Source organism: Aethalodelphis obliquidens, unplaced genomic scaffold (genome assembly GCF_003676395.1).
Source record: "Aethalodelphis obliquidens isolate GAN/ISIS:26980383/991018 unplaced genomic scaffold, ASM367639v1 scaffold7, whole genome shotgun sequence".
NCBI lineage: Eukaryota > Metazoa > Chordata > Mammalia > Artiodactyla > Delphinidae > Aethalodelphis > Aethalodelphis obliquidens.
Genome location: NW_020837951.1, coordinates 3,881,050 through 4,023,848, shown reverse-complemented (window position 1 = coordinate 4,023,848; position 142,799 = coordinate 3,881,050). Strand labels below are relative to the sequence as shown.

Sequence of the window (142,799 nt, the reverse complement as noted above, 5' to 3'; positions counted from 1 at the left end):
AGCCACATTCCCAGACAGCCCAGGCCCGGCCGCTGTGTAGAGTTAAACTGCAATTTAGACAGTGAAGGGGCCCATGCCTTCCTGAACCTAATGCAATCGAACAGGCTGCCAGAGAAGCCCACTAGCCCCCCTTGATGTCGCTCTCATGTCCTGCCCAAGTGGCCTCCATCAGCACGTGTCAGTGGCCAACCGCCCTACTGCTCATCAGCCCGTGCCGTCCCTGCACACGCGGGCAGGACTGGGCACCCAGTGGGAGGAGCGGGGAGTCACCGAGCTGCTGCCCCGTTATCACTCCTCCGCCCTGGCCTGGGCAGTGCCCCTCATCTTTGGTTCCTCCGCCTCCCCCAATTTCCTGCCTTTTTATCCACATCCCTCCTCCCCTTTCTCTGCCTCTCACACTCGGGAGTTTCGCCTACCGCCTCCTTCCTGGCCCGTCTTCTGTCGCCTTTCCTCTTTTGCTCTTTTCTCTCTGATTTTCCTGATGTTGGACGTCCATGGGGGATGCAGGCATCCTGGGGACCCTGCCCAGGAAGGGATGGGACCCACGGCTCCCTGGGCACGAGATGCCCTGCCAGCAGTCTGCTCTACAGCACTGACCCCCAGCCCCTCTCAGCCCCCTTGTCTCCGATTTAGAATCTACAATTAGCTCCCAACCCAATGGACCCAGGAGGGCTCAGGTGGTCTCCCCGCAGCCCATCGGAGCGAGGAAAGGCCCCCCTCCCGCCTCCACCACCCCCACCCCAGGTAACATGGATTCTGCTGTGTCAGGAGCCGTTGTCTCACCCGCAGGTAGCCCCGCAGCCTGGCCCGGAGTAGGATTGGAAATCCAGATATAAATGAGTATCTGTTTCTAAAAGAGGGGATTTGACTCAGCTGAGCTCAGGTCTCTTCCAGTCTTTAGATTGTTACAAATTACCGTTAGGAACACAGTGGCCCACCTGTGATGCTACGCCTCTGTGTGCGCTAAGTCATTATTTCACACAAGCATCCTTACCCGAGTGGTACTGAGGACAGGCAGAGATGGGTTTCATTTTCCTTGCCCAGCAAGTGGCTTGGCCTGGAACCCAGGTTCCTCTGACTGCAGGGCCCGAGCTCAAAGGCACCATCCATCGTGTCATAGAAATAACGAGAAACAGAATAAAAATGCAAGCCCCGGGATTTATCGGGTGATTTTTCATCTTTCCTGGGGATGTTCACAGGCTTCTGGAGGTTCAGCTGCAGGAATCTCAGAGCAGGGCTGGTCCCTGGGCGCCACGCGGTACAGCCCAGCAGAGGCGCTTAGAGCCCCAGGGCGCTGCCGCCACCGCCGCGACCCTCGGTGCCCTCCCCGTTGGGAAATACCACCCGTGAACAGTATTTATTGAGCTCTTACTGTGTGCCAAGTGCTGGACATGCATTATCTCCTAGATATCATACTCTCATTCTACTGACTCGGAGACTGAGGCTCAGAGAGGGGAAGGAACTTGCCCTGTGAGAAGGGAATGCCGGCCTTTGAGGCACGTAGCCACATTGCAATTCATTACTTAACCGGGCCATTCGTTGTTCAATGCCCATCTTCCCCCCTAAAGTGTGAGCCCAGGAGGACATGTCTGTTGTGTCTCCACTGTGTCCCCGGAGCCCAGCCCAGGGCCTGGCACCCAGCAGGTGGCCAGTAAGTGTCTGTGGGAAGGATGAATGAAGGAGTGCATGAACGAATGAATCACCAGTGCAGCCCAGGAGGACAGACGAATTTAAAAGCCTTTCACAGACCCGATGAAACCCCCTTCCCAACCTAAAGGTCCCAGGGCCCACCAGCTGCAGCAGCCGACGGGGTCGGACTCGGAAGGGGCGTGGCCAGAGCTGCTCCTCCCGCAGGGGTTACTGCTGTTGAGGCCCCAGGAGGGTCTTTGTGTCTCGTGTCTGTGCCGATCCGCCCGGCCCCCCTTCCCCACCCGGCCCCATTATGAAAGGAAAAAGCGCTTCCAAAAAAGTGGAATCTGTCACGGTGATGGATAACCTAAATGGACTCTCCCAGCTCGCGAACAGATGTCTACGCTGAACTCTGTCAGAAATAATTAAACACCTTTCACACGGAAAAGCAGCAGGCAGGGCGCGGGCGCTCCCGGGCTGGGTGAGCGCTCAGCAAAGCTGGCTTTCCATCCATCCCCACCCGGCACCGCGCAGGGCACCTCCGGATCTGGGCCCAGAGGGACCAAGGAAAGGGGCAGAGACACCCCTCGGTAGGGTTCCCTGTCCGGCCACACGGGGTCCAGCGCTATCTCCTAGTCTGTGCGACCAGCCATCGCCACGTGAGGGCCAGTGCCCAGAGGGAGGGTTAGCCGACAGCTGGCGAGTGGCCTGTCTGCCAGGATGTTCATAACAGGCCGCCAGCCAGCCCCCAGGCCTGGGCCAGCAGCTGGACCTCCCTGGGGCTCAGTTTCCCCACTTGAAAATGAGGGGGGAACACTCGTTCTTGAGGGTCTCTTCCAACCCAAGTTTCCATGACCAAGGAGCCATGTGGCGTGAGGCACGGGGTCTCGTGGAGCCCGCAGACACCGAACCCAGAGTGAACTGGGACAGGTTCTCATTTCGGGGACAGGACATGAACTCATTGCCTCGTTCCCGAGTGGGGGGACCCCTGGGCCTGGGGCCACACCCTCTGTGCCTGGTGGCCGGGCTTTCTCTGCGCCCCCCTCCACAAGGCGTGCTGGGGGCCAGCGGGGAGGGAGGAGGGGGCAGCGCTGTATGTCTGTGTGCGCGTGACTCCAGGGTCAGCCAGACCCGGGCCACGTGGTGACCCTGCCATTCCTGACCTGTCACGTGGCTTGACCTGTCCAAGGCCCCGTTTCCTCTTCGGTCAAGTGGACCAGTGCGGCTCCCCTGGCAGGGCTGTTTGATGAGAATGCGTGTACAGTGTTTAGCAGAGCGCCTGACCCTTATCAAGCTACCAATAAGTGGCAGCTGCCACGAGGGTGGTCCTGGTGATCATTCATTCACTCATTCATTCATTCACAAATCTTATCGATCATTCATTCACTCACTCACTCATTCATTCATTCATTCACAAATCTTATCTCTGAGCACCTTTATGTCAGACCCTGTTCTCAGCACCGACCATATACTACTGTAGGGCTGCTGGCGACAGGCAACAAGTGAGGTGGACAGACGGACGGACGGACAGGTAACTGAGCAGGTGGGCCACTAGACGGGGAAGTCTGGAGAAGCTCCAGCCCTAGGCGTCCAGTTCTCACAGCCTGAAATGCTAGGGAGACGTCAACCTGAGCTGGCAGCCCCGAGTTCGGGGGTGGGGATGACTGCCCACAACGAGAACCACAACAGCACAATGCGGACTCGGGTTGGTCCGCCCTGTTCTGCCTTTTGTGTCCCCGGCTGGGGTTGGGGGGGGACAGGGCATCCCAGCTCACCCAGGACAGCGCTCCTTGGGTCTGGTTGGGAGGCAGACTAAGTAACAGCACCCCCTCTGCTCTCAAAAGTGACCCAATCAGAACCATATATTCTATGGTCTCCTATGAAATCAAGAAAAACAGACGGTTTATCCCTCTTTACAAAAAGACTGCCAGTGATAACGGCCCAAAGACAGAGGGGCGGGTGCCCCTAAATATTTATAGCAGCACTGACGGTGGTGAAAGGCTGGACATCGCAGGCAAGTAATGGCTTAGGTACGTGTTGGGAGATATTACACAGATATCACAGAGATAATATACAACGTCATGAAATATTATACAGCCACTGAAAATATTGACTTCAGTCTGTACTTATCAACACTTTAATCATCCTTCCCCACTTTCATAATAATTTCCCCACATATTATTGGGGGAAAGAACCTGTGCTGCGTGACCCCGTCTGCGTGGAGGCACCCGTACACCACGCAGGGGGGGTCTATGCTCCAGGACAGACGTCCAGAAGGAGAGGCCCCGAGTAGCGGCAGCTGGGATCCCTGGGGTGAGCTGGAGACTGTTTTACTTTCTCTGATGCTCTTCTCTGCATTGTTTCCATTTTTATAATGAGTTCCTGTAACTTTTACAAAACCAGTAAGGTTTTTTTTTTTTTTTCAATGTTTTTAAAGGATGAGGACTCTACATCCTTCCCCAGGGTGCCTGTCCCTGTGCCCAAGCCCCTTTCAGCCCTGTTCCTCCCTACGACTCACCGAGCACTCCCCGTGCTGCCGGCCAAGCCTGGTTTCTCCTGTTCAGTCTCCATCAGGCATAAAGGTTAGAGGCTGGCGCTCAGCCCCAGTCGTGAAAGCGGCTGACTTGCGGAGTCTGGATCTCTATGGCCAAGTCCATGTTATAATTGGAGATCCAAGATCCATTTTAGAGGGGGGTTTGCCCAAGCATCTCGGGGTCTCCACTTCAACCCGAACACTCCTCCTCTCCCCGCAAGCCCTCACCTTTCCTCTGCAGCCCCGATACCCACCAACATTACATAGTCATTCAGTCACTAAAGTATGAACAAATTGACTATATTTTCATTTGGCTTTTGGGTTCAGCCCCACTGCTTTAGAATAATGGCCCAAGCTATTAAGCTAACAGTTTGATTTACAAGCTCTTGTGCTCTGAACGCTGGGATCAGACTCCTCTCTTTGTGGAAGACTAACCCTGCCTCGGGTCTCCTGGGCCCCTGACTCACTAATAGAACAGGAGACGGTAGGGAAAAAAACATCAGCAGTCAGCCAAGCAGTGACGCCCAGAGACGCAGCTGATTAGTGAAAGCTGTGAATCTAAGAAAAGGATTTTCTTTCCCACCTTTAAGCTCTCTTACAAATCATAGCTGGCTGGAAAGTTAGCTCTCTGTTAAAGCCCCAGGGCGGGCTCGCAGCCCGTCCACCCTGCTGCCGCCACCTCTCCAAAGGGCCCGCACGGTTCAACTAAAGATGGACCGTTCTCCGCACGGGTGTATCAAGCCCCAAAGTCACTCCTTCCAGACCCAGGAAGGGCAGATTCCAGATGGACTGCCCCTCCCCTCCCTGAGGTCCCTGCACCAGTGATGTATTTTAAGAATCCCGTCGGTCTGTTGCCTCAGAATAAGAATCTTCCCAGGTTGCCGTGTAGGGCACTGAGAGCACACAGGGCAATAGGAAGAATGATTCAGAGGCTCTGATGCTCTTGACATTTCTTCCCTAAATACAGATTCCCCCCTCCCCTAATAAGTCAGATCAGTATGCAGAAGGGCTGACTCGCGAAGGAATAAAAGCAGGGGCTTAATTGGTTTTACATAATCCGGCACCTCGGAGAGACAGAATTTTTAGGCACCTGCTCACGAGGTGACATTGCTGCTCAAAATCCCAGTGAGCTGACGCTCTGGGGGTGGGGACAAGAGGAAAAGGGGCCGGGGAGGGGGGCGGGGTGGGGAGAGGAGATGGCGGCAAAGTTTCTGGTGCAGCTGGAGAAATCTTGAAGTCCGAGGGAACCCGGGTCATGGAGGGAGGTGGCAGGCATCCTGTGGGATGTGGGAGCTGGCACTTGTAACAAAACAGCCCTGCAACCTGGGCACCCCCAGCCTGGCTGTCCCCATAATCTGTCGGGCACCCCTGGGAATTTTCAGTTTAATCCAGAAAGCACTTCACCCCCCACTGGGTGTGAAAATATTTCCAATTTCGTGTTGAAAATCAACCAGAAAATAGACTAAGACGGCTTGTTTTGACATCAGGCATCTATTTCTAATCTCTGGAGATAGCTAGAATCTCATGTTGAGTTTTGGGAGTTGATAGGACTTGCCAGGTCCCCAACTGCTTCTCCCAACTCATCCCCAAGAGAATAAATCCCCCATGATCTAAAGAGAATCTCCCGGGCTTAAGAAGGAGTTCGGGTTAACGTCTGCCACCTCTGGAATGACTTCCTCCACGTCTCCCTCGTTTCCACATGTCCCCGCTTGTCAGCCTCTGTCGCCAGGCACCGAGGCTGCAGGAGCGATGGGGTCCGAGCTGCCTGGCACGTGGCCAGCAGGAGGGTCCCTCAGATAAACAACACTCGATGATCTACTTGGATAAAGTCAAGGTTTATTCAAACTGAGGTTTGTCAGAAGTGCAGGCGAGATGAATCCAGAGGCCGGTATCCTCTTATCTACAAGCCGCATGCAACACACAGAGCCTCCCTGGTTTCCCTCAGAGATGCAAAGTTCGTGGGCATCACAGAACATAACACGTCGGAGAGGAAGGAAGATGATGGGGATGTTTTCTTGGCTTCTTCCCTTCTTCTCCTCAAAGAGAGCGTGGGAAATGATGCCTTAGCAGTGCAAACAATGTCGGTAGTTGGACCAAAGTCCACTGGCTGGAGGTGCAGAGGGAAGGGTGTCCAAGAAGACGGCGCCCCCAGATGACAGCACAAAAGCCACACCCGACAGCTCACACATCCCAAGCGCCTCTCAGAGGCCAGGCTGGGTGCCTCGATGGATGGTCTCGTTTGGTGTCAATGCTCACAGAAACCAAAGCTTGGAGGCTCCAAGTCACGCGCCCCAAGGGTCACAGTTAACAAGTGTCGGGTGGTGGCTGAGCCCTCTGGCTGGCTGCCTCCAGGCCTCAGGCCCTGGAAGAGTCGATAAATACCAAGGACCTGCAACTGAGGTCAGGGGCCAGTGGGGGCTAAATGCAGGACCTGGGAAGGAAAGAGAAGGGCGGTCAGGAGCTCGGGTGTTTATAGGTGTCCAGAGGGTCGTGGCCAGCCCTGTTCTGGCTGACTTAAGCCCTCGCAGTAAACGAAACTCGCCACTGCCCCGCTAGCCTTTAGACTTTGACAAAACCCCGGAGCATCTTTTAAATGGCAGCTTGGCCCCAAGGCTAAAGAGGAAAGAGGCCATTGATGGAGGGGGGTGGGGGGTCAGGCTTGCTGTATCAAAAGGCCTGAGGCAGAGACAGAGCCCAGCAGGAGGGCCTAGCCTGTGGGCTCGTAAACCACACAGATGCGCCAGGTGCCATCCTGCCTCGGGCCTGCCTCTGCATCTGCATCTGTAAAGTGGGCATCAAGTGAACTGTGCGTGCAAAGCCCTTGGCTCGGGCCTGGCCAGGGGAAGGTCACGGAGCAGTAACACCTCTGGGTTGGACGGGGCTTTGCCATCTGCTCCTCTAGATGAATGGTTCTCAGACTTGGCTGTGCCTGGAGTCCTCTGAGGAGAGGTTTAAAATGCAGATTCCAGGGCCCCACCCAGGACCCCGAGCCAGTGGGTCTGGGGTAGCCACCAAGCCTGCGTTTTCAACAAGCAGCTCCCCGGCTCCCTGGGTCAATGTCAATTCCTCCTACACAGATATGGTTAAAGCACACGTTCCCCAACGCAGGCTGTGCCCTTTCATACATTTGCCATAAAGCAGGTGGGGGCTTCAGAAAGAAACGTCCTATTGGAGGCAAGCTGTCGTCTGTTGAACAGGTCAGGATCTGATGAGGCTCTCTTCCTGGCTTACAGATGGCCACTTCTCGCTGTGACCTCACTGGGCAGAGAGAGAGAAAGCAAGCTCTCTGATATCTCTTCCTAAAAGGGCGCTAATCCCATCATGGGGGTCCCACCCTCATGACCTCACCCAAGCCTAACTACTCTCAAAGGCCCCACCTCCAAATACCATCACACTGGGGGGTAGGGCTTCACATATGCATTTTAGAGGGACATGATTCAGTCCACAGCAGCTTCCTTCTCAAGTTCAGTCCAAGTCTGCCTCCTCTCTCTCCTTCAACCTTCCGCCTCAGGGTTGTGTTTCTCCCTCTGGAGCCCCATGGAGCCACATGCTTCCCCTTCTAAGCGACAGCCCTGCAAATACCTGAGGTCAGACACCGTTTTGTCCTCAATGTCCAGGTTCTGGATTGTTCCTTGGGGCAGCGTTCTGAATGTCGATAGGTGGGACCCTGTGTTGCAGGGACAGTGGATTGCCCAGGTGCTGTGACCTCTGCCACCCGGTATGCATTCCCTACCTCTGTCCACAGTCACAGAAGATTTGTCAACTTGAACTGCCTTTCTACATATTTTTGAACGAAATTGTGGGTACAAATATTGCAGAAAATAAAACCCCTCTTCTATTGATACTTAGAGATTTAGCTGAGCAAAGGAGATGGAGAGGATCTTCAAGGATGCTTGAATCTCAGAGGTGTTTCTAAGGGCTCTGTTGCCTTATCCCAGGTTCCTAAACCTTCCATCCATCCATCCATCCACCCAGGATTTGCTGAATGTCCACAGGGCGCCCCTAACAGTCAAGTAAGGTCCCCTGTCTGTTGGCATTTCCCTGGAACAGTGTCTGGAACGTGGCATCAGCATCTTTGCTGTCTAGTTGAGGACACCTAACTCTAATATCCCTATCTGTGGCTTGACAGGGTCAGCCTTGTCAACCACAGAAAGAGTCTGCTCCTTCTTAAAGGATACTGGAAAAAAATTCTTCCTGCTCATTATTCTAATAAGAGAAAAGGGGAAAGACGACACCAAGCCCCACCACAGTGTACCCCACCCCAATGGGCCATGGACACGGCCCAGCCGAGTATGTCCCCGGCTTCCCTGGCAGCAACACAGGAGTTGTTCAACAGCCAAAATGAATAAGCGATACGGCACTGACGGGCACTGCACGGACGGCTCAGCAAAGGACTTAATTTGCAGCCAAGCACAAAATCAAAGACCCTGTCAGCTGAGGAACTGTGCGCCTGGATAACCACCTTGTGCTACCTGGGAAAGCACTGTCAGGTAAATTTCCAGAGAAAGTAATTAAGGAATCCCCATTGTCTAACTTCAGCAGCAAAATTTGAAACTCTGGAATTTGATGCTCGCCAGGGATCTGGTGTCTCCTCCCAGCTTGATCCTTCATCACAATGAACAGTAGAAGTTTATGAAGAGATCGGCTGGTGCGTCTCCCCCTCGCTCTGCCGAAGATGCTCTCCAGCGCCGTGCGCGCTCCCGCAGGCATTGTCTTGACGGGGAAGCAGTAGGCAGCAAATGAGATCGCCGCTTGCGGGACGGGGGTGAGATTAATATACAAATATATAGCCCTCTCTGAGGTCTGGCAGGCACCAATTAATATTTATCAAGTGCCCACAGCTAGCACGATACTGCGTATCAACATGGAGAACATAGAGTCCGCGGCGTCGGGGAGTCTACCCTCTGACTCAAAAGCTACAAGCAGATAGATGCTCCGTGTGCTCGGAGGCCCCCGCCCGGATCGGGAGTTTGGGTTAATATTTACAGCCAGTGGCCTCCTCTTTCTGAGCCGATGAGGAGTTCTCAAGCAGGCATCATCATCACTGCGGCCTCCGTGGGGCGAGCGCCCAAGCCTCTGGGGCCCACCCCACTCACAAAGGTTCTCCATCAACACATCTCCTTCCCTAACCCCCTCCTTAGCTCTTCCTTGAGTTTAAAATAAGAGAAGTCCATTAAAGTAAAAGAAGTCCTGCTGTCCATTGGAGCTTAGAGTCCAGCGTGACCCTCCATACCCTGATATTTCTAAGTGGGGTGAGCGGGCGAAGCATCCCGCTGGAACCGCCCACTGCCCCCTCGCGGGCTGAGCCCCTCCAGCCGAAAGCCTCTGGGCCACCTCCCAGAAGAATAATGCCAGCCGGTGCCCATCATCTGGGCTCTGAAAAGGAAAGGGGAGACCTTCCCCCACCCCTTCCTGGCAGCTCCGCTTGTCACGGTGCTTTTGCTGACAACCCCATTGAAAACAGCCCTCGCTGCCTCGCTGTGAAGCCTCCTCCTGTCTCCCATTCACTCCTTCCTCAGACGGTTTTTGAAAGCCGAAAAGTCTGGAAAAACACACACTCCCCCCAGCCCAGCCCCCGGGCCCATCACCGAGGGAGAAGGGGCCGCAGCTTGGGTGAGCAGGCCTGCCGAGCGTCCTCACCCGGCCCCATGGTGCACCGCCTCCAATTAAATCAAAATGGTTTGTTTTTAATGGTCTTTTACACTGACAAGTGGGCGATCATTTTGGGCCCACGAGCTGTCAGGGAACTGAGGCAAATCCTCCGTTGATAATGCCCAATGCTTCCAATTAGGAGCTGAGGCCGCTCCTGGCGCACTAACGATTCCCCAGCCGCCCCCCAGGCCCCTTTGGCGCTGGCTGTTTCTTCTTCCTTCTCCACTGCAAATTACTGACACAAAACGGAAGGCCCCGCGTCTCCTCCGCCACGCCAGGCCCGGGCCCTGTTGGGCTTAATGAGCCGATGGAAGTTTCGTGGCTCCGGCGCTAAATTCTTTTCTTGTTTGACAGCTGCTCGGCTAAGGCGAGTGTTGACCTTATAAAAGATTTAGTGTTTCTCATTATTTTCTGTCAAGCTTCACAAGTGATGGCTGTGCGGTTATCATTTGCATCCTGGGGTGCGTGTGCGTGTGTGTGTGTGTGTGCGTGTGCGTGTGCGTGTGTGTGTGTGTGTGTATGTGTGTGTTGGACGGGGCTCTGAAGTGGAGACGGGGAAACGGGAAGGGGTCTTTCTCTCCCTTAGTTGCATTTGGGTCCCACACACCAGCTACTGGCTTGACATCCTTCTCGGGCTGAGGTGTTTCAAAGAGAACGCAGGATGCAAAGCAGGGAGGACGGATGGTTCGACGGCTTCGGGGCCTCCCAGGTGGAGCTCTGGTGGAGGCGCCTCGAGGCCGGTGGACTCCCAGAACCTGGGGGCGACAGCCCAGCCAGGGCCGGACGTGCTGGGCAAAAGGATGGGCTGAGGTAGACGTGGTCCTGAGGACGGTTTTAGGGCTACACTCAAGGCCTCATCACAGGGAACTCACTCTTTTCTTACAGGCCCCATCGAAAGCCATCACCAGCAAGGTTTTTCTCTCCGCCCTGCATCCTAAATGAGGATTTAATGTTTTTAAAAAAGCAGAACCGATTTTTTCTAAGTGGCACGTATTATCGTCCCCTGTGGGATGACTATGGGAGCGTGTGTTAGTCTTTATTCGGCTCCTGCACCCACGCCAAATGGGGGCCGCTCTATAAATGACAAGACTCCAGGGAGTCCACGCTGGCTGCTCCAACTCCCCTCTTTCAATCCCTGTGTTCTCCCCTCACTCTAACCTACCCACTGGTCTTCCCAGGTGAGGGTGCCCCGAGGTTGCCTGAAGAGGGAGAGAGGCAGTTAAGGGCAGGTGAACCCATGGATGTCTTCTCCCAGGGGTTCTGAGTCTTTGTTCCTCCTTGTTACCGTGGGAGACTCTGTTCTGATCCTCTTAGAGCAAATACGGGGCACCCTCTCCCTTCCACGCCCATGGCAGACCTTGCTAATCAATCACCGCACACGTTTTCATGAGCCTAGATTCAGCCTGAGAATATTTTATGACAGAACATGGGCATCAGCCACCATCACGGGAAGGGCAGCCTACTTGCCATCCCTGCCCTAGAGGGGCCATTTAAATAAACTGCTAAGGATCCTAAAAGTCCTTGCCTTTTTATGCTACATCAAGATGATTTTTATATAAAAGGAAATAAAATATAATCCACCAAAGGAAAATAGATACATTGGACTTCATCAAAAAGAAAACCTTCAAAAAAAAAAAAAAAAAAAAAAGAAAACCTTCGGTGCTTCAAATGATGCTATCAAGAAAGTGAAAAGACAACCCCCAGAAGAGGAGAAAATATTTGCAAATCAGATATCCCATAAGGGACTTGCATCTATGAATATAAATATTACTCTTACAACTCAGTAATGAAAAGGTAACCCACATTTTTAAGTGGTCAAAGGACATGAATAGATATTTCTCCAAAGAAGATGGACACAAATCATCAATACACACATGGAAGATGCCCAAAGTCATCAGTCATTAGGGGGATGAAAAAACCTCAGTGAGATACGGCTTCGTACCCAAGAACTAGGATGGCTGTAATAAAAAAAAAGACAATAACAAGTGTTTGCAAGGACACAGAAATCAGAACACTAATACACTGCTGGTGAGAATTAAAAAATTGTGCAGCCACTTTGGAAAACACTGTGACAGTTCCCCAAAAGGCTAAACCCAGAGTTTCCATGTGACCCAGCAATTCTGCTCTTAGGTGTATACTCAAGACAAATGAAAACACACATCCATGCAAAAACCTGTACACGAATGTCCCTAGCATCGTTATTCATAATAGCCAAAAAGGGGAAATAACCCAAATGTCCATCAACTGATGAATGGATAAACAAAATGCGGTAGACCGCACAGTAGAATATTACTCAGCAATAAAAAGGAATTAAATAGTGAAACACGCTACAGCACGGATGGGCCTTGAGGATGTGTTATGTTGAGTGAAAGAAGTCAGTCACCAAAGACCATGCACTGTATGATTTCATCATTAGGAAATGTCCAGAACAGGCAAATCCGTAGAGATAAAAAGTAGAATAATTGTTGCCAGGGGCCAGGAGGAGGGAAATGGGGAGTGATTCCAAAGGGTACAAGGTTTCTTTGGGGGATTATGAAAATCTTCTAAACTTAGATTATGCGGGTGTTTACACAACCCTATGAATATATTAAAAATCATTGACTTTTGCACTTCGTTTTTTGGAAGAAAACTTTTTTCTTTTTCCTTTTTTTAAATTTTAACTTAATTTTTATTTTATATTGGAGTATACTTGATTTACAATGTTCTGTTAGTTTCGGATGTACAGCAAAGATTTATACACTTTAAAAGGGTAAATTTTATCTCAGCAGAGCTGTTTAAAAAAAAAAAAAAACTTGAAAAAACAATAGCCCACCTAAGTCAGACGAGTACTCATCGCCCAGATTCTGTCGTTGGAGCCTTGAACAGGGGGATAATTGGCACCGAGAAATAGCCTCAGATGGTGAGGGAGGGTCTTGTGTGTCCCCAGCCTCCCCAGTGAGCTGTTATGACTCTCGCTTACCTGCAGCCTATTAAACGTAGACACTGAAGAAGCAGAGGTGGGCACCAACCTGGAGTTTTTTGGAAAATCCAAACACCCCGCCTTGGTATTACCCTATTATTTATCTACCAGCATCTGGCAAGCAGGTTCACTGTTCAATTTTGATCTCAACTGCCGCTGACTAGCCTTAGCTAATCCTTGGGAATGATCTAGAGATACTGTTTGGCTTCTAGAAATAGCAAAACGATTCTTATGTTCAAAGACACACATGACTCTCTTTTCTTCTGCCGCAGTAAGCCTCAAGAACTCCACAGTCAGTGGAGCAGAAACCTGGTTCCCAGGTCTGGCTTTGCCGCTTGGTAGCTGGGTCTCCTTGAGCCAGTGTCTTAACCATCCTGAGAATCAGTTTCCTCTCTTGTCAAGTGAGGGTGGTACCCCCAGCCCTCACCTGGGGGGCCGTCACTCTCCCCCCTTCACCTGACACGGTACCCCGAGGTCCCACGTTAGACCTTGTGGGCAGGCAGGATGTTTGTTTTTCTAAGCCCGGGTTTGGATGTTCTTTGAAAACACAGCATGTGTCAGCAGGGCGGGTCAGGCCCTGTGTCCTTGCTGCATCTATTTTTGGACCACAGAGAAATTGGAGCCGGTAGCAGAATAACAATTTAGGGGACCAGATGTCTCAGGAGAGACTGCCACCCTCGTTAATTACTTACACGACAGACCTGCTACATCAGAGCCCAGGACCCACCGTGCCCGCCGACATCCTGCATGGATTTGTGTTCTACGGGGCCTCTGACCTCCAGCTGCCCGAGCTTGGCAGAAATTACTGACCTGGGACTGATCCATAATTTTCAAGTACCTCTCATTAGAGGAGACAGCCCCTCAATCTTTTAAAGCAAAATCTCTCCCAGTCACCTGAGCGGTTGTCACTTAAAAAAAAACTAAACTAAAATCTCTATAGCTGTCATTTTTTTTTTTTTTTTTTAGCTCTTTGGAAGATTTTTTTTTTTTTTTAATCCGGCTATTTTTTCCTCACATCCTACCTTTTTGCCTTCTCGGCCCCCAGACTTGGCACTGGAGGGCTTGGGGTCCAGTCGGGGGACCACGGTGAGGCTCATGAGAGAGGTCTGGATAGCAGCTGGCCCGGCTGCCCCGTCGGGAGGATCGTGGGAAAGCTGCTCAGTTTGTGAACCTGACTGGTGGGTGGGTTCCTCCCGCTGGGGGGCACAGCCAAAGTCACACGCCACTGGTGGTGACACTCCTTTTGGCAGCAAAACTCCGGATTCAAATGGAATCAAACACAAATCTCCAACAAACAGCTCTTGTAAAACAGAGGAACTGTTTCTCAATTGCAGGTGTGTGGGGGGAGAGACCTCTGGCCCTGTGTCACTTCTCCAAAACGCAGTTTGAAAATCACCTCTTGTGTTTTCATCTTAAAAAGACAAAAAGGCAATACTCCCTTACAGATAAAACCCAAGCACCCTCTGCTTCCCTGTTGTCACCCCCTCCCTCCCAGAGGCAATGCCAGGCATGACTTCCGGGCACGTTCTTTCCTCCCATTTCTTTCCGTTTAACTAGATTCATGCACAGGCTTGCACAACACAGGGGATCGTTTTGTAGGTTTTACGTTTTTCACGTAAATGGCATCATACTTACGTTCCATCTGTAAATGAAATTTTCCCATGCAACATTGTTTTTGGCTCAGCTGGGCCTGGAGCAGCCCTGTTCAACAGAACTTTCTGTGACGATGGGCGTGTTCTGCAGCTGCCCTGCTCAGTGCAGTAGCCCACGTGGGCACACGGGCTTATGCAGCCCCTGGAACGCGGTTTGCGTGACAGAGCGACTGAATTGTTCATTTTCGTCGGACAGGCCCTCTCTAGAGCGGTCATGTTAACTGATGCCGATTATTCCACTGCATGAATTCACCGCCTTCGGTATATCCAGTCCCCACTGATGGGCGTGTGGTTGTTTCCAGGATTTTGTATCATGTTGTAACGAGGATTCTTGTACACATCGCTTGGTGGACCTTTTTGAAGGTCTCTCCAGGGTATGTACCTAAACATGGACTCGTGGCTTCATAGGCTCCAGCCTTTCTCGCTAAAGCCAAGTCTCTCTCCAAGTGGTTGTACCAATGAGCACCGTCACTAACAGTGTATGAAAGTTCCCATTTCTACTGTCGGACTTACGACTATGATTACCAATCTGACGGGCGAGAAATGGTATTTCTTGCTTTGTTCCCTGATCACATACTTTAGGCTGAGCCCCTTTCCCCGTGTTTGCTGGCCTTCAGATTTCCCCTCCGTGACCTGCCCTGTTCATCCCTCCTGCCTGTTTTTTTTTGGTCGCCGTGGGACTGCAGCACCCCTTTCACCCTCACCTCATCCCCACCTTATCCTTCAAGTCTCTGCTTGTATGTTATTTCCTCGGGAAGTCTCCTCTGGCCCCAAAGTCTGAGTTTTTAATTCTCTGTATTATAAGCTCTTACAGAATCTGGTACTTCTTTTAATAGGCAGCACAACTGGACTTCCCTGGCGGTCTAGTGGTTAAGACTCAGTGCTTCCACTGCAGGGGGTGAGGGTTCAATCCCCGGTCGGGGAACTAAGATCCCACACCGCCAAAGAAATAAATAAATAGTTAGCACAACTATAAGCGAATAATTAGTTGTGTGATCATATTTTTATTACTAGTTTCCTGGCTCTCTGACAGTAGAGGCTTTAAATTCTCCCTGAATCATGGTACCTAGTGTAGAGTCTGGTACACAGTGGGTACTCAATAAGTATTCAATAAGCGAAATAATGAGCACATAGATGAAAGGGCAAGGGTCACACCTTATCCCCTAACCCAGATCACATGGGCACCTTCTCTATAGTGGCACCAGTTTATTCCACGCAGCGATTTTCTGTCAAAAGTGGATCAGACTTCTCAAACAAGCATAAAAACTCAACAAATACCAAAAGGTCTGATTCACGCAGATCACTTTGGCACCAAAGAAATTAAATCAGAAATCGGTCACGAACGTAACTAACAACATTGCCTGGAAATTTAAAACCATATTTATAAATAACTTCAGGACCAAAGAAGAAATCCAAACAGAAATTTGATAGAGATTAGATGAAAAGAAAATGGAACAAAAATAAAGGTAACTCAAAACTTGTGAGATGAGATAAAAGAAAATGTAGAGGGAAACACAGTTGCCAATGCTATGTTGTATAAATGTTAATACTAGAAAAAAAAGAAGAAAGATTAAAAGGTAATTATAGCTAAGCAGACAACTCTAGATGCTAGAAAAAGAACAACAGAGAAACTTCAAAGAAGGAAACCAGGAAGTCAAGAGCAAAATTAATGAAATGTCAAAGGCACCATTAAGGGCATCAATCAGATGAAAAGTTGGCTCGTTTTAAGTAGATCAGAAAAGCACAGATGCTTTCAGATGAATTGGGAACTGGGATCCAGGAACCTAGATCCCCTGGGGTGGCGTGGGGCCCACAGTGGGCAGGGCGTGGACCTCAGGAAAAGGCGATGCTAGCTAGTGTCAGCTCTGCCCGGGACCACGGAGACCCTGGGAGAATCGCTTCCCACCTTTGGGTCTTGGGTTTTCCATCTGTATCATGGGAGAGTTGGATTCAGTGATCTCCGAGGTCTCTCCCAACCCCAGGTTTCTGGGAATCTTCTTTTATTCCAGTCTGGCTGCAGAGAGGCAAAGGGTGTTATCCAGGGAGGGGATTACGATCCTAGGACGAGTGCTGGATGCAAATCTTTTTTAAGGTGTGCCAGTCGCCCACCTCCTCTCGTTCCTCATCTTTGTCCCCCAGTCACACTGACTGGCTTTCATTCCCTCCCGTTTGCCCAAGTTTGCTCAGGGTTTGGGCTGTTCCCTCCCATCTAGGACATTTTTGCCTTCCTCTTCCCCTGGAGACCTCTCCCATCCTCTCCAGAAAGAACTTCCTGCGCCCCGGATGGAGTTAGAATTCCCCAGTCCACAGTCCTATTAAATTACCATTCAACAATTACACGTCTAATGTGTTCAGCGGCCACCTCCCAGGCCATCTTGCAGGGCCCGTGTGGGTCTGCCTTATTCACCAGCGTATCCCCAGGGTGTACTGTGCAGTGCGGGCGCCCGGTCTGCACTTCGCCACCCCGCCCGTCCTGCTCCCAGGGCTGCTGGTGGGCCGGTGGCGCTCACCTCTTATTTACCTGCACTGACCTAAGAGCGACTCAGCTCCATTCAGCAGAGCTGTCTCCTGCCAAAGCCGTTACAATTTCTTAGCTCCAGGCGGAGACAGACTGCAGATGGCTTAATTTAGAAGCATCTCAGAAGGAATTCTTTGCTCCACAGCTCTTCATCCTTTGACTCCGGGGGTCCACAGGGTCGTGACCACAAGCGCTTGAGGCCTGACTTGTAATTAGGACCCTCATCTCTGGCTGAGCCGCTATTTTAGGAGGAGAGAGCGTGCGTGCGTGCGTGTGTGCGTGTGTGCGTGCGTGCATGCGTGCGTGCAGGATGGGAGCCACACCGTTCCCAGCAGTGCCTCTCACTTGCCTCATTTCCTGAGCATTTATTAAGAGAGTGGAGATTATCGGTAAAGATCTGGGGCCAGGAGTCCCACGGCTCTGGGTCTCTGAGACCTGGGGCAAGTGACTTAACCTTTTGGGGCCCCTGTTTCCCCATCTGTAAAATGGAGATAACGTCTGGATACTCTGCGGCTTGTGTGAAATAAGTGCACTGCACCTGACAAACGGCAGGTCTGTTACTGTAACAGCCTGAGGGTCCCAGTCGCCAGCCTCCGGAACAAATGCGGCAGAAGGGCGCCTGCTTCTTGGCATTCTGAAAGCTGGAACGCCCCTCTCCGTGGACTCCCATGTTCTGCTTGGGGCTCTGCGGATTTCATGGGTACAGAATAGGGCCCCTTTCCCTTCTCTTTCTAAAGGACAATCTCATGAGCACAGGGGGTAGGCTCTTGCTCGAGTTAGCTCTCAGGAGAGTCGACCAGCCCCAGCAGCTAAGCATCTCCTTCGGTTTTCACCTCCAGATTCACACACGACCCCTCTTCTCCTTCTGCTGACACCACTTCCCCTGCCGTACCTCCCTTCCACCTCCCTCATCCCAATCCTTCCAGGCCCACCTGGCCTGAGAAGCCTTCCTTGACCACCCGAGGCCAGGTGAGTTCTGCCCTCCTCCTTCCTTCACTGTCTCATTCATTCATTCCATCATTTGTTCACTCTTCCAACTTTGTTTCAACACTTCCTGAATGCCAGGCCCCGTGTCAGGCACTGGCTGTCCTCAGGGAACAGGGCAGGTGCAGACCCCACCTCTTAGGGCTCTGGGGCTGGACACTCACCTAAGCTCCCCTGGATCCACCCCCGGGATGACTTTACTCCGCAAGAGTCCAGCAGGAATGGGACTCCAGCGACATCGGAGACCACATAAGACACGCTGGCCTCCCGCACGTCAGCCCAGCACTGCTGAGAACATAGTAGGTGTCAGAATGTGTGTGGTCAGTCACTGGGGTGAACCTCCTATGCCCAAAACACCCCTTTGGAAAACCAGGGGAAAATGGAGCTGGGAATATGCCAAAGTACAAAGGGTGTGTTGCTTCACCATCCCTGGCACACAGGTGCTTAATAAATACTTTTTCAGACTGATGGATGAATGAATATTTCTTCCTTGACAAAGTTTCTAAGTAATGGGAGATTGCAAAAAAGGAAATATTTCCTAGGGTTCTCTTTTATTTGTGTGCTGGTTTTAACCTGATTACCTCTAAGCTGAGCAGCCCTACGGCCTGGGTCCTCCACCTCCTCAGGAGATGAGAGTGAGTTCTGAGCCTGCTGCCACCAGCACCACCCACCGTCAGCACCAAATCAACACCACCCACCGTCAGCACCACCCAGCGTTCCTGCGTGCTGAACTACTCAGGGAATGGCTTGAGGGCTGCATTTGTTTCCCAAGGCTGCCCTAACAAACTACCAAACACACAGTGGTTTAAAGAATAGAAATTTATTCTCCAACAGCTCTGGAGGCCAGAACTCCAAAATCCAGGTGTCAGCAGGGGCACACTGCCGCTGAAGGTTCTAGGGGAGAAAATCCAGGTGTCAGCAGGGGCACACTGCCGCTGGAGGTTCTAGGGGAGAAAATCCAGGTGTCAGCAGGGGCACACTGCCGCTGGAGGTTCTAGGGGAGAAGGCTTTCTTGCCTTTTCCAGCTACTGGTGGCTCCTGGCGTCCCCAAGCTCTGGCTGCATCGCTCCAACCTACGGCTCTGTCGTCAGTGGACTTCTCCTCTGTCTGTGTCTTCTGTCTCTTACAAGGATGCTTGTTATTGGATGTAGAGCCCCCCTGAATATTCGGGCCATTCTCATCACAAGACCCTTAATTACATCTACAGAGACGCTTTTTACAAACAAGGTCACATTCACAGGCTCCAGGGTTAGAATGTGGATGTAGCTTTTGGGGGGAGGTCACCATTCAACCCTTTACAAGAGCCACGGCGGGACGTGTAGAGTTGCAGAGATGTGGTCTTGCAGAGCTGTGCTTCCCTGTTAAGAACGACTGGTGGCCGGGCCCTAGGGACAGAACTATTGCCACTCTGAATGCTACAGATGACCATGGAGGTCTAAGAGGCCCAGGCGGCTGGGCATCTAAATCAGCCGGGGTACCCAGGAGGCCTCACCGAGCATCTCTATCTGCCTTCCGGGAAGCACGGGTGTCAGGAAAATCATGTCACTGTGTAAAAATTCCCACCCCTTGCTGGAGGGGATACAAGATGTACCTTGGAAAAGGCCTCTTGTTCATGGCTGCTTTCCTCCTGCACAGTGTATTGGAACTTCTCTCTTCTCAATAACTTCTGTGAGGCCACTTGGCAATTTTTCTGCAACTGGAGATTGAGCTGAGAACAAGATCGTGGTATGATTGATTGAAATGAGCTGACACCAGGCATGGAGCCTGGGTCTGGGTGGGGCTTCGGTGACTGTAGGAAGGGCCTTCCCGGGTGGACTCAGAGCTTTGGGCTTGGGCTTAGGCCCTGCCCCGGTGACAAGAGCCCCAGATGATCCTGACGTATATCCCAGAAACCCAAAACCTGAGGCCGGAGGTGGGATGGCTCCCAGAAATGCCGCCACACTTGCAAAGGGTCCATGAATCTCTTGTGCTGTTTGTACGTTAGGACTTGTGGGTACTTATTTTCCCAGAGGAGAGGGTCCTGGCTTTCTGCAGGGTCTCCACACCCCCCAGAGAGTGAAGGATGCAGTTTTATGTCCCGGAATAACTAACCCAATCTACTTATCACCATTTGATTTTTTTTATGGGTTTCTAATAAGCATTTGCAGCCCCCAACCCCCTTTTCACCCCATGAGGGAGGTTCAGGGAGTCCCCCCACTCCCCTGACACAGCATGAGTGGCAGCTAAGGCAGAATATTCCAGAAGGAGTCTAGAACTTAGTGCCCAGGAGTTAGTGAGTGGGGAGTGGGTGCTAAGGCAGATTTTCTCTGCCACTGATTCCCTCTGGGGCCAACCCTGGACCAAACTCTGCTCCGGGCCTCAGTTTCCTCACCTGTAAAATGAACATGGTCAGGTCGGATTCTGTTGTGCCCTCATGTGGCCTGATGTGCCTGCTCTCCCCTGATGGCAAGCATGGCCCCCTGGACCTGGGGTCTGGGTCTCACTGACCCTAAGCCGTGGCCCAGACCTTGGACTGTGGGGGGGGTCTGATGGGGTCTGGAGGGAGGCAGCAGATGCAGGACCCAGGAGGCCACGTCAGCTCTGCGTTTTCTGCTGTCAGGAAACCACTTTGGGCCACAAGCTCTGGTTAAGGGTCATGACCTCCCCCCAGGCCCCTGTGCTCCTCCCATGGGGGCCAGAGTGTGGGAGGCCGAGCACAGAGACGTTCCCTACAAGTTTCGTTTCTCTTGGCCTTCCCTCTACTTCCTTTTAATACCTTATCCTCTCCCAGTTTTTCTTTTCTCTCACCTTTCATCACGGGAAGGCTGCCTGCAGCTCTGTGGTCTCAGCTAACCCCGTCCCCCCTGGTGGTGAGGGCACCCCCGGCCTGGTCCTGCACCAGAGCCTGTGGCCATCCTGGCCATGGGTCCTGCCGTATCTTGAAGCAGAGACTTCAGCTGCTCCTGCGGACCCTCATCTGGGCCACCATGTCGCCTTGTGGACTTGAGCTGCAGGGCGCCCCAAGGCCAGCACGCACGTGGCCCCCTTAGCCTGGGAAAGCCCTGCTCATCCTACGAGCCTCCCCTTGTTCCCCAGAGAGGCCCCTGCCTCCAGGGAGGGTTAAACCCACCTACCTGTGCTACTGACACCCCCATCACGGCACTGATTCTCATGAAACAGCTGTGTAACCATCGCCCACGTCTGCCCCCCCTCCCCCGGGAAGAGTGAGTCCCTCGCATTCATTGCGGTACCCCAGTGCCTGGCACAGAGCTGAGCTCAGTTAATACATGTGGCTTGAACGGGCGAGTGAATGAATGAATGAACAGCTGCATAAATAAACCCCGTGCCTCCCTTAGTGATCCTAAAAGAGAAATGCCATTTTACGGGAATTCTCTGGCATTTGGAGGTGGTGTAACAGACCCAGGAGACAGGAGAGGTTTCCACTCACCACCATTTCTTGAGAGGCAAGGGCAGGCCAAAATACCGATTGCATAAAATTTTAACGACAGAGGCCCCCCACTCCTTGAATCCGGGTCTGGTTCTGGCGCAACTGAGTGCTGGCCCCTGGAGTGCGGGGTGGCCTCAGATGGTCCCGCGGTGACGGAGCGCCAACCGTGCCAGGAAGCCCCCCCTTGGAGAGGGCGGCTTGTTTGGGGTTTTAATGGTGGAGAATCAGCACGTGAAGGATGATGCTGGCTGTGAGGTCCCACTGCACGGGGGACCCCAGTCCCCGGCAGGCGATATTTATCATGTACACGTCCTCCCGGCAACGAGCTGGACAGAAGGACAAACAAGGGCACCGGGCAGCCCTGCTCTCGCACCCCGTCCCATGTCACCCCTCACTTTACCCCACAGCACCAGGACAGCACTTTCCCTTCACTTCTTTCCCTCTGACAGCGATTTTTATTATGACTCTAAGATGGAAGTAGGGGGCGGGCCAGGGAAGGAAGGGGAACCCCCAGGCCGAGCCCCCGAGCACTCATGCCCACTGACCCGCTCTCCCTCTGTCCACAGGTGGGTGCCCGTCTCGATACCTTCCCCACCGAGGCCCATCGCCAGAGAGCCTTCAAAGCCCACCGGGAAGAGTGTGCCGTGCGCCAGGGAACCCTGCGGATGGGCAACTACACCCACCCCTAAAGCCTTCTCGACACAGTAGAAAATTCCCTGAAGGACTCACCTTTCTTGCCCCAGCTAACATAAGACAGTCCCCCATTGTTCTGCAGGCTCCGCCTCGGCCAGGACCTCAGATTCAGGTCTTAGTTTGATCGTTTTTGGTAAGAGCCCCCTCTTTAGTTAGCCACGCTCGCTTCCCTTAAGCCCCAGTGACCCTCCACTTAGGGACCGCCCTCCTCCTGCAGGCCCCCCACCCTCTCTTCTCAAGCCCTCACCTGATAAGAGAAACCCAAAATCCAAGGCAGATTTTAGACTCCAGGCTAAGGGGCGATTCTGAGGCTCTGCCCTCAAGTGTTAAGAACAACGCATGTATTTGCTGCAGAAAGTGTGACAGCGCCGTGCTTTGAAAGCCCTCATTTCATATTCCAAACATGAGTTTTAATGGTTCCTTTTGGGATTCCTGATATCTCTCCACGGCAATACCATCTCTCTGGGACCTTTGAGGGCAGGAAGAGCCCACGTTCCTTACTCAGAGCGGCCCTCACCTCCTCAGTGCTGGGCCCAGATGGGCTCCTCCACAGGCACGGACCTTGGAAGGTCACCCCGCCCCCTCCTGAAAGAGAGAGACTTCCGGGGCTGAAAGCACCCAGGCTGGGGCACTTTGCACGTCAATCTTTCTGCAGGTCCTTTGGCTTCTCCCCCAAATTAGATACTGATCTATTTTAAATTAAAAGTGCTCTTTGTCATCTTCCTCCTGTGCCTTTATTTGAAAGCTAGTAAACCTATGAGCAGTGTAAGAACAGACCTCAGACTCTTTAAGGGAGCTGACCTCCAAGACATCGCGACAGCACCTGTGCAAAGCCCATCGCTGACCTTCAACCCACAGCCCTCCCTAGAATGCCACACTCATTTATCCAGCTGCTCCCCGGATGTCTCCACTCAAGCATCCGGCATTCATCTCAATCCAACACAGCCAAGACAAAACTCTGGATTTCTTTCCGCCAAACTCGCTTCTCCCTCCTTTTTTCCCATCTCATGCTTGAGACCACCCAGATGCTGAAGACGAAAACCTTCACGACTCTGTTTCCTTCACGCTCTCATCCAATCCATCAACAAGCCCATCGACGTTACTTCCAAAAACACCCTGATTCATCCCGTCTCTCCGAGCCCCCATCATCTCTCTGGAGACCTGCAGTAGGTTCCTGAACCGCCTTCCTGCTTCTGCCCACAATCCCTTCTCCACAGCTTGTCACCAGCCCACCCCTTCTTGTCATTTAGATCTTCGCTCAAAAGCCAAGTCGCCCACTCAGGGAGTTCCCTGGTGGCCTAGTGGTTAGGATTCCCGGCTTTCACTGCCGTGGCCTGGGTTCAGTCCCTGGTCGGGGAACTGAGACCCCGCAAGCCGTGCGGTGTGGCCAAAACAGAAAAAGATATGAACGAGTCCCCCACTCAAAGGGCCTTCCCTGGAGTAACCCTCAGTTAAACCCACACCAGCCTGTTTTATTCTCGGCAAAGCAATGAGCCCCTGCTTATTGCCTGTGTCCTCTTCTAGAAGGTGAGTGGCATGGGATCAGGGTTCTAAGGGCCCAGGGCCCAGACCTAAGGGCCTGTGGAATGACCCGCTGCCTGAATGTCTGCTGTGGTTCCTGAACCACAGGCTGAGAACCTGGCGGGGACCGTCCATCAGCCTAGGCCGGGAGACACACCGAGTCTGGTGACCACAGATCTGAGTGAGTTTCCTGAGCAGCCTCCCCACTCCCAACACACACACTCACTGCAGCTCCTTAGAAGCTAAATGCCACACACATTACCAACCCCCTCAGGAATCTGGTTCAGTGGGGGGCCTTGACAGACCCCACCCCATCCTAAGGGCCTAAAATTCCCCTCCCACCCCACGAACCAGACAAGCATCCCTACTGGTCTTTGTTAAAGCCACCCTGCAGCCTTCTGACCCCCGGGGGGAGCAACCCCGGTGAGGGAGCAGGGCCGAGCCTGAGGGGCCTGGCCACTGAGCAGGCAGCCATTCAAGGGCATGAAACCCAGCTCCACTAAGTAATTTCTGTGTGACCCCAAGAAAGTGTCCTAACCACTCTGTGCCTCATCTGTGAAACAGGACCCTGACACACCCACAGTTTTCATCAAGTGAAATTAGATAATGATTACATTCAAGAATGTGTATAGGGCTTCCTGGTGGCACAGTGGTTGAGAGTCCATCTGCCAATGCAGGGGACGCAGGTTCGAGCCCTAGTCCGGGAGGATCCCACATGCCGCGGAGCAACTAGGCCCGTGCGCCACAACTACTGGGCCTGCGCTCTAGAGCCCGCGAGCCACAATTACTGGGGCCCGTGCGCCTAGAGCCCGTGCTCTGCAGCGGAAGAAGCCACCGCAATGAGACGCATGCGCACAGCAACGAGGAGTGGCCCCCCCGCTCGCCGCAACTAGAGAAAGCCCTCACAGCAACGAAGACCCAACGCAGCCAAAAAATAAAAAATAATAATAATTAAATACATTTATTAAAAAAAAAAGAATGTGTATAATGTGATTAGCACAGGATCTGGCATGTTTAAGCAATAGATGAACGCGAATTATTATTTTCTTCTTTTTAATAAAGCACACTGCAAAGGGACAGCCGGAACTCTGTGAGGGGTCCAGGGCAGAGGGCAGGATGCTCAAAGCCTTCGTGTCCAGATGCATCGAGAAGGTCAAGATATTTGGAATTGAACCCACTCTTTTGTTCTGAAATCCCCAGTGGGAAGGGCGGGGGGGTGACACGTCAGGACACAGAATTTCCTGAAGGACCTGAAGTTAGGCTCTATCCACAGAAGAGTGAGCGATTCTGCTATGGCAACGAGCAAGGTGCCCCCCTGCTCAGTGGTCCCTCCAGGCCTGCTTTTCCAAGGACTGGGCCAAGGGGGAGAATATGGACTTGGCCAGAAAAAGCGCCGGGACATCTCTTTTGTCTATCCGATTGCTTCTTGCCTCAGAAGCAGGCAGACCGCGCGCTGTGGGACTCGAGGGGGTTGTGACAGATGCCCTGGGAACACACCTGCACCCTCTCCTGGAGTCTCCCCAGCCTCTGTGTACTCCCGGGCCACGCTGGGGTGGCTCTCAGCAGGTTTCCTCAGCTGCTTGTCCTACAGCGCCACCCTCTGGCAAGTCTGAGTATGAGGCCAAGGAGGTGCCTGGCCCTTCCCTCCCGGCCTCCTTCCCTCCCCCAGCTGGGTCCTTCCCTCCTCATTAATTATTTGTGCCTCCACAAAGCCCCAGGTCCGATTCTGGTCTGATTCCGCCTTCTCGGGTATCCTGTCACATCGGCCAAACGCCTGTCCTGACTCACGCTGACCCTGGCTGGGGGGTCGCCCGGCACAGCTGGAGTCCCTGACTATCCTTCCTGACCCAGGGTAGAGTCCCCAAAGGTTCCAGCCTGCAGGGGCCTTAGGGGCCATCTGCTAACCTCCCTGCACCACCATCGTCCCCACTCCACAGATGGAAAAGAGATGTCAGAGGAGGCCTGAGTTCACTCAATAAGCCGGCCCCAGGCTAGTGACTGGTCCACTATGCGTTCCAGAGCCTGTCCCTTCAAACCACTCCTCAATTAAAGATGGGCGGAAATGGGGGGCAGGGCTTAGCTTTCCATCCCAAGTCGTCCTAATCACCTGCCGACAAATGCCACGTGAGCATGGCTGTCGCCAGAGATACGGCCTTGAGCCCCTGTTTTTGTTCATTTCCCTGCTGGTTGGCATTTGGGAACATTCTACCTCCTGGTCGGGTTTCTTGCCAAACCCCACCAGAGATTTAACCAAACAAAGAGGCCCATGTGTACTGTCCTCACGAACCACAAGGAGGCAGCTGGTCTGGACCCACAGCTGGTCAGCTTGAAATTCTCAGAAGTTCCCTGGGAGGTGGAGGAAGACAGTGCCCGTGTTGCTGCGCACTTGGCAGGAGTTGGGGGGGGGGGGCAAGCGCGGGCCTGGGGTGCTGAGACGGAGCCTTTGCAAACAGGACTCACGAAGCTGGGAGGGGCTTGAGGACATGTTTAGTCCTTCCAGAGAAGAAGAGGGATGCCGTTCCTCAGCAGACAAACTAGGACTAGAGCAGACCTCTTGGCTGGTAGGTCCAGCTTTCTTCTCCTGCCGAACGCCCACTGACTTCAGTCTATTTCCAGTCTCTTTTATCTTTTCTTTCTTTTTTTTTTTTGGCCACAAGCCGGGATCTTAGTTCCCCGGCCAGAGATTGAAGCCGGGCCACGGCAGTGCAAGCACCGACTCCTAATCACCGAACAACCAGGGAACTCCCGATTTCCAGATTTTTAAACTAGAGCCCAAACCTCATCGGTTCTCCCCTGGCCACACACTCCCACTCTGATATAACCAGATAACGAACAATTTTCTCAGCCAGAAGAAAGGAGAGGGGGTTCTGGAGTCTGACATCATGCAGGACTTTTATCAGGGATGGTAGCAATGAGCGAATGGTGATTGGTGTCTGATCTCTCCTGCTAGGGGGCTTCTAGAAGCCAGAAGAGAAAGCACTGCTCACAGGCCAGAAACCCAAAGCCAGTCCCGGGAGGTCCCTGAATCCAGTTAGAGACGGCCTGGCTTTTTGGCTCACTCATCTAAGCTCCCCAACTAGCAATGGTTTAGAACCGCAGATTTGGGGGTATAGAGCAAGGACACATGCATGACAGCAAGCAGACCAGAAGCTCAGGCGCCAATATGGGCCTGCGTGACAGTCACACAGGTCTGTGTTTCCAATCAAAAACATTCTCTGGCATTTATCCTTCTTGACCAAAACAGTCTTTCCGCTGCATTTCTTTTTACTTGGGAAACCCTTTGATGCTTGAAATCATTAAAAGAAAAAAAAAAAAACCACGAGGTTGGCTTTTTAGACAGGCTCCTAGAACTGAATGAGGGCAAACATAAACTTGAATTCACAAATGGGAACTAATCTCGGAAGGGGAATTTAGGTTGATGGACGTTGCTGCACTCTGTGAGATCCACGCATGCAGGTCCATCCTGTCATACCCCCCGTGACATCACAGCCTCTAGCCCAGGGAACACTGTGCAGGACAGACTGCATGTTTACAGGGGAGGAAGGAAGGGAGGGAGGGAGGGAGGGAAGAATAGAGGAAAAGAAAGGATATCTTCTCTTTCTGGTTTCAGGAGCTCCATGGGGTTTTGAACTAAACCAACAAAAATGATGGAGAACAGCATGACCTTGAAACCCACAAACTGTCCAAATCCTCGTCTGGCCCATCTGTTTGCATTAGCACCCAAGCTTGGCCCGCAACAGCCAAATCCCTTGTCCCCTCCATGTCACAAACCGGTTTTGTAGGAAGGCCCAGAGCAAAGCGCAGGGCGGGGTGGGGGGATGGGGACCTGACTTCCTCAGTGGGGGCCCTAACCTGCCAGAGGGAGAGCTCTGCCTGTTGTTCTCCATAGTCGTGATTTGAGATGCATAACTGGTATTCTCCAGGACCCCGGCCACGTGCAGAGTCCTCCCAGTGACCATGTGAAGTGGGCGACATCACCCCCATCTTACAGCTGAAGAACACATGGCCCAGGAAGCGTCTGCTCAAGGTCACAGAGCAGGGCTGGGACTATGGTGAGGCAGACAAGGCCCTGGCCTAAGGTACAAACCTTCTGACCTTCCCCCAAACTCAGGAACCAAGACAAACAATATTTTAATGTAATATTTTAACATCAAAATTGAAAAATCCCTGATGGACCAAACAGCAACAGGTGCAACAGGGACTTGTATGCCTCACCTCACCTGCCTCACCTTAGCCCCAGCCCTGGATTCTAGGGCCAGGAGTCGACTTCAAGCCTAGCGGATTCTGGAGTCCATATCCTTGGCCACCCCACCCCACCGGCGTTACACTGCCCCAGCCCCAGCTACTCAGAACCGTGATGACAGCACTCACGCTACAATCCTCCAGGAGCAGAGAAGAAGACCTCAGGACCATTCTCGAAAAGCTTTGAGCACATCTCCTCACGTGGCTCTGCCTGCTAAGCCAGGGAGCAAAACCGGCCCAAAGAAGGCCTTTTCCACGCTCGGGGCAGTGGGGTAAGAAAGTCGCTAAGAACCATCGATCAGCCATTGGCCCAGGCACTGACCCAAAGTCAAACCCAAGCTGAGAACCCCAGGTAGAGCATGAAGGACGTGGATTCTATAGGCAGCGGCCACATCATAGCCGGCATGGGCCTCTCCTATCCTTGCTTCTCACTACAAACCTCTGATGTTAATGTCTTTGGACCAAAGAGAAAGCTGAGGTCCAGGCAAGAGAGATGAGCTGCCCAGAGTAGAAGCAGGGCCAGAGCCCAGGCCTTCTGAGGGCCAGTCCGTGCAGCCGCTTCCCTGCCCTGGAGAAGAGCGAAGCTTCCTCCTTCGTTGCCGTCGCTCTGTGAATGCTTGCTTTGAGCCCTTCTAGGGCTCTGGGTTCATTGAGAGACTGAAGGTTTAAAAGCAATTTCAAAGGACTGGATGGGCAGGGGCTGGCATCGGAAGCTAGAGAACCCAAGAGAAGTGGGAAGCTGGGGAGGAGGTGTTTGAGCCAACAGGGGTCTGGGTGCTGGTGTCCTGGGAGCCCGGTCCTGGACGTGACCTCATCTCACTCATTCCCTTTCCCTCCCCTGAGTCCTCCAAGCCTCTTCTCTCCCTGGGGGGAGGGGGGTGGGCAAGACCCCTAAGGTAGAGGGCTGGGGCTCAGCGGGGACAGAGGGGGAGAGAGGTCTGTCTCCTGCCTTGTCAGTGGAGTTCTCAGAGGTTAAGTAACTTGCCATGGTTCACACCCTGCTTTGTTGAAACTTCTACCCCTCCAGGACCAACCAGACTCCTTTCTCAAAGGGAGGGGTGGGTCACCCACCCAGGATCCCTGGACGCTTAGTAAAAGGCCAATTCCTGGGCACCCTCCCAGCTAAACAAGAGCCCAGGTGAGTACACACACGGACCTCTCAGGCTGTGGACAGGCTGAGGTGCAAGAACCACCCCTGTGATGGAGAAAAGAGAAGGAGGAGGAACAATAGTGGAGTTGGAAACCCCCAAACAGGAATAAAACAATGTTAGCGAGAGAGGTCTGGATCTGAATTCCACATGGAATGAATGGCACAGCGTGTTTTATATCACAGTAGACTATGATAATTCAATACTAATGATAGCACACTAACAACCTGTTAAATATTCTCGGGCTCTAAGAGGCGCCGAGAAGCCGGCTAGGGCTGCAGGAGGTTGGGGTTCTTGCCTTTTTTTTTTTTTTTCCACCGTAGAGGGTTCCCTCCCCAGCCCTTACTCGTCCCCACGCCGCTCCCCGCTCCAGCTCTGATACCCGCGCACTGCCCTGCGCCGCCAGAGGCCTTGTTTTCGCTGGGCCCGGGATCCAAACCCCCGCCTAAGACCCCGAGGCCAGAAAAAGTCCGTGCTTCGACAGATGCAAGTCCGCCCAGGGCCGGGGCGGGCGGCTCGGACCGCCGGCGGGCAGAGCAGGACGAGACTGGCTTGCGGCTTAGCCGGTTCCGCGGATCCTGGCCCCGGGGCGTCAGGCTCTCTAACAGGCCCAGGATGACAGGCCCGTTGACCCAAGTTGGGGCCTTGGGGTCTGCGGGAGATGAGGTTCTTCCTGAGATGCGGGCGCAGGCCGGGAGCAGGGGTGGGGTGAGAGAGTGGAGAGGGGAGCGGAGTCTCCAGAGGCGCCCAGAGCAGAAACGGGGCCCAAGTTGAGGGCTGGCCGGGAAGGGCGAGGGCAGCCCGGGAAGGGCGAGGGCAGCCCAGGGTCCTCGTGATTTACGCTCCCCTCCCCCATCAGCCAAACGAAAATGAACGGACCGGCCGGCTCGGCCCCGCCACGGGAGGCGCCCACTGACTCGGCCGCCGGGCCAGGACGGGGGCCCCTCGGCGCCCGCCCTCCCGCCTCCCCGACAGCTTGCAGCCGAGCCGGGCCCGCCGTCCCCGGGGAGCCTCCCGTCCTCGGCCCCAGCCCGGCGAGGCCGCTTCCAATCTGCCGGCAGGCTCAGGGGGAGAGGGCGGGGAGCCGGGCCGGAGGCCACCGCCGACCTCGCCCGAGGGAGAAGTTTGCGCTCCTCCCGGCTGTGCGGGGCTTCCCCGGGACGGGGCTCGGGTTTGGGGGATTCGGGCGCCTCACTGTTCCGCTGAGATCTCAGAGCTGAGCCAGACGCGGGGTCGGGGTATTTTCTGGGGGCCCGTGGGGAGGGCGCCCGGAGCGCGCGGGCCGCCTGGAGAGGCCTGGGCTCCGGGCGCTGGGCGAGCGAAGGGCGCCTTGGGCCCACAGGGCCCGGCTGCAGGTGCGCGGGCTCGGCTCCCTGCGCCCTTTGACTGCAGACAAGGGTCGCCATCCCTGGGGTAGTGTCGAGAGGATCCAGGCCCCGGACGTGCTTCAGACCTGCCCGCCGCCCTGCGCCCCGGCACCGGAGGCCGAACCCTGAAAGGCACAGAACTAGAGCATCGTGGAGGAGTCGGGGAGGGTGCGGGGAGAGTTATTCACAGTGAAAAGACCGTGTTTCCAGCGCTGCTTTGAAAATAAATCCTCGGGCGAGCTCCGGCTCCGTGCGAAATGAGAAGCCGTTTGCAGATGTCTACACTCGCGCTCAGAAGCTCTCGCGTGTTCCTGTTCAGAGGTACAAACACACCCGATCCCGGGACACGCGCCACAGGAGAGGCTATCGGCTGGGTTGGGGTCCGTTGCGCTGTCTCTCTCGGGCCACGGGGATTTCTCAGGGTCCCCCTAACGTCCCAGACACGACATGCCCACGTTTTCCACCCTCGCCCCACAGCGAAGCCATCGTTCTGGCTCCTTCTAGGTGCAGACACCGAGCTTTCCCCACCCCTGCCAGGTCCGCGGGGTCCAAAGAGGTCAGAGAGAGGGCTGCAAATTTTCCTGCACGAAAAACATGTAGACCCCGACGGAAACGCCCTAAAACAACATAACAAATTAAACTATCTTCTCCACACACACAGGTCTTTTTCTGCTGGATTTAGTCCCTTTCTGTTGCTGAAGGAAGAGAAAACGGCGGGGTGGAGGGGTGGGTGGAGGTAGAAAAGGGATCTTTGACAGCCTGGAGGACGAATGATTTGAATAACTGTAGGAAAGTGTAGGGGAAAACTTAAAAAAAACCTCACATTCCAACCCAACGGTAGCGGCAGCCGGGCTCTGGACCCCTCCCCGCCAGCCTGTCCCCCCCTTGAGCTAATCACCCTCATTAGGAGCCTCATCACCGACCTAATGAAAGCAAACCGTGTGGAAATCGCCGGTAAACAGTTGGGTCCGTGCTGTAATTAATTCAGTGTCTCTTTTAATCAAACCGAAAGGAATCGGGCAGCGGCTTGTGGAGCCGTGACATCACCCCCAAAATCGGCCGGAGCCAATCAGCGTCATCACTCCGGGGACACGTGGGCGAGTCCCCTTTAAAAAAAAAAAAAACAACGAAAAAAAAGAAACGAAAAAAAAAAAACCCTAGCCCCAAAGTAAAAGTGACACAAGTTCATTTTTTAAAGGAAGGGGGGGAGGCGAAGGCGCGCGCGGAGGACGGGCTGCGAGCTGCAACAGCGGAGCCGGGAGGTGCTGTCCACGGTGCTGACGGGCCGCAGGAGCGGTGCGAGCGCGGAGAGAGGACCTCCCCGGCCAGGTGGGGAGCGTCATGCGCCGAGGGCCGCCGTCGCCGCTATCCGCGGTGCTGACGCCGCCAGGTGCGCTCCGTTCCCCCGGCTGGTAGCGCGGCTCGGGCCCGCTGCTATCCGCGGTGCTGACCCCGTGCCCTCGGCCACCGCTCGCCTGGAGGAAGCGTGCAGTTTGGATTTTTTAAAAGCCCTTCTTTATTTAGATTCCAACGTCCTCGCATCTCTTCTGTGCCAAAGGGGAGCTCAGGCCGTCCGTCTCCCCCTTTGCTCTCCCCAACTTGGCGCACCCTCCCTCCCATTTCTCCCTGACACTCCCACCACCCCCCTCGGCTCGGCGGCTCCGCGCGATGCTGCAGAAGACGCGCTGAGCCCTTTTGGATCTAATGCGCAGAGGAGGTTGGCCCAGAGCTCCCGGGCTCCCCCAAGGCTGAACTCCATCCAAGGTGCCCGCAGGCTCCCTGCCCGCCTTCCCCATGCCAGCCCGCAGCTAGGGGCAGGGGCAGCGGCGGCTGGGGTTGGGGGGGGTGGGGAGCTTTTGGGGAGGACAGGTCGCAGCTTGGCTATGGAAGGCTCCAATGGCTTTGGGATCGACTCCATTCTCTCCCACCGAGCGGGCAGCCCCGCCCTTCCCAAGGGGGACCCCTTGCTCGGGGACTGCCGCTCGCCCCTGGAGCTGAGTCCGCGCTCGGAGAGCAGCAGCGACTGCTCTTCACCAGCCTCGCCAGGAAGGGACTGTTTGGAGACGGGCGCCCCACGGCCTGGCGGGGCTTCGGGCCCAGGTTTGGACTCCCACCTGCAGCCTGGGCAGCTCTCAGCCCCAGCCCAGTCTCGCACCGTGACCTCCTCCTTTCTGATCAGGGACATCCTTGCTGACTGCAAACCACTCGCGGCCTGTGCACCCTACTCTAGCAGCGGGCAGCCAGCCGCTCCTGAGCCTGGGGGCCGTCTTGCGGCCAAGGCTGGGGAGGACTTTAGAGAAAAGCTGGACAGAAGTAGCAGCAACGCCTCATCGGACTCTGAGTATAAAGGTAAGAAAACGGGAGTTGAAAACTTGCAGGGGGGAGATGCTATATTTCTGAACACTGGTACTAAAACAGGAGTGCACACACGTGGGGACATACACATATTCACTCGGAGCTGCCCCCAGGGCCCAGGCTCAGCAGTCGGTCTTGTCTGAGTCTTTCAGTCGGCCCTGTGGTTATGCTTTTGAGCAACAAAGAGTCCAGCGGAGAGAGTGAGGAGAGGGACGCTGTGTGCCCCAGGAGAGATTCCCCAAAACGCACAAACTTTCCAAACTTCGGTGGACTCCCCAACCCACTGGTGGGCAGAAGCAAGCTCCTATCAGGCCAGTGGCTCTCTGGGCAAAGACCTTGCAGAAGCAACGGAAGACCCAAAGGGTTCTGCTTGAACCCCCTTTTATAAGGGTGAAAACCTAGCAGGAAATTTCAGCTGGAGCCCTGAGAACAGTCAGAATTTTCCACCCTTTAATTTGAATTTCCAGAGGGGGAGGGGAATTGAGCTTTCCCTCCCGTTGGCCCCGGTGTGATCTGGGCCCGGGAATCATGCAAAAGAAACGCTCCCTTCAAAGTAGAAGGAGCAGCCAGGCGGCTTACGAGCACGAAGCGGGTTCAGAGGTCTCTTTGAGAGGGGAGGTCTCTGCACCCACCCAACTGTTCTCGCTGGATTTGATTTTAAGTGCATTGAGCCACCAACTTCAGGTTCTGTGTGTGGGACCCAGAGATTGCCCGGCGCCCAGACTATCCTGGGGTTGCTTCCCCTCTACTTGCGTTTTCACCTCCATGAATCTTTCCATTGTTGTTGTTTCCTTTCCATCCCGTCTTAACCAGGGAGCTGAGATCAGGATTAAGATGAAAGGGGAAGGGAAGAAGGAAGAAAGGAAAAAAGGAAGAGAAGAAGGAGAGAAAGAATTCCCTAATTTTGTTTCTCGCCCCCGCCCACTGCCTTCACTTTAGGTCTTTGGTGAGGCCAGAGGCGGAAAGTTCTTTCTTAGGAAGAAGTCAGTCGGGAGGCAGGAAGGGAAGGAGTGTCAGGACTTCAAGGGAGAGACCCTGTGTCCCCATCCAGCAGAAGATGGGGGGCTGAGAGCCCTGTGTCCCCATCCAGCAGAAGATGGGGGGCTGAGAGCCCTGTGTCCCCACCCAGCAGAAGATGGGGGGCTGACAGAGGCTGTTCAGAGCTCTTTCAGCCTTATAATTAATTCCCAGAACCCTTTCCATGAGATAAAACTTCCCTATAAAGGCTACTTCTTTATTGTCTTGCGGGCCCTACACCTCCTGGTCTATACTCGCATTAAGTCTTCACAAAAATTTCGGAAGGCTCGTTTAACACTCTCTTCCCAACTGAGAATTCGTTTGTGGACATGCCCTGACCTCAGATCGAAACCCATTTGGGGCCCCACTCCACATCTCACTCCCTCCGCTTCCCCACAAAACTGGTGGAACCTCCACCAGCCTCACTGGGCCAGTCACGCCTAGAAGACGGGCAGCTTGGGCTAGAGCACCCAGGACCCCAGGACGGAGGTCCAGACGCATGTGGCCCAGCGACCCTTGCTCCCCGCCCCCCCCCCCCCCATCACGGCCTGTTTAGAGAGGCAAGGAAAACTTGCCCCGGAGAAAGACAGGTGCGGCGCGGGGTGGGCAGGAGGGGTAAGCAAGGGAGGCAATGTAAATATATAACATCATATCTTATTCTTTATACTTCTCAGCCACAACACTCCAGTTTTATGTCTGGAGTAACAGGCGAGACCTCCCCCCGCCCAAAGCCCTGCATGCTTGTGTCTGGTGCCGGTGCTGTGAAAGGGTTCGGCTCTTGTCTCCTTTTATTTTCTTGTCCGTAGGTGGGATTTTGAGGAGAGGTTTCGTTTAAGATAATTGGAATATCAATTTTCTTCTCTTGTGCCTGATGATATCTGATCAGGGAGGTGATGAGGGCCAGCTGTCCACGTATGGCTTAAATAGGTTTGGCGCTGAGGACAGAGGAAGGTCTCCCCTACCCCTAGGCACCGCTGCCTTTGCACCACCAAAGCCGCGGGGTGAAGAGGGAGCAGAATACCCACCACCGAGACAGTGTCTGGAGCATTTCTCAAAGGTGGAAGTGACTTTTTCAGGACCCACGTTAGGAAATCTTGCCGAGAGACAGACACATGGGGTGGGCATCTAAGCGATTCCCCTGTCCACCTAACAAGCTAAGAGTCGTTTCCTCCAAAGAGGGCACGGAGGGAAGGTCAGTCCCATCCCGAGTTTCTGGTATCAAAGCTTCCTCGGCATAACGTTTAAAGAAGCTGGGCTTTGAAGTAAGGCGGTCTGGTGTGCGCGCAGTCTTCCAGCCAGAGCTGATATCCGTGGAGAAATGAAACCGGCGCTCTGCTCCCAGCAGGGTCAGTGGGCCTCGAACTCTGAGGCATTGAGATCTGGGCTGAGCCTGTTTCGGAGGCTGAGGCTAGACAGCGGCGAGTGCATATCTGAAGGCTCCAGCCTGTGCCGGAGAGGGATTAGAGAAAAAGCCCAAACTCAACCCTCACCCCACCCCCGACCTGGGAGCTCAGCGCTGAGAAATGGGGGATTTTCCAAAATAGTCAGTCCAGACAATCAGGTCAAAAAGTAAGGTTTCCACAGTATCAAGTTTGAGGTTTGGATAATTGTTTCCTTGAACTTGTTTAAACTTTACCTGCCTAGCATAATAGACAGAACTCAAGTCCCCCCCACCCCATCCCAACACATCCCCAGCTCCTGAGGCAGCCGTGCCCCAACGTGGCCCGAGCCTAGGAGGGCAGGGAGAGGCCTGCGCACTGGCCTGGACGAGGCAGGAGGCAGGCATGGGCCCCCGTTTCTCACCCGCCTGGGTGCACCCGGCGCCCGGCGCCCTCCCGGCCTCCAACCGCTGCCCTTCCGGTTGAAAAGTCTTACTCCCTAGTGGCTCAATTAACCGGATTATTGTTTCCTACAGAGAGAAATCAACTCACATTCAGCTGAACCCTGTCACTGCAAACGCCATGCTCAATGAAACTCAGCATAAAGGAAAATATAGAGAGGAAAAGAGGAAGGGAAGCCCCAAACCCCACTGCCAATTTTGGGGAGGTGGTCTCTGGTCATATCATTGCTTTAGGGGGAGAAGGAGGGAGGTCAGTGAGCTTGGTTGATCAAGTGTGCATTTGCGGTGCTGTCAACCCCAAAGGAAAGTGTTGGGGAAGAAACCACATTGTTCGGTCCCATCCTTGCGACTCAGGAGCAGGGACCCTGCTGGGGTGTCCTGACCGACGCGGGGTGGGGGGAAACACAAGACAGCCACAGTAGGCATCGTATTGACAAGGAAACACAGACCTCCGCGACGTGAGCATCCGAGGGGCAAACGGGTGGCTTATTTTTCCAAGCGCTTCGTGCTTCCAGATCTGGGCGCCCCGGCGATTCGCCTTCCGTGTTGTGCGCTGTTTGTAGTTTAAGAAACGGGGGGGGGGGGGACCATCTCTATAGATTCACACCCGTGCAGGGGCCAGGCGAGATGTGGGTGCAATTATTTGTTCTTCAGGACCACGGTCCGCTCCAGGGTGAACGGGTTTTTGTCCCTCCACGAGGGTTTTTCTCCCCCAGACTCCAGCCCTCAGCTTCCTCCCTTCCTGGCCTCGATGCAGCCAGGGGATCGGGGCACAGTCCTGCACCCCTGAGCACGCATCCGCACAGCCCACCGGTTTGGAACCCCTGGGTCCCTTCCCCTCCTCTCCCCTCCCCTGTCAGGTCCGCTTGGTGGATCCCGTTAATCCCTTCAGGGAGCGCCGGCGCAACGCGGGAGCGGGGTTGAGTTCTCTCTCGGCTTTGGGTTACTTCTCCCCGGAGGTGTCAGTCTTCCTCTGTCTGGGGGCTGGGAGGCGCTCTGAGCTGCTCTGCCGCGGCTCCATGGGACCGGGAGCCACATTTACACGACCGACTGTGACGGGCCGCAGGCTGGGGCGGCAAGGCGGTGAGGCCGGGCCCTGACGCGTGGCTGTGTCTCCACAGTGAAGGAGGAGGGCGACCGGGAGATCTCCAGTTCGAGGGACAGTCCCCCGGTGCGCCTGAAAAAGCCACGCAAGGCACGCACGGCCTTCACCGACCATCAGCTGGCGCAGCTGGAGCGCAGCTTTGAGAGGCAGAAGTACCTGAGCGTGCAGGACCGCATGGAGCTCGCAGCCTCGCTCAACCTCACCGACACGCAGGTCAAGACCTGGTACCAGAACCGCAGGTGAGGCCCGGCTGCGCGCGACAGGGGGGAAAGGGCCCCCTCCGCTCTCCTCCCTGCCCCTCCAGGGGACCCACCAGTACATGATCTGATGTGCCGAGGGAGGGCCCCTGAGCTTTCCCCGTTCTGTAAAACTAGGGAAACTGAGGACTCAGAGAGCGGAGGCCTTGCCCGAAGTCCACGGTGAGGGAGAGAGACAGGACTAGAGTCGATCAGGTGGACAGACAGACATGTGGGCCACTGGAGGTCCAAGCCTCCCCACCCCAGCCACGTCCTACCACCCCCATCCAGCCCAGGCAGCTGCTGGGGGCCAGGGGGTAGCTCTGAGCTCTCCCGGAGGGATTCTTCTGGCCTCCTCAGCCTTTCTAGCCCCGAAACGCAAGGAGGGAAGGGGCCCAGCCCTAGCTTCTTGGGGACTGGGGAGCCGGGAAACTGGTGTTGGGCACGGGTCTTGAACCTGGTATTTCCTAATCTCCCTCCCCAACACATTCACAGGATGAAGAGATACACAAACAGGTACAAAACACACACATACAGCCACACACTCAACCCACAGTCACACACTCACATCGACGCGACTCAGTAATACAAACACACATACACCACAGTCACCCACACACGCTTAGCGGAGGCCGGAACGGTGCTTTCCATAAACAAGCCTCAGAACACGCTGCCCCATTAATAATAAATACCTGATTACTGCTCCGGGCATCAATAATTAAGGCCCGTTACAGTAATTACACAATTATGATGATGCTGAATAATTCAGGCAGGGAAACGGGGCTGGTGTGGCTGAGTCCGACTCAGTGGGACCGCCTCGCCGGCCAGGTGCACCCAGGAGTCCGGCCGCAGCCCTGGCAGCCAGTGTGGCCTCGGCTTTCTTGCCTTCCCCCAACCCCAGCCGACCCTCTGCTGGTAGCCTCCCGGCTTCGGCACCAGACAGACTGCAGGGCTCGCCCGAAGCCTCGGATCTGCGTGCGGACTGCCGCGGACGCGGCCGCGCGGCGGAGAGAGCGCGCGCACATCCTCTCCCGTCGCCGTCTCTGGCCCGTGAGCTTCCGCAGAGGCGCCGCCAACTGGGGTACCGCGGCTGTGCTGGCCTCCGCCGGGCCGGCTGTGCCGCTGGGAGGATCAACTGAGTCCCCTCCTATGGCTAGCGAACCGATCCCCGCGCCCCCGCCTTCCTGTCCAAGGCGATCTCACCTTCCTCAGGCCTCCCCAGGAGCATCCACACCTCGCTCCAAGCGCCCAGACTGCGACCCCCTGAGCAGAGTGTGGCGAGGTCAGACCCCGGGGTTAGAACCCAGGGTCTCCTCTTCCTAGGCCATCTTGAAAACTGGCCCGCGCCTCAGTTTTCTTATCTGTAAGTGGGGTTAACAGCCATGGAAGGCCGGTGGGAGATTAAAGGAGCCGATGCATGTAACCCGCTAGACGGTGCCTGGCGGCCCGTTATTTATTAACGAATTATAGTGTGACCCCTTTGGTGTCCCTGCAGGCGCTCTGGGGCACTCGTGAGGGGCAGGGGTCTCCCGGCGCCACAGTTCTGACCCCGCCTTACGCGTTTACTTCGGTCCCTAGGACTAAATGGAAGCGACAGACGGCCGTCGGGTTGGAGCTGCTGGCGGAGGCAGGCAATTACTCAGCGCTCCAGCGGATGTTCCCGTCGCCTTATTTCTACCCGCAGAGTCTGGTTTCCAACCTGGATCCCGGCGCCGCGCTGTATCTGTACCGCGGGCCCAGCGCGCCGCCGCCCGCCCTGCAGAGACCTCTGGTGCCCCGCATCCTCATCCACGGACTCCAGGGCGCCAGCGAGCCGCCCCCGCCGCTGCCCCCGCTGGCCGGCGTCCTCCCGCGGGCCGCGCAGCCTCGGTGAAGCGCCCGCCCGCCGGCCCGCGGAGCACCCGGCCCCGGCTCCGGGGCTCCGCGCTGGCCCCTTCCGCCTGCCTCTGGGAGGGCGCGGGGTTTCAACGCCCCTTCCCAGGGGCCCCGGGTCCGGCCTTCCCTGGCGTCCAGCCCAGTGTCCCCAGAAGGGCCAAATGCCAAGTCTTCTGCGTCCCGGACCCCGGGACTGAGTCTCCCTAACCACCTTCGGCGTCCTCACTCCCGGCCACTCCATCAGGGAGCCACTTCCACCGCCGGGGGTACTCACATCCCCACACCCCGCCCCCGTCACTCCCCACCCGCGCCCCCTTGCCCCTCCCCGGTGCAGGTGGGCGACCCCCATGCTGCCCTTTCCCGCTCCCCCTCCACGCTCCGGCGGTACCCCAAGCCCTCTCCCCGCAGCCCTGACACGCGGAGGGAAAGGGAAGTGTGGAGCCTCCCCCCGCCCCTCCCCCCAGCTCCAGGGCCAACGGCAGAGCTGTACATACCGTGTGCAAAGTGTATATGAAGTTATTTATTCGTGACCCATGAGCCCGTGACTGTGTCCGTGAATCAGTGAGTTTGTGGCCTGTGCCCACCCTCCTCCCAGGCGGGGCAGGAAGGGGTCAGGGGACTTGCCCACCTACCCCGACCTCCAGTCCCCATCTCCGGCCTCCGTCCGGGGGGCAGCCAGGCCCCTCGGGTTCTCTCTCTTTTTTAAATGTCGAAATAAACTTCTTACAAATGACCAGGCGCCTGTCCGCGCTCCGTCGGTGGGTCCGCGCTCGGCCCTTCTTCCCCATCCCTCCTTGAGATTCATTGTCCCCTTCTGGGACTCGGGCTCCTTCCACCCTCAGTAAGGAAGTATTTTCGTCTCCCTCTCTTCCTTGGTGCTGTGGTCGTGGGCAGGGGTCTCCCCTCCTCCCTGGCCTCAGTCTTCCCATCTCTACGGTGAGGTGAGCACGCCGCTCCCCACCTGCCCCTGCCTCTCCATCTGGTTGCTGGACGCTCAGCCGCTCCCGGGGGCCGGGGTGGGGGTCAGCGCCCGGGCTGGCTGGGCTGCGGGCCGGGCTGCGGTGCCCTCGCTGAGCCGGCTCATCTGGCCGCGACAAGGGCGCCGGCAGCTGGTGACCGGCCCGCCGGCCGCGGGGGCGACAGATGGGCTCCGAGGCTACTCCCCGCCCCCCCCCACCCCGTCCGCCCCGCGCCCCGGCCGCTCGCGCTCGCCGACGCGGCTCTCGGCCCCCCGCACCGGGTAGGACCCGACGAGCCTTCGCTGGGAACCTGACGCCGCACCGGGTAACCCCCGACTCCCGCATCTTCTCGCTCCCCCCTTCACGCGGGGACTGTGCTGGGGATGCGACCCAGAGGGAAGCCAGGTCCCAGCGTCTGCCGCCGGGCCCCAGCCTGCGACTCCAAGGGTCTCAGGAGAGGGCTTTAAGTTCTGAGCCAGACTCCAGACCTCCGGTTCACGTTCAAAGGGCCAAGGTCACCTCCACAGGCAGTTCTCTCTGGGGAGGTGGGCTCAGGTGCTCCCCCGCCCACACACCACCTGCAGCTCAGACTCCCAGGATCCGCCCAGGGCTGGGAAGTTTGGGGGCCGGCACGCCGAGCTCTCCCCAGTTTTGCGGCAGGATTGCTCTCAGAGAGGACGGCCTGGCCAGGAGGGGTGGGGTTCTGCTTAAACGCTGACCGTCCCGTCCCCCACCCCCACCCCCCCACCGCCGGACCCTGCTACTGTTTCCTCCCCACCGCCCAACACCCTCACACCACCGCTTTTCTTTCCCCGGGATGGTGAGGGTATTATTCTAATTTTGCAAAATGCACAGCAGCTAATTAAGTCAAGGAGCGCCTTGGCTTTCAAGTTCTTTAGCATGTGAATGGGGGTTGGTAAATCCCCAGCTCTGGCTGGGGTGGGGGGTGACGGGGGACCGTCCCCAACTCAGGGTTAATGAAGTGGGAAAGGAGTCTCTCACAGCCTCCTGCAAACAAAACCCCCCATGCAACAAACCCTGCCCAAATCCTACATGGATTGACTTAAACCCAGGGGATAAGTGCTTTAAATTAATCTCATTGAATAAGAATGAGACCAAACAAAACTCTTTAAAATCATATTAAAAATCTATCAAAGGACAACTTGCACTGGTGTGCTTTTCATTTTGTGTAAGTGAGGGACATATACTGGAGCAACCAGCCTTACATTTACACAGCGGCCGTGTAAATCACAGACACATTCCCAACTATGTAATTGTCCTTGTACCGCCGAGGTGATTTCATATCTTACATTAATGAAGAACAAGACTTCCCTACAAGTTTATAATTACAGTATTTTAAATTGTCCTGCACTTCCCATCTGTGATAATAACTTTTCAGCCTCTGCAGTGAGGTGGGCTTCGGCTTTCATCCATCTAGAAGGCTCAATCGGTTTCCCGGTTCCCAACCCTGGGGCTGGGTGAACTCTCATTTAAAATAAGGGGAAAAAAAAAAAAAAAAAAGGAAGAATGAATTGCGTGAGACCCCCAGCAGGCAAGACAATAGGAGAGGCACTGAGAGGGGGTGTCTCTACTCCTGCACTGACACCTCCCCCCAACTTATAAACGTAGACTCCGCGGGGGCAGGGGCAACAAAGTGGAGAAGTTGAGAGTCCCCAACCAGCCTCGCTGCAAGGCTTCTGGGCATTTTCGAGAAGTCGAGTTGATTTTAGGGGTGCCCAGCCGCCAGCACGCTGAAAGGCTTTGCTCCGAACTTTTTCTCTGTGGAGCAGATTAAGAGATAAGGCGTCACGGTCATGCAGGCATTTAACGAGACCAGTGGAGCGCCCTTCGCAAGCAGGGCAACTTCTCCAGTGGAAAGAAAGCCTTACATTTCTGTCTCCTGGAAGCGATGGTTGGATTTTAACGGCTTCCGCTGACTTTACGTTGAGGGGCTCAAGTGCTCAACACCAAGGGCGCTAGCCGTTTGGATCCAGCTGCCTTAAGGGGCTCTCATTTACTCCCCTTTCTTCCCTAAATCTCTCCTCCCCTCACCACAGGGGGAAAAAAAAATCAAAGGAATCCACTGGGCTTTGTCAAAATGTCCTTTGCTGAGGTTCGGCTGCCTCTGCTTCTCTGAGTGGAAAATGCCGTTTGCATTGCATCAGCGCTGCCTTAATCACTCACCAAGGGCTCTTTGCCCTTCAGTGCGTGAGAATGGGGGGCCCCCTCTGAAGATGTGCAGCGCTAAGGGTTGCAAACAGGAAGATGTCTAGGATTCGAAAACAAAGCATTTTACAAGCCCATGAGGGAAAAAAGCTTTAGGCTGCAACATTCCATGAAATGTCCAGATTCTCTGACTTTTAAATATGGGCATCAGGCTTATGACACAGAGAAAGAGGTAAGTTTGGGAAATTAGAAAAAGAGGCACGATTGGAAATACACAGAAAATTAGAATAGGTGCAGTGGAATTAGGCTAAAAGCTTTGCCTAATTGATGCCTGAAATGTATAATCTGTCACGAGCCATAATAAGACAGAGATTTATTTTAAGGTTATTTAAATTTAGATAATATTAACCCTAAATCTGCTAAATCCATGTTTCTTTATTAACTGGGGGTAATACACTGATTCTACTTAGAAACAGGCCCACATAGCACCTATGGCAAGAAACGCTCACCTAAGTGTCAGCAAAGTAAGAGTGAGTTTCCACCTCAGAACTACAGTCACTTACATGCTTTGCACAGTTCTGGTACTTCTCCCCGCCCCCCCGCGGGCCCCCGCCCCAGGAGTGCGGACTCCCGCTTTAATGGAATGAATACTATGGGGGGAAAAAAATTAAAGAGTAGGGTTCCTCTTTGATCATCCTAGATCACTGGCATTAATCCTGTTTCTCACACAGCTGGGTTTTGTTTATAAAGTTTGATCCCTCCTTTTCTCATCCAAATCACGTGGACCATTACACACGGAAATAAAAGAAAGGTGGAGATTTGCCCAAAGTCAGGAGGACTTGTGCTGCAGGTTGACTTATTTATTATCATTGTTACAGATTTCACCAACCGTTCCTTTTAATTCCTATGTGACAGCCAGGTCTGCGAGGTCACATTTTCCCTCCCGCAGGGGACCGGGGCTTACTAGGCTCACAGTCACCCTTACGACGAGTCCCTGCTGGTGTGGCACCAGCCGAGGCTCACCTCACGCCCGAGGGATGGATGCAGGGACGCCGACCCGCTCCCCGAGATCCGCACAGACAGCCCACCTTGGAACTCTCGTGGTCCCCCCTTGGCCCTTGAGGTCATGTGATCTGCAGGGGCTACGGAAGTGGGGCCTCGACACCCATGCCAGTAACTTCAGGGTGCGGGGGTGGGCTGAGGACAGGAGGAAAAGTGGAGAGGACACTGCCCAGCGCACAGAGAGGTGCCGAGGCTTTCCCCCTTCTCCTTCGGACCCCTCTGGAGTCACCCGTGTCCAAATCTTACATTTATTGGGAAATCGATACGCCCCGGGGCTCCTCTTTCAAACCTCCCAGGAAACACAATGGGGGAGGGGCAGCTGTGGCCTGGGCCACAATACAGACCCCAGGACCTTTCTGGAAGACAAGAGGGGATTCGATGGGAGAAAAAGCTCAGGACACCGGTGCCCTTTGACTTCAAAGGCAAATGATAAAAAGGCAACAGTAAATCAATTAGTCCTGAGAAAGTACAATTTCCCTGGACAAGGAGGAGAGAGCACTGCATGTGAAAGGGACGTGGTGCTTAGAGCCCCTGCGCACGGGAAATGTGACCCCTGGAGGCGTTGGGGACCCACGCCAAATGCTCCTTTGGTCCTTTTTAATAAAGCATCTGTACATCAAGAAGATGATCTGATAAATAGGTTTTTTTCTCTTCTTCTGGCGATTCAATCCAGCTTTTAAAATCCCATTTTACAAAATTCAGGCCAATATTTGCGTTGAGAGGGCAGCTTGAAGTGAACCGTGAAACTTCTTCAGAACGTCATCGCAAGGCGGGATCAAACCCCTTCCCGGCTGCAGCGAAGGGTGTCAGTCTTCTACATGAGGTCGTGGTGGCACCATGCGGTCTACGGGCACCGATGCAATAAATCCGAGAGAGGCCTACAAGGCAGGTTAGGGGCCAATCCATCCCGTGCTGACCCCCGCCCCCCGACCCCTCAGGCTGCAGCGTGTCTCGGCACAGCACCGGGTCACCGGGTCTGCAGGGGGTGCGGCACCCTTCATCCTCACAAGGCTCCTCCGAGGAGAACGGGACCCGCCTCCGGGATCCACCGAGGCCCAGTCCCGTGGGGGCAGAGCTTAAAACTACTTCCTGGGAAGTCTCGCTGTCCCTCCGCAAGGCTTTCGGCTTTAGTTTGTTCCCACGGCCAAGGCTGGGCGCTGGTTTCGGACGGCGCTGCCGGGCCCTGCGCGTTTGTTCCGCTCTCTGACCTTGGTGACGCTGGTCTCCATCCCGCTGGAGTATTCCGAACGCAAGATTTCAGCAAGGCGCTGTTTACTCTGGGTCTTCCTGTGCAGGTCAGGCCTGAAGAGGGGAAAGGAAACTTTATTACTTTTTTCTTTTCCATTTGGAAAGAGGCTGCTGGCAGCTGGTTCCAAGACTGCAGAGCTGACATTTCTGTATTAACAGAAGTACAATCCCTCCAATGGCGCTTGTTTTGATAGTCTATGCACCAGAAGATTAGATACGGCGCTGACAGATTCTCATAACGGCGGCAAAACATCATGGCATTTTTAAAAGTGAGGCTTTGCTCTGTGTTGTTTTCATGGGGAAAAAAAAAGCGAAAACACACTCACACTCTGATGGCAAATGAGGTGTATGATACAGCGGTTTGCCAAAAGAAGGGGAAAAACCCGCCTTGAAACGCAGCAGTCAGCGCCCGCTAGCAGCTCCTGGGAACGCCCCCCTCGGCTCCCACCTCCCCGTGCAGTTCAAAGCAACTGGCCTCCTCCTGGGGACCGGGCTTGGCGGCCAAACAGTGCGGGCTGGGGTGTCCGCCACAGACACCTCTTCACCCACCGAAGAGACGCTTGTAAATTATTTCTGATCCCCAAAACCCCAAACCCAGGTGTGCTTAGGCAGACCGGTCAGTGTCCGCGCCGGGAATGGACGGCAGCGGCCCCAGGAATGGGAGGGAGGTCCTCACCTGCCCCAACCCACAGGGAAAATGCCCAAGACTGAAAATCAATGTCAGATGGTGAATCCTGCTAACTGTTTTCAAAAGACAGCAGCCTCATCATTAATTTGATTAGAAAAGCAGAGGGGGAAACTTGTAGAAGTTTAGTCGTACACAGAAAAAATGATGATGAAAACTGAAGAGTAAAATAATGTTTCTTAAGACAGGATCCTAACCAAAACAACAGAGTCGTTACCAGAGAATCCATCTTGCTCTGCCTGCAATTCCTTCAACACTGACGTGGCAGTGTCTTGGGTTCTTACAAAAGCCAGATGTTACCCTCTGCTACTTATATTTACAGCATTTCCCTTTGCTGTAAAAATCAGAAGATAAATCAGACTAAAAATAAACATAAGAGAACTCCTTTAAAGCCCAGGAATTAACAGCAGGACTAATACCGTGCTAGTAAACTGATTAAGAAAGGGACACCATTGTAACTAGGTTAAAGCAACCATATCTCTTTACACTCCCGCTGCAGAAAGCAGGGTGCAAGCAACGGTGGGGCTAAATCCGTGTCAGTCATACAACAGTTTCTACCATGACAGACGGGGAGAAATGCAAAGTCAACCTGTATTGGGAAAAAGGTTTGAGGCAAGGGGATAACAGGACCCCGTATTTGAGGGCTAGGCAACTGTGGTAACAAGAGTACGTGCAAGGGCAGAAACGGGACTTGGTGAAAGGATGAGAAATACACAGGGAAGGACTCTCTGGGCTCTACGTTACCACATCTGATCTTCACTCCGAGAGGCAGGTATGGCTACCATCTCATTTTACAGACAAGGAAACCAAGACTGGAGGAGGGTAAGTAACCTCCCCAAGACCATCCAGCTCCTAGGAGCAGAAGCCCAGATGCAAACACAGGGCCGATGGACTCAAAGCCTAGCTCCTCCCACCAGGCAGCCGGTCCCGGATGGAACAATTGGGCAGGACAGGAAGGTCCAGCGGGGTCGAGGGTGACAAATGACCACGATCTGACGTGGAGGAGGCCTTCGTGGTCTCACTGAAACGTTTCAGTGGGACGATGCGGGCAGAGGCCAGATGACAGAGGGAGGAGTGAGGGGAGAGCTGAAGGGTGAAGGAGGTGCCTGGGCTGGAACCCGGCTCTGTCGCTCATTAGCTAAATGACGTGGTGAATGGGTGACGCGGGCTTCTTCATCTGAAAAATGGGGATGATACTTGGAACGAAGTTCATAGGATGCATAAAAATTAAAGAGAGTAAGGCATACGGAGTGCTGGCCGGCGGCCGGCACGTGGGTGCAGACAATCAGCGTTAAAAACGGAGCAGCTGAAGCCCAGAGATGCCAAACGAACCTCCGCCTCCCTGTCCCCCACCCCAGGCCACACAGGAGCCAGGACTGGCCCTGGGGCCTGACGGTGGGGCTGGGGCTCTGGCGACCACATCACCCTTCTGTGCACAGCAGTGGTTCTAACCCCCCAGACCCTGCCCATGTGGACTGTGTGCCCTGGTGTCCGGGGGAGGTCCGTCCACATGTTGGGCCTCACACGTGGCTGGGAAGCGGCAAGAGATGGGCCTGCAGCGGAACGCGCTCAACTCGTTCCAAACGGAAGGCTGTCAGTTCCCATGCTTGCGGTTTATTTTTAGCCAGGTGACACGACAGCCGGAGTGAACAGGCTGTGACGGGAAGGAACGCTTTCTCTCCCCCCTCGTTTGAAGGCAGGTGCTCACATCGTGTATAATTTTACATGTAACAACCTGAGTTTCAAAATATGCAAAATTTCAGTCAAAACAGCCGCCCCAGCCTAAGCCCTAGCACTTCAGCGACGGCTCCGGCCACTGCTGACGCCAGGTAAGTAACCAGAGTCTCAACTGGGGGACTGACCACGAGCTGCCGGCAGCGCAAGCGGACTGGGGATGCGTCCCGCTTCCAGCCGAAGGCGCTGGGCAGCGCGCCTGGGCTCAGACCACTGGGCCTCCAGACCCAGCACCAAGGACCCCACCGAGGTGTGCGACACACCGGTGTGTGTACACACACCCACGCCGCTCTCGTCTGCTTCCGAGCCACGTGAGATCTGTCCCTTCCCAGGCAAACTCAGCCGGCCCTGGGGCTGTGGAAGGTCACCTCTGGTGGGTGTGTCATGCCACCGATCAGGAATGTCTGTCAAGAGGCTTTGAGTCCACACCGACTGAGGCAGAAGATGCTGTTAGAAAGCGGGGCTTGGAGACGGTCCTGCTTGCCTTGAGGTTATGACCTCAACATTTCCTATAGCTACTTTATGATTTTATTCTAGTCAATGGACTTCCAACTTGGGACCCAAACTCAAACTCTGAGTGGTGGTCCAGACAGCAAACAGGGGTTCCGGCCTTCCAGACTCAGACCTGTTCCTCGGGAGGAAGAACCTTGGGGTCAACCCTGCAGGGGTTTCCCCTGCTGTCAGCTGCCACCCCAACGGGACCCACCTTTCCCTTGGCCAGCTCGCTGCCTGCTTTTCCTCTGTTCTGAGGCCCAGTGCCGAAAAGGCAAAGTACAGATGGGAAGATGAAACGTTCTAAACCCAAGCCCACGATGGGCTTCTCCTGCCAAGCTGCAGTTCTCCCAGAAACTTGCCAACGTTCTTGCCCTCCCTGCCCTCCCAACGCCGCCCAACCCCTCTCGAATGGGCGTCCTGCGCGTCCACCGGAGTAATCCTGTAGTTACCAGGCAACAGATCAGTTTATCTAACCACAGGGAACTCCCTTGTAGTGAAGGCTGGATAACCCCCCCTTGGTTACCAGGCTGGATTACCCAGCAGGATAGGCAGATGCCACTTTCACTGCCAATGAGGTGAAATCACAGCCTAATTAGGAAATCAATACGCCTGCTAGGATGGCCGCTGGAGAAGAGCGATCTCAGGACCTTCTCCCAGCTTTATCAATACACTCATAGACGATCGTCCTATAGGTAAAAAGCCATTCTAACACAGGCTTCTGCTGACGGCATCCTTTCGCAGGACAGAATTTTTCATTTTATCATGAGGTAAACTGCATTTTTATGTACTGTCAAGTCTCTCGATATTTTCTTTTATGTTTTACGGCTTCAGGACCATGCTCAGAAAAGTCTTCCTCACCGTAGCCTTTTTAAAATATTCAAGGATATCTTCGTTTAGCCTCTGCTGCTGCTTTAATTCTATCTAGATTTTGTTCTGGCTTATGGTAGGATGTGGCGAATTTAACTATTTCTTCCCAAGAGTTATCCAGTTATCCGAGACAGTCACTGAACAAGCAATCTCTTCCCCCAAGGTCTTGAAACGTACCTCTAGTACCTTCCTTCCGACTTTCAGAACACTTCCTGCAGGCCATATTTAAAGAGTAGATGATGACGGTGATGACGGCAGTGGCGGCCCACGTTAGCGGGGTCCACCACACACATCAACATGTAAGCAAATGACAATGACAGGGGTTAACAGAGTTAACTATAAAGCACGTCAAATCACAGCCACTGACACTGGCTCTGTGACTTTAACAATAACTATTATTAGCACGCGCATGACACCTACTTACGTCAGGTGCTGCTGTAAGCACTTGAGAGGCATCTAACTCATTCACTTCAACACTCCTGTGAAAGAGGCACCACAGGCACGGCAACTGAGGTGCAGGGAGGTCAAACAGCACGTCCAGGGAGGAGGTGGGATCGGGGCCCAGAACTTTCCGACTCCGCGATGTACACACGTAACCACTGTGCTCTAAGTTTTTACCACAAGGAGCAAGTTCCCCACACGAAGTATTTCCAGTACAGAAGCAACACTCACATTACAGCAGATCTCGAAGACTTCTGGAACCCCTGATAAAGTGCATCGTAAGAGTAACAGCTGGATGACAAGTGAAAAAAGCAGTTTTAAAAAATCATGATTTGCTCAATCTCATTACAGACATAAAAAGATCGTACATGTACACCTGCAGAGAAAGTAGGAGCCACAAAAAAAGTGAATTAAGATTAACTTGGATTGTGGGCTTTGATTGGATGATTTTTAAGCTTTTCTCTATTTCCCGAATTTTTACAATAAACACATTATTATTTTTGTAATCAGGAAAAGCAGCATACTCATTTTAGGGGAAAAAAAATCAAGTGGTACAATTTTACCCTGGGCTGAAATATCAAAGTATTTTAATTTTTACTTATCAAAAACCTCTTTGCCTCTGGCTTTCAGTTCGTTTTTGTGAGGGATTTTTCTCTTGTGGTATAATTAAAACAGACAAGACAGAAGACCAGTAAAGCATATTTCTTTCTCTAATCTGAAAAATTCTGCTTGTAAGCAAATGACCCAGGGCCACACTGAGGCCCCAGGGACCCTGCAGCAGGAGCAAGCCCCCAGACTGGAAGAAAAGCCTGGGTTCTGAGTGATCGTGGAAGGAGACGGTGAAGGCTTCCGAGGCGTGAGGCTGACTCCAAGTTTCTACCCTCCTGCCTCGCCCTTACGGATGAAGCAAAGGCACAGAATCTGAGGGGGTTCAGGGGGCTCTCAGATGACAGTGAGAGTGACCAACAACTCCAGGGAGAAGGTGACAAGCAGTTCCCCTGAGGCAACAAGGTAGTTCAGGTGCAGAACCCGCCAGTGTGGGACGATAATTTAGCCTACTGAAGGGGAACAAGCTATCAGACCTTTTATGGCCATCGAAGGAAAAGGAAGTGCATCAGGGCTCCTTAACCTCTGGATTCTGTTTCGGCAGAGATGCACGCCGATGGGCTGCCCATTTTAGGGATGCCTTCTTTGCGATTTCTTAGGACCATACCGACTCTAGCGCTTGTAAAACTCCCAGGGCCCCAGAAGACACTCCACTCCAGGGGAGCCCTGCTGAGGCAGTGGATATCATTCCAGAAAATTCCTGAGTGGCTCTGTGTACGCAGAGACGGAGAAAAAGTGGGTCTCTGCCTCACACCTAACAACGAGACCCAGTGAAGAGCTGGTGGCAGGCGGATGCCAGGCCGTGCAGGTCACAGGCGATCAGTATGTAGATGCCATGACCAACCTGCTGCCCGGAAAGGCGCCCACAACGGGAAGGGGGACAGAGACAAGGCTTAGAGATGGCCGAGGTCTGAAAGTGATGCCCTGAGTCAGGATCCCAGAAGTGCCTGTCCAAGTGCCAGAGACCTTTATGGAAGTTCTGTCAGGAGCCAGGCCTGGACGTCACACAGCAGGTGGCGGTGTTGGGGAAGAGGTGCGGCAGCAGGACCCTGACGGCGCTGGTTGGAATCCCAGCCCGGCCCTCATCTAGCTGACGACCCTGCAGTCAGTAGCTTCCCCTAAGCTGAGATTCCTCACACGTCAGAAAGGGCCTCCACGTGGATGCAAGGGGTAGCGCGAAGGTAAAACGAAGGGTGCTTTATAAAATCTAATTCTCTGTGAAAACGTTAAGATGGAGAAATACAGGGTGCACATGGCAACGATTCAGTGTTTCTGTAACTGCCGTGACTGTGTCCTGCAAACACGGAGACTGATAAGCTTGGGCAGAATCCCAGCTCCAAACCCTCTGGGCTTGCCCTGCTTGACACCATTATCGATGACTCCAATGACATTATGAGGCGTATTTATCACCTCTGCAGATGAGACGGAGCCTGCAGGGACAGCTAGCACGCTGGACGGCAGAGTACCCCAACGGGCCAGAAGGATGGGCTCGGCTAAAAGGTGACCCTGAACTGGGGGCCCACGCTCTTGCGCCAGAGAAGGCGGGTGGTCTGGCTCGTCACATGTGCACACAGGCAGGGGCTCAGCTGCCTGAGCCACAGGCTGACCCGAAGCCAAGGGTGGGAGAAGCCGCACAGCGTCGAGCCAGGAGGCCAGGGTGCGAGTCCTGGCCCCGCCCCGGGAGAGGGAGAGCACGTGAGGACATGGGAGGACCGGAGGAGGAAACCCATGGCTCTGACCGGAGCCCAGCCGCGGCTGAGCCCCACGTGGGTGGCAGCCGTGGTCTCTGCTGTCACCACTGGCTGCAGTGACAGACGTGACTGCTCTGCTCTCTGGGCCAGCCGGGCTCTACTGCACGTTTGGGCAGTTGGAGGAGCCAGATTCTGACAAGAACCTGGGCGGAGAGAAAAGCCGCCCTGGGCTGGGACGTGGGGCGGCTGGAGGTGCCGGGGCGGAGCTGGCCCTCGGAGGGGAGGACCCCGGCACCGTCCTGCAGGGGCTGTGGGACCTATTTTCTGAGCTTGGCCGAGGTGCTACTTCTCTCAGTGCCAGGCTGCTTACTCTCAAAAGGATTAAACGAACTAACGAATCAAAGCCCGTATCAGAGCGCCTGTCCTGAAGGCACCGGGAACACGCTGACTATAATCATCATTAACAATCCGGAAAGAGGAAGGCAGAGGAGATGGGCCGCCGTCATCAGACACCGGACGCCTCGTCACGTGGACCCGGGGCTGCTTTGTCAATAACAACACCTTGTATCGTCAGCTTTGTAAGTCACGCACATTCAGCATTTGAATCCGGAGACCAAAGGGTGCAAAGTGAAAGTGGTCAATTTGGGCTCATTTCAGGAGCTCTAACTAGTTAGCTCTAACTAACTCCACCCTGGAGGTGGCGAGTCCCCCCTACCCCGCTGCTGGGAGCCCTGAAGCGGAGGTCTTACAACCAAGGAGTAATGTGACCGATGGCACAAGGTTCCGGTGGGCGGGAGCGTTCGGGGAAGAGTCTATAAAACTTCCACTTTTTTTTTCTTTTTGGCCACACCGCGAGGCTTGTGGGATCTTAGTTCCCCGATCAGGGATTGAACCTGGAGCCTCGGCAGTGACAGCGCCAAGTCCTAACCGCTGGATCGCCAGGGAATTCCCGTGAAGCTCTCACTTTTTATTCACAGACTCAGAGAGAAGCGGGCAGGGGCAGAGGAATCAGCATTTACTGGACGACGACTCTAAGCCCCGGCCGGTGCCGCGTGTCCATCATCCCTCCCCACGCCCCACACGACCTGACAGGCCCCGCGGCAACACGAAGCTGCTGCTGAGCGCCCGACTCCAAGCCCGGGCCTCTCCCACTGCACCCTCTACCTCTAGACTCAGAAGGAAACTAGAGAAAAAGCCGGATCCACATCTTGCCCGCAGTTGTCTGTTCTCAGAGGTCTGCCCCATGAGCAGAAAGGTGCTCGCACCCACTGCAGGGTTTGCCATTCTGACGGCTTCAAATCAAATCCTTCCATATGTGCACCAGAACGCCTTCTGCTTTACGTCCATTTCTCCCATTACACAAAGAATTATCTGTTCACGGGCAAAAAACACCCTTAACAGAATTCATCTACTTGTTACTTAGCCTAACACTAATCATAGAAACCAGAAGCTTCCCAACGGGTGCATGCAAGGAAGGAGACGAGCGCCAGGAACGTGGGCTCCCAAGTCTCTCAGACTCAGTGCCACAGGACCGGGCACGTCCACCTTCTCACCAGTTACTGGGAACTCGGCCGTGGTCAAAGGGACCTGGTGAGGCTCAACGAGACAACGCGTGTGGATTCAGCACGGCCAGGGCACACGTACTCCCTCAAGAGACATGCTGGCAGACAGCCAGATGCCGTCACTCCGGGATGTCGGCGCTCTCAAACCACACCCCTCTTCTGGGCTACTTATTGGTTAAGATGTCACTCCACGTGTCAGCCTGCTGCTGGAACGTCAGGACCAGGATGGAGAGAACATCTGGAAAAGACCTGAGGTCATTCCCTATGGGTCCTAACCAGACGGAAAGGCTCTGTGGCATAAGAGCAAGGAGTATGTGGAGGGGCTGGGGATGTGAAGGAGCCCAAGGAACGTGGGGACAGGTGAGAGGAGGGGAGTCGTCGGCCTGAACTAAGCTGCGTGTAGCAAGCGGAGAGCTGGGGGACCGTCGTGCTCCTTCCTTCCTGATTTCTCGAATAGTCTGAACTAGAAGAGCCTGGAGCAAGGACAAGGTGTTGCAGAGTCGGGTCTCCTGCTGCGCGAGGCCTCGTGGGTCTGGCATCTGCCAGCGCGTGCTGGGCCGGGCACATCTTCAGACTCCAGGGCCGGGAAGGCTCCAATGGGAATGTGCCGTCTCCAGCATCCTCCCGGGAGAGGCTGGCTGGGTTCCTGTTCTTTGTTGTCAGCCCTGACTGCCTGCCTGAAAGCACACGCCCCGTGGCTCCCGCTGTCTGCAGGTGACCCAGGTGTGGAGGCAGCGCAGGGTCACTGTGAAATCCCCCTGATTGCCTCATTAGCCGGGGGTGGGCACGGACCAGTGGCGGGGGTGTTTCATGAGGAGGCTGCTAATTGCACGGTGTCAGGCAGAACAAACTGGTAGAAGCAAGGACCAGATGTGAAGAGCTGCGTGTGCAGCGCTGGCGCCTGGCGGCGGGCAGGGAGCAACCTGGAGCTGCGCCGGGGTGCTGAGGGCGGAGGGCTGGCCCTCCGAGGAGCCCTGCCCATGCAGCTCAACCCAGGGCTGTGTGTGCATGCAACGGGGGGACCTCAATAATCACATCACCCCCAAGTGACCCCTCTGTGCCGGTGTTCTTCACCCAGAGAGACCCAGCCACCGTCCACAGCACTCGTCCTGCCCCTTGTCCCAGTCTGGACACTTGTCGGTATAGATGTCCCAGAGAGGCAAGCCAGCGTGGGCTTCGAAGTTACCCACCTCATCACCCTTGACACAGAGGCCGGCAGAATATGGTCTCGGCTACAGTCCATACAGCTCACCCAGGCTCTAAGTGAAAATTCTCTCCCTTAACCCGAGCTCACCTTTAAAGCACGGGCCCTCCTGTGTTTTCATACGGCTCCCTAGCAGCCTGCGAGAGGAGATTCTGCTCCCCTGCCCCACGGGACACGCACACCTGTCCTCACAGTCACTGCCGGTGATCCTAGCTGTTTCCCTCTGGTCTTCAGGCTGAGGTCGAGTGAACTGACCCTCTGTGGGCATCTGCCCTGGCCCTACCCAGGCTGGTGGAGACCCCGATCCCGAACCCACTCATCTCCACGTTCTGTGGGTTCCTCCACTGTGACGTCGGGGAAACAGGGCCCGAGGCTCAGTCCTTCTCGGGGACTATTTCATGCCAAGAGGAAAGTGACCCCATGCTTGTTCTCTCAGGACAGACTACGGAGTGGACGGGGCGCTCTGAAAGGCAGGATTTGCTGTTTGCTGGGCTAACTAAACAATTAAGAGGCATTTACCCGGTTCCTGTCAGAACAACTCCTCTTTTCTCTTTCCCTTTATGCTCTTCCTCTCAGAATTACAGAAGACTTTCAGGTTCCGTTCATCTATTCAAAACTACTTCCTGAGCACCTATCGCGCGCCAGGTAGGAGCTGGGGATGCGATGAGGAAAACCAGACAGGGTTTCTACCCTGAGCTACCTGGAGGGGAGAGACAGGAACCACACAGACAAACATCACAGACAGGTGTAGGGCTACTGTGATGGCGGTGAGGGGTGGGGTGGGGGGTGGAATGGGGGCATGCGGTGTCCACCCGGGCAGGCATGCCAGAGGAGACTTCCTCGAAGAAGGGACGGAGGCCCAAAGACGAAGAGGGGTGAGGAGAGGCCCAGGCCTGCAGCATGCCGGGCAAAGGCCCCGGGAGAGAACGAGAAAGGAGGGGTGCCAGCTGAGGCCATGGGGAGAGGGAAGAGGGGGTGTGTCCTAATTATTAGAGTAAGGAGACATCACCGAAAGGCTGGAAGAAGCAGGGGCACGACGGGCAAGGGGAGCACCGGTCAGCGGGACCGGAAGGGCCGCAGGAGACCCAGCAGTGGACTGTTCTACAATGAAGTTGAGGGGATCCATGGGGACGGGGCGGGGAGGCTGAAGGGGGAGACCAGGAGGCCAGAGGGATCAGGGCAGGGATGAGCAGTGCAGGACGCTGCTCCAAGATCGGGTGCGGAGAGGAACCCCCATGTTTCCAAACGGGGCTTTGTCCAGCCTCTGACCTCACGTCTGGCCACTCTGTCTTCCTACAGAACGATGACTGGCTCAAGGAAACGGAGAGAATTTTCACGGTGGGCAAGATTCCAGGTTTGCCTTCAGCTAATTAAGTGATATTAGGGAGGCTGTAAAGGCCACATAACAATTGGCAGGCAAGATGCTTAATGATGAGAATATTGCTTTGCAGGGAGACGCAGCTGCAGCATCTTCACGCTCGTCTTGGAGGGGACCAGCCCCGCGTTCTCAAGGTGGTTCCTGACAAGAAAACTTCGAGGTGCTAAAAGGTTGACAGTTAATGACAGGTTCCCTCTCTCTGCTCCAGGGATGCTTCTAAGTGTGATGGAGGCCGGCGGGAAGAACCAGTGCTCCTGCCTTGGTCCCCACCTCCGCAAGTGCTCCCGTGTTCACGTCCCAGACACTGAGTCGATGCTTTGTACTCGCCACCTGGTTGGTCCCCAGACAACACTGTGAGGCTCCGCGCCACTATCTGAGAGGTGAGGGGACTGAGGAACAGAAACGGTAAGTGACCTGACCCAGATGCCGGTGTGGGTAAAACCCAGGCTCTTGTCAATTACTGCATGACACTCCCACAGTCAGCATTTAAGAAACAAGTGGAGGGGCAGGGAGATGGCTGATGCGGGTATGAACTTCTCAAACTACAGTCTATTCAACACAGTAACCCTCACAAGTTATTTAATAATTACTGAAAAAGCGAGAGTGACAATCACAGAGAGGGACAGAGCAAGGGCCTTCAAAGATGAAAAACGGGAGAAAACTATAATTTGAAAAGATACAGGCACCCCTATGTTCACAGCAGCACTGTTCACAAAAGCCAAGACATGGAAGCAACCTAAGTGTCCATCGACAGAGGAATGGATAAAGAAGACGCGGTATATATGTATACGATGGAATCCTACTCAGCCATAAAAAATGAAATAACGTCATTTGCAGTAACGTGGATGGATCTAGAGATGATCATACTAAGTAAGTCAGACAAAGACTAATATCACATAACACCACTTATCACTTATAGGTGGAATCTAAAAAAAGGATACAAATGAGCTTATTTACAAAACAGAAATAGACTCATAGACATAGAAAACAAACTTACGGTTACCAAAGGGGATGGGGGGGTGGGTGGAAGATAAATTAAGAGTTTGGGATTAACATATATACACTACTATACAACAGGTAAACAGCAAGGTCCTACTGTAGAGCACAGGGAACTATACTCAGTATCTTTTAACAACCTATAATGGAAAAGAATCTGAAAAATATATAAATATATATGTATAACTGAGTCACTTTGCTGTACACCTGAAACTAACACAACATTGTAAATTAACTATACTTCAATGAAAAAAGAGAAACATAAATTTAAAAAAAAAAGGTGAAAAATGACCCTGAAGTGGAGGTCCACAAAATCTCTGACTTGAACTTCAATGATAAAGCATTTCACAGATGAGAAAAGTCTGGCAAGAATGACCTCCCTAAGGATGTTTCCTTATTTTAACAAGTACACTAAATGTAGAGCTTTGGAAGTAACAGAGGTGAAGGACATGCTCTGCCCTGCTGGGTATGGTGGCTAGGATGTGAGGCCCGGCCCCAGGGGACCAGCTCCGTCCCCTTCCACTACGGATCCCAGCCTGCTGAGCCCTGACCAAGCACACCCAGATCCAGTAAGTACTAAGGGATCAGACAGCCCTACTTTTTGATCAAATGAGAACTACCAGGTAACACTTAGCTGGGCTGTTTTGAGAAAATTTATACAAAGAAATCTACGCACTAAGAAGAACTTCAGAAAGACCCAGATGGTAGAAGTCAGTGGTGAGACCAGCCTTAGGGAGCTGCAAACTAAACAGTTTGGGGGAAAGTGAACTTACAATTATAGCATATAATCCAAATGAGATAGGGTGGTTTAAACCCAACAGACTTGCCCTTTCACATTGCCACCATAACACTAAGACTTTAAGGCTCATTACTTTCTATATCCTTGAACCACTGACCACAGAGTGTCAAACGGATGAGGAAGTTGTCTGCTCACTGGTCCTGGACAGGTTCTACTCACATGTGTGACTGCCTAGACAGACAGACAGACACCCTGGCAAACAACACAGCTCTGCCCTCCCAGAGCAGACAGCGCCGGGTCTCAGCGACTCCTGGGAAGATGGAAATTTTGGAAGGTATGTTGCCTTTGCTGCTCAGGGACTGCTGAATCTACCTAGCTGCAAAAGAAGAACTGCATTTCACGGGAGGAAAATGCTGTGTTCGTGACGGATGTTGCTAAGGGGCCATTCAAAATTCTACCAACAGCACCGACTCCCTGTGCACGTGGATATGGAGGTATCTGGGGTGGCGGGCTGTTCTGACAGGCTTGTGTGTCAGTGTCAGAAGAGTGCTCGTGACTCTGCTTCTGTGCGCAGGGCGAAGACACTTGCTGTTCCCCTTCAGAACTGAGGACTCAAAAAGGAGACAGAGAGAGACCTGCTGATTAAGACCTTATTTGGGGACATTAACTCTTTTTTTCCTTTTTCTGAAAAGTGGTCCAGTGAAGGAATAAAGGCATATAGACGAGATAAAAGTTCCCTCTGTCACTGCACAGAAATGCCCAGTAGTCTCCAAGCCTAACCTGCCCTGGCCTCATCCGCTAACACCCAGGTGAACTCCTTGCTTGGGGATGGCAGGCGAGACAGGATTTTGCTTACGGTCTCATCAATTTGGTTTGCAGATATCAGAGGTTTGCACATAACGTAACTATTCTAGCAGTGAACACCATAAATGGAATATGCAGAACAATTCGGGGAAATTAGTGCTATCATTTTACCCACCCACACAAAACCCAAGGAACCCCTTCTCTTCCTTGACAGATGGATTTCAGAAGAGACGCCTCAGCTCAGGACAATCATTGTGGCCACAGCGTAACTCTCCACACTTGTGTGGGGTTTAATGGACTTTTCTTTCCTGTTCCTTAAAAAGCGGCGACTGGCACTGGCTCGAGCCCCGACTGAGGTGCAGAGAATCTGTCAAGTTTCTCTGCCGCTTCCCCGACCACAGTGATACGGTCCATGTGCAGATTAGCTGCAAAGCCATTCTTCCTCAGGAGTGACAAGATCTCCCCCAGTAAAGAAGGTACTTACTGTATCCTTGAGTGCCCGTCTGCATTAACAAGGCAGGGGTGGGGCGGGAGGGTGTAAGGAGTGTGGGGAGAAATGCCTTCAAAAGAAGGGCATAACAACGGAAAAAGTTGCTGTAACAGAGTGGTGACATGGCAAGAACAGACAGCGGCACTGTCACGGGCGGGGTAATCGTGTGACACACTGCTGTCACTCACCACCCGGCTCCCCGCCGCGCCAGCCAGACATCAAAGGCTGCCCCATACCATCTTACATGCTCTTTATCAGCTAATCAGCCCATTCTTCCCTAAATAAAGCCCGGCTAAATCCCCTGCTCACAGGGGTATCGTAGCCCTGGTGCCCATCTGCCAGCGCGGGTCAGCTGAAGCGGGAGGCGGCGGCTTGCTCTCTCCCTGGCGGCTTCGCAAGGTAAGGACAATGCTGGCTCCGAGTCCCCCGCTACTCCCAGCGCCTCGAGCCTCCCGCTCTGCCTTCCCTGGGTGAGGGCTGGGCACACCCAGTCTGAAGAGCTGCTATTAACGCTTGCAAAGGTAGATCAGCTGCTGACAGTAAAATACTGGGGTCACGTTTACTAGCAGGAAGAGGAATAAACAAAATACGTGTTTCTTACCAGTGATCACGTGGCAGATGGATTCCCACCTCCTTCACGTGTCGGCGTTTTAGAGACGGTGGGACAGGATGGCCAGGCTTCCAGACCACTAGGAGGTCATTCCAGACCTGACTGCGAGCCTCATAGTTTTGTCACATATTTAAAACCAGTTACTATGTACAGATGTCAGCTACCCCAAACCCAAAGGAAGGAACCTAACTCTGGTGCACGGCAGTCCCAAATCTGGAGTGGAGCTGAGGCACCTTCTCCCTCAGGGAGGACCTGGCTCGAGCAGAGGGGTCTCTGGCTGCAGCCCTGCCCAGGACAGGTAGAGTGTGGCAGCAGGCAACGCTCTGCACCTCAAAACGTCCTGGAAGAAACCAGAGCCAGACGTGTCTCAGTCTTGTCCGGGCATCGGAGAAGAGCGTGTGGGGAAATGCCTGCCTCACAGAATTACTGGAGTGTTGTCCTATATGAGGGGGATTACTATAAGAAAAAAGACGAAGCATCTTAAAAATTCCAAAATGGGGGCTTCCCTGGTGACGCAGTGGTTGAGAGTCCGCCTGTCGATGCAGGGGACACGGGTTCGTGCCCCGGTCCGGGAAGATCCCACGTGCCGCGGAGCGGCTGGGCCCGTGAGCCATGGCCACTGAGCCTGCGCGTCCGGAGCCTGTGCTCCGCAACGGGAGAGGCCGCAACAGTGAGAGGCCCGCGTACCGCAAAAACAAAACAAAACAAAACAAAACAACAATGATCTGCCCCAAACTCCCCATACAAGCAGCTCCTGGCATCTAAGAAACTCTAGCTCCCGCGAAGGGCTGGGGCTGGTACTAAAAGAACACCGTGTGTGGTGTGTTTTTTGGCTGCACCACCATGTGGTTTGCAGGATCTTAGCTCCCTGACCAGGGACTGAACCCAGGGCCATGGCAGTGAAAGGGCCGAGTCCTAACCACTGGACTGCCAGGAAATTCCCATGAATACCCTGTCTTTGAGGAGAGAAAGAAGACCTTTTACAACTGCATTTCGTTGAGAGAAATCATCTCAGGACCTCTTGAAATAGTGAAGATGGACTCGGAGCCCAGTGCCCAACCTGCAGGGCAACACTTCTCACTCCGACTCTGGACCGTTCCTAACGTGTTCTTTTTTTGGGGGGGGGGAGCAGGGGGCGGAGGGAGAAGAGTCCACTGCACTTGCCCTACACGTGCTCAGTGCTGGAGGTGCATGCTAGCACCAAGCAGAGCGGCACACGGCGCTGGGAGCCCCAGGCCCGGCCCCCATGCCCAGCCAGCCTGCAGGAGCCCTGCGGCCGCAGCAGAGTTTCATGGAACTCACCACCGTCTTCCTTCAAGTCCCCAGAGCTTTCCAGGGTGGACCACAGCACACCTGGAGCTCTGAGTGTGAAAAGCCCCAGAGTTACTCTATCCGTGGGCAGTCTTGCTGTTCCAATAATCCCCACTACTCTGGACCCAACAGGAGTTGGGTCAGGACCCATCATCGAATTTCTGCAAGTGCCTTAAACGCATTCAGATTAGGTATTTTTCCAGCTGTTCCAAGCACTCATCATACTGAGAGAAGGGCAGATACTGGCGATAATTTACCACAAAAATGCAAGTTGGCACACAGCAGCCCCCCACACCATCTCATGGCTGCCAATCTGAACAGAGGACAAATTCAGCCCACCTTACCTTTTCAGGTTTGCTTTCTTCTTCTTTGTGGCCAAGGCACTGAGATTTTTAGGGGCATCTCTTAGCCCAAAGCTCTTAGCCACATGCCCGAGGTGGAGTGATCGGATGTGGAAGATGTGCTTCAGCTCCCGGGGGTAGGTCGCGTAGGCCCGGATGAAGGACTGCAGGGCTGAAAGACAGTGGGAGGGCGAGAGGCGGTCAGGACGGGTCTCAGCTGCCCCGGCCTAAGGGCTGCCCTGCGCAGCTCACCCTGCCGGGCCATGATGCACACACAACCAGGATAGCACAACAAACATCAACAACCTAAAGCTGTACTTGTGTATTTTTCTTAATTTCTAAAAATAAGTAAGTCTACCAGCCACAATGAGTAAACCCAATAAAATTTCACATTTTACTGCGTAGCCTGTAATAAACCTAGAGGGGAGGGTCCTGTTTTCTTCTTCATTATAGTCTTGGGGTCTAGCACAGTACCTGGCACACAGCAGGTTTCTGTTGTATAAATGAATGAATGAGAGAATGAGTGAAGAAACTAAGACAGGATCAATGTATACCATTTTCTTATGAAAAATGAAATCATCAGACCTTTATATTGGGAACATTTTTCCCTAATTGAATTATTATTTTCTCAAATAGTTAATACATGCAAATGTCACAACATTTAAAAGGCTCACAAGGCTTTATTATGATTGCCCTTATGTTTATTATTACTATACATTATCGCTACTGTAAACACTGTCTCTGCCCGGAGTGCCACCTCTAGCTGCCCATCTGGAGGAATCACCGACACCAGTTCTCCATATACTCATGGGATTTTAAAACCGAATTCGTGCGAACGCATCCAGAATCGATCGATACGGGGTTTCTTACCCTTTCAAAGAATGTGTAAAAAAAGGAAACAAAAACAGAATTGTAAAGAGAAAGAAAATTACTGAATTTCTAAAATAGCCCACAGACCAGTTCATCTGTTGAGGACTGTCAGCGGTTTAGAGCTGTTCATCAGACAGTCTATCGTGAAAGTTTCAGTCCTATTTTAAAGTTAAGAAAGAGGCCCCTGTTCTCAACCTGGCACTGGTCAGAGGCAGTTCCCAGGAGGGTGGCACTCTGGCTACCCCTTAATTGGGCACTCCTTTTTTAAAAAATTTATTTTTATATTTATTTATTTAATTAATTTTGGGGCCACGCCACGCGGCATGTGGGATCTTAGTTCACGAGCAGGGATCGAACCCGCACGCCTGCACTGGAAGCGCAGAGTCTTAACCACTGGACCGCCAGGGAAGTCCCCGGGCACCCCTTTGAGGAATCATTTTCCTATACCTTGTTCCCCTTAAATGTCTCTGGATAACAGTGACGGTCCAGTGTCTGCCCTGTTCTCACTCCAACAGGACGGGGGGGACTCTTGGGACTGCTCCCCACCCCACTGACTTCACTTCCCCCGGAGCCCCGCCCCGCCCTGCTCCTGATGGAAGCGGGCACCAAACACCGGCGTCTCTCGCCTTCGCGTGTTGAGCCACTGGACTGGCAAGTTTGCCCACAGCTTAAACGTAATATCCCAGCAGCACCTGGAGACTGGCGTTTATGAACAGTAATAAAAAGTGTCATTTTAGCAGATCAGCTCCTGGAAGGATCCTGGGAACCCATCAAAGCTCTATTTACCGAGCAAAGTGAACTCCTTTTCCCAATCGATGAGAAATAATAACCAAGGCAACCCCACTGTACCCCTCGCTTAAATCTGTGCTTACTCCCCTTTTTAATAACTGGGGACGAGGTTTTTCAAGGAAAATCTTTAACATTTCAAATGGCCCGTGCTGTTTGGAGAGTTCTGACACATATTCAAGTCCTCAGAGGCGAAAGCTCTACAACTATCATGACCCTGGAGACGCCAGCCTCTTCTCCACCTCCCTCTCTTTCCCAACCCCCGACGTTTACTCTAGACAGAAAGAGCAGACTGGAACCACGCCACGCCAAAGCAGAGTCTGCCCCTCTAAAGCCTCGTTTACCCCGATACTGGCCCAGGCCTCCTCACGCACCTCACTCTTGTGCTTGAGCAGACTGGCAGCTCAGAGGATTCCTCTTCTCTGCACCAATCCTGAGAGCCGAGGCTGGAGAGCCTCTGTCCTGGGAGAGCTAGGTGCTCAACGAACAGCTTTACGGGGATAGTGAGTTTGCCAAGAAATGGCAGAAGGGTTCTCTCCCTCGACAACTGGTCAGGCAGCATCTCACACTGCCTGTTTGCACTAAGCCTCCTCGTCCTCAAGGCTCCTGTCTCGCTGGGGACAGCGACAGTTGGTCGTCCTCACATACATGCACACACTCCCAGGTTTGGCTAATTCAGAGAAGCAGGAACCTCAGATGGAGCGCAGCTGTCTGTAGGACCTTCCAAGGGGCAGGAAGTGGCCCTGCTGGCAGCACCAGGAACGTGTGGAAGGAAGACGGCTGTGGGCCCGAGGCGAGCGGGAAGGCGAGAAGTCCTGAAAGGAGACGTTTATTTGGGAAGACGGATGATGCTCTAGCCAATCAGAGCAGGCAGTGGCACGCCACCAAGTCCCATTTCAGAGCCAGAGGATGACAGAATTAGGGGAAATCGATTTCAAAATACCTTCCAAGGACATTTCGTCCTTTTGAGCAATAAAACCAAATGTACTCTCGGACATCTGATCAGGAACAGCGGCATCGTGCAGATGAGGCTTTGGGTCAAGGAGGCAGAAAGGAGCAGAACTGCAGCCTGGAAGGTGCAGCTCAACCTCGCCCCTCCCGACCCCACCCCCGACCGAGAAGAGCACGCGTCTGTACAGAGAAGGCGCGTTGCATGTTCCTACCCAGCACATCAACAGTGACGACCACCCAAAGAAAGGGCGAAAGGAGGCTGCTTGCTTGCCCCTCTAATTCTCCTAAAGACAAAGCATTTGGCCAAGGAGCCAACCTCCCTCCGATCACACTGAGGGGAGAGGGATGATTTCAGTAGTTTGCATTTTCTTGACCTCCAGAAGCATCCCTTCAGAGCCAGGCACAACCCCTACACGTGCAGCCCTTGCTCTTCAGGGAAGAGCGGCTCGAACAGCAGGGGAAGTGGCGCTGTGCAGGTAAAGAACTCCGCTTTCTGAAATTTTCGTTCAGGACCCTGGAGTTCAAACTTAGGTTACCACAATTTTTACCACCTGAAGCTCTAGCTTCAAGATGCAAGACATGAGGGGAGAAAGGGGTAACTGCTTCTGGAAACTGACCACGATAAAGTTCAGGTCATTAGCAACGACTGGGTCAGAAAATGCAAAAGGAAAACAAATGCATACTTGGCCCAGTTTCCAACTAGGTTTCTGCCGTGAAGGCAAAACCCAGCTGCTTTGTTAATTATTCATGAGGTGGGTTCTGAAATGGCATAAAAGGGAAGCAAGTCAGTAGTGGGGAATTTGCATATGCAGATTGAAATGCAAAAGACAGTATCAACTCCTGGGGTGTGGCAGTTATGTGTATATTTCCCCCAAACCTCCAGAACTCAATCCTAAGTAAGAGGAGAGAGAAGAATAGGGGAGAACCTAATGTCTGCTGTGGGGTGACCGAGATCTTCTATGGGCAGTTTCCTTAAAAGACGATACATTTATTTCCTCCTTGGTACATAAACATTGGGGACTGGCCCCACTCCAACATCCTTTAAAAAGAAGGCAAGTAACTCTGTTTCTTGGTATAAAGTTCAATGGTAACGATAACGAGAGAAAACACAAAACCGCATTCTCTAAGGACTATTGACTGTAAGTTTTACTCTGAGGACCCAGTCACACTGAAATCGTTGCAGGCTCGCTAGAATACCCAGATGACCTCTGCCACTGACGTCATAACGATGGTGTTCTTCCCCTTCACTGCAACTCTGCTATTAACCCTGAAATCCTGCTGCAAACACTTGATTGTGCATCGTACAGAAAGCTGACATTGCCTAACTTTCCACAAATGACCAAACTCTAAAGTTCCACTGAGATAAACGTTCTATTCCTCCTGACAGAATGTTCCAGTACATCTTTAAAGGCAGGTTCTCAGGAGGAGCCTTAGGAGTTGCTGAATTCACTTTAGGGAAACGCTAGGACAGGGTATTAGCAGAAACCAGACGGGAATACGCACTGATTTTTATCAGCACTTATGGGGCAACTACTGGGACGTCATCTCTCATCTCGGGTGGTTCTGATTAAGGACTGCCTAACTAAGGACTGCCTTTATGATGTGCTAAGGTATGTAACAGGCACTTGCAAATACTTGCTAACTTAGTTCCATCATCTATTTCCAGATGACCGTAACCACCCGGTAGCCAGTCTCCCAGCCTTCACCCGTGCCCGCAGTTTGTTCTCACTCAGCAGCAAGTGACCTTTTCAGACCTGTCAGACCACATCTCTGCCCCAAGCCCTCCAATGGTTCCCCTTCCACTCGCGGTAACCGGGTCCCCTGGATGGCCTCCACGCCCTTCCTCTGCCACCCCTCCCCTCCTTCCAGCCACACTGCTGTCCAGGAGCTCCCGTGCACTCTGACCCCCACGCCCCAACCTGCCTGGACGCCCTCTGTCGGAGCCATGGGGCGGCCCCTCGTGAGGTTTCTGCTCAAGCATCGACCCTCAGGACAGGACTCACTCTGCCCTCACCCCTTCATCTCCCTCACTTGCTCTGTTCTCTCCATCGTTCTCATCACCTTTCCCTAGACTATCTAATTTATATGGAATTTACTAATTGTGTTTATTACGTTCATCTTCTGCTCCCCCACTAGAATGTTCTAAAGGTGACAGTTTTTGTCTGTTCTGACCCCTGGTGTACCCCAAGCACCTGGAACAGCGCCCAATTCAATAAATATTTGTTAAAGGAAAGCTGTTTCGTGTTTTTTTTTAAAGATTCAATTCATAAAAAGAAGAAAGGATTCTATAGTGTTTATCTATTGGTAAGCCAGCCTGGCATTCTTCTCAAAATAGTAGGTAACTATCGAAAAGAACTCTGGATCCCCCAACGTGGGGGTAAGTCACTAGCCAAGACACACACGTTCCAGCATGAAGGACACGCAGCTGTTCTAAGCTCCCTTCTCCCGTGCTCTGTTCCGCACTCAAAGGGAACTGTTGAGTCCACCCTTAATGCTTGGTGATCCCAGGGGCCAACTTATCCTATAAAGGCACTGAATATTAAATTAGTACCTAACTCTTTTGTAAATTTCCCAGGAACTGGGTTCATGGCCTACGGTCCTTCCTCAGCACTGTTCTTCTCATTTTCCTTTGTACTTTCAAATAGGAACTGCTTTGGTCTAATGATTCCAGCCCTTGCCTTCATCTCTAATTTCCATCTCTACAACTATTCCTGCTGACATGTCATATCTCTTCTATCTGGTTTTCTAAGAAAGAGAAAAATGGATCCCTGAGATCCAAGTTGCTAGGTCAAAGCTCTAGTCCTGACGTAAGCCAAGATAAAGCCTCATTTGTGCAAAACACGGGGAAGGATGAAATTAACATTTAATATCACTCTAAAGCCTTCCGTGCCTGCTTCCAAACCCTGCAGAATTAGGGAGATTGAAGGCTTCTGCTGGTGAGCAAAGATGCCTGGTTGGCCTCTCAACCTGTCTGGGGGGCGTGCGGGTGGAGGTGGGGACGATGCCCTGCAGGGTTATCCATCCACAATCACCTAAGAAATCGACCAACCTTTCTTGGCCCCGGAGACCGTCCTCTCGCTGGAGTGCACGTAATCTTCAAACACTGTCTGCAAGACCGTGGCTCGCTCTCGGATTTCCTGGGGGCCAACGGAGCGGCGTTTCTGGGAGGGTGACGGAAGGATTAAAGGAGAGACAGTCAGAGTCAGGAATAATGAAGCAGTTTATAACAGATTTAATAACAGTAAAATCACACAGTAACCACAGAGGGGCCAACAAGGGTAATCCTTTCAATATTACTAGGGAAAAAAAGGGAGAGATGAAGATGCTAAAGTCAAATGAAGATGAGGGTGGGTGGCTTGGTGAGGGAGCAGATCACGTCTCTTCTTTATTTACTTATTTACTTTCCTTCCTGGCCTCTTATGACTCATGTTCAAAATCAAAGTCTACTGGAGACACTTTGGAATTTTCCAAGTCCAATTCCGGCCTTTACAACATCACTGGACACAAGCAGTTTTTAAAGGCGTCTTGTATGGCCCGCTTAGGCCTTCAGTCTCCTCCCCTGCCTTATACTCATTGGTGGAAGCCTGCCCGTTCCTGTCTAAGAGCATCCCACAGTCACCTGACCACAGGTGAGTCTGTCCTTGAATCGTAGAGCATATGCTTCCTCTTTCCTAGGAGGTTCAGACTCTGAGTGTTTCAGATTCACTCTTTCAGCCCAGACCTCTGTGCTGAGTTCCCAGGAACCCACTGAGGAGTGGGCTGCTCCAGCAAACCACATTCAAGACGATGGCACGGATCGTTGCAGCCAACAGTCCCTCTGTAAGAACTCACATCTGTCTGCATCAAAGACCTTACAGATGGAAAATATTAGGAAAATAGAAACTTCTTTTCTTTTCAGCCTTTAGCAACCCCAGAGAAAAGATTTCCTTTCTTTATATCCCCCTAAAGACAAGTGGCTTTTGTTTCTTGCATCTTAACACGAATGTTTTCTGTTGAACGCGAAACCAAGATCCAAAAGAACCCGATCTGGCTAGCGTGCCTCCCCAGAGATGTTGATTCTTTGGATGGTGCCTATTAAGCTCTACCCACACTCACCCCCCAGTGTGGGTCTCACCAGCGTGAGACCCGGCTCATGCTGCTTTTAACTCCTGTAGAGGACAGGGTGCGAGCCCCTGGGTCTGGCTGACCGACCCTAACCCCGTCACCCGGGTCTTTTTCACATTTAAAGCTGCCGCAGAAAGAATAAAGGGAGGAGAAGGAAAAGTCTCCCTCTTCCGAGAGACATTCGTCTCTGTGTTAATAGAGACTTCACAACCTGAAAATGTTTTCAGTTTAGTCAAATCATTCCTGCTACCTGTTTGGTTGATGACAGTCTATCTGATTTCACGGTACATGGTCCCCCTAAGGGTTTTATCCACTCAAATGTCAAGAGAAAAAGTCACTCGGGAGCTGTGTTACGAAAGTGGACATTTGCTGTTGTCATTAACAAGGTTTTTTTTTTACCCTCTTAACTGATGTGAAATGCAAACTTTTTTTTTTGCTGCCCTCTTTTCGTTAAGCCACCTCAGCAGCGAAACTGTCCCCTTCTTTTTTTTTTTTTTTTTTTTTTTTTTTTAATATGAATGTGAAATTAGCAAGGATGCCCTTTCCCCTGGCGGACAGAATCCTCTGTTATTAAAAAGTAAAGCACTTTAATAATGAAAACTTTTCCCTCTTTTTCCTGTGTTTTAACTGTTTAAAATTAATGAGAAGGGCAGAATGGTTGTCAAAGCGATATTGAAAGCCGGGCAGCCAGGACCGAATAAGCACAGAAATCCCTCTAGAGTGTTACATAAACAGAGCTGCAGCCCTCTCGAATCCCTCTGTCGGTTATTGTATACATTCTGTAACAGCTCTCAGAATAGATCCGAGAGCCAGGGAGGCAGGGAGGTTTCAGAATTCCAATAAAGGCCTCAAATTAAAGACAGCCTGGTGCGAATTCCAGGAGAAAATTAAAGAGACCTCAAGCTTAAGTGACAGGTGACTTGCTTCTGTGTCACAACTGTCAGGGGATTTAGTGATAATATGGCAATATATTACAAAGGGCTTTTCTTATTTCCCCCTTTAGGTTTCAAAATGAGGTATCTTTTCTTCCCAACCCAAAAGAAAAAAAAAAATTACATATACACATACACATAATGTGAGTGTGTATACTAGTGAAATATGTAGAAAAATCGCGATAAAACTAGGTTCACGTGTTTGAAATGATGAGGTCACTTTAGTAGGATATAAGAAAAAGTTAATGGCAGAAAACATAATATACTTAGGAGAAAGAAGGTCTTACCCCGCCACTTCCAGAAATACTTTATTTTAAAATTGCCCCTCTTGAGAATGAGTATTTTTCAGCTGTCTTCTTGGGAGGACAGTCTGAATTTAAACTGAAGACACAGGGAGCAGAGTCATGCAGTGCTGGCTCAGCCCCAGACAGGTGAATGCTCCCATAACGAGAGGGGGTCAGAGCCCGGAGGGCACACCCCGCAGCACCGGGGCGGGGCGGGGGGGGCTCTCCCGCCCTCAAAGACGCAGGCTTAGTCCTGCTTCATGAAGCAACTTGCAACTAGCAGACTGTGGGTCGTCTAGAAAAATAACATCTCCAAAGGTCTAGACGCACTCAATACCCTTTCTCTGTAAAGACCCCACTGATCTCGGAGAGAAGAGACAATCCACAAAAACCAGGCTAGGGGCTTGTGATCTTATCTGAGTCTCTCATCACGCCAGTGAGCTTTTTGTTAGGATGAGTTTGCAGGCGTATTTCATAGGACAAAACAACTTTTAGGAAAAACACGTTTGGGTTTGTGTTTATACTTTGAAGATGAAAACTCATGCCTATCAAGAGGCAACAGATGAGTCTAACAGCTGGGCTGGGTTATTTTTGTTGTACAGTTTTAGGTGGTAGCAGTTGGGCGGGGCGGCAGGGGGTGGTTATTTGAAGCATGTGTCTTGAAATCGCCAACTTCTAAGGAATTTTTAAACTAAATGGAAGGATTTTGTTTTAATCATTTTATTGCCAAGCTGAGTTTTACCCCCACGGTCCCTAGAACCTTCTGAGCGCTTCCCAGTCAAGTTGAAAGATCAGATTTATTCTCTTTGTAGGTGGCTGAACATTCGCGCACCCAGACGTAGCTATATATATTTTATATTCCTAAATATGAAATATACATTTTACAGATGCTTCACTCGCTTGCGTTCTGTTCACAGAAGCCCCAAAATGTACATGTCAAAGGACATTTACAATGGCCTCAACCAAGCTGGGTGAAGACGGGCAGTATGATGAGGTGTCTGGCTCGGGGTGTAGAAGGCCCAGCTACCGAGCCCACATTCATCTGTCCGGCACCGGCCTGTGTGCCAGAGAGAACTGCCCACATTGAGGATACCAATTAAGACGTACTGTATTTAAAACAGAATTAAGGGACTTCTCTGGTGGCGCAGTGGTTAAGAACCCGCCTGTCAATGCAGGGGACACGGGTTCGAGCCCTGGTCCGGGAAGATCCCACATGCCGCAGAGCAACTAAGCCCGTGCGCCACAGCTACTGAGCCTGCGCTCTAGAGCCCACGAGCCACAACTACTGAGCCCACGTGTCACAACTACTGAAGCCCGCACGCCTAGAGCCCGCGCTCCGCAACAAGAGAAGCCACCACAATGAGAAGCCCGCGCACCGCAACGAAGAGTAGCCCCTGCTCACCGCAACTAGAGAAAGCCCGCCTGTGGCAACAAAGACCCAACGCAGCCAAAACTAAAAAAAAAAAACACAGAATTAAGGGCTTCCGTGGTGGCACAGTGGTTAAGAATCCGCCTGCCAATGCAGAGGACACAGGTTCGAGGCCTGGTCCAGGTATATCCCACATGCCACGGAGTAACTAAGCCCGTGTGCCACAACTACTGAGCCTGCACTCTAGAACCCACAAGCCATAACTAATGAGCCCATGTGCCACAACTACTGAAGCCCGCGCACCTAGAGCCCGTGCTCCACAATAAGAGAAGCCACCGCAATGAGAAGCCTGCATACTGCAATGAAGAGTAGCCCCGCTTGTCGCAACTAGAGAAAGCCCGTGTGCAGCAACAAAGACCCAACGCAGCCAAAAATAAATAAATTTTTAAAAAAGAAAAAAAAAGCTGTAAAAAAACCCCAGAATTAAAAGTTGTACCAGTATTTCCTTTATTCTCTTTACCGTTCCCGTGAGGCACGCACGTGATATACTCTTGCAGGCTGTTTATCTATGAGATAATTAGTAATGAAGTCAATTTAGTTTCGTTTTTCTTTGTCCTCTGACTTAAAGGTAAATTTGGTCAAACAAGTGGTGTTTGTGGATGTGTCATCTAGAACCTGGCATGATTACTTGAGTTTTCTAAGTTAACCAGTTATTTTGGTGTCAGTGAAAGCCCAACCTTGATTAGCACATTTTCTTTTTAAAACCAAAGACCACCAGACCTTAAAAATACCAAAACATCATGTCCATCTGAGCAGTGATTCAGGGTTGAGGTGAACTCACACGGCCCCGAGTGTGCAGAGCACGCTGGGCCTCGTTTTACTTAAACCTCACAGCAACCCTCCAGGATGGGTACTCGTGCTGTCCTCGTTCTACAGATGGGGAAACTGAGGCTGGGGAGGAGGAGATAGTCTGCTCAAGGCTGCAGAACAACTGGCTATAAAGCAAGGACTCGAACCCAAGTCTGTCCGACTCTGGGCCCCAGCCCTCACCCACAATCTTATGAAGGCTCCTCAAGCCCCAGCCAGTCTTCAAGGCTGGACTCAGGCCGCAGAAAAGGCTTAAGGAGAGGAACTGGGGCTGCCAGGCCACAGAAGGGCGGATGTTAACAGAATGGCTGTGGCTTGTTCCCCGAAAGAGCAGAGGGAACGTCCTCTTGCTCTGGGGGAGCGTCCTGCCGGAGGGGCCCTGCACCCGTCCACAACTTCCCCAGAGACGTGCAGGGGCACATGACCATCGGTGCCCGGGAGAGAACTGGGCTGTGTTCAGGGGGTAAATACTGACACCAAAGCCGGTCCTGGAAACAGTGTAAGGCTAGATTATTCAAACCTTTACCATCTCATTTTGTAATTCTGTGACTTGCTCTTATTTCTGGAGAGCAGGCAGATGCCAATTTTCCACTTAGTGTGAAACAGCAAAAAAAAGGCGCTGGGCTTCACGTCAACGAGTCTGGACTTTAATTCCACATCTGCTACTAACTGATGTAACAAAATAATAATAATAATAGTAATAATAATGAATATCCTTTGGTACCTGTGTTGGGACTTTCAGGTTATTTCCTACTCAGCCCTCCAATCTCCTTCTGAGAACACTAATATTATCTCAGTTGTACACATAAAGAGATGTACTCATGAACCTTAGGAAGGTCCGGTACTGGCCCAAAGCCACACAGCTGGTGAGATGAGGAACTGGGCCCTAAGGCCATGCTCCTGCCCACTCTGCTGCTGCATGCCGCATCAGACAGCTCCCCAGGTACCCCTGTTTATCCCACGTAGCTGTCCCGGGGCTATAATTAAATAGCTGTGGGAACATTTGAAAAAAAAACCCCAAAAAACAAAAACAAAAAACCCAGAAAACTGCTCCCCACCCCACCTTTCCACCCGCCCCCCCGCCAACTAGAATTTGCAGTAGTTTCCAAAGAACAGAGAAGTGTACCAAGACCAATGAGTGTCTCATTTCTGGTCAGTTCCCTTGACAACAGACTATCGATAATATGGGATGGTCCAAAGCCTCGTGTGCCCTGGTTGTTCTATAAAGAAATATCACTTAAAATAATGTGTTGATCAATTGAGTCCTTAATCACTTTCTTGCTCACGGGGATCTTTGCTGTGGTACCATTTACTGACCAAATTTCACCTTTATGAAAATGGCTAACGTTACCCAACTTAACAAGCACTTTAGTTCCAATTTCCTGGCTTAACTAATACTAACAGAGGCTTATTGGCACATGGTGAAGCACAGCTGCTTTGAAGTTAGATGCCTGCTTTCACACCAGGAGAATCAACGATTATTGTGCCCTCGTGAATGTTCCTTCAGCTCACTAAGCCTCGGTTTCCTCATCTATAAAGTGGAACAGTAACACCTGCCTCATAGGGCTGCTGAGAGGATGGAACGGGACCAAGCGTGTGAAGAGCTTAGCACAGTCCCGTCTGGAACACACGCTGCGGTAACGGACACTTGATTATTTCCTCCCCTTTTCTTAGCTGCATTTCCGGAGGTACTCTCTGGAACAGAACTTAAGTCGGGGTCAGCCAGATGGAGTCCCTGCCTCAGGGAGAATATTGATCCACATAAAGACACGTCCTAATGCACAGAAGAAACTCTTAAACTCGGTCTATTGGGCTCTGACTTTCCAGTCGATCCTCAGGCATCAGAAAAGAAAAATATCCAAATAATTAAAATTTCATGGACGAAATTACGCCCAGCAACATCATTACACACACACTGACAAGTGCATGTGATACAATGAGTAACGCGGTAGAGTGGGGGCGGAGGCGGGGCAGTGATTCCGAGCAGTGGGGAGGTCTCGGAAAAGGAGCAGGAAAGGATCCCGGGCTGTCTGCAACTGCTCAGGATCTCCATGTGGAACTGCGCGGATAATAAAAATTTTTCTTCTTAATCATCTCAACGTCACTCTTCCTCTGTGTATAGCGAACGTTAAAAAATGGATGAACTAAGTGTGTCCGAATGGAGATTCCGAGCTATTTATTTTTTCCATGCTTTCCTGAGTGGACGGGTCTAGCCAGGTGTCCTTGTTGACGATCTGGAGGGGAACCACCAGGGCTGAGTGTGTAACGCTGCCTCCAGACTCATTCTGGCCTGGGATGAGACCTCCTTTCTGGGGAGCTCGCTGCCGCCTGGCAGACGCGCAGGATGGACTGGAGCCCATTAACTGGATGAGCCCAGCAAACATGTCCAGGAGCAAAGACAGAAAAAGCACCATCAAGATGAGGCCTCACCTAATGTTCATGGTCCTTAAAATACACGTTTTACTTGACAGAGGCAGTAACTTCCCCATACTCAGAATCACTGCTTCCCCAAATCAGGAAATGCGTCACGTCTGTTAGCAGCAAGCGTGATACATAATAAAACTCACCTGGCTTCCCCATCGTCTCCCTTTAAAACAATCATCCCGTGTCAGAACAGACAAAATATCTTCCATCTTTATCTCAGAAACACTGTAAAAGGAAGGGCACATCGAGGTAAACCTTCGGTTCTTTCAAAAACATTTGGAATCTTGATGCATAAAACTGGCCTCTCATCAGGCTAATTCGATAGAAAGGAGAAGCAACACTTGGTCAGGGAAAGGGAATGTTTTCCCAAACCTTTAGGAATTTGGAAGGAAGGGGCCCTCTATGATATTAAAGGGACAGACAGGGTAATATTCCCAACAATTTCCTTCCTGCCTGATACATTTACATTTATTTAGAATTTCTACATTTATTTAGAATTTATACATTTATTTATACATTTATTTAGAATTTCCTCTATAGGGATCATGTCATTATTTCTTAGTAAATCTGGAACACTAAATAAATAGGCCTGCTCATAGATAGATGACCGTGCCTTGAGAAGACGAACTAAAGAAACATTTCCGACAGTCCCTTTAGTTTCATACTTAAAGGAAGGAGGTGGCTGAAGACCCTGAACTGTGGGGCTTAACCAAACACCTGAGTGAAGGTAAACAGGCGGCCAACGCCCATCGCCCATCATGGCACCAGAACTCTCTCCTAATCTACCCTGAGGGATCTCTGCTGCTCCAGTCTCTTAATTATTCAGGGGCGAGGAATGATCTAGAGTCACATGCGGACGGCCGAAACCAGAACTCAGGCTTCCCTTGTGAACAGAAGCCGTCAGCAGCCAGAATAAGACACTCCAAGCTGCCTGGCAGGGGAGTCTGGACAGCCCACCGTCCGTCCCCCACGGCTCTGGAAGGCCCCAGCCTTCGCCCCAGGAAGGGCACGCGGCAGAGTCCTGTGTTAGAGGCGAGGAGGGACACACACTCCCCAGGGAGAGAGGAAGGGGGAAGGAGGAGCTCTGGGGGAGAAAAACAGATCATAAAAAGATAAATGATTTTCTTGTATGTTGTTGGGTTTTTTTTTTTTCCTAAATGTAACAGCAAATTAAAACATGAATGGCAGCCTCTTCTGTGGGAGAAGACAAAGGTGACTTTCCCCCAAAGGTGACTCTGACAAAGCTATGAATGAACATGTCATGTCTGTGACATGATCTGCCTGAGCTGTGTCACTGCTTCCCCGTACACCCCCAGCCCTCAGCCCTCACCGTTCTTTCTTCGCTGCCAGCTCACAGCCACGTGGATTCAGAAAATATTTTTACAGAGTCGACCAGAGAATGCAGAGTACATACCAAGAGTGTAGGAGTTGGGCGGGGCGGGGGGGGGGGGAATGTTCGCGGCTTCCTGGAAAATCTGTTTTTCATATGGGAGAGAAATGTTACGGCTACTGAATTTGCATCTCATTTATGCCTGGAAAGCTGAAGGAAGGTAAGAATCAGAGCCCAGCCCTGCCTTCTCCTTTTTCTAGCTGACCTGCCTCTATTCATCACTTCTTTTCTTGAGGAAAAAAAAAAAAGAAGAAATACAAAAGTAAAAGCGACGTAAGAACTTGGGGTCAGATCCTGAAGTGGGGAGAGAGAAAACAGGTATAATGGCATTTGCAGCCAGGGACACAAAGAACTAAATATGCCACAGAAAGGCACAGTTTCCTCAAATGTTGACCTTCAGCCAGGGCACGGCTCGTAGGCTGTATGTGTCCATATGACAATGTTGGGGGACTATCTACCCTAAGTGAACAGGAGATGGGACTGAACTGGAGTGACTTACAGTTGAAAAGGGCCTTTTCCTCCGAGTCTAAGATCACTGCTTCCGAGGAACAAAGCACATCTACTCTGCTTATGTATGGTTCTATCAACACACCTGAATCATCCCACCTCACTACGAAGAGAGACAGCTAAGTAGATTCAAGGAACTACCTTATGCCTGATCTACGAAATAACACATTTCGAGGAAGCATTTACATTTTAATAAACCAATGGTGACTTTCATTAGAAACACGTTTAAAGGAGAAGTGGGAAAAAGTGAAGAAGCTGGCAAACACCAAGAAGTCGGAAGGCTGCAGAGACCAAGTTCTGGGCATTCAGACAGAGGCGAAGCGGCCCGGGGCACCTGTCTCTAGCCCTGCTCAATGAAACTGTCAGGGCGAGCTCCACGCGCTGGGGGTTTGGGGGCGGGCGGCGATTTCCTGCGACGGCCCTTGCTGCTGAGAGCCTCCGCCTGCCTTCCTGATCTTCTCTGTAATTCATCAGCCGTCCCAGCAGCCCGCCGCCAGGCTCTCAGGTTCTTAGGCACCAAACAGGCACACACGTCTTCCTCCTGTTTTTGATATTTAGACGTGTACCTTTTTTTTTTTTTGCGGTACGCGGGCCTCTCACTGTTGTGGCCTCTCCCGCTGCGGAGCACAGGCTCCGGATGCGCAGGGCTAGCGGCCATGGCTCACGGGCCCAGTCGCTCCGCGGCATGTGGGATCTTCCGGGAACGGGGCACGAACCCGTGTCTCCTGCATCAGCAGGCAGACTCTCAACCACTGCGCCACCAGGGAAGCCCCAGACGTGTACCTTTTGTATTCCAAGAATCTTCAAGTCTGCGTCTTTCCATGGCATGCTTTTTAATTAGTTCTTATTAGATTTAGTTTTTGTTATTAAGTCAAAGAAACAGTTTCTATATAGATCCCCAACATACAGCCCTTCCTCCAACAGAAATCAGCACGTGTAACGCACGGCAATATCGCAGCGACAGATCTGATCATCACTCGGGTTGACTACGTCTCACCAGTGAAGCAGCCAGTGGTTCAGGACCAGGCACTTCAATAGGTGAATTTTCAGGGCAGAAACCAGTGAGGCTGGACTCCTACAGAACTCTCTGCCCCTTAACTGAATGTTCTTACACCCCCTGTAAGGACATTCTTACAGCACGTAAGACCCAAATCTCTTCCTTGCGGTATTTCCCAGTCTTTGTCCTTCTGAACTTCCTCCCCAAGTCTCTGGCATCACTGAGTTCTCTCCTGACTGTGAACCTTATGCTGAATTTCCCATGAATGCTGTGGGCTCTTTTTCCAGAAAAGATCATCAAAAGGGAGGACTGTCTTTTTTTTTTAATAAATAAATAAATTTGTTTATTTTTGGCTGCATTGGGTCTTCGCTGCTGCGCACGGGCTTTCTCTAGTTGCGGTGAGTGGGGCTACTCTTCATTGTGGTGCGCGGGCTTCTCGCTGCGGTGGCTTCTCTTGTTGCGGAGCAAAGGCTCTAGGCGCACGGGCTCAGCCGTTGTGGCTCGCGGGCTCTAGAGCGCAGGCTCAGTAGTTGTGATACATGGGCTTAGTTGCTCCGCAGCATGTGGGATCTTCCCGGCCCAGGGCTCAAACCTGTGTCCCCTGCATTGGCAGGCGGATTCTTAACCACTATGCCACCAGGGAAGTCCCAAGGGCTGTCCTTTTTATACCTTTAAAATATACCCAGCTCACCAATGATTCATGTTGGTGCTAATTATTATTTTCCCTTTTTCAATTTCAGGCTTACATTTGAACCTTCCATAGCAATCAACTGGAAGGCATTTATTCGAGAACAATGATGAGAGGGAGAGGCGGAGGCACCTATGCTGACAACTCTGTGCTCACCATCACCCTTCGACTGCGGAACCGTCTGCACCCGTTTCTCCAAGGAGATCACATCACAGTGAACGAGCACAGGAGGCCAACCAGAGAGAGCTGCTGACGGGGAGGAATGGGAGAACGTGAACTTGTGGGTCTAGAACGGAAGGAGGAGGGAGCCATGGAGGCAGAGAGAGGCTGCCGAGGTGCAGTGAGTCCCTCCTCTTGTGGGACAACACACCTCTGAGAATACCTTTCACACATACACGAATCGCCGGGACAGAGGGAAAAAGCTATGGCGCTGGGACAGGTTTTCATTTCGACCCCCCTGTATTTCTGGAGTGTAACTGCCTGATCGGGTGCCGCCTAGACTCGGAAAGGGCCGCAGTGAGAAGTCTGACGCGGCCTCCAGCCCCCGGGAACTCAGAATCCAGCTGGAGATGGAGCTCCTGGTGAAACGTTGACTGATCTACATGAGATTTTCTCTCACAAGTAAGAGAAGAGATGCACGTCTTCCCGAAACAAACAAAAACCACTCCTTCAACTGACAAGCTGTATCAAGATGAGAGAATTACGTAAGAGGAAAACCCACGCCATCTTCATTTTTGCCCTCTCGAATTCATCGGGAGTGGGTCCTCGCCTCCCCCGACACTGAGGGGTGTGAAGCACATTTTCTGAGAAAGCTTCCTTCCACGAACGGTCACACCAGCAATCTCGGAAGAGTGTTGAGAGTGCTGAAGTCTGACTGGGGACAGGGGAAGTCACCGAGTGGCTTCTGAGCAGCTGGGCCGCTCCTGTGCCCGGCGTGTACCGTGCCACCACCTTGGGCACCACACAGCTCTTCCTGTGCCTCCAAAAACATTCTATGCATCACTGTGCTTTCTCTGAGCAGAAGAAATTCGTGGAAGTACATCAGTGTGAAAAACCGCATGCCTTTAGAAGCCCATTTTCAGAGCCTGTTCCTTTAGATTTTATGGAAAACACGACTAAACAAACTCATTTCTGCGGCCCAGGTGGATGCTCTCTGCTTTCATCACAATCACGCCTGGCCAGCTCGAGCCACTGTCCTCTGTCTGTCTTTGCTTTCTTTGTCTTTCCTCGGGGAGATCGGGGTTCGATGGAAGCCCCTGGCGAAGGTTCCATGCTGCTGAGCCCTGTGGAGTCCCCGACCCAGGGCTGGAACTGGAGGCTTGACGCTGGGGGGTGTGAGACGCTGCCATCTGACTGGGTGCACACGAGACAGCAGCTGGACAGCCTTGGCCACAAACACGTGGTACATAATTCACCCGCCCCTCATGGTTTCTCCCCTCGTTTTCCTTTCCTGGGGGAGGGGGAGTTGTGTAAAGAATCAAAAGCATTATATTTTTCCAACTTTAAAGGTCCTAAGCGTTAATTAATTACAAGAAACAAAAATGGTGACTAAGAGAGATCTTTGAGAAGCTGGCTGGGCGGGTGGTGCACACTGATTTCGCAGCAGGAGCAACGCCAACACAGACCTCTACCTGAAAGAGAGAGCGCAACAGATCGCTCTACGCCTTGGAATGGCAACGCAATGAAAACTGTCATGTGCTGATGGCGTTAAGGGTTTCAGTCTTTGCCACTGGCTATTCTGGGACTCACTTAGGGATCACAAGGGTTAATGGCTCCTCGTCAGCTTACAAGGCCCATCCACTGTAAGAGGCGACAGAAAATTAATTAGGTGAGATCAGCCGAAACCCCGTGTTTCTGACTCACTTGATTTTGTGAGAAGCCAACGAGTTGACATATTCTGCCTCCGAAGGAGCCAAAATGAGCAGGCTGCTCCCATGGCAGCCAATCCGGGCGGTTCTCCCAATCCGGTGGATGTATTCAGCAGGTGAAGACGGAGCGTTGTACTAAAAAGGGTAACAAAAATGAAGGCATTCGCAGATCAAGGGACTGCCATTAATTGGAAGTGCAATACCCCTCACCTGCCTCCAGGTATCCCAAGAATTAAATCCTGGTGCTATGGTTACCCTACCACAATCACAAGGAGAAGTCACTCAACCCTGAAACTCCTGGCTTCATTGGAAATAACAAGGCTCCGACACGCCAACAGGAACAGTGGCCAAGTTTCAGATAAACGAGACGTCTTCTCGTCCCAGTATCTCCTATCTAATTTCACTTCTCCACAGGTCTCTTCATTTTCCTATTTGCATCTTTTCACTGAGGTGACTGGGCAAGGTGAGAATGCAGGCAGGTGGGCGCAAACTCGCGCAGGATGGCCGCACGACCTTGGCCTGCTTCCTCAGTAGACAGGGCAGTGGGGCTGAGGCCACGAAAGACGCTGCACAGGGTACAGAGACTCAGGTCTCCACCGCCTCGCTGCAGGCCACCCAGTCCCAACGGAGCAGAGCTGCAGGCCAGTTGAGAGGCACGTTCCCCTTCTTGCAGGGAAACGCCTCCGCTCCCACGGACAGCGTTCCTGACCCGGCAAAGGGCCAACGCTCTAACTCAGCAGAACCGATGCTCTCTATGGCAATAACGTCATCGTCGTCAACACCAATTGTCCCTGTACCCATTCTGCCCTTTTCTTCTTTGCTGCTACTACATGCATCAAAGACCAGAGGGCCGAGAATATGATGGGAGGCCAGGCATATTAAACTAATCAATACCCACAATTATAAGAAGGCTCTCAATGATCAATTATATGTGCCTGGCCTCCTGCACATTAAAATCATCCTCGCCTTCCTATTTCAAATCTGCTCCATGGACAGCAGGAAAGAAGACACAATGCCTCTAGTCGCAAAGTCATCATGTGCCGTGAGCAGAGATTCCTAGCTAGTGACAGGCATGCAATTCCACTAAAATGTGAATAAACCGTGACTCACGTAAACAGGGCCCTGTCCCCTGGCCCCCCGTACAGAAGGGCTTAAAAATACCACTCTGCAGACTAAGGAAAAGAAAAAACAAAACTAAAGCCACTAGACTAGCGCTAACACCTCTACCCTCTGGCAAAGCATCTAAGGCTAGAGGTATGTGTAAGATGCTGTCAGGGCCTTAATTGCCCCCTGCAGGTCAATGTGCATGGACACAGCTCTCAGGACAGCTGAGCCATCGCCTTCTGGACACGATGAGGCCTCCCAGGGGCCCAGGTAATTTCTGTTATTTTCAGCTTGCTGAAAACTCTGTGTGTGACACACATTAGTCTGTGAGCAGGGGAGCCTGCCCCTCCCTCCCACGGCTGTACAGTCTGCAGGCTGTGCTGCAGTGGTCAGGTGGGCTGGGTTAAGGAAAGATGCCAGGAGAATTGTGCAGATCGGGCTGGTTGCTGCCTGCTGACCAGGGCAACACCCAAGAGGGTGATAATAATTATTCTACTTAAAGCCAACGCACCTACTCATGATCACACATTCTGGCCTCAAGCTCGCACCTTAACAACTTAAATACATTACCTGGACAATCCACGTGACTTGAGGGAGATCTAAGCCCCGAGCCGCAACATCCTTCAAAACAGAAAAGAATATGGCTTAGGACAGAGTTTCTCAACCTTTTTGGGGTCATGGATCCATTCGATGATCTAATGCAAACTCTGAGGGCTCACCCCCCAGGAATGTGCACACCTTCAGGAACCCACTGACGTCCACCTGTGGGTAAAATTCCAATTTAGAGGCTAGTTCTATAGAACCCGCAGGCGAGGCGGCCACAGCCCACTTCGCTAGAAGAACATCATCTGCATGTAGGCCCGAGAACTATGTCATTATCAGACAGTCATCAACCAGACAGACAAAAAGTATAAAAGCAATGGAGATTTTTTTTCTCTTCTTTTCCGCTGGTCGCCAGCTCAAGAGCAAAGACTCTGCTCTCTGGTTTCTGGCCATTCTGGCAGAGAGACTAGAAAATGGGAATCTTCCAGGCTTTGGCAATAAAGGTACACCTGGCATTCACCTCCAAGCACAAGTCACACCAAGAGTAGCCCCAGCCAACAGGTACTGAGCGCTCACTACACACCAGAGAGGGTGGAGAGCATTTTACCTGCGTTATCTTGACTCATTGTCAAAATAACACCTCAGGGGGTTCCCTGGTGGCGCAGTGGTCGGGAGTCCGCCTGCCGATGCAGGGGACGCGGGTTCGTGCCCCGGTCCGGGAAGATCCCACATGCCGTGGAGCGGCTAGGCCCGTGAGCCATGGCCGCTGAGCCTGCGCGTCCAGAGCCTGTGCTCCGCAACGGGAGAGGCCACAGCGGTGAGAGGCCTGCGTACCGCAAAAAATAAATAAATAAATAAATAAAAATAACGCCTCAGACAACTATTACTCCCATTTGATAGAGAGGAAACCAAGATTCAGAGAGATTAAGTAACTTGTCTAGGGACACATGTAGTGGGATAACTGAGAACATGGAAAGGAGACGTGACCCATGAGCCCCCCCCCCCAGCAAACTGGGGGCTGGCGAATAAGCCAAAACTGCAAACAGTCCTGATTGCTTTGAGCGCCCCCCCCGCCGGCAAACCGGGGGCCTGCGAAGAAGCATTGAGTGCTTTGGACACTGATCCATGAGGTGTCCTCAGTATAATCAGAGTGGTGGGAACGCAAGGAGACGCCCTTGTGCTACTTCTGTGTAATCAAAATAATGGTGGGAACTCTGTGCTGCTTTTGTGCTCAAGGACGAAGCACGGCAGGTGCTCACGAAAGCCAATTCTTGCTTGATAATTAATAAAAACATAGGTTGCTGCTTTGGCACTTCTGAAATGTTAAGAAGACAAGTCTTAAAGTGTAAACCTAGATAATGCTTTAATAAAAGCTACCACAGCAGGACAGACGGCGCTGTTCTGCCTGAGCGAGCGGCAGCCCTCTACGGCTGCGCTTCGGCACCATTCACCTCGTGTGATGAGCTTACTTTTGGCCCTGTCCTAAGATAAACTACAACAGACACACAGCTAAGAAGCAGAGCTAGCCCTGAAATCCAGGTCTGCTTTACTTTTCCAAGACCATATTACAGTATACGGTTCCACTATCAAAAAAGATGCTGTGCCCCTCGTATGCTGCTGGTGGGAATGCAAAATAATACAGCCCCCCATGGTGGGGAATTTGGTAAATATCCAGCAAAATGACACACGCACTTGCCCTTTGACCCTGAGCAATCTCCCAGCAATCCATCCCTGGCAAAAATTTCAAATCATCTGTGCACAAGGCTATTCATTTATTCATTCATTTATTTTTTTAACATCTTTATTGGAGTATAATTGCTTTACAATGGTGTGTTAGTTTCTGTTTTATAACAAAGTGAATCAGTTATACATATACATATGTTCCCATATCTCTTCCTTCTTGCGTCTCCCTCCCTCCCACCCTCCCTATCCCACTCATCTAGGTGGTCACAAACCACCGAGTTCAGCACTATTTATAATTGCAGGTCTGTTAGTAACCCCAATGTCTAGCAGGAGACGGGCTGAATAAAACACGGCAATACCTACCCCATAGAACGGCGTTTTACACAGCTACAAAAGGAACGGAGGTTCCTATGTACTGATGTGGAGAATATCTAGGCTATGTCTTGAGTGTGAATAGTATGCGTTTGTGTAAGAAATGGGGGAAATGCAAATATATCTGCTCATATTTGAAAAAGAAATAATGGAGGGAAAAACCCCAAAGCTTATAAAAAATAGTGACCTACACGGGAAGGAAGAGAATGGGGGGAGGGGATGAGGATGGAAGCTGGACTTCCTTTAATGGGCCCTTATAATTCTGACCCTGAGACCACGTTTCAACATAATTAAAAATTAAAAAGTAAGGGCTTCCCTGGTGGCGCAGTGGTTGAGAGTCCGCCTGCCGATGCAGGGGACACAGGTTCATGCCCCGGTCCGGGAAGATCCCACATGCCGCGGAGCGGCTGGGCCCGTGAGCCATGGCCGCTGGGCCTGCGCGTCCGGAGCCTGTGCTCCGCAGTGGGAGAGGCCACAACAGTGAGAGGCCCGCATACCGCAAAAAAAAAAAAAAAAAAAAAAAGTAAGATAACCAGCTGTCATGCAGTAGGAAAGACAGAATATCACCTCTGACATATTCTTGCCAAAACAAAAACAAAACCCTAGCAATGGAATCTAACAAGTGCCTAGACCTACTGCAGGGCGACAGGGACAAGGTAAACAGCACCACAGGGACGCAATGTGGAGCGTCCTGAAGGACAAATGGTCTTTCTTCCACCAAAAAATCCAGGAAGAAAGAGAGGGTAACAAAAACAGAAGACATTAAGTAGACAGAGGGATTAATGGATAAATGCACAGATGGATCGATAAGCAGAGAACCAACACCTGGAAGGAGGTTCACCAAAACTGTCAACTGTGGTTATCTCGAGGTAGGGGGATTTGGGGCAATTTTTACTTTTCTCTTCGCAGTTTCCTGCATTGTTTGCTTTGTTTTTCTTTTGACGACGAATGCACATTATTCCCCCCTCCCCACAACCCTGCATTTTTATTTAGAAAAATTTAAACCTACAGAAAAGCTGGAAGAAGAGTACAGTGAGCACTTGTCAGTCCTTCATCTTGATTCACCAATTGCTAAACACTGGCACAGCCGCTTTTTTCCTCTCTGTACACATGTGTTTTTCTCAACCATCTGAAAGGAACTTGCAAGTATCATGACATTTTGCCCCTAAATACTTCAACACTTGTCTTCTCAGTAAAAGGACATTCTTCTACATAAATCACAATACCATTACCACACCTAAGAACTTCACACGAAATAAGTTTATTTTATAACAATCAGTCCACGTTCAAATTTCACCACTTGTACCTAAGACAATTTTTATAGTTGTTTTCCTTTCTTAACCCAGGACTGAAGCCTAGATCATTGCATTCTATTTTTATTATAGCCCTCTAGACTTCCTTAACGTAGAACTGCATCCCCACCCTTAACATTTACTTCTTTTTACTTATTTTTTGGATAACAATCCTTTTTTGAAGAGTCCAGGTGTCCTGAGGAACATCCCAGAATCTGGACTTTTCTGTCTCCTCATAGTAAGATTCAGGGGGAGCGTTCTGGCAGAATGACATCAGGGTGGGGTGTACCGCCCAGCATGTGACCTCAGGATACAGGCAGGGTGTCTGTCCTGTGCTGGAGACGCTGTGCTCGGTCACTGGAGCAGGTGGCATCCACCATCTCACTCCCTTGTGACGGTACCTTTCTCCTTTGTGATGAGTAACCTCAGGAGGGAAACTTTGAGACTGTTTCCCAGAACATTTTGCCCAGTGGTCTTAGTATCATTCGATGCTACTTGTCTGTATCAGTTGTTACCCTGATGTCTACAAAATGATGGCTTTCTAAGCCTATCGTTCCTTCCATTTCTATAACTGGCATTCTTCTGTAAAGGACGGCTCTTCCTCCTCTCTCCTCGCTTTTCAGTATCACTAAGAATTTATAGGTATATAAGGTTTTTTAAAAAATAATAACCCTGGGCTTCCCTGGTGGCGCAGTGGTTGACAGTCCGCCTGCCAATGCAGGGGACACGGGTTCGTGCCCCGGTCCAGGAAGATCCTGCATGCCGCAGAGCGGCTGGGCCCGTGAGCCACGGCCGCTGAGCCTGCGCGTCCGGAGCCTGTGCTCCGCAACGGGAGAGGCCACAACAGTGAGAGGCCCGTGTACCACACACAAAAAAATAAATTAAAAAAAATAATAACAATCCTATGCAAAGTTCTGTAAGAAGCACATTAAAACAATCGCACCCTTATCCTCCAGGGTCAGAGGCAGGATTCAAGGAAGACACTGTCCCACCATCATCTAAGTCACCCAGAAGACCACTGCAGGCAGGTCAGGGCTGGTCTGCCTTCGCTCTGATTAAATCCCACCTGGGATTTGTGGGTCTCCTTTGAACGGTGGCCAGAGGCTGCATTTATAAATGTTAAGTAGACATTTCATGTATCAGAAGTGTGTCAGCCACCCAGGAAGTGTTTTCTGACAGCTCCCAGGTGCCCTGAAAGCTGAAGGCGGACATTCCAGAGCCGATGCCTTTGAGAACACAATTTAGAGCGTTCTCTGCACTAACCACAGTCACTGTCTTTAGAAAAACTGATGGGTTCTTAAATCTGCGAAGCTCTTGTTAAGAAATGACTTACTTCATTTAAGTGCTCTGCACTGGGAGAGGTACACAGTGGGCTGTCTGAGCTTTACAGATAAGCTTTGTAAAAAATTTAATGCTCGTCGGTTTAGTAAATCCAACTAAGAAACACAGATGAATCTCAAAACTAGCATACGGTGTTAGGAAAGCCATTCCGGGTACAAACACGCTGAGACAGTGAGTTAGGAGGCGCGGCGGCCCCCGCCATCAGGACTGCTCACGGTTCTTTCCTACGCGGGCCGGGCAATCGGCTCAGGACACCAGGCTGACGACCTTCCCACCGCCCACTACTTCTGCTGTTGGGGTGGGGGCACCTCACAGCCAGCCACTGCTCGGACCTCACCAGCCATTTCCTTAAGCACTTCTTTCCAGTCTCAGCCGAGGTTACTGAGAGTGGATCAATCTTGCCGGTGCAGGAACAGGGAGAACCGGACTCTAGGACCACTTCAGCAGCCACCAATCCGGGCAAGTCACCTCTGCTTTTTCTGAGCCTCAGTTTACCCACCTATAAAATGGCTACAATCTACTTATCTCCCGAGGTTGCTGTGAAGATCCAATGAGACAGTGGATGTGCAAAGTGTCTTGAGAATCGTCAGTCTGAGAGTTCCAGTTCGTGATGAAGTAAGAGCTCGACGGAGGCAATGAGGTGGGGATTTAAAGCCTCTCGGCTCTCTTCCCCCCTCACACCCCATCCACCCGACCCGGGCGGAGGACCACAGAGGAAGGGGACATGGCTCCATCTTCCCGGATGCTGTCAGCCAGCAGCACCAGAGCCACAGGAAACTGACCTGCACAAGACTCAGGAAAGCCTTCGGTTCTCCGCCCACCCTTAGAACTTAGATCCAACCCAACTGTATTCCTTTAACCTAATTAGGGCGAAAGAATCGCTAAAGTCAATTCTGAAAGACACTCACCAGTCAGGCCTTCAAGTCCGTGGGCCTGACAATTGGCCGCCTCCATGGGACCAAGGGGTACAGATGGAAGGCAGCTTGCTCAGGTGCCAGCCTGTCAGTTGGATTAAAATGACTCATTTATTTACCCGAGAACCTCACAAAGTGCTTTTACTAACAGGGAGAGGGGGCCTGCGGCTCTCCGAGCAAGGGACGCAGCAAATTCGCCTCTGCTGCCTTCCCGTCCTGCCAAAGTCATTACTGCGGCGTGTGGAAAGCCATCAGCGGGGCACAGGCCCCCGTCGTCCGGGTGACAGATTGGGCTGCGTAATCAGAGGGGGAAGGAGACAGCGCAGAAGCTGTCAGAGGCGCGAGATCTTGGCTGGAGCCGCCAAAAAGCTGGCAGCATGAGTTAGCGTAACTGAGTCAATAGCCAACCATCTCCAAATGGTCTTGCCATTAACACGAATGAAATACGGGCGGAAAAGGTAAACTTCGCCTGAAAAGCATACCCCAGAGGAAACCGAGAAAGTCTCCATTTCTTCAGGGGTGCTGAAGGGACATTCTTGGGATGCTTACAGCCCCCCTCCTTTGTCTCCTGGCCGCCTGGCACAGCGAAATTTCCCAGGAGGAGAGGAAATTAAGAACCGCACAGACCTAACGGTGTGTTTCGAGCAAAAAACAAAAAAAGAGAGAGAAAAGGTGGAGGAGAGCAGCACAGGTGCTTTAGGTATCTTTTGAAAAAGGAGGCAGGTGTGGACAAGCACAAAGCATTCCAAGGGATACTCAGCCAGCAGATGCAGGTGGAGCCGGAAGCGCCTCTCCTTGCTGGGAAAAGGCCAAGGCACTGGGTACATACATCCAGGGACAACCAGGGAGGGCCACGCATCAGCCCTAAAACTAGAGGGAGCTTGGAAACACCACATTCCAGTCACTCGGTGGGGCTTCTCCTTCCCAACCCCTCAACTCAACAGTGGTATCGAAAACACCTCTGGCTTAGGGTGAGTGCTTCACTATAAGCTGGAGGAGATATTCTGCTTCTTTGGATTTCTTAACTCCATGGAGGAAAGTGGGCTTTGAACTTCCAAATGACTCCTTCCTGCTAATACTTGCTCCCTCCTTAACTTGGGTTCTTCTTAGATCCAGTTTTCTAGAGGACACAAACTTACATTTCAAATGTGTAAGGACTTCTCTTTCCCAGACTGGTCTCTCCTCCCTGACCATCTTCTCACCTCTGCCCAGACTCTGGACTCATCGCGGTCACACGTGTACTGAGAACCCACATTATACAGCCATGTACCAGGTCCCGCAAGATTGCATGAAGTTAAGAAGATCCTTGCTTTTAAGATGTTTAAGATGAAAGGAAACAGAGACACACACACACACACACACACACACACACAGAGACACACCTTTAACTTTCTTCACAATAGAAAAGATATAAGGGAGGAAAATGGGGTCGAGGGAGGGATTTTCTAGAAGTAAAGGAAACAGCAGAACTGTGAGCCTTTGTGTGGTTACACCACAATTCCCAACTTCTCACACAAGACAGTCAGTCTTCTGGCCTCATTAAAATGATCTCGGGATGATAAATCAAAATGGCAAAAGATACAGTACGAAGGGGGAAAGTCCCCACGCTACCATTCACACGTGCTTCCCCTTTATCCAAAGAAGCGAGTCCGCCATCCGCCTTGTCCTGCTGTGGCCCCGCTGCTCATTAACACCCAGGATGCTCCCGGAGAGCTTTCAGAGCCCGGCAAGTAACAGGCTGCTGAAAAGGACGCAGTGACAACATCTCCCTAACCCAGGCCCCACCTATCACAGCCAAAGCATCTCAGACACCCCAAGTTTCCGCCTATAGCAAACGAACACGGCAGAAGGAGAAGGAAGACTGGGCAGGAAAGAAGAACTTCTCCCCACTGGGGACTCGGGGCTTGTACCCTGGCTTAGAAATGGGGAGGCGTGAGCTCCCACCCAGCTCTTTTCCAGTCGTCTCCTAAAGCGGAATAAGGAAGAGATGAGGCTGGCTGAGGCTCCGCATGCTGGACGTGGCCTGGGCGAGCACGAGAACACACACCAAGGGGCTTACAGAAATCAGATCATGGCAAGTGAGAGCCTGCTTTCCACACGGCACGCGGGCCTGGCAGGGGGCAGAGGTGCCAAGCCAATGGTGCTCCTCATCTAGCTGACATCACCTGCCTGCAGGCAGCAGCCAACAGGACAGGGAAAATCATCATGTGCTTTTGACCCCACCGAGAATCACATTTCAGAAAATGGTCTTTTCTTCCGGAGAGCTACTAAAAAAAACCCCAAAACAAAACAAAAAACTGAACTTCAAATACCTGGAGTTTTCTTTGAGACTTAGAGCTCACCTGTGTCTGTAAAAAACAGGGCAGCATTTGCACACTAGGAGACTCAATAATTTCCCACCGGGGACAAATCCAGCATCTTAAGGGTCAAAGATAAAGCATTTTGTTCTGGTCCTAATTCCAACACACAGGTTCCTACTGCCTTCTGTTTTTTTTTTTTTTGCGGTACGCAGGCCTCTCACTGTTGTGGCCCCTCCCGTTGCGGAGCACAGGCTCCGGACGCACAGGCTCAGCAACCATGGCACACGGGCCCAGCCGCTCCGCAGCACGTGGGATCTTCCCGGACCGGGGCACGAACCCGTGTCCCCTGCGTCAGCAGGCGGACTCTCAACCACTGCGCCACCAGGGAAGCCCTGCCTTCTGTTTTAATACAGATGATCTGTAACATTCACTCTTCAGATAACACCATATATATGAAAAAGTAAACTTATTCCCAGTGAGCACTTTTTTTTTCATGTCACAAGCAATTCTTTATTGGAATGTTTGAGAGAATGCCATCGGTAAAACTAAATTCTTTATTTTATTTTTTTTTTACAAAGAAGTTTTTAAAATTTTATTTATTCATTTTCTTTAAAGATTTATTATTATTATTTATTTTTTTTTTTCCCAGTACGCGGGCTTCTCACTGCTGTGGCCTCTCCCGTTGCAGAGCACAGGCTCCGGATGCACAGGTTCAGCTACCATGGCTCACGGGCCCAGCCGCTCTGCGCCATGTGGGATCTTCCCGGACCAGGGCACGAACCTGTGTCCCCTGCATCGGCAGGCGGACTCCCAACCACTGCGCCACCAGGGAAGCCCTATTATTATTATTCTTTAAAATTTATTTTGGCTGCATCAGGTCTTAGTTGCAGCACACGGGCTCTTCGTTGTGGTGGGTAGGCTTCTCTCTAGTTGTGGCGTGAGGATCTTCTCTTCTCTAGTTGTGCTGCGCGGGCTCCAGGGCACGTGGGCTCTGCAGTTTGCAGCACGCGGGCTGTCGTCCAGGCGCACGAGCTCAGTGGTTGCGGCGCGCAGGCTTAGCTTCCCCGCGGCGTGTGGGATCTTAGTTCCCTGACCAGGGATCGAACCCGCGTGCCCTGCATTGCAAGATGGATTCTTTACTACCGGACCACCAGGGAATTCCTATTTAATTTATTTTTTATTTTTTTATTTCTTATGGAAGCATAGTTGATTTATAATGTTGTGTTAGTTTCTGGTGTACAGCAAAGTGATTCAGTTTATATATGTATATATACATACATGTGTATCTATACATACGCACGTTTTTTAAAAAATTTACTTATTTATTTTTGGCTGTGTTGGGTCTTTGTTGCTGCTTGCGGGTTTTCTCTAGTTGCGGCGAGCGGGGGCTACTCTTCGTTGCGGTGCACGGGCTTCTCGTTGCAGTGGCTTCTCTTGTTGCGGAGCATGGGCTCTAGGCATGCGGGCTTCAGTAGTTGTGGCTCGCGAGCTCTACAGTGCAGGCTCAGTAGTTGTGGTGCACGGGATTAGCTGCTCCACGGCATGTGGGATCTTCCTGGACAAGGGCTCGAACCCATGTCCCCTGCATTGGCAGGCAGACTCTTTTTTTTTTTTTTTTTTTTTTTGTCAGGCAGATTCTTAACCACTGCGCCACCAGGGAAGCCCCATATTCTTTTTCATATTCTTTTCCATTTTGGTTTATTATAGGAACCTGAATATAGTTCCTTGTGCTATACGGTAGGACCTTGTTGTTTACCTATTTTATATACAGTAGTTTGTATCTGCTAATCCCAAACTCCTAATTTATCCCTCCCCCATTCCCTTTCCCCTTTGGTAACCGTAAGTTTGTTTTATGTGTGTGAGTCTGTTTCTGTTTTGTAAGCAAGCTCCCTGTATCACGTTTTAGGTTCCACATATAGGTGATATCTTATATTTGTCTTTCTCTGTGTGGCTCACTTCACTTAGTACGATCATCTCTAGGCCCATCCGTGTCACTGCAAAGGGCATTACTTCGTTCTCTGTTGTGGCTGAGTAGTCTTCCCCAACGAGCGAGCATATTAATCTCAGCCTCAGTCTTTAGGAAAAGGCACGTATCAGTGATTCTTAGCATGGAGGTTCTTGAGCCCCAGCTGCCCACCCACTTAACCCACAAACACCGGGCGCCTGCCGCTCTGTGCCGGCCGCTGGGGTGGGAAACACAGTCCCTGTCCTCGTGAGCTTGCGGTCTGGCGGGAAGACACCTAGACCAGTTGTGAGGAGCGTCATAAAGAAATGCAGGGCCCACTGGGAGTGCCTCGTGGGGAAGAACTGGGGCTTCTGTTTCCTGAAAAACTGCCACTGAAGCTGCGGCCTACGAAGGAGTTAGTTTAAGTCAGCGTGGTGTGTCCCAGGCCGAGGGAGCTCATGTACCAGGGCCCCAAGGCCAGAAAAAGTAAGAACGACACATTCAATTGAAAGAGGGCCCTTTTTGGCTGAAGGACAGGCAGCAAGAGGGAAAGTGGAGACAGAGGAAACAGGAAGGGGTCAGGCCCCAGAAGTATCAACAGACAGAGGATTTTTGACAAAGTTCATTATCAAGTAGATTACTTGGACTCATCTTCGCTTTAGACCAGGCAAGTGAAGACAGTTTTAGAGCAAATACAAGCATCTGACTTGATGGGCTTCATAAAGAGAAGGGCTACTTGGTCAGACTCAGATCTTCTTCTGAGGCAAGCATTCCAAGAGCAACTGCTCTCAGATCTGAAGGACCAGAGCCGGCGGAACCACTGTTTGCCACACACATGTGAGAATCCGCAGGTCACCAGGCAGGCCGTCTTGTAGATGATCGTGCATATATACACACACGAGAAACAAAGCTGCACTCGCTCACAAACTCTCAATTTAGAGAGAAAACAATCTCCATTACCTTTAAAACTAAATACAGAACAGGAGTTCCTTAAAAAGTAACTGCATTAAACGAGGCCTAGACAGGCATTCAAGCAGCTGAACGTCGTTGCTTCTGCCCTTGTTCACAGGATTATTACTAACTCGATGGTGCAATTTCATTACTGTATATATAGGGATTTCTCAAATAACCAGTTGGGGATTAAGTTACATCTTCCAAGATGGCACAAACAGGGAAGGCATTTTAATCTTGGGAGCCAGCAGCAACTTTGGTGAAGTGAGTCCCCAGAGAAGCAGGGACGTTGAAGGTGTGAGTTTTCAATCTCAAAAGATCACAAGAGACGTGCACGACAAAGGTCACCGCGGTGCTGGAGGAGGTGGCTACCCACGACTGCAAAGACTGAGGCCGGGTGAGCGGCCCTGAAAACTGCAGGGCAGATGACAGCTCTGGGCACCAGCACAGACTCTGTCCAAGCGCATCTACTTTCCTTTAAGAGAAGGTGAGCAGAGGCAAGCAGAGTGATTTTGTTGTGAAAAGACTTTCTCAGCTCTAATTACTCCCGATAGCTGTAATTTACAAGTTCTTGGTGGAGAGAAATCGCCAAGATTCACACGTTTTCAGACAAACAGCTGCCACTATTAGGGAGCAAATCGCCAAGTCTTCCGCGCGGTGGCAGCCCGCTATCTGCGGCAGTAAGGTGGCAAACCAGGAGTGCAAAGAGACCAGCCACACCAAGAGGCCCCCGGAATTCCTGTTCCCTGTGGGGCCGGTGACCCCAAGGCAAATCGTCAGGAGACGAAAGCCTGCCACCACCATCACAACAATTGTCAACCTTCCCACGGAGCGCAGAATGGTACATACCGTGCAGAGCAGAACCCCAGTTTTGGAATGTGAGAATTCTTGAAACACTGCTGTTCTTTCCTGCAAAAACAAGGAAAAATAGGGCCTTTATAACTCTGAGATCGAGTCCAGCGAGGTAGGCTTAGATTCTCATAACCCTCCCAACTTTCTACTACTATAACTATTTTTAGGCACAGAGAGAAAGGTTTTGCCAAGGAAGAGGAAGAAGTGGATTCTTCACATCTTCCAACAAGACCCTATACCTACACGACCAGGCTTCTTGGACTGCGGCAGAGTAACAAGCTTTGAGGGCAGCACGTTTCATTAAGACAATGCGGGGGTTGGGGGGGAGGCGGCCACGCCCTCCAGAAACGGCCAACACCCAGGGCAAGGAGGGCCAAAGGCCACACGTTCCTGCACTCAGGGTTCCCAACTCAGAATTTACTCTAACACCTTTTCTACAGGTGGTCTAGAGGCTGAACAACAACCAACCTTTCCTATGGGGCAATTTTCTTAAAAACTGATTTTTAAAAAGATTTTCAAATTATGAAAGCCATATATTTTAACTGTAGAAAAATAATACTTCAAGTCAAAGGAAGGAAATTAAATCATCCTACCACTCGAAACAAACCACTACCGCTGGCAACACCTTGAAGCTTCCTGAGCCCCTTTCTAGGCGAAACATAACCAAATATGTGGTTTAAAAACTGGCATCATGGTTCTTGCACTCCTAACATGCTCTTATCACAGATCAACTGAATGTGGACATCTTTTCATGCCAATAAACAGCCCCAAACCGCCTCATCTCCCGTGACTACGCCGTATTCAGCTGAATGGGAGCCCCGCCTCCACGTGACCAGCGCCCCACTCCTGACACAGCTGAGGTTGTCTGCACTGCTTACCATCACAGACAACGCTGCGATAAACAGGTCTGTAGGTAAGTCACTGTGCTCATGCTTAACTATTCCCTTGGGGAAAACCCCTAAAGGCAGACTTGCTGGACCAAAAGGCCTTGGGCATGAACTTGCAGGGGCCACACTGGGGGTGTGTTTAAGTCACAGTGTTGCCAGCAGTTAAGACTTGGCCATGTCCATCTGTCAGCAACAATAACAAAAAGGAAATATACCCAAATCACTGAAGATTTGGAAAAAAGAAGGAAGTGAAGTCTCTCTTTCCGCTCTGACACCAAGGTATACCTCATTCTGGTCTTTCGCGGGTACACATTCCATCACGTGACTGGACCCCAGGCTGCACCTCACTGAGCACGGTGGACATGACAACCGGCACGTAGGGTGTGTACCAGGTACCAGACGCTGGCCTGCACTTTACACGTCCGATCCTCAAAGCAAACCAGTGAGCAGGTACTGTCACCACCCTCACTTCCAGAGGAAGAAACCGAGGCACAGAGAGGTTAAGTAACTTGCCCAAGGCACGTGCATACACTGTTAATACAGGACTGAACTGAGATCTGAACCCAGGGAATTTATGGCTGCACTGTAGAGTCAAAATCAGAAAAAAATCAGGAAAGTTCATAAGAGCCTGTGAAACTAACCTTCGAAGTCCAGACACACTGTACTCAGATCTGGGGTAAGGAACACAACTACCAGAGTCCTGAGCGTCCGTCACAGCTATCACGCAGCAACTTCAAACAGTAGCTCCTCCCTGATGCTCTTATACTTGGTTAGGGTCACGTCGGTCACTTCGGGAGACCACACTAAGGTCAGGTGGGGCAGGGGGCAGGGTAACAAGCCAGGAGGACGTGATGGGGACGGTTTTAGCTTAGTCCCCTGGGACAAGACACCGCACCAACATTTAGAAAACGAAATACAGAGATCCTCCCTGCCACCTTCTACCCATCTCACAGGGAGGGTGTGAAGGCTAAACACTTAATAAACAAGACAAGTAAACTACTAACAATTATTAAACGATGAAAAAACTACACTCTTCCTGAAAGAGAAATAACAGCAATAATGGCACCTGACGTTTACCCAGAGCTCACTCTGCCCCAGGCCACGCACTAAGTACTTGATCTGCATTAGCTCAGTGAGTCATCACAACAACTCCAAGAAGGACGTACTACTGTTCTCTCCACCTCAGAGGCATGGACGCTGAGGCACAGAGAGGTTAAATGCTTTCCTGAGGTCACACAGCCAGTGAATGGCAGAGTCAGCACCAGAGCACAAGCAGTCTGCCCCCAGAGCACACGGCTGTAAACACCCTACCCAGATACCACCCTGTTACAATGAGAGACGCACGGTCTGAAATAACCTAACTGCAGAATCTTCTGTTGACACATTCAAACCCCTAGATCCTTCTGAGTCCACATCCAGTTCCTTCATCATCCTCACACCCACCCCGCATGACGGCTCTGCAGAAAACAGACCTAGAATATTGATAAAATCAGTTAAAAAAAAAAAAAAACCAACCCATAAATGGCATTACATTATGAAATCAACAAACTTGATTGAATTGGGGATCCTGAAGGTAAAAATTAAGAGTTTACAGAACTAAAGCTGGAATATTCAGGAAATTCTGTATAGTCTTGTGTTAAATAAGAAGCTGTGGGCTTCCCTGGTGGCGCAGTGGTTAAAAATCCACCTCCCAATGCAGGGGACACAGGTTCGAGACCTGGTCCGGGAAGATCCCACATGCTGCAGAGCAACTAAGCCCGTGCGCCACAACTACTGAGCCTGCGCTCTAGAGCCCACGAGCCACAACTACTGAAGCCCGCACGCCGTAGAGCCCATGCTCCGCAACAAGAGATGCCACCGCAATGAGAAGCCCGCGCACTGCAAGGAAGTGTAGCCCCCGCTCGTCGCAACTAGAGAAAGCCCACGCGCAGCAACGAAGACCCAACGCAGCCAAAAATAAATAAATAAAATAAATTTATATTAAAAAAAAGAAGCTGTGTCCTTGAGTAACCTTGAGCAACTTCACTTTTCTAAACCTCCATTTCCTTAATTATTAAAACAAAAAAAAGCAAAAATGAAAAGAGGGGCTGGACTTGATGACCTTTAATGTCTCCTTTAGCTCTAAAAATGTCCTGATTTTTAAAAGGTGGTTCTAGTCAAACCTTATTCCAACTTCTGGCTTTCTTTCAAGCTTTCTAATTTTCCAAGCTGCCTGGTAACCTCTGCTCTAGGACAAGATGCCTCCCGTTTCCAAGCCCTGCTTGTCCTTCCTGCCACAGTTCCAGAGAGCTCATCTCATTCTACACCCTGCTCGACTCCCTACATGGATGGCCTGCCTACCAGTAGCGGAATGAGAGTGAACGTAGCTAAGTACCTAAGATGAGGAAAGTGTTCCACTCTTCTTCCTGATCAAAAATATTCGCCAGCGCTGAGCCCCTGCAGCCCCTCTGGAAGCCAGCGTCCTCTCCCAACCCAAGCGTTCCGAGTGAAAGCGCTGCATCTTGTTGACAATGACAGCAGTCACGCTCAGCAGTACCATATGGGAGCCACAATTTAGCTCCATTAATGCTCTTAATTTGAAGACATCAAGCCCTAATTACACACTGGGTACTAAAAAGGCAAAACCCTTCCCTCGTGCCAGCTACTTAGTGGTACTCTGTTGCCTTAACAGCTGGTTGGGGTACAGTCAGGCCAAGTTGGGCCCGCGAGCTCTCTCGGGTGGAAGAGACCAGCTCCCGGAGCAAAGCAAACGGGAACAATAGGCTCCCCCTCGCCCCAGCGACACAGCTGCGTCACCCGCTTTGGCCTCTGGCGGGTCGCCCACTTTAGCCACGTTTTTCCCTGGCCCAGCGGGGTCCCTAGGGAAGCCAGGGCCAACCCGGGAGGACAGGCTCACCTCCTGCTCCAGGTCGCCGTGCAGCCGCAGGAATTTTAACCGTGTGGAGGCACATGGCAACGCACCTGGGGCCAGGGCCCCTGAGCCGCTCAGCAGGGTCTGGAGGAAGAGGTTGTAGTGGAAGTCCACCAGCTCGCAACTCGAGAAAAAGATGATCAACTTCTGGTCTCTCTCAAACTACATCGATACAAAGGGGGAAAAACCACCACGTGTTTTTAAGATCAGGTGACACTTGAAATGAATCTCTTTCTAAAACACACGGGCAGGCTAGCCCCGATCTGGAAACAGAGGCGACAGATGGCTTTGAATTATTTTTAAAAATCACACAGATCCTCCACACTACAAAGAATGTAGGACAGGAAAATGACATAGCTGCAACCTCGAACAGGCCTCTTGCATCTGAGAAAAACAATTATGCTTCAGAGCAAAGCTGCCCTTAGCTGTGTCCCTCTCCGTCACTCGGTCCCACCATGCACGGCACTCCCGGGCGGGGACTCTGCACACACAGTCTGGAAGCTGCACCCTCAAGCCCTTCCACCTACTACCTCCCCACATACCAGAGAAAGTTATCACGTGAATCTAGTAAATATACAAACACGATGATTCTTTCAAAAACACGAGCACAGGCTACTGTACTGCCTCACATCCATCGTGTACCACCTGCGACATTGCCGGTATCAGTCCCAGGAAAGGTATTTGAGGCAGATCTTAAGTTGAACATAATGGCCATCAGTGACCTCGGACTCTTCACCGCAATCCTAGAACCACTGACTGAGAAGATCTCTGCTAAGGTCTGCGCTTGCACCACAGCTCAGTTTGGAAACTTCTGTGTGTGTCTCAGCTCACTGCCTCAATGCCCGACATGAACAAAACTGTGGTCTTTCCCAGGATCAGGCTGGACCCAGTCCCCAGACCTACCTTGCATTTCTGCAGGATGAAGCCCGCTAGGGAGACAAGCCTCAGTTTGCTGGGAACCACTGTCACGTACTGCTCGAGACTCGCTGGTACGGCAAAGCTGTCCAGCTCATCGCTAGCTTGTGGAGAAGCTTCAGGAATGGCTTTGCTCTTTGGGTTCGACTGGTCATGGCTTTCATCCAGGACAGAAATACTGACTGGGTCATGTAAACTGATATCAGCTAGCCACGTTACACCTTGGAGAAAACGTGAAAAGGACAAAACAACTGACAGGCACACGCTGTAGAACTGGTCACACCCGCACAGCCCCCACACCACACATCCAGGACTATTGAGAAGCTCCTGATGGGTGTGTCCCCAAATGCCAGCACTGATCGGCCCCGCTGTCAGTCCAGCGGGGACCGACCTATTTCTTCCCAGGGCCCAAAAACCCATCCACACCACCGGAGTTTCTAAACTCTGACCCGTGGAAGACCACTGAAACAGATGTCTGCCCACCACCCCCCAGAAAGGGTTCTGTGGTCAAGTAAGTCATGAAAACCCTGATAAAAAGCTTTCCCGGGATTCTTTCCCAGGGTTTCCCAGGTTTACAGGCCTTCTCAGGACCTTTATTGTATAAATGTGCACATGAATCTCCAAGAGGGGGAGGAAACGAGTGGCATTTCCCCAACTTTTTGAGCGCAGAATCCCCTTTCCATGGATTATCTCTTTCTTTTTTTAATATTTATTTATTTTATTTTTGGCCGCGTCGGGTCTTAGCTGCAGCACGCGGGCTCTCTAGTTGTGGCGCACAGGCTCCGTAGCTGTGGCGCTTGGGCTCCAGAGCATGTGGGCTCTGTAGTTTGCGGGCACGCAGAGGCTCTCTAGTTGAGGCACCTGGGCTCAGTAGTTGAGGCATGCGGGCTTAGCTTCCCCGCAGCATGTGGGATCTTGGTTCCCCGACCAGGGATCAAACCCGCGTCCCGTGCATTGCAAGGAGGATTCCTAACCACTGGACCACCAGGGAAGTCCCATGGGTTCTCTCTTAAAGTCACTGTTAGTTAGGATACTCTCTGAGAACCGCTGGTGAGTCACGTGGATGGCACCTGGTACGTGTGCACCAGAGCAGCTAGTAAACCGAGTCAAGTGAGAGCTGAATCGTCGCTCAGGCAGGGATTCACGTGCAGGGGGTCCTGGTGGAGAGTGATACAACTTTTCCAAGCCTAGGTGTTCCCATCAACAAAAGAGAGCTAAGAAATTCCATCTTAACGATGATGGAAAGACAGAAATGAGCTTACAGAATATATTTTTAGGATAGATTTCTCTTTAGGAGAAAGGCAGGGTGATCATACCAAAAAATGAGCTGGGATAGGTTACCACCTTCAGGACAAGAGCCCTGCTCTCAGCGGGTAGCAATCGCGATCACCACCTCACGAGACCACCAGGTGGGTGGCAGGCAGCGTCCTCCCCTCCCTCCACACCCTGATGGGAGCACAGCAGCCTCCCCTTCCTGTGAGGGCTCTGGGCCTGGGACCTGCCCCTTCTCCCTTTCCCCACGTGCTGGGGACCAGGGAGTCAGGATGATGGGAGAGGGAGGCCGGGAGCACAGGACACATGGTTTGAAGAGCAGTCCTCTCGGACACCTTCCTCCTCGCCCGCTCCCCACCGAGGCTAAGAATCACTGCTGGGAAACAACGCAGCTCGCATCTAGGCCCTTCCTCTCCATTGAGAAGAAACAGCACTTCTTCTCAACTCACCTTCCGTGAGTGTTGCCGACAGCAAGACGTTCTGTCGTTCCTGGCACTCGGCATTTAAAGCGTTGAGTATCACTGTGATGTCCTTTTCAAAACCCAAATCCAGGATTCTGTGGTTTCAAGGGAGGAGTTTTAATCTACGTGAATAAAGGGAACACTAAGGGGCTCCAGAAGTTTCGGCAAAGACCACGGAAACAGCCCTTTCCTGCTTCCTGGAAGGGCTCACCTGTCTGCTTCATCCAAAATCAGCCACTGGATCTGACGGAAGTGAATGTTCTTTGTGGATTTAATATGATCCACGAGGCGCCCGGGAGTTGCGATGAGGATATTTATTCCTTTCCGGAGTCTGTTTATAAAAGACATAAAAGAAAGTCAGTCAGATGGAGCCACAGCAACAGAAAACCCAGGGGAAAGGCTGCGGAGGAGACGGACTCACGGGCAGCGCCAACACGCCACAGCCTGAAATTATGACAAACGTAACGGCAAGTGGATACAAAGATGTATTTAAGTTCTAATTTTTCTCTGAAGTTTCTCTGTCTTACAAAACGTAACTGTTAAGATCTGAAATCCTATTAAAATTGTCTCAGAGGAATCTTTACTATATAACCCAATGCCCTTTATCTGATCCATAGATGCTTCCTAGAATATTCCAGATAGATGGTCACCTAATCTGTTCTTGAAGGCATCTGTGCCGGGGAACCTCCCAACTGAATGCATTATCCCATGCCAACGTGCTTTAATGGTTAGAATGCTTTTTTCTTATATTGGATCCTTGTTGTAACTTCCATGCGATAGGCCTAGCCTTGCCCCATGGACCAGGTGGAATAAATCTAACTTCTTACTCCACAACCATCCTTCATCCCATTAGTCCATAGTAATAAAAGCCTACAACTTTTACCTGAGTACATTTTCCAGCTGCCCTTGTAATTAAGTGGGCACGTGCCTATGTTACCGCAATAAGATAAATGGATAAAGGGAGCATGCAAATCCCACCAGTACCTTTAAAAAGAGGAAGTGTGATTATCTTTGTTCCTACTGGCAGGAAATCAGATATAATGGCTGGAGCTCCAACAACTATCTAACACTATGAGGAAAGCCTGAAAATGGAAGCTTCACTTAGTGGCACAAAAAGCCAGAATGAGCCGGGGTCCCCACGCTGGCGCGTGCACCATGCCAGCCCCGACGGCTACCGTCACGCTTCTTGAATGTGAAAGAAAAAGAAAAAACTTCCATATTGTTTGCGCCACTGCTGTTGTTAGTTACAGCGGAATCTTACCCTAACCCATACCCGAAGGTTTCAAGTCGAATATTTGCTCCTCAGTTACAGACTACACACATAGTTGAGCATAACTACTAAGCGTTAAGCTATAATCAAATAAAAACGTTTTTAAAAGAATGCACAAAATTTGGAATTTACTTCTTGCAACAATTTTCTACTGACACCCATTACCAATTCTAACACAGAATTAGGAATCAATGCATTTGGGTGTAGGAAGCAAGATGCAAAGCATTATGTAGGTTTATAATCTTGTTTCTGTAAAATCAAACAACAAAAATCCCAAACTCCCAATATCCACAAAAGGGAGTCAAGGAGGATGTATCCTTAACAAGGGGGGACCGTGGGTCTCGGGGGCCAGGGCGGGGTTGAGATTTGGGAAGGTAACGAGCTGTTACTGACCACATCAAAAGGGAGCCCCTGGTAGTTTCACCAAATATTTTTACAAATAGCACCGTTTAGAGGGACCGCTCCCTGGGGACTCAATCTGTCCCCACACACTGGGACTAGGAACCCTCATCCGAGACAGGGCTCTCCCCGGGCTGAGAAGGGCCAGAGTCTTACTGAAGAGGAAGACAGAATAGACTTTAAAAGGAATTAACAATAAACAAACCTCGTCCTACCTGGCTTTTTCTGATTTTCTCTTCTCTCCTCCCATTAACACTCCAGGCACAATCCAGGTAAATGGCTACAGAAAGACATCAGACCAAAATCAATGCAAAGCCCCATTTACTGCAGAGGCTGATTCCAAATTCCCTTTCCTGAAGGAAGTCGTGAGGGAGGACTCGGCTTTTCATTGCAGGAGGTATTCCTGTGCAGACGCAATTCCTAGGCCTTGCCAGGCCCATGGATATTAGCGGTAACTTAAATCATACCTATGCGACTAGCTTCCGACACTGTAAGAGAGAAATGTGGGCTTTTTAAGTGATTCAAGTAGCCTCTCTGCCTTTCCCTGTACAGCCCGAATTGAAAACACAATTCAGTAAGTCTATTGCCTTTTTTTTTTTCCTTTTTGGTTAAGATCAAACCCAAATACAACGCTTCCTTACTCCCACTCGTGATAAAAGAAAGGAGAGATCAATTCTCAATCTAATTCGGTGGGCTGGCAGCCTTTGGCTTGGAAGCTTTCTCTCTCTTCTTTCTTAAACAAACCCTACTTGCAGCTTGTTAAGTTGCTTTCGCTGGATCACCTTAAGGTTGTACCTGTGAGTCTCTGTAGGTGGCTTGCTAGTGACTATGATGAACAGATTACAGGACCCGAAGTACCAGTGAACACTAATAATCTCACTAAGCTAGAAACTGGTGATTCGTAAGGTTCAGATCAATAAAAACCTACAAACTGTATCTGGGGTGAGCAGAGACATCCAGGGAATACAAGGAAAACTGCAGTAATTCCTAGCTCTTTGAAAATAAAGAAAAGACCGGTATCTTTCTCTTTCCTCAAAAAGTCAGGAAAAAAAAAGGCAAAACTGAACTCATGGCTTGCCTTACCTTAAGCAGTTTCTGGACGGTATCAAAGCTTTGTAGGGCCAGCTGTAAATGTTAAAAAGTTAGAGTTAATGAGCGAGGTCCCTTCTTATCTTTTTACTTATTTTTAAAAACGTAGACAGTGTAAAGTGATAAGGATCCAACCCTGGACCTTAAGTTAGGATTTAAAAAAAAAAAAGCCCTATATACAGAATCTACTTGGGAAATACACCTTGTTCTTAGACTGATTCTGAAAACTGTCAGTCTGGAGAACGTGGCTAGAGACATCACATCTATTTCTTGGACATACACAAACATAGTGTTCTGTGCTCCCTCTGCTGGCTCAAATTCCCAGAGTACCACACAGAAAAGCACAGTCTATGGTACACAAAGATGGAAGAAAATGAAACAGAGTCAACCTGTTTGGAAAGAGAGAGAATGTAGTATGTGTGAAGGAGTAAACCATACAGTGACGCGACAGGCTAGCCTTGGGAACGTTACTTTACAGGTGACGTGACTATATCCTAAGGCTGTGCTGGGGCAGAGCAGTAGCTAAAGACAGAGATGGTCATTTCCCAAGTTTATTAAAGGGGGAAAAAAAGAAAAAAACCAACAAGCCCAGTGGAAACCAGAGAAAGAGAAAATTAATGTACTGAATAGTTTATAACCATTAACAACCATCAACAGCGCCTCAACATAATCCCATTATCCAAGGATATATATATACAGTTTCCACACGTTTTGTATTCAGGAAGCATCCCAGAGAAGGAGCGAGTTTGCTGCTGTAAAAATTTAAATAGCTCTGTGCCTGCTCCTTCAATGGATGGAGCTGAGACAGGATGCTGCAGGCTGTACAGAAACCTCCATTGTCATGATCGATTCTCTGCAAGGAAGTGATTAGCATCTGATATAGGAAACAGATACCCTAATCTGAAATTGCCTCTGAAGGCAAATAAAATAAATCGGATAGAAGAGATTTCCACCAAGAAAGAAGAAAAACATCAAGAAGCTTAACTTTCAGAAACAGGTAAAATTTTTGGTACAGTAGCTTCTTAAAAAACTAAAAGTTCATTTGTAGGGTCAACTGCTTTTATTTTTTAATTAAGTTGTAAAAGAAAAAAACAACGTACAAAAATGTGATTATTTTAATTCCTTTTATAAGGACAGAAATTTATAGTGTCATTAGTTTTTAGATAACAGAGAAACACTTTTCCAAAACCAAAAAAACTTCTGGTTTTCAAAGAGTACTTGAATTTTTCTTCTTGTCAGGAACCAGAAGGATGGTTCCTGGGCAAAGGAAAGGGCGTCGTGATTTGTGCAGCAGGGAGAAAAATGGTAAAACCACTTTTAAATTCAACGATATCACTGAAAGTACTTGCTTAGCACTCCGAAAGTGGGACTGCTTACCTCTCTTGTTGGCACTAGTATCAGAGCATAGGGGCCGTCGCCACGCTGTTGACACAGAAGGAAAGAAATGCCATTAGTTGAATGAACGCAGGTCACAGAGGTCCAGAAGGGGAGATTAAGAGTGGCCACTTGTAAACATCAGGAGCAGTTCATTAAAGAGATAAGCCTGCCCACTACCCTCATGATTACACGACATTAATCTGTAAGTTCTGGCCCACGCAATCAGAAAAGACAAAGAAACATATATGAATCTGGAAAGCAGGAAGTAAAGTTGCCATTATTAGCAGATGATATTTTATCCTAAAAAAACACAAAAAACAAAGAAAACAAAAACAACTTAAGAAATTGGGACTTGAGGACTTCCCTGGTGGTGCGGTGGTTAAGAATCCGCCTGCCAATGCAGGGGACATGGGTTTGATCCCTGGTCCAGGAAGATCCCACATGCCGCGGAGCAACTAAGCCCATGTGCCACAACTACTGAGCCTGCGCTCTAGAGCCCGTGAGCGACAACTACTGAGCCCGCGTGCCTAGAGCCCGTGCTCCACAACAAGAGAAGCCACCACAGTGAGAAGCCCGCGCACCGCGACTAAGAGTAGCCCCCACTCGCCACAACTAGAGAAAGCCTGCGCGTAGCAACAAAGACCCAACGCAAACAAAAATAAATTAATTAAATAAATTTAAAAAAAAAGAAATCACTTGAAAATCTACTACAAAAAAGACAAGTCAACTAGCTGAATACAAAATTAATACAGAAAAATCAACAGCCTTCCAACACAGAAAGTTAGATGGAATCACACTTAGAATAGCAAAAGTACAAAAAAGGTTAAAAAAAATAAGCTTCACAAAAAATGTACAAAATCTATACAATAAAAAAATTTTAATTACCTCTAAGGCCCATAAGATAAAATTTGAATAAATGGAACAATGTATCCTATTCCTGGATAAGAAGACTTAATATTATAAATAAGCTAATTCCCCCTAAATCAATCCATAAATGTTATGTAATTCTAATAAAAATGCCATGAACGTGCATATTTATGCATATATAAAGTATCTAAAACATGCCACAAGTATACATACGTATGCATATAAAAAATAATATATATATAACCAGACAAGCTGATTTCAAAGTTCATATGGAAAAACGAATGTGCAAGAATAATCAAGATATTTCTGAACAACATCAGATGACGAGACAATTTAAATCTACAGTAGTTTTAAAAAACTGATGCTAGCACATAGAGATTACAATAACAAATACAGCCTAGAATAGAATCAAACACATACAGAAAGTCAGGAAATATGGTAAGAGGCAATTTATATCAGCAGTGAAAAGATGGGTAATTCAAATGTCCTTTTAGAAAAAAAATTAAGTTAGAAAAATAAAGCTGGCATTAAGTTGGCCTTTTTACAGATGACATAAAACTCAGAAACTATAAAATGACAACGTGGGGAAAAAAAATATGCCACACGTAAGAGAAAGGGCCAATTTCTTAGTTTATAAAGAAAGTTTGTAATTCAATTAAAAACAAAAATAAAGAAGACCAACAACTCAGATAGAAAATGGAGAGGGATATAACAGCTAATTTATGGAAATAAGAATTCAAAATATGGCTTTTAAATGTACGAAAAGATGTTCAACTTTACTCCTAAGAGAAATTCAAATCAAAACTATGATACAATATTTTTCCCCTGTCAAATGAGCAAAAATAAACAGCCGACAGGGTTGATAAAGGCACACAGGAACTCTTATACACTGTCGGTGGGAATCCAAATTGGTGTAATTCCTTTAAAGATCAATTTTGGTATTATCTACCAAATAAAAATGCAAATTCCACCTATAGGAATTTCTCAAAAAGAGAGACTCACACGTGTGTATAAAGAAGTTGTTTAATTGCTTTGTTTGTAGCAAAATGTTGAACACAATGTGAATTCCACCAACGAGGGAATGACAATAATTTATGGAACATACTTACAGCGGAAGACTACGCAGCCATTAAGAAAACAAGGCGGGTCAACATGGTATTGATAAGAAACCATCCCCAAAACATACTAAGTGAACAAAAGCAAGGCACAGACGATCATGCACAGCAAGCAACCATTTGTGTATTAAACAAACAAAAACTTCAACGAAAGGGGGAGGGGAACTATGTATAGTCAGATTTGCTTTATATGCACAGAATATCCTTGGAAGGATTAAACAAGAGACTGGTGATAAGGACCATCCCATCCTGAGAGAAGAACTGTGCCACTCAGGGCAAGGGGCAGTAGAACGACTTACTTGTCACTGTATATTTTTTGGTGCTCTTCAAATTTTTTTAACATGTACATTATACCTACAAGTAACAGTAACAATAATAAAAGAAAACAAAGTAATCTGACAAGGGCCAGGAAGTCAGCGGTGCCTTGCATCTCCCAAGTGCTCACAGACACTTAGGGAATGAATCGAATACGTTAGCGTAAAAGCTAAGCACAGATTTAGCAGCAAACTAAATTACAAGTATGGTTTTCATATTTTGCATAGGAAGCATTTACCTACAAGGAGAAAAGGATTTGGAATTCAAACTACAGCCGTCTGTACTCAACATCGACTTTGCGAGACTGCGCTGAAGCCGGGCGAGGAACAGTAAACATGTTAGTACAACGGTATCAACACAGCAGTGTTAGAGATTCTGACATTTCAAAAGGTGTTACTACACAGAGAAGAAAGACCAATCAATTCCTCGCAGGGCAGAAGTGAGTGAGGAAGGATGGATGGGATGTTAAAAAAAATCAGAGCCCAAAGAGCTGAAAGTGTGAAAACACAGAAAAGCAGTCCATTTTCATTCCGTCATCTGAAGTAACTGAAGACTCTGCTGGTGCCTTGAATTTGCTGCTCCCTCCAGATAGGTTTTTTTTACAGGTCAAATCTGTTTACAATTAACTCCAAGGGCCTGTACTGAGCATCACTTGAAATAAGTGAATTAAATTTGGGCTTGTTAAATCGTCTCTACAGAATATTTCAATCTTTAATAGAACAAGCTGTTATTGATATTAAAAAATACTTGAGTAAATAAGAACAACGACATGGTTGGTTAATGCTCTGAATCTAAGCAATTCAGAACACTGCCCTTCAAACCAGCCACATGTCCCTGTTGCTGACAATGACGGTGGAGACTTAGGGAGCAGGTATTATCACCACCAGGCGCTTGGAAGCAGGTCTCAACTCTCCCCGTGCGCTGACTCCCTGAATCCTCCTGGCAACCCCAGGACACAGGCACCGCCGTGATCCCCCACGAGGCACACTAGGATGAGGTGATGTGCTAACGTCACACTCAGACCCAGGATCTGAGCAGAGCCCTCGCCATGCTGTCCACCTGAGGAATGTAATCGCATGTCTCCTGTCCTCCGTTCACGGATCCAGCAAATGAGACAGCTGGGCCAGAACTGTAGGACCCACGCCAGATCAAATACACGCCCAAACTCTGCAACTTTCCAGGAAGAAAAGACCCTCTACTAGAAGTTCTCCTGGAGTCTCTAAACGGATGAGACTTTACCACACTGGTCTAATAATTCACATTTCTTCTCTAACCTACACCGGGTACGATGCTGAGGCCCTTGTAGGAACCACCGCACTGCCAAGTGCCCAATGGAAGAAAACATCAGTCACCTGCAGGAAACAGAATTCCCACTCCCCTGTCTCAGAGAAAACCGGCATTAGTGTGAAAAGTATCTTTCTCATCTCTGTGTGTGTACACATGTATATGTGTATATATATGTAGAATTATTAGTTATGAAATTGCACTCATATCATACATACTGTTTTATAACGGGCCTTTTTAACATGGCAAGAATGCCTGTCAAGTTCACAAACAGAAACTGAAGGAAACAGCACTTTGAATAACTATATAAGGTTCTACCACTTGGGTGACTGTGGAGGATTTATTGATTTAAAAATCATTTAAATAAAGTTTAAATAACATTTAAACGTATTCATTCTGAAATAATTTCGGGCTTACAAAAAATTGCACAAATAGTTCAAAGAACTCTCTTACACCCTTCTCCCAGCTTCCTTATATGATACTGATTCTCAAAATCACAGTACAATGATCAAACAGGAAAGTAACATTGATTCACCACTATCAGTTAATTTATAGCCTTATTCAAAGTTCATTAACTGACCTATTAACGTGCTTTTTCCAGACTAAGACCCGATTCAGGACCACGCAGCATTTAGCTGGCATGACTCCTTCGTCTCTCTTACTCTGGGGTAGCTCTCCAGTATTTCTTTGTCTTTTGTGACCTTAATACTGTTGAAGAGCACTGGCCAGTCACTCTGTAGGATGTCCTTTGACTTGGCCTTGTCTGATGTTTATGATTAAATTAGAGTTGTGCATTTCTGGCAAGAAAACCAGAGAAATACTGTTTCATCCTTCACGCACCTATCAGGAGACACATTAGGCCAACACATCCCGGCACTGATGAGGCCCCATCCAACCACCTGGTTAAGGTGGCACCAGCCAGGCTTCCCCACTGTAAAGTTACCATTTTTTTCCTGTATCTTCTGGATACATACTTTGAGACTGTGTAAATACCCCATTTTCATCACACTTTAATGCACTCATTTTAGCATCTCTGATGATTCCTGTGTCATTTGCCAAACGATGATGTCCTACAAGTACTCACTGGAATTCTAGTATAAGGAAGGGCTTTCCCTCGTCCCACCTATTTATTCAATAATTCATTTATATCAGCTTGGACTCAATAGGTATTTGTTCTAGACTGGGGGCTGTAATCCAACACCATCATTATTTATTTTGTCATTCAAATAACAGGCAGGCTCAATATACATCTAATTCTGCATGTCGCAACTGGGGAAAAAGTAACCAACTCGCTCATCATGTTTGTGAACCCAGCTCTCTTCCTATTTCTGATCTCACTGTTTGCTCTCAACTGAGAATAACCAGGGTGTATTTGTGAGATGCTGGGCTGGGTTTGGAGATGACAACTATGCCTACGGAACATGGCAGTCACACGGCCTCCTAGGGGACCACTCCAAGGAACCCAGTTCTGGCCCCTCTGGCCCAGGCGCTAAGTGTGTTTCGCAACTAAAGGTAGGTCCTAGGAAATACTAAATGCAAGGCGGCCCAATCGTCACACCCGCTAACTGGGTACTTATTTTCACTTCTACTATTCATGACAAACCACTGTCTTCAATACAATGTTCACCTTTCTCAGTCAGAAGAGCTTGGCCTCTGGAGCCAAAGAGAATGGAGGTGGAAACCCGGCTCCACAATCACTCTCCACACAGCCTTAGGAAGTTATTTAACTTCCTCAAGCCTCCTTTTTTTTTTCTTTTTTTTTTTAAATCGAGGTAATAATAGTAGTACCTTCCAACTCAGTGGGACTGGGGTAGTTAGAGAGTCAAGAAGACAACACAAGCAAAGCATTCAGCACGATGTCTGACACAGGGGGAGCATCTTACAAACATTCCCTGTTAGAACTACTAGGATGATTGTTACATTTGTTTATATTTATTCTATTCCACTCTGAGCACGGTCTTCAGATGCAACATGCTTACGTAATAAATGAACTAAAAAGAGGCAGGAAAACAAAGCTAAGTGAAAAGATTCTTTTGGTCCCAATATTACTGCTTTGGTTCAGTTTGATGGCTTCTTATGCACTGTGAACAAGAACAGGAAAACATACTTTCTTTTCTATTTTTTTCTTTTTTTCGGCCACAGCACGTGGCTTGCAGGATCTTAGTTCCCCGACCGGGGATTGAACCCAGGCCCTCGGCAGTGAAAGCGCCAAGTCCTAACCACTGGACTGCCAGGGAACTCCCAGAAAAACACACTTTCTACTCACCTGTATTTTGGATTTCATTGCTTGAAGAGACTGGACCACAGGGATGCAATAGGCAAGAGTTTTACCTTTTAAAAAAGAACAAGAGCAATCAAAATCACAGAGCCTATAGATGCCAGAGACAGTAAACGAACCGGCTCCGCTACCTTTGGGCCGTCCTGAAGTCTGGGGACAGGAAAAGTGCACTCACATCCGGGTGGAAACGGAAGTCACCTGTCTGTCACAACTCCTAGCTCTGCTTTGTAAATTCAGTACTTCTAACAAACCTGCACCTTCAGCCCCTTTAATGTCTAACAAGGGAGACAATGAGACATTTCCGAGGTCACACAGAAGCTCAACTCAATGACTGTCCCTAGAAACTAGAAAACTCCCTCTCTGGGGTCACCTCAACCTCTCAAAGAGGCGTCCGTGCTGCTTTCGTGGTGAGAAGCCAGCCAGTCTGAAACCCCAGAGCCGGCCTCTAAACATCAAGTAGAAACCAAGGACGGCAAAAACCTTGGGCTTCCACCACCTGAAACGCGGCTGAGCTGGGGGAGCAGAGAACAGCTGACCCGCCACTAAGAGCACAGGAGGGTCAGAAGAGCAAGTCCAGACTGTTCTGGAAGGCGCCAGAACGATGTTCCGTGTTCTAGCAAAACAACTGGCATCCGATCAGCGTGTGCTCACAGCAAGGCTGTTTTAATACCAGAAGGAAATAGTCATCACCCACTGGAGTGAAGACAGGCAGCTCTGGCCATAGATGGTGGGACCAGGCAGAGCCCTGAGGTGGGCTCTGAGAAATGATAGCAGACTTGACTCCTTCCTGATCCTTCCTGATCATGGGCCCCACTGATCATCCCCTTCCTTTCAGGGCTCTAATCAGAAGCAAGCGTGGCCGCCCCTCCCCCAAACCACACAAATCAGCCGCCACCCCGACAGACACCTCACTACACAACCCACCACACGACCGTGGAGGAAGGGCAGAAATCAAATGACAACTGACCTGAGCCAGTCTGGGATCTCACGAGAGCATCTCTGCCTTCCAGCAACACAGGGATACTTTGCTTCTGAACGCTTGGGCCGCCCAAAAGAAAGAGCACATGATTATCTATAAAGTACCACCTGCCCATGTTTACACGCAGAGATGCACAAAATGCGATGACCCCAGGCTCTATCACCTGCCGCCTCAGAGGTTACCTACACAGTCATGGGAAGGGCTGAGAAACCTCTGATGGTTAGAAGAATAAAACCTCAGTTAGATTTTTGGAACTTTTGGGGCTGCAAATGGTGAGGCAAGCCGGAGACTGGCCGTTCTATTAGACTACTTAAAAAGAAAGATGGGACAGGCGTGATGGCAAGCTGGTGCTACCACAAAAGCACACCACACACTCCCCTGCCTTCTGAACCACGGAATATGAAACAATAAAACACTATGGAAAGATTCCCAGGCAGAAGAGTGAAAGGAAGCTTGTGAGCCACACAGACAGCCAGGAACCGCTGTCCGTTCTCTAGAAAACCAAATATGACTGCTATGGACACGGTAAGATGTGTGTCCACGTGTGTACTCAAAAACAAACAACTAAAACAGCAAAGTCCTACTGTACAGCACAGGGAACTATATTCGATATCCCATGATAAACCACAATGGAAAAGAGTATGAAAAAGAATATATATGTATAACTGAATCACTTTGCTGTGCAGCAGAAATTAACACAACATGGTAAATCAACTATACTTCAATAAAATAAAATAAAAAATCCAAAAGGGTATGGAAATCACTTACATTTGGTTGATAAAACTGAACAAAAAAAATAATCAAGGGGTTCCTTATTTCATTCTTTGATACTCTTATTAATGTTTACTTCTAAGTGAAAGGTGACTTATTGAAATGTACACAAGCATACACACTCAGAGAGAGGGGGTCATCTCTGCCCCCACCTGTCACCACTCCATCTCTGTTTTCCAGGAGCTGTCACTAACGTTTAAAAACTTTTTCCAGCATCCCATTATATCCAACTAAGTATTTACTCCTATCTTGTAGCTGACTCTAATTCTTACTACTAAGAAATGACAAGATAAATTCTGTATTCTAGACAAGTTATTTTCAGGAAGCACAGACAACAGTGGGATCTTATGCAGACCATCTTCTGGACCAGAGATCTCTTACAGTTTAGAGCTGAGGGCAGAAGGGGACGGAGACCCAGTCCCTCCATCTCTCAGGTGGGGAAGCTGAGCGGCTACCAAGCCCTCGAGGGTCAATAATCTGGCCTGTTCTCTAATGCCAAGACACGAGTTTGCTGTCCTTCACAGACAATTCAGATTTCATCTGTTTATACCCACTTAAACCCTGAGAAAATCAAGACTGACCCGGAGCTCTTACCTGGTCATACTAGACATTTTTAAGACCGTATTTATTGTGGAAATCTAAGAGAAAAGACAAAAAACAAAACAAAACTTTTCTTTAACAAATTTTTTGGTACAAATATATTTAATGCAAATAAGGATGCAAAAAAGGGGAAAATACTGGGGTAAAAACGGATGACCACGATCAAATCAAGTTCCTCTAACCCAGTGGTTCTCAACTGGGGGTGGTTCTGAGCACTGCCTCCCCTGGACCTCCCGATGTCTGAAGAAATCGTTGGTTGTTACAACTGCGGGTGGGGATGCTACTGGCATTAAGTGAGTAAAGGCACAGGATGCTGCCATACGTCCTGCAACGCACGGGGCAGCCACCGTGACACAGAGTCCCCATCCCCAGGCATGCACAGTACCAAGGCTGGGAAACCCCACTCCAGCCTGTAGGTGAGAAAGCAAGTATAGGTAACCCACCCGAAAGAAGGAGCAGGTAAGCCATGACCATACGAGCCAAGGAAATCCAGACTCCCTAAAAGTGAATGTATGTTCCTCACCTTACTCATAAATAAGGCTGGAACACTCATTCATGGTTTTTATGTTGGTTATTTTTTTTTTTTTGAGTGTCCATTTGTTTGTAGCAAATGCATGTTTAAAGAGCCCCTTCTTCCTTCAATTATTTATAATTCCCTTAACAGCAAGATGCCGGTTCAGTTCCCTCTCCTAGGGTCCCTGTGACATCAGCCACCCAGAATAGCCCTGATGTCATTATCTATCCAGTAATTATGAGGTGGATTTCAAGTTCGATGTGTGGAGTCTCAATCCTAAAGTGAATGAGGTGAGGAAAGTCTTTAGAGTTCTTTAAAAAAAGAGGGGGAGTGGGGTGCGGACAGTGAACAGACTCCTAAGTTCATGTGAATGGTCCTAGAAGAGCATCTTAGCAATCTGAGTTCATCCAGGTAACTTGACACAAAAATAACCATTCTCTGATTTTTTTTCTTCCTAGAACTGTCATTTCACAGACATTCTGAATGAACAGACCAGAAAAATCGACACACCAATAAAACATGGAGGGATACTTACTAGATGTGGGTGGAGGTCCAGGGCTTGAAAAGCATCTGAAGTGAACACTTTTTCTTGCACCTGCTTTACTACAGGTCTGCAAATGACGAACAAGACGCGTGCGTCAGTTCCAAGAAACAAAGAAGAAGGGCAGAAGACACTTAATTCCTTTCATTCTCGAAGGGTGTCTACACGTGGACATACCTGTGGAGTTCTGGAATCTCAGGGTTGTTTTTAAACAGGGATGAAGTCTTAATGCCCGGTTTCCGTTCCGGGTTTCCATCCCTCGCACCAGCTGAAGACCTCTTGGGAGAAAACGGTTTCTGTGCCTTCCCCTTAAAAGTCCTTGGAGTTTCTTTAGCGGCAGTTTTCTCGGCCGGGGGAAATGAAGTTTCACTCCTCCGTTTCGCTGGGGGAGTCTCACTGGACGCTTGGTATTTTCTTTTGGTGGCTGTTGCTTGCTATATCGTTCCCAAAAGGAAAGAGCGACAAGAGATGCGTTAGTCCATGAAAACAGACCTCAGAGTGAAGCCTGACTGCCCACAGAATTGCATCTCTCCCTGCAGAGATCATTACGCCCCATATGTCAAGCAACAGTTTAGGGTCTGCAATCAGATTCTTTGACTCAACACTTTTTTTTCCCCAAAAAAGGAAAAAAAAAAAAACAACCCAGAAACCTCAGCTGATCCATCTACTAGACCTCACCAATCATCTTAACCTTCAACTCCACCAAGATAATCAAGAAGGGAGAAACATTTTTCAGGCTGAATTTTAACAAATGGAGTCTGTTTGCAGGGAGGAGAGGACCCACCTTGCGAAGTGTGCAAGCTATGTCAATCCAAATCTCTAGGAATCCACGTACACGACAAGAACGAGAAAGAGGGGAAATGAATCTTTTCTCTTGCCACCAACAAAGCCCATCGGTGACTACATAAGCTGCATCCCAGCTCATGCCCAGGATGCGGAAACCTTCATTACCGCTCTACCCCAGAGCGACTGGATGGCTGTCATTCTCTGCCCTCACGCTGCTCCCCCAGATTCAGATGGCTTGGAGACGATTCCTCCTCCCAGTTTCCATTGCAAATGAGAATTCAGCTCCATCCATCACCTCTATCACAATTACTTCCAACTCTCCTCGCCTTTCCATTCCCTGTCTGATCGCCGAGTACAGGCTACAACATGAGACATTTTCTTGCCTGTTGCTTCTCATTTCCATAACATGAATGTTGTTAAATGTATGATGTCCAAACTTCCCCTAGGAGAAGTTCATCCAATTCCTCTATTTTCCTTGGCCTTCTCTTCCAATTTACATTACACATGAATATGAAAACATCCTGTGAGTAGCTAGGAATTGTTATTCTGGAGTTCTGGTTTCTCTTGGAATATGTTATTTTCCTCGTGGCTTGAAATCATGACTTCTGTGTACACATCAGCTGGCTTTAGCCATGCCTGTCAGCTTTTTTTTTTTTTTTTTTTGCGGTACGTGGGCCTCTCACTGTTGCGGCCTCTCCCGTTGCAGAGCACAGGCTCCGGACGCGCAGGCTCAGTGGCCATGGCTCACGGGCCCAGCCGCTCCGCGGCACGTGGGATCCTCCCGGACTGGGGCACGAACCCGCGTCCCCTGCATCGGCAGGCGGACTCTCAACCACTGCGCCACCAGGGAAGCCCGACTGTCAGCTTTTGACTAACCTAGCAATAACAATAGTTCTTTGTTCCTGGCAACCTAAGGGCTCCTATAGCTAAGTAATTCGATACATACAACTTCAACAACATACAACATACAACTTCAAATATTTAGTATTAATATTTAGTATTAATGAAATTTACAAATTTTACAAATTTATTTTTACAAAGTCCCAAATTTTCAGACTAAAAAGAGTTGAAGTCAACTTTCAGGTCGGAATGAAATGTGCAGATCTTACCTGGTTTACAGACCCACAGGCTCTTGGAGCACAAAAAGGCCCAAAGGCCTCTCCCCCCAACGCATGTGTGGATTTCCCATCACCAGACCCCCTGACAGGTGGCCCTGCAGCTCCTGCCTGCACCTCCTCCTACTGTCCTCCATCCCATGAGGCAGCCCATTCTGTCCCCAACCATGTTCTAGGGGCTGGGAAGCTGTTTCTGACATTCAGGCAAGACCTGTCTCCTAGAAGATCCAGCTACTCGTTTGCAGTTTGCTTTCTGTGGCAACTCTTGCATGTAACATTCCTTCATTCATCACAGCACTCCTCGTTTTCCTCCTTCTTTGGACTAAATATCCCCAACAGGACACAAACTTTAGATCCCTTACCATCCCGGTCACTCTTTATTCCCATGTCAACTTCTCTCTAAAGGCAAGTGTTCCGAATTAAGCACAGTATCAGGCAGGCTTTCCATTGCTCGGCTAAAACTGAAAACGTGTTACAGAGCTACGAAGCCCTTTAGAATCTAACCTCGGCCCATCTCACCAGTCTCAGCTTTACCCTCTGCTATCCTGGACTTCCTTAAATTCCTAGAATGTACCAAGCTCCTTCTCTCCTCAGGGCCTTTGCACATGTTACTCCTACACCCATGTCCCCAGCCCTCCCCTCACACTCATCCTTCAGATCTAGATCTACCTGCTGCGTCCTCAGAAGAGCCTTTCCTGACCTCCTCTCTCCACCTGTCAAACCAGGGTGCCTGCTCTTGGCTCTCCTGGCACCCTTATTGTCCTTTGCAGCACTCGGTAAAATAATAAATAGAGCACATAATTCATTGTGTGATGTCTGTCTTCCCCATTAGATTGGAAGAAATGGACAAGCCTGTCCCAGGCTTGCACTGAATCCCCTGCACAGGACCACGTCTGGCACAAAGTAAGTGCTCAATAAATAATTGTAAGATTAATGAATAACACGTGGTGGAATTATCCTTTTCCGTGATCTGGATCTATTCTATTTGTTAGTTCCCCCGCACCCCACCAGCACCCACAACACATTCATTTAAAAAACTGGCCACCGTCAAGTAGCTTGGTTCTGAAGATACAAAGGTTAGACAAGCCCTTGAAGAAGTCACAGACCAGCGGAAGAGACAAAAGTGTAAAATCGCAAATCTAAACCTGTATTTGTACTACAGAAGAGGTACAGACAAAGGGTTATTTGGGCACAAAACATGAAGTAAGACTACCATGGCCCACAGCGAGGGGAAGGGAGGCAAAGGTACAGGCATGCTTCATGAGGTGGCATTTGAGCAGAGAAGAGCAGGGACACATCTGGATCTTCTAAAAATAAGCAAGTGTCTGAGTCTGCTCCCCCACCTGCATAATGAGGGGATTATGGCAGGTGACCTCTAGGGTCCATCCTGCCCTACCAGTCTACATGCCATGTCTTTGATATTAATAAACATATTCAGTAGTTACTATACACCAGGGAGTATGCTAAATACTTACATGAATGATGTCATCTATCCATAGGGTACTGGCATCATCCCATTTTCAGATGAGAACACAGAGAAAGAGAAGTGAGGCAATCTGCCGCAGGATCACTGAGGGATCAAGGCTTTGCCCAGACACTATAGTTCCACGCCCTGGGTTCCTAACAACAATGTTACAACACCATCTAGTAAATGTATCCTGTTTGGTTAGAAAATGTATCCTGTTTGGTTAGAAAACATCAGGTATAGTTTGATCCCAATTTTGTTCTGCTTGTTTTCCAGAAGGATATATACCACAATGTTACCCAGAGTTATCTCTGAGTATGACAATCATGGGTGGGGTTTGTTTTTTTTTTTAATCTACTTTCCAAATTTCCTACAATAAATGTGTATTTTTTCCTCTTCTTTTATTTTTTAGAAAAAACATTCTGCATAGCATTAGATAGAGAATAATTTAAGCTGTCAAGGTCTTTCCAAGTCCAGTGTATGAGCTACTCAACCCAAATTCAGGCTACTAGCAAATCTGATCAGCATATACATAATCCTCATTCAAGACATAAACAAAAATGTAGGTGCAGACAAGGCCACTGCAGACAGGTATCATCACCTGATGAATATCCTTTTTACACAGTGGTTCAAGCAATCATAAAACCAGACAGCTGACATTTATTTATTCAACTCACTCCACAAAGTGTTACTAAGTGCTTTCTACGTGTTAGTTACTAGGCATGTACATGGCACAAGCACCCTACTGACCTCCTGATGTAGCAATTCTATTACCCAAAATGGAGTCAATATGACTTTTTTTTAAAATAATTGACATGTATTAAGTGCTCCTATGGGCCAGAAAACGTACGGAGTCTTTATGTATATTATTTCATTTAATCTTCATAATAGCCTTACATGAAGTAGAAATTATTGTTCTCATTTTATGGATACGAAAAGTGAGGATCAGAGAGGTGAAGTAATTTCTTCAAGGTCACAGAGCTAGCATGTTGCAAGGTCAAATCCCAGGTCTGTCCCACTCCAAATTCCACGTTCCCAATTGGCTCGCTGGTACTGATACTTCCCCGCCCCCTCGGCATAGATGCAGCTACAACATCACCCAGCTGAAAAGTCCTTACAAGCCTCTAAATCCTGAAGTTGATTATCACTAAAAAAATCCAGACAATAACCCAGACAGTGGGTATGAGCTGATGTGAGCTTATATGAACTCAAGGAGTTTCAGCGTCACCACATTGGTTGAAAGGAACTGAACTGAACTTTGGCAATTTTTCAATGGCATTAAGTAATGCTTGTTCGAGAACCGCCCCCCGCCCCCCACCCACTTTCCTTGGCACCAAACTGTAACCTTCCTGGTCATTAAGGCAACATGATTTCCCAACATATTTCTGCCCTGCAGCCCTCCTCTTTCCTAGGAGCTAAGTCAACCATCTTAAACTAATTTTCAGCTCTGGCTTGGGTTAAATTTAAGGCATCTTTTTCTTTCTCACCTAATGAGGGGATTATATTGATGAATTGTATTTTCTTTCCCCCCTTCACTGCACGTGGATGAAAATACACCCGTTTTGAAAACTCTTAAAAGAAATTTCTAGTCTCCAGTCCTCATTCCCGAAACAAACGACCCTTAGAGTCGAGGAAAGGGCGGCTGAAAAAAGTTCAGAGATGCTCTTGGTAAGTGACAAGCTGGGCCTCTCGCGCGAGCGTCAGTTCCTAACTTCTCCGAGTGACAGTCTCAGATCCCTGCCTCCAACTAGCAGCCCGCACCAGCCTCCCGCCCGTCTACAGCCGCTCCGCTCCCTCCAAGAACGTCTCCGCAGAATGGTGTCCCGGTCTCAGACACGTGTTGCTCAGCGACTCCTCCAGGAGCTGCCCGATATCTGACTTTCCCCTCTTAACTCCGCAAGTAATTCGAACCCCGACCGAGAGGCAAGGCGGTAGGTGCCGGCGCGCCGCGGCCCCGGGTGCGAACGAATCCGAAACCGGGTCAGAACTCACCCGCCTCGACTTGGCTGGGCGGGGTCTGGAGGACGTCGTGGGGACTGCGGCCCGGGACTCGGGAACATGGGGAAGCACTCCGTCGGCTGCTGCCATGCCGGCGGAAAAGCGAGTCGAGACCTCGCGAACCAGGACCGCCACTCCACTCCGACCCACGTGAGACGTGCGCGAGGACCCCGCGTAGCTGCCCCGCCGGGTCCTGCGCCCGCGCGCTTTCCGGGTCCCGAAGAGCCCGCGAACACACGGCCCCGCGCCTCTAGAGATCGAAGCCGCGGCCCCGGGGCCCCAGGACGAGGCGGCGGCCCCGTTTGGCGTCCCTAGTGGCTTGGCCTATGGCAGGGGGTGTCAAGTCACACTCAACCCCACAGTTCATGCCGTGCAGTTCTTTGAATTCCTTTGAGAAACAAAAAGAGGCGTGCCCCATCGAACCAATGTTTCCTTCCTTTGCCGCCCGGTTACTGTTCCCTCAGCACCTTAGTTGCCCCGGGAGATCCCTAAAAGGGCTTGGGGATTGGCCACGCCGCGGCGGGGGCTGAGGGGGGGGGGGTCCCTGCCCCTCTCCCCCGGGCTGTCCAGCCCGGGCGCTTCTGTCCGGCCAGCAGAGGAGTAGCTTTTTTTTTTTTTTTACAGGCAGCGCCTTGGCCACCTGGCAGGGCTGGGTCGCCTAGCAACGGCGGGGTCCTTCCTGGCTCGGCGGCGCTTCGGGCCTGAGGGGAGAAAACCGCAGCTAAGGACGTTGGGGGCAGGCGGCCGCGTTGCGGGAGGCGGCAACGGGACGGTGACGCGCGGTTGGTGCGCCCGGGGTCCGGCTTCTGCATCCGAGGAGAGATGAATACGGCCAAGGCCCGGGTGGGGCCCGCGGCCGACCGGCCTGCGCCACCCGAGGAGAAGGAGGGCGAGGCGGGCGGGAAGGAGCCGGGGGCGGACGCGGCCCCCGGGCCCAGCGCCGCGTTCCGCCTCCTAGTGACTCGGCGAGAACCGGCGGTGAGGCTGCAGTATGCGGTGAGCGGCCTGGAGCCGCTGGCGTGGTCCGAGGACCACCGCGTGTCGGTGTCCACGGCCCGCAGCATCGCTGTGCTGGAGCTCATCTGCGACGTGCACAACCCGGGCCAGGACCTGGTTATCCACCGCACCTCGGTGTCTGCGCCTCTCAACAGCTGCTTCCTCAAAGTAAGTCATCCCCGGGCCGCAGCCCTGGGTCTCTGCCTGCTCCCCTCCCGCGCCCGCGTCACGGGTCCCTGGGGAATCCCGGCCCACGCCTAGTCCGGGGATTCCCCTCCTCGCCTCCAGCGCTTAGGGTCACGGTAGCTTAAAAAAGAAACAAAAAACCGTCCAGACGTTTACGCCCGATTCCCCGGGTCACCCATCCATTCCCCGCCCCCCTCCCCCACACACGCGGTAGCTTCAAAAACAAACAAAAAACCGTCCAGACGTTTATGCCCGGTTCCCCGGGTCACCCATCCATTCCACACACACACACACACACACACACACACACACACGCGCGCGCGGTAGCTTCAAAAACAAACAAAAAACCGTCCAGACGTTTAGCCCGATTTCCCGGGTCACCCATCTACTCCCGACACACACACACACCGCACACATCTCGGCCGGCTGCCGGCACACACACACACACACCGCACACATCTCGGGAGGTCCCTCTCGGAGCCACGTTTTCCCTTCGCCCCAGCGTCTGGCCGGCTGCCAGCGCCGATTTCTTTCCTCGGCGCTTTCTGAGGCTCCACCCCCTGTTGACCCAACCCCAGACCTGCCTCTGCCGTTGCTCCTGTTGTCTGGGGCTTGCTCCCCGAGGCCTTTGGCTGGCTTTGTTTACTGTGTTGTGCCCTCCACTTGCGCCTCTTCTGCTTTGGAGGAGAAAAATTGGTTCTTTCCATTGTCTTTACTGTTTCAGTGACTTTATTATGAATGGTCTTTGCTTCTCATCTTGCGCAGATGGATAAATACTGGATGTCGTGGTTAGTACTCCAGTTTTTCTTCAATAACTAAGAGGCTTTGGGATGTAGAACGAAAAATAGAGCTTTTGGAAAATAAGTGCAGTTCTTAAACTTAAAGCCCGAGATGTCCGTGTAAATTTAGTGCTTTCGGTTTCGTATTAACTAAGTTTGCCTTCAGAACTTTAGGGCTCCTGAAGTTTTATTGTTCTGTCATCACCATTTGCAAGTTGTTGGTTTTTTATTTAAGTAATAAGTCGTATTGTTCATTTTAGTGGTTTAAAAGTATTAAAACTTTCGCTGTTTCTTTTATAGATCTGTATGCATATATGTGACAGTCAAAGTGTATCAGCTAGGCACCAATCTAGGTTCTGGAAGTAAAGCATTGTACAGAACAAAGTCCCTGTCCTCATGGAGCTTACCTTCTTTTTGCAAGTCGTGAACAAATAACAGTGTAATAATAGGTAGTGATAAACGTTGTAAGGATATGTATCTATATAAAGAGAACGTATTTTTGTGAACTTGAAGTTTTTTTAAAAAAACTCTTACTCTGCACAGCCATTTAAAATAGGAATCACTAACTGGGTAGGGTACAGGGAACCCACACTACTTTTTAGGATACTTAATCCAAGTTTGAAACTGATAAGTTGATGTTGAGTTGGATCATTGGTAAACCTGTATGACTAAGCCTTCTAAGATCTTGGACAAGATGTGAACAAATTGATTCAAGTATAACCAATCAGGTGGATAGATGTTCTTAATGCTACTGAACTGAGAAACACTCAAGGAGGGAGGCAGAACAAAGGGGTTTTAAAAGGTGTATCCTCTGCTGAAAAGGAACTTACGGTTGCTCAGGATGTTCACATGCACATCAGCTAGAGAAAATCTTAAGTGTGTGTCTCAGTATGGTAGAGATTTAATACTTTAGCAGAGAGAATTTAAAGAAAGGAAGGAATAGTGAAGCGAGATGCTTTTATCAGGGAAGGTTATTTGGTGGTGAATCTGCAGCAGACCCAAAAAAAGGTAGGGTTTGGGTTGTAAGAAGTCCTCCGGAGGAAAGGGTCATCCAGATGGCAGCAATGAGGTGCCCGTCTCGCACACATACATGCAAATCATGAGCATAACGTGCTGCTGTTTGTGTAAATAATGATGGGTCAGCAGTTGAGTTCAAGTAGCTTTCCTAGGGAGTCAGAGGAAGAAAAGTGAGGCCAGTTTGGGAACTTTGAAGGTCAGTCTGAGATGGTTGACTTCAATCTAGGAAGGCCTAAAGTGCTGTTACAATATCATGGACGTGGACTGACCTGGTGTGGTTCAGGAATATGAATCTGGCTGGCCTAGAGGCAAGTAGATGATTGTTGGCGTCAGTATAAAACAGGGGTTAAGAGATTGCACTTTGGCACCAGATAGCAAGATAGGCCTATCTATAAAAGGAGAGTAATAAAACCTACCTTGGGCTTCCCTAGTGACGCAGTGGTTGAGAGTCCGCCTGCCGATGCAGGGGACGCTGGTTCGTGCCCCGGTCTGGGAAGATCCCACATTGCTGCGGAGCGGCTGGGCCCATGAGCCATGGCCGCTGAGCCTGCGCATCCAGAGCCTGTGCTCCGCAAAGGGAGAGGCCACAACAGGTAGAGGCCCGCGTACCGCAAAAATAAATAAATAAATAAAACCTACCTTGTTTAGAATTTTCAGAAGATTCAGTTAAATATATATTTATATACGTACGTACATGTACATACATACACATGTGTAATTACTTAGCACAGTTCCTGGCACACTGTAAATGCTCAATTTAAAAAATAGTCATACAAGTATGAAGGAAGGAGCTTGGGTTAATGCTATGACTGTGGATATGAAGTTATTTATAGTACTGTATTCTGATAAAAATTTGACTCTGTAGTTGGTTCCACACCTGAGAAATGAGTAATAGGAAATCTTTATATATCCCTCTGGTAATTGATTGCTTTCCTGAAATTAATTAGTGGCATCTTCCCCTTCTGCACTGTTCTTCGGTATGCACATCACAGAAACCACCAATCAGCAGGCTTACTAGCCTAGCACTGCCTGGTGAATGAATGCTGAGTTGTCCTGCAATTCTAAAAGAGGCTTCTGTGGGATAAAACTGGAGTAATGGTAGGAATGTAAAGAAGTCTCTATGTGTACTTTGATTGCACTACCCGTTGACAGTCCCTGTGGATTTAAATCTACTTGGTGCTGTCCAGCTCGCTGTAACATGAAAGATGGACATTCTGCAACCTAGATTTCAGTATGTAGCACTGCTAGAAGGTAGATACTAAACCTCTTTGAAGCTTTTGTCTGATCATTATTTAGATTATGAATTTTTTCAGGAAAATATGCAGTTAAATAATAGTTGACATATTATCTGCAATTTGCAAGTTACTGTCCTGGGCACTGAGGTTATGTGATATAAAGGTGAATGATATAAATCTGAAAAGCAATAAAATAGTGACTTAAGAATAAGTTGCGGACTTCCCTGGTGGCGCAGTGGTTAAGAATCCGCCTGCCAGTGCAGGGGACATGGGTTCGAGCCCTGGTCCGGGAAGATCCCACATGCCGTGGAGCATCTGAGCCCATGCACCACAACTACTGAGCCTGCGCTCTAGAGCCCGCGAGCCACAACTACTGAGCCAATGTGCCACAACTACTGAAGCCTGTGTGCCTAGAGCCTGTGCTCCGCAACAAGAGAAGCCACCGCAATGACAAGCCCACGCACCACAACGAAGACCCAACGTGGCCAAAAATTAATTAATTAATTAAAAAAAGAGAGTAAGTTGCAGTTTCTTTTCCCATTGGACTGCTGATTTAATGAATCATCTAGTTGTACACAGTTCCAAATTCTAATAATATATGCATAACTAATTTGTATCAGTTGTTAAGAACGTTAGTAACATTAACTCCATCTACTACATTAAGTAAAATAACTATTTCCTGTCTTTGGAGTTATATTCCTGCCCTCAAGAAGTTTGCTATCTAGTAGCTTCAAATGAGTTTTTATTTGTTAGGTGCTTACAAAGTACGTAGCTATTAGTTGTAATAGTGGCCAACTAGGCACGGGATATAGTCAAATGATTGGCTGGGGGTCAGCCTCTGGGAGCTGGACTCTTAACTGGTATGCTTCTAGGGCATCTGAGTACTTGTTTTGATTTGTTAACTAGTTTGTGATATGGAGAGTTGAGGGGAGGTCCAGTAGGCTAATTCAAACTACCTAACATATTAGAAATTGCTGCACAAAAAACCCTAAGGACTTTCCCTACTGGCTGACATCCACACTGCTCTCCATTCCGTCAAGGATTCTTCCTGCAGTGAGTAGGACCAAGCTTGAGCTTCCTTTATTTCATTCTGCTGCTGTTTGGGGTTACGCATTCTGTAAGTTTACTTTCAGTTCTATAGTAGATTTTATTGTAATAGTAAATTATCTTAGTCTGAGGATTATTGCTTAGTTTACAGTATTATGGGATTTGGTGAACAATTTTATATCTACCCTTCATTTGGTGGACAACTTAATGCCTATCTACCCTGCATTTTACATACTTTTATTAGGTCTCATTAACATTTACTTAATCCTCAGAGAGTATTAATAATTGTCATCATAGATAACATTTATTGAGTATTTATTAGTATGTGCTTTACATACATTGACTTAATTAACCTTCCAAACTCTATGAGAACATGTATTATTATACTCTTTATAGACGAGGAATTAAAGCCAGAAGGTTTAAACAGTTTGCTCAGGGTTACAGAGCTAGTGTATGATAGAGCCAGGATTTGAATCCAGGCAGTCTGGCATCACAGGAAAGATTTTCACTCAAATTTTATATACCCATCCAAAGCTCTGGGCTTTGATTAGCAACAGGTTAGCCAGTGACACCTGTATTTAATTGGAATTTCCAGTCTATTTCTCCAGCATGTCTGTAGGTGTATCCAAGAGACTACACTAAAATCAAGATACACTGCCCAAGACACAATTTCCAGAGATGACAGCCCCCCGAAAGGTTCTGTTGTTTAAAAAAAAAAAGTTTGGACGTATGGACACCAAGGGGGGAAGGGTGGGGATGGGATGAACTGGGAAGATAGGGACTGACACATATACACTAATATGTATAAAATAGGTAACTAAAGAGAACCTTCTGTAGAGCGCAAGGAACTCTACTCCATGCTCTGTGGTGACCTAAATGGGAAGGAAATCCAAAAAAGAGGGGATACGTGTGTACGTATAGCTGATTCACTTTGCCGTACAGCAGAAACTAACAACACTGTAAAGCAACTATACCCCAGTTTTTAAAAAATGGTAAAAAAAATAAGTAAATAAAAAATAAAAATAAAAGTTTGGATAACTCTGGTTAAATAAGTCTCTTCAGTAGCTCCCTGGCTGTAACTCTTGACGGGGGAATAATATATAATATATAGCATTTTCAAAACTTATTTGGTTATAGACCTCTTTTTCAAGGGGCAATTTAGGGGAGTGATGTTCTGTTTTACACACTTTAGGAAAAGTTAGTCTTCTGATTCATTTGTTGGACTTTATATCTACCTTTCATTTTATATGCTTATGTATTATGCAATTTAGCAGTTAACTATTTGTTTCATTATGGTTTTCTGACACATCTCTGGTTGTCCAAGCTTTATCCAGGAATGTAATGGTTCTGAGTTCATCTTCCAAGGTCTTTCTATATTCTGGAGTGTAATTGCTCTGGGCCTGGGGACTTAAATCATTTAAAGTGAGTTTCATTATATCCATGTATATTTAGGCTTGAATTCCTTTTTAATGATGTTTAATCTACCCTTTCCAATTTGAAGATCAGCCTCTATGTAAAAGAAGATTGACACTAAAAAGGAATCGAAAGATTCTGCTTTCTCTGTTACCCATTTCTCTAAAGACAGTGGTTCACGTCCTTTTCTTCTTCCTACTTCTGACATAACAGAAACCATATTGTATTTTATTTTTATTTATTTATTTATTTATTTTTGGCTGCGTTGGGTCTTCGTCGCTGCACGCGGGCTTTCTCTAGTTGCGTGGAGCGGGGACTACTCTTTGTTGCAATGTGTGGGCTTCTCATTGCGGTGGCTTCTCCTGTTGCGGAGCACGGGCTCCAGGCGCGCAGGCCTCAGTAGTTGTGGCACATGGGCTCCCGAGCGCAGGCTCAGTAGTTGTGGCTCATGGGCCCAGTTGCTCCACGGCATATGGGATCCTCCCAGACCAGGCCTCGAACCCATGTTCCCTGCATTAGCAGGCAGATTCTTAACCACTGTGCCTCCAGGGAAGCCCCCAGAAACCATATTTTAATTGACCTGTGTTCTTTTGGGGCTTTAACCTTTCTGGCTATTTTCTTACAGCTCTGGACCACTTTCCTTTGGTCATTTATCTCTTCTCTATCTTTAATGTCCCTTTAAAATCTTTCTAAAGAGCTCACCATTGTACACCTAGACATTAAATAAATAGCACTGCTCATGTATGTTACAGACTTGGAGGAGGGAGAGATGAATGAAAGCCAGAATGATCTCAGAAGGCCTCATAGAGTTTGACCTGGTAGGAGGGATGGGATTCAAATAGGAGAAACGAGAGCATTCTACACAAGGGAGCCAGGGAAGGCAGAGTGGGAGTGTTCAGGGAACGGCAAATAGTCTAACGGCAGTGGACATTATTCTATACAAACAGTGGACAGGCACTTCCCTGGTGGCGCAGCGGTTAAGAATCCGCCTGCCAATGCAGGGGACACAAGTTCGAGCCCTGGTTTGGGAAGATCCCACATGCCACGGAGCGACTAAGCCCGTGTGCCACAACTACTGAGCCTGCGCTCTAGAGCCCACGAGACACAACTACTGAGCCCACGTGCCACAACTACGGAAGCCCATGCGCCTGGAGCCCGTGCTCCGCAACAAGAGAAGCCACCACAGTGAGAAGCCCATGCGCCACAACGAAGAGTAGCCCCTGCTCACCGCAACTAGAGAAAGCCTGTGCACAGCAACAAAGACCCAACGCAGCCAAAAGTAAATTAATAAAAATAAACAAATTAATTAAAACAAGAAAAGAAAGAAACAGTGGACAGAACTGTTGGAGTTGGCTCTCAGCGTAATTTGTAAATGAAATTTCAGATAGAAAACTTAAGAGCTGACATTTGTATTACAAAAATATTGTTAAAAATCCAGACATCTAATTGTATCAAAGATGTATATAGGTAGATATTTTTTCATGACTTTCTCCTTTATTGTTTTGTGACTAGTTCAGCAGAATGCTTAGCTGACTCTTCAGAATCAGGTACATCTTTGTCATTGCTACTGCATATGTCAATTCTGAAAACCATGTGGGAACGAGGCTATGAATAATGACAGCACTTATTCTGACCCTTAAAAAAAAATTGCCATTACCTGAGTGAATGCTCACTTAGGTTTAGACACGTGCTTGATCTTTCAAATGCATGTCATGCCAAAATTAACAGAACTGATATCAAATTACTGTTTTACATATTTATAATATGTAAACGTGTAACTGATTTATGGATTTATGTGAATCAGTTAATTCACCCTAATCAATGTAAATATAGTCCTCTTAGAGTGAAATATTTATCTGATAGTTTTTATATCTCTTATTTTCAGGTTGGCTCAAAAACGGAAGTTGCTGAGTGTAAGGAGAAATTTGCCGCCTCTGAAGACCCCACAGTCAGTCAGACTTTCATGTTGGACAGGGTGTTCAACCCTGAGGGGAAGGCTTTGCCACCACTGAGAGGATTCAAGTACACTAGCTGGTCCCCCATGGGCTGCGATGCTAATGGCAGGTGCCTCCTGGCAGCGCTGACCATGGACAATCGCCTGACCATCCAGGCTAACCTCAACAGACTGCAGTGGGTCCAGCTGGTCGACCTGACGGAGATTTATGGGGAACGTCTTTATGAGACCAGTTACAGGTTCTCTAAAAGTGAGGCCCCGGAAGGGAATCTCAGGGATTTTGCTGAGTTTCAGAGAAGACACAGCATGCAGACACCAGTCAGGATGGAGTGGTCAGGCATCTGTACCACTCAGCAGGTCAAGCATAACAACGAGTGCCGCGACGTGGGCAGCGTGCTCCTGGCCGTCCTCTTTGAAAACGGCAACATTGCTGTGTGGCAGTTTCAGCTACCGTTTGTAGGAAAGGAATCCATCTCTTCATGCAACACAATTGAGTCAGGAATCAACTCTCCTAGTGTTTTGTTTTGGTGGGAATATGAGCACAATAATCGGAAAATGAGCGGCCTTATCGTGGGGAGTGCTTTTGGACCTGTAAAAATTCTTCCTGTCAATCTCAAAGCAGTTAAAGGCTATTTCACGTTAAGGCAGCCTGTCGTCTTGTGGAAAGAGATGGACCAGTTGCCAGTACACAGCATCAAGTGTGTACCGCTGTATCACCCTTACCAGAAGTGTAGTTGTAGCTTAGTGGTGGCCGCAAGAGGACCCTATGTGTTTTGGTGTCTTCTTCTGATCTCCAAAGCAGGTCTGAATGTTCACAATTCTCACGTCACAGGCCTGCACTCACTGCCGATTGTCTCCATGACTGCAGACAAGCAGAATGGGACGGTATATACTTGTTCCAGTGATGGGAAGGTGAGGCAGCTGGTTCCCATTTTCACAGATGTTGCATTGAAGTTTGAACACCATTTGATTAAACTCTCGGATGTGTTTGGCTCAGTGAGGACACACGGGATAGCTGTGAGCCCCTGTGGTGCGTACCTGGCCGTCATTACCACTGAGGGCATGGTCAACGGCCTCCATCCCGTTAACAAAAACTACCAGGTTCAGTTCGTTACTCTCAAAGCCTTTGAAGAGGCAGCTGCTAAGCTTCTGCAATCTTCAATTCAAAATCTCTTTAAGCAGGTAGATTTAATAGACCTAGTACGTTGGAAGATTTTAAAAGATAAACGTATCCCTCAATTTTTACAAGAAGCTTTGGAAAAAAAGATTGAAAGCAGTGGGGCCACCTATTATTGGCGTTTCAAACTCTTCCTCCTGAGGATTTTATACCAGTCAATGCAGAAAACCGCTTCAGAAGCCTTATGCAGACCCATCCTTGAGGACTCAAAAATCTTACTAGTTGACTCACCTGGGACGGGCAATGCTGAGGGCGAGCAGCAGGAAGAAGGCGCTGCCTCCGAACAGACGAATAAGCAAGGCCTTCAGGAGAGGAGCAAAGGAGGTGATCCAGAGGGCCCCACAGATGACTCAGTCACTCAGCCTGGAGACACTGGAGGCCGAGAGCCAATGGAAGAGAAACTCCTTGAAATCCAAGGGAAAATTGAAGCTGTGGAAATGCACTTGACCCGGGAGCACATGAAGCGAGTCTTAGGCGAAGTATACCTGCACACCTGGATCACAGAAAACACTAGCATCCCCACCCGGGGACTCTGTAACTTTTTAATGTCTGATGAAGAGTATGATGACAGAACTGCACGGGTAGGTGTTTATTAACAAAAACACTGAATCTGAAAAGTCTGCTTTCTTTGTGAGAAAGAAATGACCTAAACTTAGTTTGTAAAGCTCCACTTTGCTTTGACATTTTTTAGGTAATTGATTGGCATGAGGTGCAGGAGAATAAATAAGAAACAGATTAATGCAGAGGACATACTCATATCACACAAACAGTATTTCAGTTCTTACTCTCACTGTGGCCTTGATTGGTACGCAAGGTTTGGGAGATTTCCAGGCTGTGGATGAGCTCCAGAAGCAGACCACGCTGTGATTGGGCAGACCCAGCAGGGGAAGTGTGGCACACCCTCCTTTCCCTTCCTGTTTGCAGAAGGTTTGGGAAGTGGGAGGACTGTGGCCGGGACTGTTTCCATTTGATAGTACTTGAGGGGGTCTTCTGACTTAGTCTAGAAGGGCATAGGAGCTAAACAAATAACTACTTATACATTGTTGTTTTGTTACAAAAACTGGGTATAATCTTTATTTTGATGGTAGAACAGTCTTACAGTATTATCCAAAATGTATTTCACAGAATTCAAGTTCCCTGACAGAACAGTAGGGTTCCAAGCTTGGGGAAATACTGCATACTCTATACTCCTCTTAAAGGTTCTCAGTGTACATCATCCTTCTAAGGGTTCTGGGAATTCCTATAGGAAAGAAATCATTTAACTTTGTGTAGCTCAGTGTTGTATAGACTTCTTAATCAGGAATCCTGAGCTAACAGCTTTTAAAATCCTGAAGAATTGTGTTTTAAGGCACATACTGCATACTAAAATATTCAGGACCACAGATGTCTGTGGTTCTTTTTGCTCTGAAGCTTGATATTTATGCTCACTGCCTGAAGTCTTATCTAAAATATTAATTGCAGGTAATAAATTCAGATATCTTCCATGCCTAATGTCAAAGCATTCGCGAATCACTTGTTGCATTTTCTTGTTGGAAAGGGGTGTGTGTGTGTGTGTGTGTTTGTGTGTGTGTGTGTGTGTGTGTGTGTGTACATACGTACCCGTACACCCCTAAAATTATTTCTTAAGGATGTTTGCAACAATCTGATGTTGGCTGAAAAAAAATACACAACCTAAAAGTTCAGTTACATTTTATTTGGCAGACAAAACTGAGGACTTAAGCCTAGGACACAGCATCTCAGATAGCTCTGAGGGACTGCTCCCAAGGGGCGAGGGGGTGGAGCCAGGATCTATTGGAGTTGTTGCAACAAAGACCAGGGTAGTTGGAGCATTAAAGATTACTGTTAAGTAAGGAAAACCAGGTATCTGAAGTTAAGAAATTTAGCACTTTTCTATGTATGGGAAGATGCAAAGTCTGGGCTCACTGAAATCATTCCTTTGATGTGCACCTTGGCTACGTGGGGCCAGTATCCTGTGCTTCTCATCTCGAGTCTCCTTGGTGCCCCAGCAGGGGTGGCTGTAGCGGCTGACTGCTAGGTGCCGGGGCAGGGGGGCAGGGTCGGGGTGGGGGGGCATCCTGCCTCCATCCTGAGTTCCCTCAGGGCTCACCGACGGGCAGCTGTAATGTGATGGCTCGATGGCAGCAACATCCTTTGTTTACTGGTACGGCAGGCAGTACTTTCATTCACACCCGAGTAGTTAAGATGTACTGTTCATGTAACTGACTTTTCATCTTTGAAAGTCAACTTTTAAGAATTGTTTCATTGTGGTCTAAATTGTGTGGAAGAGTTTTCTGGTATCACTGGTTCATAGGACCTAGCAGGGATATTATAAGTGTAAAATATTAACAAAAACATTTTAGGAAATTTGTAATGGAAGCTGGTTGGCAATGATTCAGAATAATTGTCCAGATGCTGCATGAACATGGAAAGCTACATTTAGCATAGTTACTTGGTTCCAGCAGAGCCAATTTAAAGAAGGGAAGATTATACTCTGCCCATCTACAGCAACTGAGTTTTGATTGAACACGATGCGTTTCATGTTTTAAAATCCTACTGCGTAAAACAAATGTTTTTTGTTTTGGAGTTTACTAGTTAAAGGCTAAGGAGAGTACTTAACTTGTAATTTGGAATTTATAACTTTCTTTATCCCCTGCTTTGAAGGTTGCTCGTGAAATCTGACAGTAAACCATTGGACAGTTTTCTTAATAAATGCACATATTTTGAAAGATAGGGAATAAACTTTGTTTTCAACAACTAAAAAATAAAGTAAAATCCTACTTTTACTTTATTCATAAAGTGTTCATAAAAATGAATCTTTTCAAACCTAGTACATTGGTTGTCCCTGCTATAAGGGACCATAAATAAGAATTTTCAAGGCCAAAAAGGCCAGAAGTTAATGGGCTTTAAATTTGTAAATTATATGTAGAGTAGGTAAGACACCCTTTTGAGCTATTAAGATACCCTTCAGAACTTCAGTGAACTAATTTTAGTGAATCACAGACTAAGAAGTTCTTACACAAGAGCTTAAGTGTCAATGGATTAAAACTTTGAAGGACATTATCTGCTAGTAAGACAAGGCAGTTCTTAAGGATTGGTGTATCCCATGCCTCCCAGTAATATAGCTGGTAAAGGTGTTTTTCCAACAAAATAATGAAGTAGATCAGTGTTTTGCAGACTTTCAGTTTTGGAGTGATGCAACTCTAATAAAGCAGAGAAACAAGCAAAGCTGAAGTAGGGCCAAGGCCTAGAGCCCGCCCCGTCCATCTCTCCCACTCCCACGGTGGGTCCCGCCATGCCTCTGCTGTGGGGTCGGTTGGTCTCCAGTTGCAGGCTGACTGGATTGGTCATGGGTCTTTGGGCCATCAGAAGGGGAATTATTATTTTTTAATCTTGATTATCTTTTTACTTTGTAAGCTTTTCTTAAAGAATAGACTTTTTTTTTTAACATCTTTATTGGGGCATAATTGCTTTAAGAATAGACATTTCTATAGTTCTACAGAGTTAGTGTTTCACATGATATTTTGCCTATAGAGATTATGTTTTTCTTAAAGTCAAAACATTGTAAGTATAGCTGAATACTTTGTCTTCTAACAGAACTCTGAAGTCCTTGTTTCAGAAGCAATTAAAGGCAAGTAATAAGATTTGCGTTTTCAGAACAGTTTTCCCTTTAGTGGGTAAAGTTCACTCTGTCGTCACAGGGTGCCTGAATGAATTTATTTTGTTGTACTCAGCCAGTTGACACGAGTTGAAGGTCCAGCTTTTTTACTTTTCAGAGAGTGCTGGGCCTACGTGGAGATGCAGAGCTCCTGCTGTGTGTCAGATGCTGTGTAGGTTTCCATTTCTCCTGTGTTAGGAAGCCCTGCGCTCACCACAAAACATGCTGACTGCTTTGTCTCACTAGGTGCTGATCGGACACATCTCAAAGAAGATGAACAAGCAGACTTTCCCTGAGCACTGTAGTTTGTGTAAAGAGATTTTGCCATTCACAGATCGCAAACAGGCAGTCTGTTCCAATGGCCACATTTGGCTCCGGTAAGCTGCTTTTGCTCATTTTCCAGTTTTGTGTCACACAAACCACTGTAAAGTGTTTATCCAAAGTGCATGTTGCCCATGCCATTAGGTTGGAGAAAAGCTGCTACTATAAAACCTGGTGTGGGCTTTTTACCATCGTTTGACTCAAGCAAGACACCCTTTAATGATGGGTTGTTTTCTGCGTCTTGTATGTAGGGGTTTATTTATTTTGGTAATATTATTTTGCTCTGAAGTAGCATTAAATTTTTAAAAATCAGTATGACAAAAGCAATACCTGCTGAAGTTAATAGAATATAAAGTGCTTCTGTACTCTGTTTGGTTTATCTCTAACAAAAGATAGAGGTCTTCCTCCGTCTCACTCTAAGAGGGAACCTTGGCACATCTTCATCTTATGGCCCCACGGGCTGCACGTGCCGCAGTTGGTCACTCCCTCTTCCTCCTCCTTAAAGCGCTTTGTTATCACCTGGCCCTCTGGACACAGTATCTACTTGATGTCCGTCTTTGGACCTGTCTTTCTTCTGTCACCACTCTCCCTGGACTGTCGCCTATCATCTGTACACTGGTGACTTAAACATATTGCTTGAGTCTGAATTGTTCCCCTTCAGTCTACACTTCATATCTAAGCACCTGCTCAGTTGCTCTGTTTGGAAGTTTTAAAGGCATTTCAAATTTGAATCCAGTCTTTTCTTGCTGCCTCCACCTCTACATCCCTGGTCCACGACACCATCATCTCTTGCCCAGATTATTATAGTTATCTCCCAGCCCATCTTCTGTGTCTTTCCTTGCCCCCTCCAGGCTGTTCTAAGTAGAGCTGAGGTTGTGATCCTATTATGACCTCATCAGCTCATGTCACCCCCTCTGCTCAAAACTCTCTAGTGGCTGCCCATTTCTGATGAGTAAAAGCTAAAATCCATTCAGTGGTCATGACTCCATGGCCTGGCCCCCATCAAGGGGGCCATTTTCTCCGGCTTGCTGACTTCACTCGAGGTGCACTGGCCTCCTTGTTCCTCAGGTACACGCGGCACCCCTCCCACCCTGGACGTCTTCACTGGCTGTCCTCTCTGCCCGGGGTGCTCTTCCAGCAGGTGTCCACAGGGCTTCCTTCCCGGCCACACTGCCTAAAATCGTGACACCTGATGACACCCCTCTCCCGTCTCAGTATGTAGTCGTCATCCCTCTTCCTTGCTTTATTTTCCTCCTTAGCAGTTATTACCACTATATATATATATATATATATATATTTTTTTTTTTAATGAGGAACCTTCTCTTCCTTTTTTATAAATCTATTTTATTTATTTTTGGCCGCGTTGGGTCTTCGTTGCTGCGCGTGGACTTTCTCTAGTTGCCGCGAGCGGCGGCTACTCTTGGTTGCGCGACACGGGCTTCTCATTGCGGTGGCTTCTCTTGTTGCGGAGCACGGGCTCTAGGCGCGTGGGCTTCAGTAGTTGTGGCACGTGGGCTCAGTAGTTGTGGCTCGTGGGCTCTAGAGCACAGGCTCAGTAGTTGTGGTGCACAGGCTTAGTTGCTCCACAGCATGTGGGATCTTCCCGGGCCAGGGCTCGAACCCGTGTCCCCTGCATTGGTGGGCAGATTCTTAACCACTGCACCACTGGGGAAGTCCCACTTAATATATTTTTACTTTATGTTTTTCTCCTTTCTCTGGAATAGAAAGTTCATGAAGACAGGCAATTTGGTTGTTTTGTTCATGGCTATTTCTAGAACAATGCCTGATGTGTGGTAGGCACTCAGTAGGTTTTTAAAGTTTATTTCCAGTAGAAACAGGATTGTGCTACCTATAACTACCTTAACAACTTGCGTGTTCCCTTAGCAAGATGTTGTGGGCATTTTCCACGTCAGTACATAGATCCCATTCTTGACAGCTGTAGAGTTCTCCACTGTATGGATGCTCCAGCACTCCCTCTTACTGACGGATGTCCGGATTTCCCGGCCGTTGCTATGTCCCTAGACTTCCGATCTGACTGTTCCGCCTTATGTTTGCGGAGAAGAGGAAACCAGCTTGTAATAGTAGTGGCCTTGTAACGGTAGCCACTTGCGCCTGTTGGCGCCGCCAGCGTGCCAGGCACGACTCTGAGCAGTACATGCATCCTGAGCCACACGAGGGGCGCCTCCACTGTCCCCATTTTTACAGATGAGGAAACTGGGGACTGGGGAAGTCCGAATTTGTCCAGAGGCAACAGGCGGCTAGCGGCAGAGCTGAGAACTTGGCCTATACATTGTTGTCTCTCAGATGGCTTTTTCCACAAAAATTATTTTCATTTTTGCTGATTGAAGTTAGTGGCAGAATACCTGGGTGTAATTTCTCCCGGTGAGAATGGGTGCTTGCTCCCACTCAGGTATAATCTTTCTTCCTGTACACCCAAGTCTTTACTCAAGGTAAACCTACTTGGAATTCCTTCCCCCAACCCTCCCTTCCTCTTTGTATTTTTTACTGCTTAGTTGCTCATCCTAAACACTGTTATCCTGCAGAAAACCTTCCACGCAGAGCCCAAGTGCTCTCTCTGATATCGACTGCTGCCCACCTTCCCTTATTTGCCTGGTCCTGGTAGATGCTCAGTGAATGGTCATTGGTTGGAATTGAACCTCTGAGCATTTGTTCATGGCCCTTCTTTTTTTGCACCATTAATTTTGTCTTCTATATCTTTCAGGTTTTCCCCACGGTGCTGGGGAAGACAGTGCTTATACCTAATCTTAAAATTCACTAACAAGAATAGTTTCCAAAAAAAAAAAAAAAAAAAAAAAAAAGAATAGTTTCCAGTATAATACATAATTGATTTTTTTTAACATGAAAAATTCACAGTGCAATCAGGTGTAAGCGGACTACATTCTTTCTCAGTGCTGCAAACATGGCAAAAAAAAAAGAAGCTGCAGTGACTGTCTGGATTAGAAGCTTTGTATCTCTATTAGAAGCTTTGTATTTGGTTTAGCCTGACGGACACTTCCCCTTTACTAAGTGTGGGGTGGGGTAGGTCTGGCCTGTGCAGAGGGATACATTGTCGCCATGCATTTGTGAACTGTTTTTGCCCTTTACTTAGTTAACTTGTGGTTTTAGAATAACTGTATGTGGTGAGTTACCTTCAATACTATGCTGCTTTCCACCGTTAGTAGAACTGATGGTACAATCTGTCTGCTTTCAGGTGCTTTTTAACCTACCAGTCCTGCCAGAGTTTGATATACAGAAGGTGTTTGCTCCATGACAGCATTGCCCGCCATCCAGCCCCAGAAGGTGAATGCTTTCCCAGCTTGTGGGAGGGTGAGGTTGAGCACCCCCAAGTCCTCCCTCCTGCTTAGTCTTGCGCCATCAGGGAGGGTGAGCAGGCTGCTCGTGCTCTGTACACTATTATCACGAACCACAGCTAATTAAAAAATGGTCACTGGAACACTATTCACGTTAACATACCTGTTGCCTTTTAGTATGGGAGTAAGTAGGGCTGCAGTTTACTGTTCTGTCACTGCAAGCAAATTATTTATTCAAAAAAGCTTGTTTTAGATGGCATGTATAGACTATATAGTGTTTGAAGGAAAACTCTGCAACTGATAACGTATACAAAGACAGCATTGCTGAAACAGGGACATGCACTTGCAGTCATCCTTCTAGTAGCCATGGTGGGATTCTTTTTCGGGTTGGCCAGTATTCTCTTTCCTGATAGCCCTGGTGACAAAGCCCACATTTATGACATAACTAGTTGGAAATAAGATCGTAGATGTGTGTCAGGAATTAGTGATGTAAACAGCCCCATGAATGTCAGTTTATGACCTGAGGTTCATTAACATCACACTAACCAAATGAGCTAACTAGACACCATTATACACCTGTGTACACTTTGGGGGTAATTTATGGTCTCAAGTAAAACAGAATGTTCTGTGTAAAACTACACCCTTATTGATTTTTGCTCTAACCTGGCTGAAGCTCTCTGATTCTGAGAAGCTGGTGTGTGGGCAGCTTGTGTTCTGTATTAACTCTTTGTTATGGAAAATGCAATCATAAAAGTAGAGAAAAAGAGTATAAGAAACTCTGATGTACCCATCATTCAGCTTCCGAAATTGCCAGCTCACGACCTTTCATGTTTCACCTGTAGTCCTCCCCCCTCCTCCCCACCGCTTCCCTCCTCTTTTTTTTTTTTTTGGTACACAGGCCTCTCACTGTTGTGGCCTCTCCCGCTGCAGAGCACAGGCTCCGGACGCGCAGGCCCAGCAGCCATGGCTCACGGGCCCAGCCGCTCCGTGGCATGTGGGATCTTCCCGGACCGGGGCATGAACCCGTGTCCCCTGCATCGGCAGGCGGACTATCAACCGCTGCGCCACCAGGGAAGCCCCCCCCTCCTCTTATTGGATTATTTTGAAGCAAATGTTGGGGACTTTTAAACACTCATTGCAATTGAGAATTGGTATACTATTTGGACAGGAGATCAGGAAAAGATGGAAACAAATAAAAAACACACACCTGCCAGTTGACGTTGTGTTGAGCCGCATACAGCTCTTGGGAAGAATGAATCGCTGAGATCTGGAGAGTACTAACCGGTAGAGCACAGTATTTCACAGACCAGGGAAGTTTTTAAAAGGAGGAGAAAGTGTTGACACAGTGTTGCCATGTTTTTATTTTTCCAAGTAATGTATTTTTTAAAGTTACTGTTACTGTAATTTTATAAGAGCATTTTAACATTGTCCACGTATGAAGGATATACTCTGAGAACAAAGTACAGGCCTTTCTTTAAAGAGAATAAATTTAGCTGTATGAGACACTCATTCATTGCCCTCATTTTCCTATTGCATCACGCACTCAGCTTTGGGGACCACAGAGTTAGTCCAGCCTCGTCCAGAACGCTGTAGTGAGGGGCTCTGTGCAGGGACACAGAGCTGGGACCAGAGTGCCCATCCCTTAATACTGTGGTCCATCCAGGGCTCATCCCATTTGATTGCCTTTTCTGAAGTTTACGCTCAATACTGCTTGTCTTACTTTTGTAGATCCTGACTGGATTAAGAGGTTACTGCAAAGCCCCTGCCCTTTCTGTGATTCTCCTGTCTTCTGAATGTCCAGGATGGGAAGATGGAAAGGGCATGTACTCTGCTGTGGAAAGTGCCGTCCAGCCCCAAGAGCTAGGACGCGCAAGAGGAGAGGCACCCTTCATGACTGTACATAGGGCGTGGGGACTCACTGCTGAAGTGTGTTCTCTGTCTCCAGGGACTAAAGGATGTCTTTAAAGTGACTGAGTGCAGAGATTTTAAGTCCTTTTGAGATGAATATTATCCCCCAACTCCTTGCCAATGAGGAACTTATTTTTCAAGTGTCTTGACTGAAGCAGTTTGAACAAAACGCATGCCCTGTCATTTCTCAGAACAGAATGGTCCCTTCTAGGGAGTATGGATAAGGGCCTTGCTGGGCCGGGTTAGGCTTTCTAATCCTGGCCTTGGTCTGGAACTGTCTTGTGGCTCCAGGGAGCTGTAGTTACCTGGTACGTGGTATGCAGTGTCCCAACAGATATTAAAGTGTCTGAAACAACCTGTGGGCCTGATATTTGGTTCTCAACAAACAGCTGCAGATCTGCATCCTGCCAGTTGTTTTTCATGCATATTGAAAACATTTTCTTAAAACTATATATTTTAAAGAGGTTGAAGCCAAGACTAAAGTTGGTTTTAATGTGTCAAAAGATCAGGTGACTCTTGTAAGTTAATAATTGTGACTTATTTTTAATGATCTCTCCCATGTCATCAGTTTCCTGCTCTGACTCCTTCACAGGTATAAGGATGTCAAGTATTCCTGTTCACCTGCATCACAACCCTCTTCAGACTTACCTGTGACAACTTGGTGAGATATTTGTACACAGAGGAAAAGTAATATTTTCTCCTTTCTTATTAAAACATTTAATATTTTTAATGTTGATATTTCCAGACGTATCATTTATATCCCGAGTCTGTCTAGAGACGTCCAGAAAGAGACAGGCAGCTCAGAAGTGTGGACCCTTGAGCTCTGGTGCTATCATGTGTGTAGCTCAGTGAACCAGAGGCTGGGGATTCCTTCCCTCTGCAAAGGTCCTCGATATTTGTAATACAGGTATTTTCCTGTGGACTGTTAAGAAGAGATGTTAGACATTAATTGGTCTTAAAACCTACAATTAACAATAGACATTCTAGAACTACAGTGTCCTTGGATTTTTAAAATAAGTATCCTAGGGATTGGTGCTAATTAACAGGACTGTAATGCACTCGCCTTGAAATGGTGCATATTTCTGGGAAGTTGGATGGGAAATACAAAATGTGAAATTTAAGTGATATTAAACCTTTATTCTAACACTTATTCTTGCTTTTATTTTTGTATCCTTAGTGAAAGACATTTTGTCCTCACTGAGAAACGCTCGCTGTTTGGAGAGCATGTAACAGCAACACCGCTCCCGCCTGTAGGCTCTCTCCCCCTAGTGTCTTTCCTGCTCTGTCCGTAGCTATTGGAGACAAGAGCCCTTAAGGGGCACTTCCAGACAGTCTGCTTTGAAATGTCTTTTGTTTCCCTTTCAAATTTTTGTTTTTGTCTCCTGTGTTTAATTCTGTATTTCTGCTGCTGTTTAGTTCTGCTGGATCATCTGCTTATCTTTCTCATTTTGGTGGTAATTTCAAGAGGAGTGTTTATCCAGACTTCAGGGTCCAGCATGTTCAAATGATTGTCAAGGAAGAGAACCAGGCAACATTAAAATCAGGAAGAACACAGCTCAGGAAGCTGTATAGTTGCGGTCGTTTGTGCCTAGAGCTGTTTCACTTTACAGTAAATATGACAGTAAAAATTGAGATCCTGTCAGGGAATTCTTGCAGTTTCTATACTCAGAGCACGTGCTGAGTTTCACTTATTTTTTTTTTCCTAATCAGAGTTAGTAGTTGATTTGTTCTTGCTGGGGAATTTTGTGCTGCTGCCATTTAAAACTTACGTTAAGTTTTTATTTAAAGCAGTTATGCATTTGGGGGGAAAATTTGACTCTTAGGAATAAACTAAAAAGGGTCACCTGAGTTATTTTGTATGTCTGGGTAGCAGTAAACATGGCAACTCTTTTACTAGAATGTGGCTTCTCTCGGGGGGGGGCTCTGCCCAATGGCATTCTTAAGGCTGAAATCCAGCCAGCACCTGCCTCAAATTTCTGCACACCGAGTTGGGAGCCCTCCGCCCCCTCTCCCCACCCCTCCCTTCTGTGGAGGTTAATCCATTGACCTGTGAGAACGAGAGGAGATTTTCAGTTAATGGCAGCATCACACAGTGCGCTTCTGAATGTCCTAAGGGTCAGCATACTTGGTGACAGAGTGGTGAGCAGCGAAGCCCCGGAAGAGCGTGAGGGACGCCGGGAAACTGTCTCCTGGTTTACACTTAGCATATGCCCTCTGTGCCTTCCTAGAACTCACCTGATCTGTGTAGTGGATTTCAAGTTAATTTCAGCTGTCACCGCTCCATGGCGTGGATGAGACGGCCATGATGCCACTGCTTTGCATGAAGGTGCAGGAGCAAAGGTCCTGTGCAATTAGACCTTCTAAGCCATGACAGTATTGCATTTTGGGAGTCTGATGTCCACACCTGTGTCACACTTTCTCTGTTGAGGGTTATTTGTTCCTGTTATTCTAGATAAGAAATTGAGAGTTCGTTAGGCCTGATACTCATTCTGAAATACTATGTCCACTACCCAGACTTCAAGCCATCTCTGCCTACTATTGTATCTGCCCAAACTACCAGTTATTTTTCAATGTCAGGAGTTATTAGAACCACTGGCGAAGCTCATGGTCGAGGGTGACATTTTTCTGCTTCTCCCTCTAGGAAGTTTTTGAGAATGTTAATGTTGGGGCGTGTGGGCTAGACCTATCAGCGGCCTTCACCAGTTAGGTTAAAAGAATGTCAGAGGGTAATAATTGAATATTAAAATATATTCTGTTGTAACTGTAATGGTGTCAGATTATATGCAGAAGAAATCAAGGCTCATTGGTCTTGTCTGGAGGAACACAGAGCTGCTTTTTCAGAGCACCGGCTCTCCTGGCAGCACTGAGCTGTGTCGGGGTTTGGTGAATTGCCGCGGCTCCTGGAATGAAAGCAGGAATTACTGTCACTGTACGATTTCCACGGGTCCATCCATCCTCTCTGCTCCTGACCTCCCTCTCCCTCCCTTCCAGGAGAGGTCCTCTCCATTTCCGTCCCTTTAGTTCTCTCAGCTTTAGGACACCTTCTGAGCTACCAGATTTGAAAGAAAAATAGGTTTGTGATAAAATTTCTAAAAACTAAATCACATAGCAGGTCTCCCTTCCTAGAAGAAACTATTAAACAGTAGTTTTTCTTTCTAAGAGTAATAGTGTTAGTTGTTAACAACTTGATAAACTGTATCTGGTTTTCTTCAAAACTCTGAATTATAATTTCCCTGTTGGAAATTTCCCACACCTTCAGGCTGGACTTTGGGCAGAGTGGGCTGGATTTCAGCTCCCTGCCACCACCCACTCTGCTCCCCAAGCCAGTTATTCCTGACAAGCAAAAAAAAATTCTGGCTATATTCAAAGTCAGCAGGCCTAAACTTTTTTTAGGGAAAGATAGGTTCTGCCCTTTTTTCTTTTTAGAGATGGGACAGCACAAACAGCAAATAGCTGGACCAATAAAAGCATCTCTTTACGGCTAGCCCTGCGTGGACTGTTGGGGTCTGCAGGCTTCCATGGTTGAGTGTGAACAAACACATCCCTGTGCTCTCACGCTGCTACCTGTGTGGGTGGGGCTCAGCAGCTCTGTTGACAGCAGAGCGGCTCGGGCATCTAGCCTCTCCCCTCACCATCGTCGGATTGTAAAAATGCCTCTATAGCAGATCTAACTGAAGTGAGGTGGTTGCACTTTAGCTGTTAGTGGAAGTAGCAGCTGGCAGTTTCCAGCAGAGTTTTAGACCATGTCTCAAGTCTCATAGGTATTAAGCTTTGAACTGCTCTTTTTTGATGCTAAAAGAAGTTTTTGGAGCTAGGATCTTCATGTGATAACCTGGTATCTGCAGTTCAGGCTGACGTTAGAGCGCGTGAGATTTGACTGTCCTTATACTGCATTAAGTCAGCTTTGCAGAGTTGCTTCTATTGATCACTCTCACCACAGCATCGCCATCCTGGGGTACAGCAGGGATTCTCAGAAGATGCAGAGTTGTTTCCCTGGCACAGATACACATCAGTATCAGGACTGGCTGGCTGGCCTGAGTCTGGTAAATAGGGTGCAGCCTCCTATCTGCCTGTATGGTTTGTTTTAAGATGGCTGTTTCTGAAAACTTGCTGTAGAAATCAGTAAATTTAACAGGGGAGAGACTTTATATAAAGAAGTCCTGTAAAGAAGTTAATCTTTTTGTTATATAATATGTGTGCCCCCAACCTCTTAATCAGATTAGCTGATTCCGCTTTTATCTTGCATTTTAACTTATAACTGTACTCCGGGGGGGAGACTTAATATACGATATGAGGTCCTGGACAGTGCGTTTATTTACCACAGTATTATACGGTTAACCAACATGGTGTTCATTCATTCATCCCAGGTTGGGAGGAGTTGCAAAGGGGGAATGATGATACTTTCATACTGATGTGATAAAGCAAAGGTGCAGGCTGTCTAGCTGAAATATTGTAAATGGGTCGGTGGACTTGAATTTCAGAACTCTAAATCTTATAGTTATTTCTAAGGTAAAAACTTGCTTACCTCACTATTATGAAGTCCTGTTAGTTTCATAGAAAGATCCTGTGAAATGGTCTCATTGGATGCTGTAAGAGGTGGTGGCTTTGAAGCATTTCATGTGTTATCAGTTTGACTCTTGGCTAACAGACTGGTGAGGTCTAGGGTGTTTTGTTTTGTTTTTGGTATTAATGCAAAAATGAATTATGTCTTTTTCAAGACTGACTCAGATTTGTACTTCAGTGTATGAAAAGAAAGTGAACATCAAACTTGTGTAAACAGAAATAAGACTGTATAGAAAAATAAGTGTGTGGTGTAGAGTAGTATATATTTTGTTTATCCAATGCCTGCACTATCTTTGTGCTTGGCTTCAAATTATGTGTTTGTTTACATATGACATTTTTTGAAATAAAAAGAAAAGGCAACTAAAAACTTAAGGTTATAGAAAGGAGATGGTTTTTTAATGCTTACCATCTGATTAGGTGGTGTGTTTTAAACTTTTAGTGTGTAAATAAAAAACTTTAAGAATAATAGCACATTTTGCTTGGAATACCCCCATCCAGAAGAATTGGCTGCTTCCCTGCATTCTATGTATGTACATAGTGTTCATTATTAGATTGTAAGCTCCTCAAGGGCAGGGACTGTCTGTCTCATCTTGGTAGTTCCTGCAGCACCAAGTGTCAAGTGCCTTGCACAGAGTAGGTGCTGGTGATACAGAGAATGAGTGAGTAACTTCCTGCCACCTGTAAGACGAAGCATGGTTCACTTTTTCCAGTGTGTTCAAAACTGCGAAGAACTGATGACCGGAAGAGGGCAGAATTCTTTCTTGGGTTTGATTGGGTCTCCTGGGCTGAAGCAGACCATGCTGTATCCTTTGCACTAGTTATCTTCTTTCCCTGAAGATACACTGGTGTCCTGAGCTTTTATCTGAGAGTAGGGCAGAGGTTTCCGGGAAAAGTTTGAAGTGGGAAAGATTATAGAGAAAATGAAATGGAAATTATGGAGGGTGTTTGTCAAATGCAGTCCTGTGGGGCAATCTTATTTTAGTTATTACTAAAGAAAAGGGTAGCAAATTCTCTTTACCAGTTAGCTGGTTGGCCAATTTCCCAGTTAATGAAATCGTTGGTTTTTTAGCTTTTTCCCATTTGGATACCCCGCAATTGCTCTTAGGATTCTGGTACTTAGAGTCTATTAAAGTTGCTGTGAACATCCAGTGCTGTACATAATGGCGGTTTTGTAAATGTGAAATAACCTCAGTTATGTTGTGCTTTGTATGCAGAGCCACTAGTATTGTTATCTTGGCCACTTTTTTATTCAAAATAAATAAATAATCAAATTACTTGTATATCGTGTGCATATTTTCACCTGGTTTGTAGCGAAGCTTAGAAACCTCTCCTGTCCTGACCAGCACCAGCAAAGGTAAGTAATGCGCAGGCACAAGCAGAGGAGAAGGGAAGGAATCGTACAAGAAATGGCCACTAGCAAGGGTCTCGAAAGCAATCCAGCATGCCTTCGGTGGTTGATTCCAGAACAAGTCTGAGGAACGGAAGGGGAAACAAAACAGCTTCAGTAGGCTATTAGACCACATATAGTTAACAATTCAGTTAAATAGTATCTGGTGAGTACTTAAATGCAGTACTCGTTGCCGGATTTCAGCAACAATAAACCTGTGATTCAGACAAATCCACCTGCTGAGAGCAACCAGAAAAGCTAGACAAACACCAAACAGGATAAAGAAAATGAATAACACGCCTCAACATACAGTAATAAAACTGCTGAAAAATCAAGGAGAAAAATCTAAGCAAAGAAAAAAGACAAGTTACTTTAAAAAACAAAAAGCAGTGATAAGACTTAAAGACGACTTCTCAGTGGAAATGGTGAAAATGAGAAGGCAGTGAAAAGGTGCCTTCAGGGGGCCGAGAGAATAATTTCCAACCTCAGATTTTGAGCTTGGCAAAAAAAGTCCTTTAAGAATGAAAGACATTTTCAGACGAATAAGAATGGAAAATAATGCATCACGACAGACCCACACTAAGGGAAGTTCTAAAGGGTGGTGTCAGGTGGAACTCAGAGAAGAGCACTAAGAAGGGGAGGCAGGAGGGCAAAGCTGTGACTGTGAAACAGAACATCCTGAGGTTCTTAAAACACATGCCTGCAAGTCAGGAGTGCTCAGTTCTGTAAGTCCTGGTCCTGTCTAGGACCAAGTAAAACTAATCCATATTAGACACTGGTAAGTAAATGCTTGAAGAGCAAAGGGTCTTTTAATTAAGCTGAGGGGGAAAACTAGAACATTTAAAAAATAACTCAAAAGGCAAGAAGAAAAATAAACATAGAATAGGCTGGGAAAATGAAAAGCAAATAATAGGATAATGGACTTACACTGAAATAGAGCAGTAATTATATTAAATGCAAATAAATATCCAATTAAAGCAAAGATTGTCAGATGGATTTTTTTTTAATTTTATTAGGTTATAGTTGATTTACAATGTATTAGTTTCAGGTGTACAGCGAAGTGATTCAGTTATACATGTACTGTATTCATTCTTTTTCAGATTCTTTTCTCAAAGGTTATCAGAATATTGAATAGAGTTCCCTGTGCTATACGGTAGGTCCTTGT

General features: G+C 49.4%; 3 protein-coding genes across 6 annotated transcripts; 2 read left to right on the top strand and 1 right to left on the bottom strand.

Moving 5' to 3' along the window:
- The first annotated feature begins 31,534 nt into the window (after window positions 1-31,534).
- Window positions 31,535-38,982, top strand: BARHL1 (BarH like homeobox 1). The gene is made up of 3 exons (XM_027104449.1): window positions 31,535-32,674; window positions 36,659-36,881; window positions 38,457-38,982. Exons 1-3 carry the CDS (start codon window positions 32,209-32,211, stop codon window positions 38,749-38,751), a joined length of 984 nt encoding a protein of 327 aa, XP_026960250.1. The 5' UTR covers window positions 31,535-32,208; the 3' UTR covers window positions 38,752-38,982.
- Window positions 38,983-42,707: 3,725 nt separating this feature from the next.
- Window positions 42,708-117,218, bottom strand: DDX31 (DEAD-box helicase 31). The gene is given in 21 exon segments (XM_027104442.1): window positions 42,708-44,088; window positions 44,091-44,242; window positions 60,146-60,314; window positions 65,799-65,910; window positions 72,873-72,954; window positions 78,175-78,314; window positions 79,854-79,904; window positions 91,474-91,533; window positions 95,260-95,436; window positions 96,178-96,410; window positions 97,911-98,017; window positions 98,134-98,253; window positions 99,807-99,871; window positions 100,675-100,716; window positions 102,058-102,102; window positions 107,905-107,969; window positions 108,884-108,954; window positions 110,261-110,304; window positions 111,316-111,391; window positions 111,499-111,755; window positions 116,680-117,218. Coding segments are annotated over 21 exon segments (2,553 nt in total). The 5' UTR covers window positions 116,776-117,218; the 3' UTR covers window positions 42,708-43,699.
- Window positions 116,131-141,523, top strand: GTF3C4 (general transcription factor IIIC subunit 4). Of its 4 annotated transcripts, XM_027104444.1 has the most exons (6): window positions 116,131-116,618; window positions 117,310-117,849; window positions 125,244-127,070; window positions 130,391-130,521; window positions 133,677-133,765; window positions 135,505-141,523. In XM_027104444.1, exons 2-6 carry the CDS (start codon window positions 117,508-117,510, stop codon window positions 135,567-135,569), a joined length of 2,454 nt encoding a protein of 817 aa, XP_026960245.1. In that variant the 5' UTR covers window positions 116,131-116,618; window positions 117,310-117,507; the 3' UTR covers window positions 135,570-141,523. The 4 variants fall into 4 exon arrangements, with proteins under 4 accessions (XP_026960245.1, XP_026960247.1, XP_026960246.1 ...); XM_027104446.1 differs by lacking the exon at window positions 117,310-117,849 and having other exon boundaries at window positions 116,132-116,618; XM_027104445.1 differs by lacking the exon at window positions 116,131-116,618 and having other exon boundaries at window positions 117,302-117,849; window positions 136,277-141,523.
- Window positions 141,524-142,799: the final 1,276 nt, after the last annotated feature.

Coding starts and splice junctions, on each gene's coding strand:
- BARHL1 (XM_027104449.1), top strand. CDS start 32,209: ATGGAAGGCTCCAATGGCTTTGGGATCGACTCCATTCTCTCCCACCGA. Junction 32,675..36,658: donor ATCGGACTCTGAGTATAAAG/GTAAGAAAACGG, acceptor GTGTCTCCACAG/TGAAGGAGGAGGGCGACCGG. Junction 36,882..38,456: donor ACCTGGTACCAGAACCGCAG/GTGAGGCCCGGC, acceptor TTCGGTCCCTAG/GACTAAATGGAAGCGACAGA.
- GTF3C4 (XM_027104444.1), top strand. CDS start 117,508: ATGAATACGGCCAAGGCCCGGGTGGGGCCCGCGGCCGACCGGCCTGCG. Junction 127,071..130,390: donor ATGATGACAGAACTGCACGG/GTAGGTGTTTAT, acceptor TTGTCTCACTAG/GTGCTGATCGGACACATCTC. Junction 130,522..133,676: donor AATGGCCACATTTGGCTCCG/GTAAGCTGCTTT, acceptor GTCTGCTTTCAG/GTGCTTTTTAACCTACCAGT.